The sequence below is a fragment of the Cenococcum geophilum genome, assembly GCF_001692895.1.
Source record: "Cenococcum geophilum 1.58 unplaced genomic scaffold K441scaffold_17, whole genome shotgun sequence".
Lineage (NCBI taxonomy): Eukaryota > Fungi > Ascomycota > Dothideomycetes > Gloniales > Gloniaceae > Cenococcum > Cenococcum geophilum.
The window spans coordinates 502,359-616,185 of record NW_027137575.1 but is presented as its reverse complement, the minus strand read 5'-3'; the positions used below and the strand labels follow the sequence as shown (position 1 = coordinate 616,185).

General features: G+C 44.9%; 28 protein-coding genes across 28 annotated transcripts; 13 read left to right on the top strand and 15 right to left on the bottom strand.

Moving 5' to 3' along the window:
• Window positions 1-26,260: 26,260 nt before the first annotated feature.
• K441DRAFT_556392 (uncharacterized protein) lies at window positions 26,261-27,070 on the top strand (the record flags this gene model as incomplete). Its single annotated transcript, XM_067643321.1, has 2 exons — window positions 26,261-26,331; window positions 26,392-27,070. The coding sequence occupies 2 exons, from the start codon at window positions 26,261-26,263 to the stop codon at window positions 27,068-27,070; spliced, it is 750 nt and encodes a 249-aa protein (XP_067504776.1).
• A 3,286-nt stretch (window positions 27,071-30,356) lies between these two features.
• K441DRAFT_705109 (alpha/beta-hydrolase) lies at window positions 30,357-32,393 on the top strand (the record flags this gene model as incomplete). The annotated part of the gene is made up of 4 exons (XM_067653569.1): window positions 30,357-30,482; window positions 30,531-30,846; window positions 30,906-31,039; window positions 31,088-32,393. The coding sequence occupies 4 exons, from the start codon at window positions 30,357-30,359 to the stop codon at window positions 32,153-32,155; spliced, it is 1,644 nt and encodes a 547-aa protein (XP_067504775.1). The 3' UTR covers window positions 32,156-32,393.
• A 129-nt stretch (window positions 32,394-32,522) lies between these two features.
• On the bottom strand, window positions 32,523-34,703 carry K441DRAFT_634856 (sugar transporter). Its single transcript, XM_067646418.1, has 4 exons — window positions 34,242-34,703; window positions 34,100-34,184; window positions 32,819-34,031; window positions 32,523-32,726 (listed from the first exon to the last, which is right to left on the bottom strand). Exons 1-4 carry the CDS (start codon window positions 34,436-34,438, stop codon window positions 32,650-32,652), a joined length of 1,572 nt encoding a protein of 523 aa, XP_067504774.1. The 5' UTR covers window positions 34,439-34,703; the 3' UTR covers window positions 32,523-32,649.
• A 5,552-nt stretch (window positions 34,704-40,255) lies between these two features.
• Window positions 40,256-41,357, top strand: K441DRAFT_658670 (uncharacterized protein). The gene is made up of 2 exons (XM_067648395.1): window positions 40,256-40,476; window positions 40,542-41,357. The coding sequence occupies exons 1-2, from the start codon at window positions 40,303-40,305 to the stop codon at window positions 40,941-40,943; spliced, it is 576 nt and encodes a 191-aa protein (XP_067504773.1). The 5' UTR covers window positions 40,256-40,302; the 3' UTR covers window positions 40,944-41,357.
• Window positions 41,358-41,990: 633 nt separating this feature from the next.
• Window positions 41,991-42,782, bottom strand: K441DRAFT_556868 (HET-domain-containing protein; the record flags this gene model as incomplete). The annotated part of the gene is made up of 2 exons (XM_067643349.1): window positions 41,991-42,419; window positions 42,468-42,782. Coding segments are annotated over 2 exons (744 nt in total), but the record flags the coding sequence as incomplete, so codon positions are not given.
• A 1,242-nt stretch (window positions 42,783-44,024) lies between these two features.
• K441DRAFT_658669 (uncharacterized protein) lies at window positions 44,025-45,956 on the bottom strand. Its single transcript, XM_067648394.1, has 5 exons — window positions 45,539-45,956; window positions 45,317-45,483; window positions 45,216-45,255; window positions 44,453-45,156; window positions 44,025-44,389 (listed from the first exon to the last, which is right to left on the bottom strand). The coding sequence occupies exons 1-5, from the start codon at window positions 45,870-45,872 to the stop codon at window positions 44,111-44,113; spliced, it is 1,524 nt and encodes a 507-aa protein (XP_067504771.1). The 5' UTR covers window positions 45,873-45,956; the 3' UTR covers window positions 44,025-44,110.
• Window positions 45,957-46,671: 715 nt separating this feature from the next.
• On the top strand, window positions 46,672-47,375 carry K441DRAFT_695799 (uncharacterized protein; the record flags this gene model as incomplete). The annotated part of the gene is made up of 2 exons (XM_067652839.1): window positions 46,672-46,851; window positions 46,913-47,375. The coding sequence occupies 2 exons, from the start codon at window positions 46,672-46,674 to the stop codon at window positions 47,333-47,335; spliced, it is 603 nt and encodes a 200-aa protein (XP_067504770.1). The 3' UTR covers window positions 47,336-47,375.
• Window positions 47,376-48,609: 1,234 nt separating this feature from the next.
• K441DRAFT_556081 (general substrate transporter) lies at window positions 48,610-50,853 on the top strand (the record flags this gene model as incomplete). Its single annotated transcript, XM_067643314.1, has 7 exons — window positions 48,610-49,105; window positions 49,158-49,624; window positions 49,714-49,862; window positions 50,101-50,181; window positions 50,240-50,362; window positions 50,445-50,538; window positions 50,596-50,853. The coding sequence occupies 7 exons, from the start codon at window positions 48,610-48,612 to the stop codon at window positions 50,851-50,853; spliced, it is 1,668 nt and encodes a 555-aa protein (XP_067504769.1).
• A 1,320-nt stretch (window positions 50,854-52,173) lies between these two features.
• On the bottom strand, window positions 52,174-53,318 carry K441DRAFT_77735 (uncharacterized protein). The gene has a single exon (XM_067654444.1). The coding sequence runs from the start codon at window positions 53,218-53,220 to the stop codon at window positions 52,534-52,536; it is 687 nt and encodes a 228-aa protein (XP_067504768.1). The 5' UTR covers window positions 53,221-53,318; the 3' UTR covers window positions 52,174-52,533.
• A 2,579-nt stretch (window positions 53,319-55,897) lies between these two features.
• Window positions 55,898-57,107, bottom strand: K441DRAFT_429950 (protein serine/threonine phosphatase 2C; the record flags this gene model as incomplete). The annotated part of the gene is made up of 2 exons (XM_067641629.1): window positions 55,898-56,909; window positions 56,998-57,107. Coding segments are annotated over 2 exons (1,122 nt in total), but the record flags the coding sequence as incomplete, so codon positions are not given.
• A 989-nt stretch (window positions 57,108-58,096) lies between these two features.
• K441DRAFT_634841 (glycoside hydrolase family 16 protein) lies at window positions 58,097-59,851 on the top strand. The gene is made up of 2 exons (XM_067646417.1): window positions 58,097-59,100; window positions 59,158-59,851. The coding sequence occupies exons 1-2, from the start codon at window positions 58,292-58,294 to the stop codon at window positions 59,435-59,437; spliced, it is 1,089 nt and encodes a 362-aa protein (XP_067504766.1). The 5' UTR covers window positions 58,097-58,291; the 3' UTR covers window positions 59,438-59,851.
• Window positions 59,852-60,325: 474 nt separating this feature from the next.
• On the top strand, window positions 60,326-61,167 carry K441DRAFT_676754 (uncharacterized protein; the record flags this gene model as incomplete). The annotated part of the gene is made up of 2 exons (XM_067650992.1): window positions 60,326-60,632; window positions 60,713-61,167. The coding sequence occupies 2 exons, from the start codon at window positions 60,326-60,328 to the stop codon at window positions 61,165-61,167; spliced, it is 762 nt and encodes a 253-aa protein (XP_067504765.1).
• Window positions 61,168-61,534: 367 nt separating this feature from the next.
• K441DRAFT_429700 (uncharacterized protein) lies at window positions 61,535-62,707 on the top strand (the record flags this gene model as incomplete). Its single annotated transcript, XM_067641624.1, has 1 exon — window positions 61,535-62,707. A coding segment is annotated over one exon (1,173 nt), but the record flags the coding sequence as incomplete, so codon positions are not given.
• Window positions 62,708-65,415: 2,708 nt separating this feature from the next.
• K441DRAFT_556695 (ran-binding protein) lies at window positions 65,416-67,706 on the bottom strand (the record flags this gene model as incomplete). The annotated part of the gene is made up of 6 exons (XM_067643340.1): window positions 65,416-65,546; window positions 65,603-66,136; window positions 66,194-66,452; window positions 66,508-66,635; window positions 66,691-66,914; window positions 66,970-67,706. 6 exons carry the CDS (start codon window positions 67,704-67,706, stop codon window positions 65,416-65,418), a joined length of 2,013 nt encoding a protein of 670 aa, XP_067504763.1.
• Window positions 67,707-68,866: 1,160 nt separating this feature from the next.
• On the bottom strand, window positions 68,867-69,839 carry K441DRAFT_426540 (uncharacterized protein; the record flags this gene model as incomplete). The annotated part of the gene is made up of 2 exons (XM_067641585.1): window positions 68,867-69,254; window positions 69,421-69,839. Coding segments are annotated over 2 exons (807 nt in total), but the record flags the coding sequence as incomplete, so codon positions are not given.
• Window positions 69,840-73,099: 3,260 nt separating this feature from the next.
• Window positions 73,100-74,394, bottom strand: K441DRAFT_676750 (uncharacterized protein; the record flags this gene model as incomplete). Its single annotated transcript, XM_067650991.1, has 4 exons — window positions 73,100-73,609; window positions 73,687-73,969; window positions 74,031-74,278; window positions 74,341-74,394. The coding sequence occupies 4 exons, from the start codon at window positions 74,392-74,394 to the stop codon at window positions 73,100-73,102; spliced, it is 1,095 nt and encodes a 364-aa protein (XP_067504761.1).
• Window positions 74,395-75,368: 974 nt separating this feature from the next.
• K441DRAFT_658653 (uncharacterized protein) lies at window positions 75,369-77,169 on the bottom strand. Its single transcript, XM_067648393.1, has 3 exons — window positions 76,739-77,169; window positions 76,439-76,680; window positions 75,369-76,392 (listed from the first exon to the last, which is right to left on the bottom strand). Exons 1-3 carry the CDS (start codon window positions 77,066-77,068, stop codon window positions 75,516-75,518), a joined length of 1,449 nt encoding a protein of 482 aa, XP_067504760.1. The 5' UTR covers window positions 77,069-77,169; the 3' UTR covers window positions 75,369-75,515.
• Window positions 77,170-78,738: 1,569 nt separating this feature from the next.
• K441DRAFT_717187 (uncharacterized protein) lies at window positions 78,739-79,835 on the bottom strand. The gene is made up of 2 exons (XM_067653988.1): window positions 79,362-79,835; window positions 78,739-79,308 (listed from the first exon to the last, which is right to left on the bottom strand). Exons 1-2 carry the CDS (start codon window positions 79,658-79,660, stop codon window positions 79,236-79,238), a joined length of 372 nt encoding a protein of 123 aa, XP_067504759.1. The 5' UTR covers window positions 79,661-79,835; the 3' UTR covers window positions 78,739-79,235.
• A 145-nt stretch (window positions 79,836-79,980) lies between these two features.
• K441DRAFT_658651 (uncharacterized protein) lies at window positions 79,981-81,440 on the top strand. Its single transcript, XM_067648392.1, has one exon. It carries the CDS (start codon window positions 80,012-80,014, stop codon window positions 81,074-81,076), a length of 1,065 nt encoding a protein of 354 aa, XP_067504758.1. The 5' UTR covers window positions 79,981-80,011; the 3' UTR covers window positions 81,077-81,440.
• Window positions 81,441-81,701: 261 nt separating this feature from the next.
• K441DRAFT_705096 (carbohydrate-binding module family 43 protein) lies at window positions 81,702-83,918 on the bottom strand (the record flags this gene model as incomplete). The annotated part of the gene is made up of 8 exons (XM_067653568.1): window positions 83,401-83,918; window positions 83,306-83,351; window positions 83,092-83,272; window positions 82,930-83,056; window positions 82,589-82,891; window positions 82,538-82,553; window positions 82,097-82,460; window positions 81,702-82,032 (listed from the first exon to the last, which is right to left on the bottom strand). The coding sequence occupies exons 1-8, from the start codon at window positions 83,425-83,427 to the stop codon at window positions 81,702-81,704; spliced, it is 1,395 nt and encodes a 464-aa protein (XP_067504757.1). The 5' UTR covers window positions 83,428-83,918.
• Window positions 83,919-84,678: 760 nt separating this feature from the next.
• On the bottom strand, window positions 84,679-86,062 carry K441DRAFT_695787 (galactose oxidase). The gene is made up of 2 exons (XM_067652838.1): window positions 85,713-86,062; window positions 84,679-85,663 (listed from the first exon to the last, which is right to left on the bottom strand). The coding sequence occupies exons 1-2, from the start codon at window positions 85,870-85,872 to the stop codon at window positions 84,816-84,818; spliced, it is 1,008 nt and encodes a 335-aa protein (XP_067504756.1). The 5' UTR covers window positions 85,873-86,062; the 3' UTR covers window positions 84,679-84,815.
• A 133-nt stretch (window positions 86,063-86,195) lies between these two features.
• K441DRAFT_705094 (uncharacterized protein) lies at window positions 86,196-89,407 on the top strand. The gene is made up of 3 exons (XM_067653567.1): window positions 86,196-86,482; window positions 86,530-87,346; window positions 87,421-89,407. The coding sequence occupies exons 1-3, from the start codon at window positions 86,241-86,243 to the stop codon at window positions 88,951-88,953; spliced, it is 2,592 nt and encodes an 863-aa protein (XP_067504755.1). The 5' UTR covers window positions 86,196-86,240; the 3' UTR covers window positions 88,954-89,407.
• A 19-nt stretch (window positions 89,408-89,426) lies between these two features.
• Window positions 89,427-90,788, bottom strand: K441DRAFT_686651 (MFS general substrate transporter; the record flags this gene model as incomplete). The annotated part of the gene is made up of 4 exons (XM_067652016.1): window positions 89,427-89,918; window positions 89,998-90,381; window positions 90,418-90,579; window positions 90,708-90,788. The coding sequence occupies 4 exons, from the start codon at window positions 90,786-90,788 to the stop codon at window positions 89,427-89,429; spliced, it is 1,119 nt and encodes a 372-aa protein (XP_067504754.1).
• Window positions 90,789-91,329: 541 nt separating this feature from the next.
• K441DRAFT_658644 (UROD/MetE-like protein) lies at window positions 91,330-92,596 on the top strand. Its single transcript, XM_067648391.1, has one exon. It carries the CDS (start codon window positions 91,405-91,407, stop codon window positions 92,485-92,487), a length of 1,083 nt encoding a protein of 360 aa, XP_067504753.1. The 5' UTR covers window positions 91,330-91,404; the 3' UTR covers window positions 92,488-92,596.
• Window positions 92,597-96,316: 3,720 nt separating this feature from the next.
• On the top strand, window positions 96,317-96,865 carry K441DRAFT_503802 (uncharacterized protein; the record flags this gene model as incomplete). Its single annotated transcript, XM_067642035.1, has 1 exon — window positions 96,317-96,865. A coding segment is annotated over one exon (549 nt), but the record flags the coding sequence as incomplete, so codon positions are not given.
• Window positions 96,866-98,636: 1,771 nt separating this feature from the next.
• On the top strand, window positions 98,637-99,068 carry K441DRAFT_428572 (uncharacterized protein; the record flags this gene model as incomplete). Its single annotated transcript, XM_067641608.1, has 1 exon — window positions 98,637-99,068. A coding segment is annotated over one exon (432 nt), but the record flags the coding sequence as incomplete, so codon positions are not given.
• Window positions 99,069-101,367: 2,299 nt separating this feature from the next.
• Window positions 101,368-103,944, bottom strand: K441DRAFT_658640 (amino acid transporter). The gene is made up of 7 exons (XM_067648390.1): window positions 103,321-103,944; window positions 103,043-103,227; window positions 102,913-102,992; window positions 102,485-102,865; window positions 102,405-102,428; window positions 102,010-102,344; window positions 101,368-101,946 (listed from the first exon to the last, which is right to left on the bottom strand). The coding sequence occupies exons 1-7, from the start codon at window positions 103,453-103,455 to the stop codon at window positions 101,518-101,520; spliced, it is 1,569 nt and encodes a 522-aa protein (XP_067504750.1). The 5' UTR covers window positions 103,456-103,944; the 3' UTR covers window positions 101,368-101,517.
• A 3-nt stretch (window positions 103,945-103,947) lies between these two features.
• On the bottom strand, window positions 103,948-105,117 carry K441DRAFT_658639 (uncharacterized protein). The gene is made up of 2 exons (XM_067648389.1): window positions 105,073-105,117; window positions 103,948-105,017 (listed from the first exon to the last, which is right to left on the bottom strand). The coding sequence occupies exons 1-2, from the start codon at window positions 105,107-105,109 to the stop codon at window positions 104,281-104,283; spliced, it is 774 nt and encodes a 257-aa protein (XP_067504749.1). The 5' UTR covers window positions 105,110-105,117; the 3' UTR covers window positions 103,948-104,280.
• Window positions 105,118-113,827: the final 8,710 nt, after the last annotated feature.

Sequence of the window (113,827 nt, the reverse complement as noted above, 5' to 3'; positions counted from 1 at the left end):
GAGGCCTTAAAATGTCCTCTTAATAATCCAAAACTCTTATTATGACGCACACTGTAATCCTAGCAGGCCTAAATAATTGGGACTAATAGATTAGTGTCGTTAAGTATAGAGCCGACGGTAAGAATGTAATAATAATTCATTGCTTAACGTCTAATTCGGATCCCTATTGGGCCCACGCGGACTACTCCTTATTTACATATAGGGAGAAAACTCTATTTAAGAAAAATAAGAAAACCCCGTAATCTATCTCCCCGCCTTTTAGGACTCGCCTACTTAGCACCTACAAGTCGCCTATAGTGCTCTACTACCTTACTGTTTAACCTCCTTAGGAACTACTACTGCCGTAATAAGCCTACGGACGCGCTAGTATTATAAACTATTACTCTACTACTGTAGAGTTACTAGGGGGCACCTACTGCTTACCCCCTTGCCTTTTATTACCATTTCCCTTATAACCTAAAACTAATTTAGTATATTTTAACTAATAAGCCACTAGGTAACTACCTTAAGGCCTTTTTATATTAAGAGCAGTATATTATAGTTCTCTGTACTAGCTACTAAGAGTATTATTTCTTAATTAGTGTATAGGGGGTATAGTAGTATTACGTGTTTTAGTATCTATCTTAGCTAGCCATATTTATATCTTAGGCTATCTACTAGGACACCTACCCAGTAAAGCTAATCTTTTAGTCCTATTATTCCTATTCTTAAAAGTGTTGCTATTATATTTTCTGCCTTTATTAGGCCTTCTTAGAGCCCTTAGGTATTTACCCCCTATAGCATTAACTATGCTATAGCTTAGGTTTATCTTGCCTAAGTTAGCCTCTATACCTTTAACTCCCATTTACCTCTTTAGCGTTAGTCTAACCAGTATTGCATTGCGGTAGATGGTTTTTTGGCGTTCTTACGTATTCTACTTTAGCTCCTTTCTCTATCTTACTATCTTTACTAACCTCTTACGCGTCTCCCTTCCTCCTCTATATAGGCCTGGGCCCTAAAGCGGCACTATTCTTCTTCTGCTTTTTTTACCTGTTTCTCTAATATCTCTTCCCTACTTTAGGGTTATTAGTTTATTCTCCTATAGGGCACCCTAGGGTCCCTCTATAGTTTACTTAAGCGTGTCTTAATATACTTTATAATATTAAAGTTACGTTTATTTTACATCCTTTATATTATAGCGGCTTTAATATATAACTATAGGGGGGGAATATTAGATTCCTTCTTAAGTAGTACTATGGCCGTTTGCTTATACCCGCCTATAATACTTTAAAGGTAGGCTGTTTGGACCTTTTAAAGTAGTTTAAGGAGTAATTTAGGGGGGCCCTTCTTAGTTTCTCCAATGGCCTAAATACTAGATCTATATATTATGGTTAGCCGGACAACTGCTATATATAGTAGGCGTGACCTCTAAAAGCATAGACCCTATATGGAATTAATAATTCTAGATAAAGCGATAAACTATACTTAGCCTTTACGGGCCGCTTACGCCGCATATACGCTCTATTAGAGCTTACTATCTACCTATACTCCTAATACCCTTAGGCCCTAAACTAGTTAACCCCCAAAGCCTTAAATGCAAATTATATACTAAAAATCTACAGATTAGTTGCGTTTTCTTATAAAATAGATTAGCTGGTATTTCTCTGGTAAGAATTAAACTCTATAACATTTTGCCTATTCTATATAAGTATTATAGGCTTTCTCTAGTATTCTGCAATTCTCTGCGGCTATTAGCCTATATATAATTAGGTTTGTGTTATCAACAAAGCCTATCCCCTAGGTCGCCCCTTCTTTAAAGGAATTAAGTAGGTTACTTATAAAGAAAAGGAAGAGTATAGGTAAGAGGGGTAATCCTTATAGTATTCCTATTATAACTACAATAGGGGGGCTCTAGTATCCGCTAAAGACCAGTAATATTTCTTTTTAGCCTATAAACCCTTAGACAAATTATATAATCCATTCTAAAAAGCCCTTTACCCTAAGGATATATAGGAGACGCTTGTAGGGTACATTATTATAGGCACCACTAATATTTAGGCTAAGTATTAATACTATAAAGTCCTTTCGCATCGCCTATATAGATTTAATGGTGGCAGCGAGTAGCGTAAGTACTAATAATATTAAGCGGTTCTTTCTTGCCCCTATTTAGCTTTATAGTAGTAGAGCGTATTTCTCTACTATATCTACCATATATTCCGCTATTACCCTTTCTAAGATCTTACTAAGGGTGTTTTCTAAGGCAATAGGGCGGTAGCTTCTTAGGATTAAGTAATCTACTTTACCTTCTTTTTATAGGACAACCGTCGTTATAGATCTTCCAAGTCATAGGTAGTAGCCTATAGTAAAGCATACTCTAGCTATATCTATAAGCTAAGGTGCTATAAGTGGCCCATAGGTTTTTAGGGCCTTATTTAGAATCCTATCTAGTCCTAGTGCTATATTATTTAAAAGGCGGCTAATAGTTCTAGCCATTTCCTCTATTATTATNTCGCTNTTAACCNGNANNCAAGTNACCNGTATTTNNCCNATNATATTACTAAGGTCTGCTAGAGCCGGTTAGGGGAAGAACCTTTTTATAAGGATCTTTACCTTCTTATCGTTATCGTTTATAGCCTATAATTCTCCTACTCTTTATAGGGGTAGTAGGTGTGGGTCTTCTACTAAACGCCCTACCTTTTTTTTTTACCTATTTCGCTATAGCCCAAAGGCCCTTATTATAGGGGAGGCTTAGGTTAGAAGTATACTCGTTTATAAACCATCTCCAGTTATTCCTTACTTCTTTTTTTAGGGTATTCTTTAGCTAGTTTCTTATATCTTTATATCGTCTCTTATCTTTAGGGTTATAGCTACTTATATATTTCCTTCTTACTTATTATTAGCTAGTAACTAGAACTGCGCATTATATAGACTATACGTATCACGTATAGGGGCCTAGTTTTAAGATCGGGCAGTGCTCTTCCAGCCCATTTTTAATTGCTGCCTAGATCCTTTCTAGTCTTCAGTTAATTTCCTTAGGGGTGGCCAATAAGCCTCACTTATTTAGTATTAGGTGGATTTCTTCTAGGTTTTAGAGTTGTTATTTAACTATATTAAGGAAACTATCTATCTTAAGCTTCCTTATTGCGTATCTTTTTCTATTTAGTTACGCTTTAGTATCTAGGTCTAGCTATATCTAAATAGGAATATAGTCTAGGGTAAGTGCCTATTCTTCTTTAAGGTTATACCTTTTAAGTCTCTAGTATAGGCCTTCATTTATAAATATAAGGTTAATTATACTTCTAGTAGTACCTTATTGCCATATAATTGCTCCTAAAGAGGTAGCTAGCTTAAGGCCCTAGATATCCATAGCTCTTAGTAAGCACTCTAACTATTAATCTACAGCAATATAGATACCCCCCTACCGCGGGTAGTAGAGGTTTATGTTTCCTAGTAAAATAGACTCTATACCTTTAGTTTTTAGTAAGCTTATTACTAATATAATATTCTCTATTTATAGAACCCCTTTAACCCTAGGGTTATATACATTAATAATTTATACCAGTCCCCTATATATTTAGATTGTTATAACTATAATATCTAAGTTAATTACCTGCCATAACCATAAAAACAGGCTAATAGCCTTGCTAATTATAAAGCACACGCATATAGCTGCTTTTGGTTTATATAGGAGCTGGAATCCTTAGGGGCAGTATATTAATTATATAAAGGTATTATAATACAGTTCTTGTATAGTAAGGATATAATATTTCTCTAGGTCTAAACTATCTAGTAGGGGCCTTATAAGGTAGTGGTTTGTATTGCCGCAGTTATACTATATAATAGATAGGTAGCGGACCCCTAGCGAGGGTCCTTTAACTCTCTTTCATTCCTTACTTCTTCTATTTCTACTTTCTCTAGAATATTTAGAGCTTCTATCTCTTATATCTACACCCTAGTTACTACTTATTTTATATAGAGCTTTCCATTCCCATGTCTTATATTCCTATTAGCGCTTCTATATCTAAATTTATTATTATTACCGGTTCTTCCCCTATTCTTACTAGTCGGCTATATACCCTTTATAGGTTGGCTGCGAATATTATATTTGCCGCATTAAGTCTAATTCTTAATTATCCTAGTCTTAAGCCTACTATTACTATCTATAGGGGTCTTCCTACGGGGCATCCTCTCCCTTATATCCCCTATAACCCTTATATCCCTAATTAGTCTAGTAATATTACACGGCGTTACTTCTAGCCCATTAAGGCTTAGGATGGCTGGCCTAGCCCTCTAGTATTAAAGGTAGGAAACGCTAAAAAGGCGCCTACGTCCCCCTAGCTTATCGCCTGTTGTTTCCATTTATATAACCTAGTATGCAGTTATTCCCGCAGCTATTAAGCCCTTGCCTTCCGTCTCCTATATTTAATGCAGTCTTCTCTCTCCTACGCCTTATATATACTTCGGTAGCAGTTCACGCATTTTATTTAGTCTTAATTTAAATAATGTCTTATATTATAGGGGCCTACACAGTAGCCATAGCATACCTGTCGGTACCAATTTAATGGTATAAGTGAGTCGTGTCTAGGGGTACGAAATACGTATAGTATCGTATGCTTATTTAGACGGTGGTGACTGTCGGTTCTATTAAGGTGGGCTACGTGGTCTATATACTAACGCACCTCCCCCCTAACTAGCTAGTGTTTCAGGAGTGCACCAGACGCGTAAGCGAGTGGGTATACCAAACGCGTAAACGCGTACTTGGTGTATCAAACGCGTAAGCACGTAGTTAGTACAATAGGTGCTGTAATTATACACTAGCGGTACTTGGAAAATGGAACCACTTGTATATAGCCTCCGTAATTGCCTTAATAGAACTATAAAAGGGGTAAGAAAATATATAGGAAATCCCTCCCGAGGTGCCCTCTGGGCTGCCTTCTAAACGGTGCCCTAAGCTAGCCGTAAGCCCTACTTTACGGTCCGTAAAGTAAACTGTGCGGCCTTTTAACGGGCCGTAAATGAACTGTACAGCCTTTTGACGGGCCGTAAATAAACCGTGCGGCCTTCTAGCGGGCCGTAACTGAACCGTAAATGCTCCGTTAGTCTCGCTCTACCTATTCTATAACTTTTAGGTTGAGTTTATTTGTGTTAATTAGGGTCTTAAGAGCTTAACACGGCTTTGCCTTAGTTATGGCGTCTGCTAGGTTATCTCCGCTGGTAATCCATTTGACCTCCGTAATCTTATGTCGTTTATAGGCCTAATATAAGTACATTAGGTCGACCATGAGTCTCTTCTTCTGTGTCGTACCTAGCTTGACTAGGTAGTCGTAGAGAGACTTTAAATCGGTGTATAAAACTAGGGGTAGCTACTCTAATTGTAGGATCTTCTGGATCGTTGATTTAATTACGGCTGCTATATTAAAGCTATAGGCTAGTGTATATAGTTTAGAAGCTAGTACACTACGGGTTACTCGTTTGCATTTAATTAAAGACTAATACAGTATATTTGCGTCTTGGTTATAGTCCGTAAGTATAATTATAAAGCCAATTTACGATGACAGGTCCCTATTATTGGTAAAGAAGGCGTCCGTAAATACCATTACGCTAATGGAATTTAGGTCTAGCGGTATAAAAGTAAGTCCTCTTATCGCATTATTAATTTGCCATTAGATGCGCTTATTAAGCTGCTTAATATTTTCTTCTTGCGGATCTACTGCCTGGGCCGTAAAGGATAAGTCGTAGGCAGATTTGGGTTAATAGACTGTGGCGATATAGGCACCTCTTACACGCTGTGTAGCGTATTAGTCCTTTATATTTATGGTCTTATAGGTCTCTCCACGGGAACTGGTAAGGTCTATAGGCTTTACTATAACGGGCTTTAGGTTTTAAGCTTAGCGTTCCTAAGTTAGCTAGATTAAGTTGCCCTTTTGTGTAATTAAGCCTCCGTTAAACTTAATTAGAGTCTACTTAGTTAACTACTTTCGCGGCTTTGCTAGGAACTTAGCTTTTTATAGTTTGGTCTCTTCCGCGTCCGCAAAAGTTTAGTCCGCTAGAAAGAGGGTATTATCCGTTTAGAGTCCAACGATATTAAGGCCGTTTAATAGGGTATATAGGAGGCAAGGGTTATAGGTCAACTGCTCCATCTTAAGTTTACTGATATGGTGCTAGTAGTACGTCTTAAACTAGTGGTTTCTAGCTTCTAGTACTCCGTAAAGTGGTTTTATAACCTATAAAATTATTCCTAGTTGCAGATTAAGCTTAAGCGGTAGCCGTATAAAGATATCCCTACTTAGGTAGGTGTTGGACTGCATATAGGCTTGCGAGATGTCCCGTAAGTAGAGGGCTACGGGTTTAGTTTACTATAGTCCCGGCGTAAGCGTAAGTATAATCCGTTAACTAACCCGTTAAATTATAGGCGATTGCGTAAGGACGAGGTCCTTTCCCTAGTCGTTATAAGCTTATATAACGAGCCTTAACTTTTTAAAGGCTTTATCAGTACTAAGGTGCTTAATTTTGTTAATAAAGCGCAAGTTAAATATACGGACGCCTTGCGGAACGTCTCTCTCCGTTATAACTGTAAAGACGCCCTTTTTAAGTAGTCCATTAATCTCTTTACGTCGTAAGTCCGTAAAAGGGGTTTCCTATACTAGAACTAATATATCCGTAGGCGGAGATTACTTTGCGGATATGCCTGCGAAGGTTAGGTAATTCTCTATTATAGGGTTCTTACGGGGGCGTCCTCGGCTACGCTTTATAGCAGGTTCTATAGGTTTATTAGGTTTTTAGGGGACCTCTAGGGTAGGTAAGGGTGCTTCTAGTTTATCCAATTCGGTGGGTGCTTCTGGTTCGTCTAGCTTGACGTTATAGATGTTTTTAGACCGAAAATAGGGTTTTACGGACGTGCTTCTAAAGCTTATTGGTCCGCTAGGGAGCTATACACAGCAGGTCTTGTCTTCTACGGCTAGTAGATAGTAAGGTCTAGTCTAATTGCCGCTTTTACGCTATACGAGGACTTTAGAGTTAAGCGGGAGGTTATATACTAGGGTTATATTAGGTCCGTTACGGTAGTGTAGAGCGTTATTAACAGTTTATTTAGCCCGTAATTTGACTATTTCGGCTATTGCCTTCCGTATTATAGCTACTCAATCCGTAACAGATAGGGCAGGAGGGTCCAGTTTACTTATCCTTAGGTAGGCTCCGTAGACTAAAAGGGTAGGTACCAATCTATTAGGGCTAGCGGTATCATTAACGGCTTTTACGGCCATCTATAAAGCCAGTTCTTTTTGGATATTCTTACACTCATCCGTAATAATCTGGTAAGCTCTCCGTAAAGCTAGGTAAGCTCGCTTAATAAGTCCAACGGACTAGTACGCCTTAACTGGAACGGCTTTTATTAAAATAGCCATGGCCATAGCGTACTATTGGAATTCCTTACTAATAAAGTTCCTACTAGTATTATGGGTGATATACTTAGGGGGTCTAAGGTATGTATTAATCCAGTAGGTCCGTAAAATGTCCTAAGTATATTTTATGGATATATTTTGTAACTAACGGGCGGCTTAATAGCGGGTTGCCTTATTAACTATATATAATACTAGACTGCCATTAATATACATAATATCCACGTATACTAAGTGGTTGAAGTTAAGGTTCTTATAAAGGGTGAACTTAAATCTGCCTAGGGAACGTCCGTATTTCTGGTAAAAAGAGCAGTATTTAGTTAGGTGGTCGATTGCCTTCCTATTAATATTATCATATCCAGAGCGTTTAAGAACTCTATATAGCTTTTTGGCTAATAGGTGGCCGAAACAACGGTGTAAACGGTGGATTTCAGTACTGGTAAGGTAGCACGGGTTATAGTTAAAAGATTCCTAAATGTAGGTCCGTAAAGTCTCTCCCTATATAAGGAATGGGTGTCTAAATCGTCGTGTAATTGGTAGGGTGATATACTTACTTCCTAGGGCAGTTGCGGGGCTAGTTAAGGTATCCGTAATATTGTTATAGTAGACCTATAACCTATCCATATCTGCAAGACAGAGTAGAAAAGGGGTGTCCGCTTTTACTATGTGGAAGTTAACTAGGCTAATTAGGGTCTTAACTACGACTAATCTAATTAATGCGGTTAAACTAATGCCAAATTAGACGTTTACGGCCCCAGCTTGCATAGTATTAATGTCCGTATTATTATTTACGGTAGTCTTATATGTAAGGTATTATCCGTAACCTGTAGTAGACTTCTTAGAGGCACCTGTATTAATTATAACGCTATAGAATTCTTTAGGGGTATAGCGTTCTATAGTAATATATACAAATGGGTCCTGTTTACGGTCCGTAACGTTCGTAACGGGTCCAACGGGTGTACTTACGGGCCAGTTTTTGGGTATAATTAAGTGTATAAAGGAGCGGTTGGCTAATACGGTCATAGTATTAAAGGCTTAACTGTCCGTAAAAGGTCTAAAAGTAGTTAGGAATATCTCTAAGGTCTCCTATTCCTAAGCGTCTAAGTTAAAGTTAATTATAAGGGCTTCTATTAACTCGTTAGGGGGCTCCTCTACTTCCTCTTCTTTATATTCTAAAATAAACTAGTTAATCCGGTTATTAAGTCTCTTCCTAGACTTATTATATTCTTCCTAGGTATGCCTTATAGACTAATATTCTTCCTTGCCGTATATAAAGCACTTCTAACTAGTTTGTCTGCGGGGGTATACTTTTGTACGGGAGTTACTATAGAGGTTGCGGGTAGAACCTAGTCGATGCGGATACTGCTGGCGGTATTAGCGGTCCGTAAAGTAGGCATCTAAATCAGGTTACGGATTTTGCAGGTCCGTAATAAAAGCTTAAGTACTGCCTAGCGGGTTTAAGGCTTTATATGTTATAATAGAGGACCGTAAATCGTTAATAAGGCCAGCTACGGTATCTGCGGGCTTATAATAGGCGTATTTATAGGGTTTTATTTCCTAGTAGGCCGTAATTAGTTTGTTATACAAGAAGTCATCCGTTTAAAGCTTAATATTAAGACCGTGCTATAGGTAGTGGAGGTCTTTAATAAGGATTTGTAGGCACTCTATAGTTAATTTTTTAGTATTCTTATCCATTACGGTCCGTAACTTGGTCGCATTCTATTAGGTAAGAATATCACGCCTATATTCTAGTCCTTTAAAGTAGTTACGTGTGGCTTTATATAGCTTATTAAAGGGAACACCAAGGGGGTTGCTCTTAAGGTTAGTATAGTAGTGGTTAAGTGCTAGGCCACGCAGTATAGTAGAGTAGGCTTGGCTAAACTCCTATTTAGGAATATCGGCCTTCTAACAGAGGTCCGTAAAGATAGTTAGTTTAAAGTTAAAGTTATCGTTTTTACCGCTATACTTGGATTCGTTGGTGTAGAGCTTAGCTAGGTTAGCTAGCTCCTTACTATAGGTCTTTACTTAGGTAGTTTGCGGGTCTATAGCTTACGGATTTGTGGGTTGCGGATATATAGGTTATAGATCTATAGTTTGAATAATGGGAGGGGTTTGGTCCGTATTTTGGTTTATAGGGGTATTATAGTCCGTAATTTAGGTTATAGGGGTATTACGGTCCATAACATAAGTACTAGGTATACTTTGGCCAGTAAGATTAATTCCGAAACTGCTTGGGTTTATAGGACGAATTTAGTTAAGAGGGTTAGGTATAAGGCTAGCGATTATATTAAGTTTAGAAGAAGTAAAGAGTTCCTTAGTAGTGTTATACTCGTCTAGGATTTCTTCCTTAGTCTATTCCGTTCGGTCCTCCTTATATATTGTATTATATAAGGACTATATAACAGTAACCCGTTTATTCCTTTTAACCTATACGCCTTAGTTACGTAAAAGGGTCCGTAGGTTACGGATAGTAGTAGGGTTGTATTCCTTAAAGATAGCTTCCGTAAAGTCCGCAAAGTCTTCCTGGTATTGCTCCTATAGGTTAACGTTTATAAGCTTAAAGTATTCGTACTTAAGGATTTTAAATTTAATATAGTTGTTGACGTTATTTATAGACGTAACGTCGACTCCTTATCTCTACTTCTTTTAACCTTTATTAACCTACTTGCTAATGTCTACCATACTATATAGTGTAGTGTGGTGCGTAGCGGGTAAAAGAGGTCTTATAAGGGTCCGTAAAATCGGTTAATGGGCCCGTAACGGTTTGTAAAAGGGTAAGAGGGTCTCTATAGGGTCTTAATAGGTCTGTAGTGGTTTACAGAAGGGTAAGAGGTCTCCATAACAGTCCGTAAAAGTAATTAACGGGTCCGTAACGGTTCATAAAAGGGTAAGGGGTTTCTGTAAGGGGTTAGAGAGGAGGCCGGGGTATTTTAGTAAGGTGTGGTGGTCGCGTTCTTGGTGTAATCGTGTTCTTAATGTAGTCGCGTTAACTACTGGTATAGTAGTTAATATCTCTAATTAAGGTAGAGCGTAAACGTCTTCTAAAACCAGGGTAGATTTAAGGTAATTCTAGGTAAGGTGGAGCGTCAGACATCTTCCAAATCTAGAGTACTTTAATTCTCTTTAACTGAAATAGGGGCTTGTAAGGTAGAGCGTTAGACGTCTTCTAAGTAAGTACATATCTCCTGATCTGTACGCGCTCACTAATTAGTATTAGTACTAATTTAATGGTATAAGTGAGTTGTGTCTAGGGGCACGAAATACGTATAGTATCGTATGCTTATTTAGACGGTGGTGACTGTCGGTTCTATTAAGGTGGGCTACGTGGTCTATATACTAACGCACCTCCCCCCTAACTAGCTAGTGTTTCAGGAGTGCACCAAACGCGTAAGCGAGTGGGTATACTAAACGCGTAAACGCGTACTTAGTGTATTAAACGCGTAAGCACGTAGTTAGTACAACAGGTGCTGTAATTATACAACACCTATACTGCGCATATAGATTAGGTATATCCCTATTATATATAGCAATAGTATTATTCTAGGCGTAGTCTGTAGTTATAGAGCCTTATATTATATATAAGGCCATTTATAATTATTCCTTTTTAGATAAGGAGTTTTTGCATTCCTAGTATATATATGCTAANNATAAGGNAGCTATNCNTTTNTCNNGNGTCTCCCTAGCGAGTCTNTNGNNACCCTTATATNCTCTTATTATTCTTATTATATACTTAGTTTATATTTTCCTATTAAAGCTATTAGATTTGGGTGATTTCAAGTCCTAGTATAAGGCGTTCCGTTTATCTTACTATCTCCTATATAATTGCTATATTATCTGCCTAGCATCCCTTTTCTACCCTAAGGCTTATAGAAACCGCTAGAACTTTAACTAAATAATCCTCGCGAAGTACTTTTATGCTAATACGTTCTCCTAGCCTATCCTCTACCCTTACGGCTCGTTCCTTTACCTATTAGTCCTTTAGGGTAACTCTAATATCTCCGCTCTTAAGGTGTTGGACTATAACAGCGTTATAAACCTCTTTATGTATCTTTATAAGGACTTCTATTTCTAATTATCCCCTAAGCCCCTCTACTTATTTTATATTTAGTTATATTATAATTATATACCCGGTTATTAACTTAAGGGGGGTAGGTTCCCTATACTATAAAAGCATAGCTACGGCGGCCCAGGTGCGGTTCGCCGGTAAGGGGGGGTTATACTTATTTTTAATTTTGCTTAGCCGTTAGAGGATTTAATTAAGGGTTTACTAAAGAGGCGCCTAAGGTTCGCTAGACTGGCGGAGCCATTCTACTAGCTATATTAGTTTGTTATAGCTAACGGTTACTCCCCTATAATTTTGGATACTAGACGCATCTAATAGGCTTTATATTTTATCAGATGCCTTCTTAATAGAGGTATTTCCGCTTTATAGTGTAGTATTCGCCCATCTTTATTATAGAGGGCTATTGCTAGGCGTAGTTCTAGCGGTCACGCGCGAGTACAAGCCACCGTCATTTGACGTGTGCCTCCCCTGCGATGCATACATCTCAGGGGGATTCTTTAGGTGTTTTTCAGGGTTCTTTTGGTTGGTTTTGGTCTTTTTGGGCCAGGTGCAGCAAGAGCTCCTTTTACGGTAAGAATGTATGGGAGTATATTAATCTGGGTATTAAAAAAAAATTTACCTAGACATAGAGCACCGTTAGAGCTATTACTATTAGTTATTAATTCTTAGAAGACTATATTCTTAGCCCTTAATAAAGGTAAGAAGGAAGAGCTTTAAGTATTATAAAAATAGTACGATTGTGTTTATAAGCGATATAAGAAAGAGGAAGCAGCCCTTAAGTCTCTACGCACCTATATTATCAGCACTATATCCCATAACTATATTAACTACACCTTTAAAGGAAATACCGTCTATAATATCCTTATATTACTTAAGGAGGCAGTTACTCCAACTAATAACGCTTAGAAGGTTAATCTAGCTACCCAATATTTAAAAATAAAGAAAGCCCTAAAGAGTTAGAATATTAAGAAGTGGCTCTGTAAGTAGGAGAAGGTATATAATAATTATAAGAAGGTTAAACTACTTAAGGTAGACAGCGATTAACTAGTTAAGGACTTTATATATACCGTTAAATCTACCATATTAGAATAGTTAGAATACTAGAAAAACAAATTATAGAACTTTAAGAGGAAGAAGGAAAAGCTACCTACCCTTTAAGCTATTATTAAGGTCTACCAAAATTATTATTAATTAGACTTAGCTTAGAAGGCGAGGAGCTAGTATAGCTCCTACGTAGCTAGCTTTAAAGGAGAGCTAATTAATAAGCCTAAATTAGAAGATAAATTAAAAACTAAACCGGAAGCTAATTCTTTAAGAAGAATAGATAAAGCCGTACCTATACGGATTACTATACCTATAGAGGAAATGCTTCTACCTTATTAAGTTAATTTAACTATAATTGTAACGTTTCCCGCCCTAACGTCGCCATTCGGCTAAAAAGACACGGAGTGCTTGCGAACTTGTTCGCAAGCGCGGCGGGATCTAATATATATACTCTTACAATTGGGTTAGAAACTAAATAATTTAAAAATATAGTTAGTAAAGCAGAAGCTTGTTAAGGCTTTACCTAAATTTAAGGCCTTAATTAACTAATTAAGGAGCTAAGCCTTATCCAATAAGAAGCTAGAGAATGCAGAGAATATAAAGTAAAAGAGCTTACCTAGTAAACCATACAGAAGCTTTATAGTTTATTAAGTAGGAACTTATATTGTATTAAATTACGCTTTCCGTAATAGCGTAATTCTAGACCCTATAATAACCTTATATATTATTAACAACAGAGCAAGATTTATAGGTAATATCTAACTAGCTAGTAAGTAGTTATAAGGTTAGGTATAGAAAATATTAAAGGCTTTAAAATAGCTAAAGCTACACTTATTACCCTATTAGGAAAGTAAAAGATCTATTTTATTAAGGCTTTGTATATACTAGGATTTTATATAAATCTAGTTTATAATTACAGACTTAATAATAAAGGTGTCTTTTAGTATAATAAAGGGAACTACCTCTACCGTCGCGGTGGTGAGAAGTTTGTATATTGCGGATATTACTATAATTAGATAACCCTTAAATATAACGAATTAAAGCTAAGGATAGAGGACGCGTCCTTTATAGCTAAATTAATAGAACCTCTACCAAATTAAAAGGTAGATGGATAGCTTTAGTACAGTTAACTTGGATATATAAGAAGTGCTATAATTAAGCGACTACCTAAGGAAGTAACTGGGGCGATTCTATAAGGCCCTACAATAATTAAATATAAGACTTATATAGTTAGTAAAGCTTATAAGATTATATTAAGAAGGATACTAATAGATAAGGCAATAAGGCCTTTCTTTTGTATATATGTAGATTTAATTTAGGGAATTAAAGCCTATAATAGATATAAGTACGCGATCTATTTCCTTAATAATTTGGTTTAAATAAATAAGGTTAAGACATTTATATAGAAGTTATTAACTACCTAAGCAATTATTAAATATTATAATATAGTCGAGCAACGCTACGGCTTTAAAGTTATTATTATTTATATTAGGACAGCGGTAAAGAGACACCCCCTAATTGATACACGGACACCCCCCACTGATTGAGTTTAGTTTCTCCCTTATTAAGTTAGAATATCACGTGAATTTAAGTTGTTTGCATCCGCATCAGTGCGTGACGGTCGCGCGCCCCTACCCAAAATATTACCTCGCATTTGCCTTACCTATTCCCACCCCAGCCCCTAACTGTTGAGCGCCTCCACGGCCGCCCGGCTAGCTCTGTTTGCGTTAATACATCAACTCGTCGCGAGCCATCGGCATTCGAACAGAATACTGGGTATGCTACGCGTGGGCAAGGTCGTGGGCAAGGTCGTGGACGTGGGTGCGGGTGCAGGCGCGGGTGCAGGCGCGAGTGCGGGCATGCTCACAGAGGCAGTTCGTAAACATTAAGCAGAGGTAGCAGCACTCAAATAAGTTCATGCGGCGCCTCACAGAGTACTGCGCAATTGAGGTGTTACGGTCATAAGAGATTTTCACGATGCAGATGCAAACAACTTAAATTCACGTGATATTCTAACTTAATAAGGGAGGAACTAAACTCAATCAGTGGGGGGTGTCCGCGTATCAATTGGGGGGTGTCCGTGTATCAATTAGGGGGTGTCTCTTTACCGCTATCCTTTATATTAATAACGAGTTATTACTTAGAGGTAAATTCGATAACTAGATCGCCGAAAAAGGTATTATAGTAGAGTACTTAGCTCTAAGTACACTAGAGTAGAATAGTCCTACGGAACGTTTTAGGGAGGTAATTAATAATAATTCATTGCTTAACGTCCGATTCGGATCCCTATTGGGCCCACGCGGACTACTCCTTATTTACATGTGGGGAGAAAACTCTATAAATGAGAAAACCCCGTAATCCATCTCCCCGCCTTTTGGGACTCGCCTACTTAGCGCCTACAAGTCGCCTATGGTGCTCTACTACCTTACTATTTAACCTCCTTGGGAACCACTGCTGCCGTAACAAGCCTACGGACGCGCTAGTATTATAAACTATTACTCTACTACTGTAGAGTTACTAGGGGGCNCCTGCTGCTCGCCCCCTTGCCTTTTATTACCATTTCCCTTGCAACCCGGAACTAATTTAGCATATTTTAACTAATAAGCCACTAGGTGACCGCCTTAAGGCCTTTTTATGTTAAGAGTAGTGTATTATAGTTCTCTATACTAGCTGCTAAGAGTATTATTTCTTAATTAGTGTATAGGGGGCATAGCAGTATTACGTGTTTTGGTGTCTGTCTTGGCTAGCTATATTCGCATCTTAGGCTACCTACTAGGATACCCACCCAGTAAAGCTAATCTTTTAGTCCTATTATTCCTATTCTTAAGAGTGTTACTATTATATTTTCTACCTTTATTAGGCCTTCTTAGAGCCCTTAGGTATTTACCCCCTATAGCATTAACTATACTATAGCTTGGGTTCGTCTTGCCTAAGTTAGCCTCTATACCTTTAACTCCTATTTACCTCTTTAGCGTTAGTCTAACTAGTATTATATTACGGTAGATGGTTTCCTAGCGTTCTTACGTGTTTTACTTTAGCTCCTTTCTCTATCTTGCTGTTATCTTTACTAACCTCTTACGCGTCTCCCTTCCTCCTCTATATAGGCCTGGGCCCTAAAGCGGCACCATTCTTCTTTTACTTTCTTTACCTATTTCTCTAATATCTCTTCCCTACTTTAGGGTTATTGGTTTATTCTTCTATAGGGCACCCTAGGGTCCCTCTATAGTTTACTTAGGCGTGTTTTAATGTACTTTATAATATTAGAGTTACGTTTATTTTACGTCCTTTATATTATAGTGGCTTTAATATATAACTATAGGGGGGGAATATTGGATTCCTTCTTAAGCAGTGCTATAGCCGTTCGCTTATACCCGCCTATAATACTCCAGAGGTAGGCTGTCTGGACCTTTTAAAGTGGTTTAAGGAGTAATTTAGGGGGGCCCTTCTTAGTTTCTCTAATGGCCTAAATACTGGATCTATATATTATGGTTAGCCAGATAACTACTATATATAGTAGGCGTAACCTCTAGAAGTATGGACCCTATATAGAGTTAACAATCCTAAATAAAGTAATGAACTATGCTTAGCCTTTACGGGCTGCTTACGCCGCATATACGCTCTACTAGAGCTTACTGTCTACCTATACTCCTAATACCCTTAAGCCCTAAACTGGTTAACCCCTAAAGCCTTAAATGCGAATTATATGCTAGAGATCTATAGATTAGTTGCGTTTTCTTATAAAATAGATTAGCTAGTATTTCTCTGGTAAGAATTAGACTCTATAACGTTTTGCCTATTCTATATAAGTGTTATAAGCTTTCTCTAGTATTCTGCAATTCTCTGCGGCTATTAGCCCGTATATAATTAGGTTTATATTATTAACGAAGCCTATCCCCTAGGTCGCCCCTTTCTTAAAGGAGTTAAGTAGGTTGCTTATAAAGAAAAGGAAGAGTATAGGCGAGAGGGGTGATCCTTATAGTATTCCTATTGCTACTATAATAGGGGGGCTTTAGTATCTACTAAAGACTAGTAATATTTCTTTCTAGCCTATAAACCCTTAGACAAATTATATAATCTATTCTAGGAAGCCCTTTACCCTAAGGATATGCAGGAGACGCTTATAGGGTATATTATTATAGGCACCACTAATATCTAAGCTAAGCATTAATACTATAAAGTCCTTTCGCATCGCCTATATAGATTTAATAGTGGTAGCGAGTAGCATAAGTGCTAATAGTGTTGAGCGGTTCTTTCTTGCCCCTATTTGGCTTTATAGTAGTAGGGCGTATTTCTCTACCGTGTCTGTTATGTGTTCCGCTATTACCCTTTCTAAGATCTTACTAAGGGTGTTTTCTAAGGCAATAGGGCGGTAGCTTCCTGGGATTAAGTAATCTGCTTTGCCTTCTTTTCGTAGGACAACCGTCATTATAGATCTTCCGAGTTGTGGGTAGTAGCCTATAGTAAAGCATGCTCTAGCTATATCTATAAGCTAAGGTGCTATAAGTGGCCTATAGGTTTTTAGGGCCTTATTTATAATCCTATCTAGTTCTAGTGCTATATTATTTAAAAGGCGGCTAATAGTTCTAGCTATTTCCTCTATTATTATATCGCTGTTAACCCACAGGCGAGTCACCGGTGTTTTGCCCGTGATATTACTAAGGTCTACTAGAGCCGGTTAGGGGAAGAACCTTTCTATAAGGATTTTTGCCTTCTTATTATTATCGTTTATGGCCTATAATTCTCCTACTCTTCGTAGGGGTGGTAGGTGTGGGTTTTCTACTAAGCGCCCTGCCTTTTTTTTTACCTATTTCACTATAGCCCAAAGGCCCTTATTATGGGGGAGGCTTAGGTTAGAAGTATACTTATTTATAAACCGTCTCCAGTTATTCCTTACTTCTTTTTTTAGGGTATTCTTTAGCTGGTTTCTTGTGTCTTTATATCGTCTCTTGTCTTTAGGGTTATGGCTACTTATATATTTCCTTCTTACTCGTCATTAGCTGGTAACTAGAACTGCACATTATATAGACCATACATGTTACGCGTAGGGGCCCAGTTTTAAGATTGGGCAGTGCTCTTCTAGCCTATTTTTAATTGCTGCCTAGATCCTTTCTAGTCTTCGGTTAATTTCCTTAGAGGTAGCCAATAAGCCTCGCTTGTTTGGTATTAGGTGGATTTCTTTTAGGTTTTAGAGTTGTTGTTTAACTGTATTAAGGAAACTGTTTGTCTTAAGCTTCCTTATTGTGTATCTTTTTCTATTTAGTTGCGCTTTGGTATCTAGGTCTAGCTGTATCTGGATAGGGATATAGTCTAGGGTAAGTGCCTATTCTTCTTTAGGGTTGCACCTTTCGAGTCTCTAGTATAGGCCTTCGTCTATAAATATAAGGTCAATTGTGCTTTTGGCGGTGCCTCGTTGCTATATAATTGCTCCTAGGGGGGTGGCTAGCTTAAGGCCCCAGATATTTATAGCTCTTAGTAGGCACTCTAACTGTTAATCTGCAGTAATATGGATACCCCCCTACCGCGGGTGGTGGAGGTTTATGTCTCCTAGTAGGATAGACTCTATACCTTCGGTTTTTAGTAAGCTTATTGCCAATATAATATTCTCTGTTTATAGGACCCCTTTGACCCTAGGGTTATATATATTAATAATTTATACTAGTCCCCTATATGTTTAGATTATTATAACTGCAATATCTAGGTTGACTGCCTGCTATGACCATAAGGATAGGCTGATAGCCTTACTGATTATAAAGCACACGTATATGGCTACTTTTGGTTCGTATAGGAGCTGGAATCCTTAGGGGCAGTATATTAATTGTGTAAAGGTATTGTAATACGGTTCTTATATAGTAAGGATATAGTATTTCTCTAGGTCTAGACTGTCTAGTAGGGGCCTTATAAGGTAGTAGTTTGTGTTGCCGCAGTTATACTATATAATGGATAGGTGGCGGACCCCTGGCGAGGGTCCTTTAACTCTCCTTTATTTCTTACTTCTTCTATTTCTACTTTCTCTAGAATATTTAGAGCTTTTGTCTCTTATGTCTACACCCTAGTTACTACTTATTTTGTGTAGAGCTTTCTATTTCCATGTCTTATATTCCTATTAGCGCTTCTATATCTAAATCTGTTATTATTACTGGTTCTTCCCCTGTTCTTACTAGTCGGCTGTGTGCCCTTTATAGGTTGGCTGCGAATGTTATATTTGCCGCATTAAGTCTAATTCTTAATTGTCCTGGTTTTAAGCCTGCTGTTGCTGTCTATAGGGGTCTTTCTATAGGGCGTCCTCTTCCTTATATCCCCTGTGACCTTTATATCCCTAATTAGTCTGGTGATGTTATACGGCGTTGCTTCTGGCCCGTTAAGGCTTGGGATAGCTGGCCTAGCCCTCTAGTATTGAAGGTAGGAAACGCTAGGAAGGTGCCTGCGTCCCCCTAGCTTATCGCCTATTGTTTCCATTTGTATAACCTAGTGTATAGTTGTTCCCGCAGCTGTTAAGCCCTTACCTTTTGTCTCCTATATTTAATGCAGTCTTCTCTCTCCTACGCCTTATGTGTGCTTTGGTGGTAGTTCGCGCATTTTGTTTAGTCTTAATTTAAGTAATGTCTCGTATTATGGGGGCCTGTATAGTAGCCATAGCATACCTATACTGCGTATATAGATTGGGTGTGTCCCTATTATATATAGCGATAGCATCGTTTTAGGCGTAGTTTATAGTTATAAAGCCTTGTATTATATATAAGGCCATTTATAATTATTCCTTTTTAAATAAGGAGTTTTTACATTCCTAGTATATGTGTGCTGATGATAAGGGAGCTATGCGTTCGTCTGGCGTCTCCCTAGCGAGTCTCTAGCGACCCTTATATTCTCTTATTATTCTTATTATATACTTAGTTTATATTTTCCTATTAAAGCTATTAAATTTAGGTGATTTTAAGTCCTAGTATAAGGCGTTCCGTTTGTCTTACTATCTCCTATATAATTGCTATATTGTCCGCCTAGCGTCCCTTTTCTACCCTAAGGCTTATAGGAACCGCTAGGACTTTAACTGGGTAATCCTTATAGAGTACTTTTATGCTAATACGTTCTCCTAGCCTATCCCCTACCCTTACGGCTCGTTCCTTTACCTATTAGTTCTTTAGGGTGACTCTAATGTCTTTACTTTTAAGGTATTAGACTATAACAGCGTTATAGACCTCTTTGCGTATCTTTGTAAGGACTTCTGTTTCTAATTATCCCCTAAGCCCCTCTGCTTATTCTGTGTTTAGTTATATTATAATTATATACCTAGTTATTAACTTAAGGGGGGTGGGTTCCCTGTGCTATAAAAGTATAGCTATAGCGGCCTAGGTGCGGTTCGCCGGTAAGGGGGGATTATGCTTATTTTTAATTTTGCTTAGCCGTTAGAGGATTTAATTAAGGGTTTGCTAGAGGGGCGCCTAAGGTTCGCTAGACTAGCGAAGCCATTCTACTAGCTGTATTAGTTTATTATAGCTAACGGTTACTCCCCTATAATTTTAGATACTAGACACGTCTAATAGGCTTTATATTTTATTAGATGCCTTTTTAATAGAGGTATTTCCGCTTTATGGTGTGGTATTCGCCCGTTTTTATTGTGGAGGGCTATTGCTAGGCGTAGTTCTAGCGGTCGCGCGCGAGTGCGAGCCACCGTCGTTTGACGTGTGCCTCCCCTGCGATGCATGCATCTCAGGGGGATTCTCTGGGTGTTTTTTAGGGTTCTTTTGGTTGGTTTTGGTCTTTTTGGGCCGGGTGCAGCAAGAGCTCCTTTTTCTTCCACGTCAAGAAATATACAGTTAGCTTTTTAGGGAGGTAATTATAATAAAGGCTTAATGTATGTAAATTAAAGCTTAACTACTAGAGGAGCTCTAGCCTAAGGCCTTTAAAGTAGTAGTATATATAACAAATAGGATACTAAGCAAACGGCTTAACTAGAAGACGCCTTTTAAAAAGCTTTAATTAGTAATAGGTCTTTTACTAACTAAACTAAATATAGCTTACCTATACGCCTATGGCTATAGAGCCTATATACTTAAATATAATATTCTACGTACTTAAAAACTTACTCTTAGAGCCTATATTGGGTATCTAGTAGGGTATAATTTAACGAATATCTTTTAAATATATATACTAAGCGAAAAGAAGGTAATTTAAATAAGAGACGTTATGTTTAATAAGTAACTCGTCTATAATAACAGTAAGCCAGATCTTATAAATTTGCTTTAAGAGAAAGCCAATTAAATGCTGGAAGTAATTAATGTAATTAACCCCAATAGGACGCTTTAAAAAGACTTAAACGAGGACACGAATAAGGAAGATGAGATTTTTAATGAAATTTAGGTGGACATTAATAGAAATTAATAGGTGGATTCTAGTAGATAAATCGTTAACTATAAGCAGCTAGACACTTAAGGCGATAACTTAATTATAGTAGACACCTTAAAAGACGATCCTCTACCTAGCCTTCCTATACTAGAACTAACGCCAGAACCTTAATTAAATCCTACTAATATAGGTCCCTTAAGCTCCTTAAATACCTTTAGATCCTCCGCACTATCTACCTATTAACGCCCTAGATTTAAATATATTAAAATTAACCCGGAGGAGTTAAAGGATAAGGATGGCGCAGCCGTTAATAAGGATAATATTATATAAAGTAAATAGTTAAAGAAGCCAATTAAAAGATATAAAGCTTATTTAATTTACTTTAAAGAGGTAGATACCTTCTAACCGCTTTAAGTAGCCTTTTACATAGGGCTTAAATATTAAAGGAAAATACACTATAATAAACTTCTACCTCTACCTAAGAACTAAAAGGAGCTTATAAGATACTAGTATAAGGTAGAATTTCTAATAGCTGCTATAAAGGAGTACACGGATTTAGACAATTGTAGAATATTTAAAATTATAGATAAGACTTAATCTATTAAAACGGTACCTATTACCTAGGTATTTACCTATAAGATAGATACTAATAAATATCTTATAAAGTTTAAAGCTTAACTTTATATAAAAGGTAATCTATAAGAATATATATACAGCAACTTTAGTAGCTAAAGTCTTTAGAGCTCTCGCAGCAATTATTATAGTATTTAATTTAGATGTCTAGTAGGGTAACGCTATTAACACGTTCGCAAACAGCCTAATTAATAAAATTGTCTATATTAAATATCTAGATAGATTTACTATTAAGGGTAAATATCTACTACTACATAGAGCTTTCTATGGACTTTAACAATCGCCACATCTTTAGCATAATAACTTTAGCAATTAACTCGTTAAATTAGGGTTAAAGCCCGTTAGTAGTAAGCCGTATCTCTACTATAATAACTTACTAATTATATTCTTCTATATAGATAATATCTATATCGCCTTTACCAGAGAAAATTAATTAGAGCTTTAGAGCTTTAAAGAAGCACTAATAAAAAAGTATAAGATAAAGGACCTAGGTAAACTATCCTAGTTCCTAGGAATTTAAGTCTTAAGAGATAGGAGTTAGAGGAAGCTATAGCTTTATTAAGACTTCTATATTAAGAAGATTGCTAATATATTTTACCTAACTAATATACGCTTAGTTAGTATACCTATAAGTACTAATAAGCTCCTACCTAACCCAGAGGAAGCTTTAAAGTAGGAGATCTATATCTACTAAAGGATAGTTAGATTACTATTTTACGCAACTTATATTATAAAACCCGATATAGCTAGAGCTTTAGGCAAGCTATTGGAGTTCCTATAAAACCCCTTACCTCTATATAACACCGCGGCCCGTTAAGCAATTACATACCTCTATTAGAAGAGAACTCTCGCGATTAAATACTTAGGAGGGAATTTAGGAAGTTAAGCCTTTACGGGGGCAAGTAACGCAGCGTTTGGAGACGATTTAATAAGCAAACGCAGCATGGAAGGATATTTGTTTACCCTATTCGGAGGAGCAATTAATTAGCGCTTTACTAAGCAGACGATGGTAATAAAGTTAAGTATAAAGGCAGAGCTTATAGCTTTATCTTATACAGGAATGGAGTTAATCTAGTAGAGTTGCTTCTTTAAGGAAATTAAGTTATTCTTAGATAAGGAGCAAATAATTAGCTGCAATAATCTATAGATAATTAAACTGCTTATAAAGGACGGATAAAAGCTCTCTATAAAGCTTTAACACGTTAATATACACTATTACTGGCTTTGCTAAGAAGTATGTGATAGCCGAATTAAAATTAATTAGACGCCTATAGCTGCTATAGTCGCAAACAGCTTAATAAAGGCCCTACCGCGTCAGAAACATAAGGCGTTCGTTTAATAGTTAAATCTTATTAATATTAAGGATCTAATTTAATTTAATTTAAATAATATTAAGTAAGGTAACTATAGAGGATTTCCTTTAAAACTTAACACTAAATTACCTATTATAACTTTTTGTTCTATTTTCTATCTAGCTACTTAGTCTTAACTAAGCAGCTAGGGGAGTGTGTTAACCGTTAAGGTCACTCTTAGGTACTACCTTATAACTTACTACCCTGTTCTTGTATATCTTACTACTGTCTTGGTTAGCAACTTGGTTAACGACTTGGTTAATAACTTGGTTAACGACACGGTAACCAAATTAGTCTACTACCCTTTTTCTTATGTATTTATAGAGGCTCTAGAGCCACATTTAATAGACAGAGTTCTTCTCAGTGACTTGTCCGTTTGACAGAAATTGATCCAAGCATAAACAACATCGTTGATGTAGGTCTAACCACAAGAGAGAATCTAGCGTTTTCTGCAATATTAACTAAGAACTTCTTTAAAGATTGGTCTTGAAGCAGATACGTAACGATTTACCTGGATATCTAGACAAAGCACAAAACGAGTTTTAAATGCATGACAGGATTAACGAACTACATTGCGATTATATACTATATGCGCGAGGTTGCAGGACTGTAGAGAAGCTTATTGCCGTTAGAATAGGCGCAAACCTCGTAGCTTTTATAATACTCTATCTTTAATACTGCTTATGGGGGGATCTTGACAATCTAATAGGGGAATTTATTGATAGGTAAGACTAGAATAAATTCTTGAGGTACGAAGTGCTCTAATTTTAGATTAGCAATTGATATCTGCCTAAGCTATTCCTGTGGCATCTTTTTCGTGCACTGGTAATGGCGAACCACTATACTAAAACTAGGGCGATGACCCTAACTGGGAAGGGGAATTTGTACACCGTGACCTTAAAATGGCGAATGTGCTCCTGCGGATTCCCGGATGGGAGACGTCTTTGAAGGTTATCAGACTGAAGGTTGCTGACTTTGGTCTAAGAATTTTCACGTCATGGAGCGACTCAAGAAATCTCTATATGTTCAATGATTACGGTACTCTAGGGTTTATGGCGCCGGTATGGCTTCCTTGGCTATTCTTTTAGCCGTTCCAGATACGTTTCGGAACGCTAACTTGCGTATTAGGAGATGCCATAGCAGGGCGCACAGATGTTTAATGGCCGTAAGTTGCTCGCAAGAACTAATGTGTGACAAATTAGAATGGTTATATGGTGTTGCATGCGCCGTATAAGGACCCGGCACAGCCTACCTGGACAAGAGAAGACCAATGTTATTTGGATGATTACAACGCAATAGAGTACAGCGAAGCGGACTATAAAACAATATACAGCATAGACTTGGTTAATATGGTCAATTCGTGTCTACGCCGTTTCCCAGAAAACAGGCCTACCCTAACGCAGCCAAACAAATTCGAGTAATATTTGTTGGTAGGGGGTACTTAGGCAGTCTCTTTGAGATGGGTTTCTTCGCCGGTTGGTCTTCTCTTAAAGGCAAGTAATCAGTCTTAGTTTTCGACTGCAATATTGTTAGACCACTGATTAGGCTGGCGGAAAGATATATAAGATGCTCTATGAGGAAGAATCTAAGGGGCTCGATGGCCCGAGATTATCTCAGGTGGCTCAGCCGCTTCGTAGATGATTGGCAGGCCCGCCCCTTTGCATAACTTCTTACTAACCCTTAACTCCACGTGACCCAGCAATCCTCTGCGAAGCGTCTGAGAGCTTATGGGCGCGTGTTTGGTGCAACTCGTATACTATTTCCAACGCATATCAAATTCAAATAGCTATATTAGGGTTAATTCAGCAGCTATTGCTACAGTTCGCGATGCATTTACATTATAACCTCTCCTACTAATATATTTTAATTAATTAAATTAGCTAACTAATATATTAGGGGGCGAAGTACAGCCTTAAAGTTTAAAGACGTGTTTTTAAACCCGTATTCACCTAACTAGCTATATTAGAACCTTAATCGCATTTTACCACTATAACTTATTTTTCCCTAAGATTAGGTGAGCTACTTCTTATTATAGCTAAAAAGTAGCTTACCTAATCTTAGGGAAAAATAAGTTATAGTAGGGAAGTTCTATCTTAAAAGCATGAGGAAACTATGAGGTGTAAGGGTATAAAATGCGACTATTTTCCCTTAGACCCTTAGAGAGGAATTGCCTCGCACGTGCTCTAATTGGCTAGATCGCTTGCGCACGGTACCTTCCTTGGCAGAATTTTTATGACAGAATTGCATAATATTCATAAAGTGAGAGGCGAATTCCTTAACGAGGGTCTGGGGCACCTGAGATAAGCCCGAGAAGGTGGCCCGCGCACTGTCACGTGACCAATCACGTGCACATCGCCGAGCTGTCAGATGCGACCGGAGTATCATTACTTCCGGGACCAGATCGGTTTGCCGTAGGTGAACAGGCCCTTGGTACTCCAGATCTTCGCCAAACTAGCAATCCTCCCCCACCAAAGCGCCGCAGACTGAATACTGCCACATAGCTAGGAGCAATGGCACCTTCGCAACATTTTCTACCCCACCAATATACTATTAGAGGACAATGAGGAGGAAGTGTAAGGCGTGAGTCGTTTAACTGTTACCGGTCATGTTTCTTACCCTTTGTAATTTACCCCGTACGAAGGGCCCTTAGACTATTTAGTAAAGGTTGCAAGGAATCATAGTAGAATCCTAAGTGTTTACTCGGAATAATTGCCAAGACTTTTACGCGTAAATGCCTACCTACCTAGGTAGGTAGGATGTGGTATAACTAGCTGAGATCATATCCATGAAACAATCCCCGTTCTATAAACAGCCCCTAACCGCCGGTGCGGCACAGCAATCAACAGGGTGAAATACTCACCAAGGAGTTCCCAGAATCTTTATTAAATATATCCAATCCTAGATGAGTGACAAGCAAATCTCAGTTCTAGTCGCACGCATCGTGTGTGAGCGCAATAGAAAGCTTGGCGTTGTTGGTCGAAACGTTTAAGACCATTCTAGCTCCGATTTCTCCAAGAGTCCTCGCGCATGCGGCGTACGTCGCAGGCATTGGCGCCTCTCACTGCAGATGCCTAGGTTAGAGACCTACTGGGGGCGCGGTTACCAATAACACCCATGGCGGAGCTTTAATAAAAGATCAGATTGGCCGCGCAATGCTCAAAGTCTGTTGTAATCCCAGGTGTCCACAAGTTGACTCGACTGAAGAGTGCAATAAATTTTTTCATTAACTCTACGATATACACTTGTACCCAAATTGTGCAATGGTATTCTCAAGGCGGACCAAACCTCACCTCTCGGTGCTTGCGGCATGCATGATACTCGCATTACTGTGGCTTTTTAATAATAAGAGGGTTGCCAACCAGGAACCCCCAAAGCATGATCACAGTTTTACAAACATAGAAGTGTCCTCGACAGCATCCCTGAAACCAGAATTTATGGACGCAAAGCCCCAAATGGAGGATAAAGTCATAGTGATCGGCAAGCTCTCAAGTGAAGACACATCCTGGGTAGTAGAATTACAGAAGTAAGTCTCTTCAATTTCCTTGCTCTCCAGTCTGCGACTCACACAACTATACCTCAATAGCTGGACTTCCGCAATCTATACCGTTGACTCACTCACCGCACCCCTTCATACCCCTATGAACAAAGGGAAAGAAGGCATGGCCTATCTCACTTATATAATCGACAACTACCACGCGCTCCCTCGTACAATGGCCTTTATCCACTCTCACCGTGACGGCTACCCCCGCGCCTGGCACGTCGATTACCCAAACTACAGTAACGTAGGATCGCTGCTAGCGCTTCGTACAGACTTCATTCAGCGACAGGGCTACGCAAATTTACGCTGTATACACGAGCCTGGATGTAGGAATCCGGCGAAACCTTTTCGGTCTCCCGAGGACGTCGAACCGGATCATATATACGAACTCTCGCTACCAGAGGCCTGGGGAAAGTTTTTTGAGGGAGTGGAGGAGATGGCAGAAGTACCACAGGAATTTGCGACGGCATGCTGTGCACAATTTGCAGTCAGTCGGGAACAAGTCCTTAAGAACGATTTGCAGCAGTACGTTAGATTACGGGATTGGTTGATCGAGACGACATTAAGCGATGACATGAGCGGAAGGGTTCTGGAGTATTTGTGGCATGTTATCTTTGGTCGGCCTGCGGTTGAATGTCCGCAGCTAGAGAAATGCTGGTGTGATCTTTATGGGAGATGTGAGTTATGGGATATGCAAAACTCAGCGGAAAGATTGGAGACGTGACAGGTGACGGTTTTTCTGTGGCATGTATATTATGGTAAGATATTTTCTGAGAAATGAGGCCATTGCTTGAAAGAATGGGAAATGAATCAAGCTAAATTAGAAGTCCGCCTAGAATCAATTCTTCGAATCTCTAGATTCTCATACGCTAGGCCAAGGCCAAGGCCATTTGATCGTGCCAGAAAAATTTCCTGCCCTCGTGGTGAAGGAGGTTAGGTACTTCAGCATAACTTATAGTGCAGGATAGCAAAGTCTTAGGTAAAGGATTCCTCGAGAAAGTAACGAAAGCTATTCCGTATGGTCATATTCATAGACTATCACTTAGAGTCCAAACTTATGACTGATAGGCAGCGAAGGGTCATACTGGATTGAGAATTCTTTAGTCACCCGTACTAAACGGATCGCATCCCTACCGTACCCTAAAACTAGGCAATATGAATGGTAAAGGATGGGCCGGTATCTGTCCACGTATAATCGCACGATGAATGAGTACGTTCGCGCCGGGACATGTGATGGGCTTCTCCACAGTACTCCCAAGAGTTGATATCCAAATTCTCTTATTCTCCAGTAAATCTTCTGCGAAAGGATTGCTTTTGCACCATCATCTAGTCCAGCCACCTTTGGCCGTCCTTTCACACATATTGTTGTTGTAAGTATTTCTCTTTCGAAACGGTCGCTGGCTGATTGCGGCTTCACCGCGATGGCGAGTCGAGAGGCGCGCACGGAGGAGCGGGGCCGTGGAGGTTCATGGGGAGTCGAGACATAGCACTGAAGAGCATCGGAAGGAAAGTTAAATCCCTATATCTCCATAATTGTAAGAGATGATTGCTTGAACTGCTACAGGCAAGTAGTCTCTGCAAGGCTGGAAAGTTGTGTAAATGCGTTAATTGTCTACGAGGATAGCTATTTGGTATTTGTGAGCAAAAAATTAGCCGGGTTGGTAATCCCCTAATTGATAGAATAAGTGAGTACTTCGTACAGTGGAACTTAGTTATTGGGTTCCTAGTAGCTGCAATACTGACTAATCAGCCAAGCTCGGATATCTCGTCAATTTCCTACGCCAATCCATTAACCGATAAGAGTTGTCTTGGAGCTAAGCAAGATGTCATACCCTTTGCAATAGTTCTGTAGTTCAGCGCTTATGCTTATTCAACGTGTTCCGGCCTTAAAACGATCTCGTGCGAGTAATTGCGGAGCGCACTTTATGGGATAACATCTCATAATCCTATCTATAGGAGCCTTAAGAATAAATTGCAGGTAAATCTATCTGTGTACTCCAACGATTGATAGAAGCTTACAGAGGGAGGAACCAGATAGTCACCGGACATTGTCAACTGCGGTTCCCTTCACTTGAATCTTGTAGTCGGTTTTTCAATCCCTATCAACATCTCTCACGACAAAATGCAGCCTGCTAAAAACATACATCACTGGAGCCTCAAGCGGTTTTGGTGCCTTGGCCGCACGTCATCTAAGCCTGCGCAGGCCATACGGTCTATGCTGGTTTCTTCAGCCCGGATGATAACACACAATCCGCGCAGTCCGATGTTTCTACATTCGCATCTGCTAACAACATCCGGCTGCGTTCTGTCAACCTCGACATCATCTCCGACTCGTCAATCTCTGCTGGCCTGACTAAAGTACATTCGGAAACAGGCGGGATCCTCAACACGATTATCCATAATGCTGGTCATGGCTCTCTCGAAGCCTTTCAACGCAGTATCTGCACCAACTTTATTAGATGAACGCAGCAGGCACATACCGGATGAACAAGATATGTATTCCGCACCTCCACAGAGTCGGGAAAGGGCATGTGATATGGATTTCAAGCTCCAGTGCCCACGGTGGCGTACTTCCCCTTTTGGGGCCTTGCTCCGTTGCTAAAGCAGCTACGGACTCGCTCGCTGTGACGTATGCGACAGAACTTTCCCATGGAGAATCGAGACCACGATCATGGTTCCAGGTATGTTTATGAGGGGTACGAATCATTTTGCGAATGCTGGAAAGCTGGAAGATGGAGGAGTTGCGGCTGAGTATCCGGATGGATCACTATAATGGGTGCCTGAGCAAACTCTAAGAGGTGTGGAGAAGAATATGCAACCAAGTACAGACCTAGTAGTGGTTGCGGAAGCAATTGTCAAAGTTGTTCAGGCGCCGGAGGGGAAGAAGCCATTTCGTGTCCACATTGATTCGTTTAGAGATGGCTCAGAGGAAGTGAATGGATTGTCGGATAGAAAAAGAGAAGGGCTTTTTGACAGACTGGAGCTAGAAGGACTTTTGAAAAGGAAGAGTTAGATATTCGTGGGCATTGTATGGGTGTCCCGACTCCGAAGTCATTGTTGGCTCTCTTTCGTTCTCTGACTTGTTCGAAATACTTTCGTTTCTGTCATCCTACGCTCTTTACCTCATTTCCATATTACATTGAGTTTGCATAGCGCGAAAATAAGTTGTGAAACATTGATGATTGAATGATTCCCATCCGAGATCTTTTTTCCAGAAGTTGACACAAGCGAGAGCAACCCATCTCCATTTCCGTCTTATCTGAATCGCAGCTCTTCATTTCCATACATTGCTTCAGTGTTTCACATCTGGTAAATATCCATGTAGAATCCAAGCCACGACCAACATGCAAGATTGTTTCCTGAGAGCGCTTCCATAGTCTGAGGAGGCCGCCTTGAGAGTACACGGACCAAGCATCTCTGAATAACAACAAACGCGACGCCGCACGGAACTTGAAACTCACAAAGCTGATGACCAAGAAAATGTAATTAAACAAGACTGACTCGTCCAAGGACCCGCTCAGCCTTTTGCAGAACCCTTCAACCTTAGTGTAAGCGTAAAGCGAAGCATATCGTTTTATTTCTTGGCTGAAGGTTCTGTGCGCTGTCCAATCGCTCAATGGATCCCTTTGAGGCAAAGTGCGGAACACGCCTTGCGGAAACAAAGGGCAGGTCAGGGGACATTTCTTCAAAATATTGCGTGCAACGCCTTCCACAAGCGAAATTTGCTTCACATACGGCCGTAAGAATGGCGTTGCCGTCTCTCTTTAGAGTTTGAAATAATCCTGCGGTCCACAATCTTGGCGGATTTACGAGTACCAAACCAGCTGAACGCCAAGTAGAGCTGCAGCTGCGTGGTGCGTACCTGCATGACAAGGTATTTTCAGATACGGCCGATCCCAAGTCCCGAAATATAATTACATCCATCTATATAAGATCTTGAGAGTCAACCAGTATCGGGTCCATATACCTCTCCACTCTGTTAATTTTCATCTCTGGCTGTGTTTTGGAAAATGCGGCTTTCTTGGAAACATAGTGTGCTTACTCTGCACATTGCAAGCTCTCTTGTTGAAGCATCATCTAAACGTCTACCCGTAGTTGATCTTGGCTATACAGTTCACCAGGCCATTTCTTATAATGTGAGCTCCAGTTTGTTTAAAACCGTTGGTTAACTAACAAGATTACAGTCTACAGGCCAGTACTACAGCTTTTCCAATATTCGCTACGCCCAACCGCCCACCGGCGATCTTCGCTTCGCAGCTCCACTACCTCCCCTCACCAACCGCACTCTCCAGAAAGGCGAAATCCAACGGTCTTGTCCCCAAGCGTACCCACTTTGGTACTTGAAGGATGTTCAGCAGCTAGATGACGTACCACCTCCAGATCCTGATGAGGATGAGGATTGCCTATTCCTTGATGTAGTAGTTCCAGAGAAGGCTTTCGAAAAGGCGAAGGGGAATGGGCGTGGCGGAGCACCAGTGATGGTCTGGCTTTACGGCGGAGGTATTCGAACATTCAAGTTCTTAAGCAATTTTACGAGGAGTGCTTGTTGATCATTGTAGGCTTCGCTTTCGGTCAAAAGAACGTCAAGACATCTACTCAGTATGTGACTGGAAACCCTGCCGGCCTGCTCGCACTCGCGAAAGAAGAAGATGAGGAGGGAGTAGGTTTCATCTACGTCACCCTCAATTACCGCGTAAGTAACTTGGTCTCGATTTATGGCACAGTCCTAAATAATCAAAAGGGCGGCGCTTTCGGGTTTCTATCAGGCCCAAATCTCCAAACGAACGGAACCGCGAATGCTGGTCTATTAGATCAACGCCTCGCCCTCGAATGGGTTCAGAGAAATATTCATCTTTTCGGAGGAGACCGTCACAGAGTCACTGTTTTTGGCCAGTCAGCTGGTGCTGGGTCTATTATGCATCAAATTACCGCCTACGGTGGCTTGCGTGGCAAGGTTCCTTTTCAGCAAGCTATCCTCCAGAGTCCAGGATTCCAACCATATCCAGGAAACTGGCAACAAGACCAAGTCCTGCAATCCTACCTCGCCGCACTTAATGTCACGACCATTGATCAAGCACGCAAACTGCCCTATGAATCTCTCAGGCGAGCCAACCAGGACATCGTGGGCCGGTCACCATACGGCCAATTTACATTTTCACCGGCTGTCGATGGTTCATTTGTGCCTGCCTTACCCAGCAATCTTCTTCTTCATGGTGCTTTTGATAAGAGCATCCGTATCATGACAGGCTACAACGCGAACGAGACTTTCCTCTTTGTCGACAAGTCAAATCTGACTAATGACGCCTATGTTACAAACACCAAGCATAGCCTACCAGGTGCTCAGCCAGCGGTGGTCGACTTCATAACCAACACATTATACCCGGACCCTACCACCGCACATAATTCGTCATTGCCATACGATGACGCTTTAGGTCGCTTCCTCCTCAGCTCGTCCGAGTCTAGTTTCACTTGTAATACTCTGTACCTCAACCGGGCCTTTCGCGGTCAAGCTTTCGGATACAGATGGAGTGTTCCACCGGCATACCACGGTCTAGACGTACCCTACACATTCTACAACGGGCCGAATCCCGCTGTCCATAATGGTACAGAGTCTTTTGCTATTTCTTTGCAAACTTATTTGACGACTTTTGCCATGACGGGGTCGCCGAACCGGGCCGGTGCGGCACCCATGCCGCTGTTTGGGAGTTCGGAGAATATCCTGGACGTCAATGTTGCTGGCTTGAAGCCGATTAAGGATCCCCAGGCAAATCCCAGGTGTGAGTGGTTGCAGAAAGCTTTGTTCTTCTGATCTCAGGTTTGCTAGTTTAGTAAGGGTTCTTTACCCTGTCATTGCCTATTGAATCTACTTATCAGAGGTGAATTATACTTTTTCAAAGGCCTGAGGTCATGTCGACCTAAATCGGATTTACTTATTACTGTCTTACTATTGACTCGGTCACCGACTTAGTCACCAACTTAGTCTACTACTTTATGTATATATAGTCTCATTTTCTTCATAGATCAATCTACACACGAGTTAGTTCGACAGGTTATCTATAACTAATGAAAGATATTTCCCTTGGGTAGAATATTATAATTTGACTCTGATTGAAGTAACACATAAACACCATCATTTGGGAAACCAACCTCAGGTGTGCTTTAAGTAGTCATGACGGCTCATTAAAGCCCAGTGATCTATATCTAAAAGTCTTCTAAGTACCTTGGAGTCCATATAAACTTCTGTCTAGACCTGTGGCCCGCAAGAGGGCCCAAGCAAATAATTAAAGTATAATACCAATTCTTCTAAATCTTGTAACTATCAAATTTTCTTGTGCGCACGCCTCTTTCAAACATGATATCCAATTCCTCAAATGTTCTCCCTTTAGTTTCTGGCACGCATGATATCCAATTCCTCAAATGTTCTCCCTTTAGTTTCTGGCACGCATGATATCCAATTCCTCAAATGTTCTCCCTTTAGTTTCTGGCACGCGGAAGTAAGACCAGATCAGACACAGAGAAGCGAGGCCTCCGAAAAAGAATCCTAATTTTCCTCTTAGATTGGCCTGATCCGGATTTATTAAATAGGGAATCGCCACCGCCATCACAATCCCTAACACTGCCTGAACGGCCGTGGCGATCGCTATCGTTTTGCCTCGAACCTTGGTTGCGGACACCTCGCAAATAATAACAAAGCATACAGGACCAATGGAGATATCGTAAAAAAAATTCCAGATGACCATTAATGAGGATTGTGCCCAAATGACACTCGTATGGTGCTGGTAGTTCGGGATACAGTCGAGAATACCGATTATGAGTTGGAGAACGGCAAGGATTGCCAAGCCGACGTTGTAGATGCTGCGTCGGCCGAAGTGCTGGAGTAATATCCAGGAGAGACAAGTCCCTAGGAAGCCCACGGCAAGGAAACCGATGCCCATGTCAAAAGCTTTCTGCGTTGGGAGCCCGGCTAGAGTGAAGAAGTAGGTGCCGTAATTGATAAGGTAGATGCCACTTAGTACCTGTATAGCATAGACGCCAACCGCGATTTCCGTCCGCCGAAGGTTGGCTTTACGGAAGCAATCCCAGTACGTACTTCCCGCTTCCATTTCGTGTTCGAACCGATCGGTCTCGATAATCATGGCAAGCGTAGATTTGACGTTAACGTGCGGAGAGGCAAGCCGACGCAAAGAATGTTCCGCTTCTTCCAACCTGCCCTTCCTAGCCAACCACCATGGAGACTCAGGAGCAAATGGCATCCCGGGCATAATGAGTAGGACCCAGAACCACTGTATTGCAAATGGTATGCTATAAGCCCAGTGTGTGTCTAGTCGTTGACTACCCGCAGTAACGCCATTCGCAATTAGCTGGCCCATGACAAAGCAGAGGTTAATATAAGACGTGAGAGTGCCACGAATGGCCACCGGGCAAACTTCAGAAGCGTATGCAGGCGCAATAACAACATACGCGCCCAAGACCAGCCCTCCTAATAGCTCCCCAATGAGGAGAACCCGGAGAGAGCGGGCAAAAAATTGGATGAAGATGATCGTAGCGGTGCCCATCACACAAGCAGAGAATGTCTTCTTACGGCCGAACCACTCCATTGGATAACCGGCCGCAAGGGCACCAAAAACTTGTCCGATGGGGTTTCCCATGCTTAGGCCTGTCTGCCATGATGCTAAGATGATATACTAAAATCATGTCAACTTTATGGGCCGTAGGGTGTGTATTTCACTGTTTAGGGTGTCCAGTAGCTCACCGAGTCTTTATACTTGTATCCAAAGTCCCTCTGGAAGGCTGGGACAGCATACAAACTTCCAACAATTTGGGGGTCGTAGGCTAACCTAGTGAAATAGTTAACCAATCCTAGTGTCTACGCTCTAAAGAAGTGATGTACTTACATAATAACTCCAAGGGAGAAGAAAACAGACCATCCAATGGCTTTTGGGTACAACTTGACGGCCTCCAAGAAGCTCAGGCTATGTTCTATCTCGATGGCCTCTCGCGCTTCGCCCTCGTTCTCTTGTATCATTGTTTTCGGTGCTTGCAGAGGAGAGTCGGGCTCATCAAGCTGATTGTAATAGACTTTGGCCGTCATCTCGGAAGAGTACGAAGGGTAGTAAGCTTTCTCACAAAATTAAGGTAATTGAATTTAGTAGTTAAGGGGCCGTGAGCCACTTCATTGGTATTGCACGAGAACCGGAAGGTTGTGATATTGGGCCAGTAGTTGCGAGGATAAGGCAAGTAGGCGGCGACCAGCGCTGGCTGTTTCTTTTATCGGCGCATTTCCCATTGAACTTCTGAATAAATATTGTACGATTGTAAGGCACATGAGCCAGCAGCAGTTGAAATGAAGCTCTTGTCGGCTTCCTTGTTCTTACGCTGTTCATCAGTTGCTGGGATATCCCTTAGCACATCACTTCGGGTCCAACCGTTATCGATAAGATCCAGCCAATCAATTGAGATGCATTCAACGCCCGTACTCAAGAATACAAATGCTTTGATAGAGGCCAAACAGTATAGTACTTCAATATATAAGCTTATTCTTTAGAGCCGAGTCACTTAATATAAAGTTTCTAGTATTTATCATTCTATAGAACGGTATTTTGCATATACTGTAGCTAAATAAAGTCCTTCCAATATGCTCCTACCTCCTCTATTCCTTACTATCGCGAGCTTTTCTTGTTACATTTAGTAATAGATCTGCTAGAGGTTTCCTAGCCTTTATATAGCGTACCTAAGACTTATAGTCGTCCTAATTATCGACGTAGAGGAGTTTAAATTTAAGGAACGGCCAGGGCTTAAGGTATCCCTTGCACTGTTACTTGCGTCCTATAAATTGTGGCCCGTACGCGCCAATAAATAAGCTGCATTCCTAGGCGGTCAATTATTCTGCCGCATCACCAAAGGTCTTAATTAAAGTCACGAATATATTGAAATATTAATGTATATTGTATATATACCCTTATTCTTTAGTATTAAGTCGATCTATATACTCCTGCTAACACGGGCCATCTTTACATAGTGGTATTTGACAGAGTCTACACCCGTACATCGTTCTTGGCGACCTTTAAGGTCTCTTAAACTCCTTCCTATCGCGCGATCTCTTTACTATATTCACTAAAAGCTCGCATAAAGGCTTCCTATTCGAAAGCTTCTTAATATAGCTCCTCCTTCCTGCCTCCAAGTATGCCGAGCAGGTCTTCTGCTTCTTATTAATCCTAACTGCCTTATATCCATAATGTATCGCCAGGTACCACTGTATTTGATCTATAGAGACCCACGCGCGATTTCATTAAGGTGCTTAAATAGAGAGCTTAAATAGAGAGTTTATAAGTTGTTTAAGGAACTTCTTATAGCCGCTTTATTTCGGCCAGCCATCGGTAGAGTAGGAAGATAGCTTATAGTAATTGGTAATAATTGTATTAAGGAGGAAGTGAAGCAGAGGCTTCTAAGTCTTACGGTGACGTCGGAGGGAGCTATAATAAGACCTTATCTAATCAGCAGTATCAACGCCTTTTATATAGTAATTGTAGAAGTTAATAAACAGCGGAATCCTTAACACCTTAACTACATTACTGCCAAAGATCTTCTAAGTTATTATAGCACCGGTGGAGGTCTTTACAGGGCGTCGTTATGGCCGCTTAACTAATTAAGATCCTGCGATATATAACGTTAGATACCTATTTTAAGTAGCAGAGCCTTAGGCGATAAGCTTACCGTCAAGGACCGTACTCATAAATAGCACTATATTTACATCTTTCCAGGCAAATTATACAACCGTAGAGTCTTCAGAAAGCTCCCTATATAAGGAACCCTATAGTATCTAGTTATTAAATACCAATTTAAGCTCTGCGAGGGAGGAACTGATTTGCTTAATTAGAGCTCTATACTAAGCCTTAACTTTATCTAAAGCCTCCTCCTACTCCTCCTGCTTTGTTTTAGTAGTGCGCACAGTCCCTAACGCGCCAATTCCGACCTCTCGAAGCCAAGAGAGTAGCTTAACGCTTATAAATAAGTTATTAAGCCACATAATGTGTTTATTTGGTGGATAGAGTAGCTCGTTAGTAAGGTCGTCTCTTTATAATAGTAAGTTAAGTACTACTACCTGCGTCTTAGAAAAGCCTTCCTCCTTTATATACACCTTATCCAGATTATACGGCCCTTTCTTATTACCTTTGGCGTAGAACATCTAGTCAAGAACGTAGCCTTAATTGCCTAACACCCATATTTTAAAGCCCTCTGGCGTTGGCTTAGTAGGAATATTAACGATTTTTAGGGCTTGGCCAGTAAACCGTTTAATCGTCTTATTAACGGTAAGGTGTATACCGGGGGTATAGAACTTCCTGTAGAGCATGCGTAGGTACTCACTAAGGTCCCAAATCCTTTTAAAAGTGTTCTAGAAAGCTTCGTCATTATCTTCTCGTAGTTTAGTGCAGTAGAAATAACGGTTAATTTGCTAAAATCTCTCCAGTCCAATAAAGTTCCAAATAACGTGTATTAAGCCATAACTAAAGTCTTTATGCCAATACTCCTTAATGCTACTTTCTACGTGTAGCCCTATATAAATTAGCACCGCCAAGTATATATGCAGCTCTGCCCTTAATGTTGGCTTCCACTTCCGCGGGCGTCCCTTTGGAGTCTTATCCTCTAGAGTCTGGTGGAGTTCCGCGTTCCTATTTGTATACTATACAAGTTAATCTATAATTTCGTCCGTAAAGAATAGCTTAAATAGCTACAGGGGGTCGCTATTATCGATGTTGGAAGGAAGATTTGGTTTGCCATAGGTATTTTCATTCTCAATAGGAAGAGGTTTAAAATTAGGTAAGGGCCAGGGTTCAGGAGGTTTTTAAGACTTCTAAGACGCGCGTTTTGGGTGTTGGGTATAAGGAACAAAGTCTATATCATTACTTGCACGATTGCGCACCATGATTGTAGTGTATTGATTGATGGAGTTATATATTTACAATTTGACGCGAAGAAGTTCGATGTTCTTGATCGCGCGCACGGGCCACATTTTATATCACATCAACAGTGCAAGGGATAGTTTTTTGGCTTTCCTATTTAGCCGAATATTATACTAAATAGGTTAAACAAGATCTATATTAATTCTAGCACAATTAGAAGGCATTACGGTGGGTATTTAATTACTAGAATCTATATAGATATCTCTTCCGCTGGTGTATTTCGTCCTACTATTATCGATAAGAGCTGGCTAATAGAATCAATACGATTCGCTTTATAGAGTTCTTCCTGGTTCCCTCTAGATACTTTGTAAAGGCAGGCTTTGCTATAATTGAGAAGGCAGGGATAGCTCGGGCGGCGTTATCAAATGTAGTAGAAGGCAAGGTAGTCGCATTAGATGCGGAGGCAGGTGTGGGGTTGGGCGCGGAGACCGACATCACTGTTGCTGGTGTCAGATTTAATCCGGTAATCAAGTCAGATATATATTCAGAACCTACAGAGGAGGCCCGCATATTATTGAGGATCTAATTGAGTCGTGGATGAGGTGGTGGCTGAGGAGCGATCAATGAGAATTTTCAAAGTTTGAAGTTTGAAGCCCAGCCTATTTCTAAGCAAAATCAACACCGTAAGGGGCTCACGAGAGCTCTCCAAAATGCCTTGCATTTGATTGCGAAATATTATTCGACACCAAATATACACTTATCAAGTGGACCTTTTGGCGACGTCATGTAGGCATTGCAAGCGCAATTTAGGGCCTTATGCGATAACTATTTACTAATAAAATCTGAAGGTGAAATAAAAATCAAGCCATGGGCACAACTATTTTAAACGGCTTCGCGATTGGCGGTAACGTATTAGCCACCCAGTCGAGCCAGCCACCCGGTCGAGCCACCCCAAAACACACCAAAATCTACCAACTTTAACCTTTTATAACTCCACCCCTATTAAAGATATTTAAATAAAAAATTTAATATGGCTCCTTATATATGGAAGTATTCTATTTATAATATTTATTAAAAAGGATTATATATTTAAGCTAATAAATACTTAATAAAGGCCTATATAGACCTAAAAGGGACCGAATTAGGCAATGAATAGAATTAGGCCACTACTAGTTACACACCCCCTAATCACTGCGCGTACACCCCCCAATTAATACGCGCACACCCCCCACTGAACAGGCTTAGATTCTTCCTCTTCAGGTTAGAATGTCACGTGTGTTTGACTTGTTTACATCTGCATCAGTACGCGACGGTCGCGCGCCCGTGCCCAAATCAACACCTCGCATTTGCATTACTTTCCCTACATCTACCATGGCTCTTAGCCCACCTCCGTTGAAGTCGTACGATTGCGCAAACTTTACCCTTGGTGATATTAATAAGTTTGCTAAATCGCAGGGCTATGCGGTATTACAGGTGGTGAGAATAGCGGTGGAAGTTAAGATGCCTTTGTGGATGGCTTGCTAAGTGTTTAGCAGTAATATTTCACAGGCTTACAGCCGTCGTGGGGCCTCGGCCTTTTAACACGACTTTACTGGTAGGCCCTCTAGCGCATTCCAGCTCTAGTTTGAACTCTACAAGTTATACTATAGTTGAAATTAAAACTTAATTATGGTGGTATAGTCATAGAAGTTGCATTTTAAAGATTTGATTTTCGCGATGCAGATGCATACAAGTCAAACACACGTGACGTTCTAACCTGAAGAGGAAGAATCTAAGCCTGTTCAGTGGGGGGTGTGCGTGCAGTGATTAGGGGGTGTGTAACTAGTAGTGGCCTAGAATTAATAATGTAATACTTTTTTAAAAATATTAAAAATAGAAATCTTTTATATATAAGCAGCTATATTTAAATTTTTATTTAAATGTCTTTAATAGGGGTGGAGTTATAAAAGGCTAAAATTGGTAGATTTTGGTGTGTTTTCGGGTGGCTCGACCGGGTGGCTGGCTCGACTGGGTGGCTAATACGTTATCCCTTGCATAGATGAATGCGTGCTCAAGAGAGTGGCCCGTGCTTAGCCAATTAATATTGCGAAATCCGATTAAGCGAGCCCCACCTAAATTTGATGCTAGGTGAGGCCCGCTTAATCGGATTTTCGCAATAGTAATTGGCTAAGCACGGGCCACCATCTTGAGCACGCATCAAGGGATAGCATCTCACTTTCTCTTTGCTTCACGACTCATCACAATGGCAATTCTCACAAGCCTACCTGCGGAGCTGCAACTTTTAGTTTTGGAATTGGTTCTACCAGACGACCTCATCAATGTCGCCATCACGTGCAAACAGCTTTGGCGTCTGGCAGAAGGATCTATTAAACACCACAAAGCTCTTCAAAGCCAATATGGCTCCCTTACTCCAGGAAATTCCCCGGATGATCACACCCTTTGGGATATGCTCAGCACCATCATTCAAAACCCTCGTGTTGCCTATTATGTTCATATTGTCGACCTCCTAACTGAGCGAAATGTCTATTGGGACTCCAAGATCTGGACGGGCGATCAGGTGAGACCGGAGCATCAGCATCCACCAAGCGACTACGTCAAGCTATTCACATCCGCGGCCTCGGATGGCCCTTTAAAGCTTGGAGATCAAGAAGATTCCACTAACTCACAACTTGAGACTGCAATTGGGAATGGCAGCGATGGTCCCATTATCGCGCTCCTTCTTCCTCGCCTCCCGAACCTCAAACAACTCACGTACATCAATTGGGGTGACTCGTCCTGGCTTCTGAATGTTCTAGAACAGGCAGCTGCCGCGCACGCCACTTCCAACCCCCCGTTAGCCTTCAGGAACCTGACAAGTGTCCGTCTAGAGCACTGGAACGCTAGAATGTGCATCGGCTACCGATTCATACGCTACCTCATCTGCATGCCTTCTATGCGCTTTCTTTCAGGCTACATGATCGGGGGTGAAAAGGGAGAATCTGAAAATTATACAAATCTCGCCCGGTCACGTGTTACAGGCTTGGAGTTTTCTTATAGTGCTCTTAGTAGAGACGCTATGTCTGAGACTCTGAGCGGCATCGAAGCGCTGGAAAAATTCTCTTATGAGTGCAGAGGCGCAGTTATGCATTACACGAACTATGATCCGCACGGCATACTGGCTGACTTGCTAAAATATGCGGGTCATTCGTTAGAGGAGCTGAGTTTGGTGAATTGTGAGCAGTCCGAGGCGGTAAGTGCCCTTTCCTCCCAAATAATATATAGCGTAGGGTATACCCTGGCCTAATGTACTGCAAGGAGGAAACATCGCCGCATACTTTCCTTGTTGGGTTTCAGAAGTTGAAGCATTTGGACCTGGACTGGGATACACTGGTTCCAGATCCTGACGCCGAGGCCGAGGATGAGGACGGGAAGGATGAAGCGCTCTCGCAAGGGTTTTACACTGCAGAAAACACTGCGGGTAACCAAGGAGTGAATCTGGCCGACTTTTTGCCACTTTCGCTCGAGTCATTGACGCTGGCAAAGTGTCCCGTAACTGGCCTCAACTTGCTCGTAAAGATGCTAGAGCAGAAAGAGGTGAGACTTCCGAAATTGAGCAAGATTAGAATTGGAATGCCCGAGTATGAATACATGGATATGTTAAAACTAGCGGAAGCGGCTGAGACAGCTGGAGTCGATTATGAGTGTCTGCGGTCGTGAAGAGCATTAGCCCGTGGAGCCTAGTTTACAGCAGTGTCGAAAAACCACAATGCAAAGCATCGTAAGCCAGAATCTCCACGAAGGATGTCGCTCTTAGCAACAGGACCACTATCCAAGGATGATAAGCTTCCGATGCGGATACGCCGCCATCCACCTCTCCTGTGCCACCGGTCGATCCAGAACTTGAAGGCGTTGGGCAATGTCGTCCACCCACTCAATAGCCATGACGTGTAAATAAGATATGTTAGAGACAGCCAACATGATAAACTCAACTTGCCCCGGTCGTGATTCTCGTAATTCGTGGTTCAGAGCTAATTTTCCAATAGCGCTGCCGTGCTTGTCGCGGACCTCGTATGTGTACTGATAAGATAAAGCGCTCGAAACGTTGGCAGTGGGTTCTTGGTCGACATGAAAAAACGCGGTACTTGTCCAAAAGACTAGATAGCTGTAGTTTAGAAACTTCGTTGTGAAGTTTAAAGCTTTACTTAAGCTGGGTACCGTAGTCGCCTGGCAGTGCTTTTTGATCTCGTCATGAAGCCGTACATGGTAAATGGCATTGTTTATGAGGCCGGAACTAAGAATTGGCGTACACTCGCTTCCTCCAGAAAGGTTAAAAAACTGTAAGGGGCAGGAGCCGTTTTGCAGGAACCCCCCTCCAGAATCCAGAGAGAATTCATAATCCTTCCAGGCCGCCCAGGACCATGATGGGATAGCCACTGCAGTCCCTCTAGGAACTGGGAGCCTATCCTTGGCTTCCCAAAGAAGCATTAATCCTATGAAGCGCATGGGTATTCCAAACTGGAACTCCCCTAGGGTAGGTTCAAAGCACTTTATCACTCCTAAAAATGCGTTTAAGATATCCCTTTCGTCAGACAATGATCGTGAACAGTATTGAGAGACAATGTCACGGAAGCCTTCTAGGCGTATCCCTACTTCTAGTCTACTCAAATTTCTCTCAGGTGCCCCAACTTTCGAGGCTGTGTCAGGAATTCTTGAGACTGACTTCCACATCGTGAGCCTCACTCTACCCCCACTAGCTTCAAGCGTGACATCCTCTCTGAAGGTTGTCTCCTGGCAATTAAAATAGACAATTCTATCGGTGAATACTAGGAGCCTTCGTGACATCAATTGTTCTTGAAGAGTCCAACCTCGTGTGGCCCAAAGAGAGCGAGATAGAACTTCAGGAAGTTCACTTGGAGCCGAGGACAGCATCAGACCTTGAATAGACGCTTTCACAGCTTCTCTACGCGGGTAATTGGTTCTTGTTCCAGGAAGGCCGGTGGTAGCATCTCCAACAGCTCCAACAATTGTAATATAAGCGTTACGGTAGACCAAGTCCATGTTCGAAATTTGGGCTTTCTTGTCAGCCTCGTCATCTTGGATTATACAAAGGGCGTCGACCCAGAGATATCGCTCATGGAGCGCCTTGCAAACGTAAATGGCATCACGGATAGTTTTTGGGATCTCCTCATTCTTCTCTGATAGATACCCTGGAGTGTATAATGCCGCTCGATTAGCCTTGACAAGTTTCAGCTGTCTGGCAGAGCCCCAGACATAGCTCAGAGCCAGGTATTTTGCTCCGCGTGGTGCATCAACCAACGCCTCTCGCTGTACATCTATCAGACTGAAGCCGAACATTGACATTAGACGCGAGGAGGTCATGAAACGGCGACACTTCTTGTGTCCTTTCTGACACGTATTGATCCAATCCCGAACGAGGTTGAAATCAACCTGGGCAAGATTAACCGGCCGGCATCTGAGGACCCGGTCTTTCTCGCCATCTAATTTGGGACCCCTCGCAAGAGGCAGAATGCATTGTATAGCATCTCGCGGCCGCATGACCCGGTTGATATTGTCGTCCGTCCCTATGTTATCGAAGCTGATAATGAATTTATACACCAGCCGTTTTTCGGTCGATCCATTCAAACTCAAACTTTTGATATGAGGCTTCGATCCGACGTCGGAAACCTTGCTAAGCTGAACCGGTTGTGGCGAGGACTTAAAGAGATGTTTTAGTCGAGTCATGTTAGACGTAATCTTGTATTCTCCGATTGGACTCCAATGCCCCCATACGCTCCACTCCTCGATTGAAGAATTAGAAATATTCTCAGTATCGGCGTCAATACATGAAAGTATCATTCTGCAAAAGGTACAGGACCGTGAATTTGATTTTATATCGCCAACGTTCCAAAATAGATCTAGCCGAGTACGACCAAGTAAGAATTGAAGATCAAAATCTATCTTTTGACACTTCGCACAGAGGCTGTCCTCCGTGTTTGCGTTAGACCCAACCATTTGGCCAAACGAGGACCGTGAAGGAAGAACTAGTCTTTCATTGGTCTGGTGTGGGCAACCCGTGGGTATTCAGCATAGTGGCTTATTAAATTGAGGAGCAGGAATGCGTATAAGGGAGCTACGTATGAGATATGAATTAGCTATTCGTAGTATAGGTTTCGAGTTCAGCCTTGAGAGGCTGCGGCTGAGTGGTAGTCAAGGCGGGGCTTGCGTCAAGGCGCGGTTTGCAGGTTTTGCACACAAATTTTGTCCATGCGCCAATTTTGAAGTTCCAAACCGTCATAACCCTAACTATCGCCGTTATCACCTACGCTATATCACATTCTTAGCACTTTCTAGAGAAAGTACAGAAACCGACGTGGCTGTAGTGTGGCTGAAACTTGATGGAGCTTGTTCGGTCTCCCCTTACTATCACTTCCTCGAACAGTTCTCGGCTATAATTATATGATATTCTGTAGCCTTTTTTTGAGCATTCGAAGGGGCTAAGACGGAATTTGCTGATTGAGGAGATGTTAAGGAGTATTTTGAGCCGGATCGTGATTCAGAGAGCTTTGGCAAACGTCTTACCAAGTTCTTGAAGAATATTGATGAGTGACACTTGAATAACAAGAATGCTGGTTCAATGATTCGTCCAAATTCGTATAACCAAATGCCCTACTCGTGCTCTCCTAGTTCTCTTGGTGCTATGTGCGAGGACGTTACGGACTAGTAAGAGTCAAGAAAAGTTGGCTATAAATCTCCTCATATGCTAAGGAAGTCGCCCGCCGTATGATTAAGCTGTTTACAAGCCTGTATGATATGTCATTAATTTCTTTTAGCTGTTATACTCTATAAATTCCTGGAGTTACTACGAGTGCTATTATGTACATGAATCATGACGGTAGACGGTCTAGCTCTAGCTGTGGAACCTCACTGTACTTTTCTCTTTTGAAGCATTTAGATGCATGAAGCAAATGCCCTCTCTTCTGTCTCACAAATGTCGCAAAACATATCGCAGAAACACCGATGGCACCGCAACTGATTAACACTGGGTATTTGAAGTCCTGCGGACGTGTGAACACCATCGTCGTGGCGAAAGATATCAGCTCAAAAAGGTTTTGGAGCGCCATTTCTGCAGCGGAGAACCGGCCTCGACTTGATTCCGGGGCATCCTGTTGGAAGTAATAGTCGAGTCAGCTTACGTTAGGTATTAAGAACTCTAGAGTAAAACGTACTTCCTGCACGAGGAATTGCACACATAGATCAAATCCCCACAAGCCTATCCGACTGATTGTGACGCCAGCGATCAATGCTGCTCCGGCAGCTTTGGTACCTACGGGTAACGACATGAACAGTACTACGGCAGCAGCAACACAGACCAATTGCTCATTAATGAACCACAGTCCAGATCTCACAGGTCCGATTTTCTTCGTTAGAATCGGCGCAGCGCAGGTGGCGAATAACTCCAATGCAACGGCTGCCAGTCTCATAAAGCTGACATGAATGGAAGAAAAGCCCAGCGTCAAAAGATAAGTTGCCATTTGGGTGCCGGTGGAGAGCACGGTAAGGTAGAGTAAGCTCAAGGAAAAGGATGCAAGGAATGCGGGGTTCTGAACATATTCTTTCCATGGTTGCAATGCCTTCCGGATTAGAGAAAGGCGAACCTGGGGTATTTCCATGTCCGAGGCGCCATTCGCTGGCCTTCCTAGGAGACTTGCGCTGTCTTCGTTCCCTTCCGCTTGGTTCTTGAACTTAGCTAGGTCCGGAACCTTTTCGAAGACTTGTTTGATAGCAAAATATTCTATGAGAACCGAGACTGCATTTTGGCCAAAAACAACCCATACCGCAACTGAAGTCGAATATCCGTCGATGAGAGATATGAAGATCGGCGCGACAAGTTTACAAAGTAAATCTATCCTGCGCATAGTGCTGTTGAGACCTGGAAAGTCACCGTCAGCAAAAGCAGTCAAGGGAATAATTCCATAGGGAATTGAAGACCTTGTCGTTCAATGTCGAGGCCCTCTGATATGACAATCAACTTTGAATCGATATTTAGCACAAAGGCTAATAGGAAACGATTCGAGGGCTTGTCGACTCACCCAATCCCGTTCCACCGCTATAGTATTTGCGACGGATGCTAATTTTTCGACGCAAGCCAGCCCAATACTCAATGCAAAACAAATGAGCACCAGGGCTTTCAGACTTTCGAAGCGGAGGAGAATCAGAAAAAGTAGACACGAGATAGCAACGGGCGCTCTTTGTAAGACTGGTGACGTCAACAATTAACATAAGGATTTATCACACCAATTGAGCTGTTTTACCTATAGATTGCCTCACTAGGGCTAATCTATGGGTTCGGTCAACAAGCCCACCAACCCACGAGCTTAGCAGCGCAGCAGCTGCGGATCGGAAAAGTGCATAGCACGAGGCATAGAAAAGCGTGCCGGGGAAGATAGCGGCGAGGAATATTACGGCGCCAAACTCGAAAGTTCGAGAGTTCCAAGTTGACAGAGTATGTGAGATATACAGTCTCAGGAGTACGTTCCGGTTTGACTTTTTAGTGTTGGTAGACGTGAGGTCATTAGAGCCGTCAGTATCTCCTCGCCCTGGACCCCGATTGGGGTTTTCTTGTAGTAGAGCTATACTTTGGCTCATCTTCTCTTATTTACGGGAACGCATAACTTGACCCAATGCATATCGTCGGTTCGTAGAATTTAGGGAGTCGACAAACAAATGTCGTCGATTGTTGAATTTTCTCTTGGTCGACAGAAAAATTCAGCAAAGTGAAGCCGAGGTCTTGGCATGTTGATCAAGGCGGCGTTACCGAAGCCAGTAACTGTTGGAAAACAAGCCCGCAACGATATCACGTGATGAGACTTGTGGGAGAAATCTCTTGGCAGGAATTTGACCAATCAGACAACTTTGACCGTCGGAAGTTCCTTGAAATCTCTTCAACCACCTATATAGAAAATAAGCAATACACAGAGTTTTAGCCCCATGACTTCAATTCAACAGTAACGTTATGCTGTCGTAAGTTTGAGGACATTGCTACACACAACTTATTTCGAAGCGTAGAGATAGCTTCAAGTACCCAACATAAGTTAATGTTTTAAGAATCTCATGAAGAGGTGCTAGTAGGATGTATGTGTGCGTGAACTCAAACCTGCCAACCTACCATTTCCAGCTCCGTGCACATGTCAAAGCCTAGTACAAGTCTATACTGCTTCATTTCTATATATACGCTTATGGTACCTTGTCGTGGCTCGGCCCGATTAACACCTACCTCCTTACTTCTCGCAGCCTTCTCGGCTTCATCAACAAATTTTACAGCGCTCGTTCCATCTACAGACGAGGTTCCTTCCAACACCTCAGCCTCTTGCATTTTCTCAGACGCCAGAGCCGCAGCGAAAGAATGAGGACGTGATCCCACAAGCTGAAGCTTTCCCCACGCATTATGCCACTCATCGAACGGACAAAGAAGGAGGAGGAAGAGGAGGAGAGGGGCAAAGGCGAAGGGTATGGAAGAAACACACCGACCCAGTTAACAACCTCAACTGGTTCACAGGCTAGATGGGCGTCGATATGTCATAGTATAATCTTAACGAGCCCATCGATCTGTCGAATTCCCTTAAGGGTATGGCCGTCTAGTTCGTATTTGGCGGTCTCGAGGCCCCCGAAGCCGCCAGTGATCCTAGACGTCCCGGAGGCTTGACGTAAAACCGGCGCTTGGAGGTCTACATCCTCCTGTTGGATCTGTTGAAAAAGCTGCGGATGTGTTTGAGCAATGGGCGAATGAAGCAGCCTGGATAGGCTTCAATGGGTCGAATGTCACGGATCTCGGTAGCTGGGAGAATTTGGTTGAACTGCTGGCGCGAGGACTGCATAAAAGAGTGGATTTGGCGGATTTACAAGGCTCCAAGCGGGACTTTGGGGGAATCTGCTTGGAAAAGGCAAAAGAACTTTTAGGGAAGATTCACTACGGGGCTGCATTCAAATATGGGAAGGATGTACGTTGTGAGGAGAAGAGCGGTCTAGCACTGTGGAGAAAGCGAGGAAGGCCATTGGAGATACGGTGCTGGAGACTGCGAATGCAGCTGTGGCGAAGGCTGCAGCTGTGAATCCCATGGCGAGCGAGCCAACAGTTGCAATGCAAGGGTGAAGTAGGTTTTTCCTTCCGAAAAACCTCCCAAAATCTCCCCGCAAGAGATAAGAATTCACCAAATAGTTTTTAAAGTATATATGATCAAGTGTACAAAGCACAAGTGTACAAAGCATAGGCTAGTAAACTTGTAGCGATAAGAGCTAGCCAATAGAATCAAGGCTCCGTGGATACGCGTACTTTTGTTCGCGCACGGTCCAACTCTGAAGGACTTCACCGTTGAAAAGGGACGCGCCATAGTCTGGTCAATTTCTACAGCAATGGAAACATAAACACCAATCATATAGCACGCAAAACAGTATTCTGAATGATGAGTATGAATATAAAAGGCAAACTACTTTGCTGTCGTCTTTTTAGTATCCTCTCAAAGACCTCGTAGCTGCACAAATATATCACCTGGTTCGGCGGATGGGTGGGGCGGCGACGGTGTTTCATAAAAGCATTCGGTTGTAGGATTAGTGTTGTCGATCTAAATCTTGATTTCCAATGGGTGGTAGGCGGGCACTCCTCCGCCGTCGTCTATCTATTGCCATAAAATCCATGATTTCCATGATACCCCCCATGCTCCTCCCCCCGTCGAATCTGTCATGGATGCCGTGTCTAGACGTCGTGCGACACCAAAATCTTCTGCTGACCACTACCGTAGCGCATTCGACATCGACTATCTATTGAATCTCCAACCGACATCCCGGCGCCGCAGCTTCTATCTGCGGGGTAGACGTATCTGATTCATGGTTTCAACGTCTCTAGCTTTGTAGAAATTTCCTCGAAGGATGCACGGGGCACCCCTAGGCTATGCACATCTCGAGCTGCGAACCCTGCACGTATCCCTTAGAGTCGGGCATGTGTGCCCGACAGAGTTACCGGAAATAATGAGATCCACCTGCACGCATGACAGCATGTGCGGTGAGCTCATCAATTGCTTTGCTGGAGAGCAATTGGGATGGGTACGTCTCGACGTAGGTGGCCTAGAGGTTGTTTAATACTGGGCCTTGTGCTTTTCCTATATACTCGCGTTTTCTCCGTTGGATCATTTGCATTTCAATTTCATAGCGTTAGTCTAAAATATAATCTGTCACTGCTTCTCACAAAATGTCGGTATCCTGGGATCCAGAAAAGCTCCAAATCGACCACGCGAATGAAGAACGCACCGCCTCCGCCAGCGGTCGCCTGCACTCAACAGGCGGCCGCAGCCATTCTCTCAGCGGACGTCGCCTCAGCGAATGGGATGCTATGAAGATAGCCAAGGAAGGAGGTGCCGAAATCGACGAAGAAATTGCAGAGTTGGAACGCGAGCTAGAGGCACATCCTATAAAAATCTCCTGGCATTCTCCTATCATCAAGTTCAAAGACCCACGACACTTCACATGGCTTCTTGTGGGATTTGCCAGTATGGGCGGCTTGCTCTCCGGTATTGATCAGAGCTTGATCAGCGGAGCTAATCTGTATATGCCCGCGAGCTTGCACCTCGACACTTCGCAAGTCAGTTTGGTTGCCTCTGGCGTACCACTTGGTGCAATTGGAGGAGCTTTGCTCCTCGGACCCACCAATGAATACTTTGGACGCAGAATGGCCATCATTATCTCCTTGGTTCTATACACAGTTGGAGCTGCCTTGGAGGCTGGTGCCATTAACTTTGGCATGATGGTTGCAGGGCGTGTGATTCTCGGGCTCGGCGTAGGCTTGGAGGGCGGTACTGTGCCTGTCTATGTTGCAGAGTCTGTGGCAAGTTCGCAGCCCGATTCCCCCCCTGCTCTGTTCTTTGCCTAAAAGATTCAAAGGAAAATATCGCGGTAACCTGGTCTCACTCTACCAATTCAACATCGCCCTTGGAGAAGTGTTTGGATATGTAGTTGCGGCTATTTTTGTCAACGTTAAAAGTGGCGGCTGGCGTTATATGCTTGGATCCTCGCTCGTCTTCTCAACCATTATGCTCGTCGGTATGGTATTTATGCCCGAATCACCCCGTTACCTCATGCACAAGGGCAATACTCTTGAATCTCTCGAGGTATGGAAACGGATCCGTGGCCTTGCTCTTCCGGAGAACCGAAAAGAATTCTTCGTTATGAAACATGCCGTCGAAGAGGAGCATCTCAGCACAGTCAGCCGCAAGAAGTATGTCTGGTTAGACTTCTTCACTGTTCCCCGAGCTAGGCGGTCTATAGTCTATGCGAATACCATGGTTTTCCTAGGTCAGTTTACTGGCATCAATGCTATTATGTACTATATGGCTACATTAATGAATCAAGTCAGTACTGCCTTCTTCTAATTAAGACTCCTCTTTCCAACAAATTCTAGTTATTCTGGGAATAGGTACTGACAAAAGCACTGAAATAGGTCGGCTTCGATGCAAAGCAGAGCGTCTTCATGTCTCTTGTTGGAGGCGGTGCCCTTTTACTTGGGACGATTCCCGCAATTTTCTACATGGAACGGTTCGGAAGGAGATTCTGGGCATGTGCGATGCTTCCAGGTTTCTTCATTGGCCTGTCAGTCAACTTATACTCCTTCAGCATCTGAAGTCCTCACTCTACCCTCCATGTGCGATGCTTCCAGGTTTCTTCATTGGCCTGTCAGTCAACTTATACTCCTTCAGCATCTGAAGTCCTCACTCTACCCTCCATGTGCGATGCTTCCAGGTTTCTTCATTGGCCTGTCAGTCAACTTATACTCCTTCAGCATCTGAAGTCCTCACTCTACCCTCCAGTGGTACTGATAAACTGTCAGGTTGATTATTGGCTGCAGCTACACGGCAAACCCTAATAACTTTAGCACCGCTGCCGGTGTTTATATTACTGGATTGATCGTGTAAGGTTTCCATAGCATCCGCCATGTGTGAGATCTTGTGTTAACAATGAGACCGCAGATACGAAGGATTCTTCGGCTCGTATGCCTGCTTGACCTGGGTGTTGCCCGCTGAGGTATACCCCACATACCTGCGTAGCTACGGCATGGAAAGCTCAGACGTGACTCTGTTCTTCTGCTCTTGGTATGTGCGCACCTCATTTCCAGCTCAGGCCCAAACCCTGCATCCGAGACAGAAGACTAGGAACCCCAACTAACACCCCCAGGCTCGTCACATACTTCTTCTCGGACATGCAACGTGCCATGTCGCGCATCGGCCTCACGCTCGGCTTCTATGGCGGCATCGCAGTCGTCGGCTGGGTAAATCCCCTCCGGCCCCCCCAAAAAAAACTCCCCGGCTAATCCCATCTCCAACAGATCTACCAACTCCTCTTCATGCCCGAAACGAAAAACAAGACGCTCGAGGAAATCGACATCATCTTCAACCAGCCGACATCCGAGTTGGTGCGCCAGAACCTCGCGAGCGTCAAGGAGACCACTAGAGACCTGTTTGCGCTGCGCTGGGGCAGGGTTTTCAGGCCGAGTCCGGAGAGTAAGCTGCCGGAGGGGGAGCAGGAGCGGCGGCTGGATCCTTTGGCTGGGACGGCAGGGGAGGGGGAGAAGGCGAGGGAGTAGAGGGGGAAAGAGGGGAAGAGGGGACGAGGGGACGGGGGGATTTTGGGAGGGGAGGCTGGTTTGGTTTGTCGGCGGTGGGGGAGTGACATGGACATGGGGGGTTTCGGCTGTGTTCGTACCTTTATCCCTACACCCGCTGGCGTCCACGGAGTAAGTAGTCCGTGTAGAACACCAGAATCCAAACGCGTACAATCGATTGCGTTAATATAATTGGCTGATTCTTATCGATAACGTATGGTCGATTTTCAGCGGGTCAAGGGATACCCTACATTCGTTCTGTGTTGCGCTTCATTCGCTCAAATCTTGTGGTTGTGTGGTTAGTTGGAGCACGATTTAGTGACGAAATGGTCAACAATGTTAAATTTGTATCTGTGGTAGCATGTGAAGATTTGGTGATGAAGACTGCAATCTAATAGGAATAGTGAGAACGCCTTGTGGGAGAGAAGCCTTGACTAAAGAACAAAACTCCGGCATAGCGGTGATGTCAAAACATTGTTTCCGCGAACGTCTTGCCGGGTTTCCGGTATCAATTAAGTTCCTTAACCGAGGTATGCTCAGCGATCTAAATGGATTTCCCCTCCCGGAAGCACTGCAATTTTAGCGTCAGCGAGAGGTTGAGCGAGGGTTAAGTGGGCTTTTTACTGGTTGCTTAGCAAGGCTGAAACAGTCATGAACTGGGGCGTTCAGTTGGTGTCGAGGGCGAGGAAAACGTGTTCATAGTGAATAGAGATAGGACTCGCCTGAAGACAGTTGCGAAAGCGAAGAAAGGGATGTGAAATGAAGTGATGATGACCGGCAGGAGGGGTGCATTAAAACGAGATGCTGTATTTAGTACTAAATTTGCTATCTTTTCAGGCACGAAGAAAAGATTGTTGCGCAAGTGAAGGTGCATCGAGAATGCAACCGCCGACGCACGAAGGGCACAGCAGCGACAGAATGGGATGTAGAAGCGAACTAGCACTTCGATGGCATTGGCTAGTGTCGGCCTGATATCTTGCGAAGAAGTATTGGAGGTGCTGCTCACTTACACCAAGTCAGCCCGCTTCATACCATGAATTACTGACGTGGAACTAGGCAAATTCAGAGTGGGCTAAAGTTGATATAATGCTCAAAAATGTTGTTTGATTAGATTGGGTCTATGATCCTCAATCGGTATTGAATGAAAGGGTGCGGGGGGCAAGGCGAAATTCCGCTTTGCAACCAGCTATGATAACGAAAGAAAAGACAAACAAGCGAGGGTATAAGAGTAAGAAAGCGTAAGGTAATTGTTGGTTTGTGGTGGAACGCCAAAACTCAGATATCTCCCCGTTTGATGTAAGAAACAATCTCGTGTGAAATCCCTGTTTACTCCTTTGCGCCTAGATCCCGTTTACCCTGGCAAGGAACACATGACGACCTGCACCAACTCCTGCCAAAACAAGATCCCTAAACGGTTTCTGATCATTCGATTCAGACCACCGTCCCAACTGCCTGAGGAAGATATAAAATGAAATGAGCACTGCACGTATGCGGTGATCGGTAGCTGCGTGATTTTTTGCGCAATAATTTTCTTGCGCGGTGCGAGTGCTCCTAGTTTTTCCTTTGACAAGCACCCCCATGTATTTCGATGGGCTCTTTGTCGATCCAACGCATCCGTGATGTTGTTTCGTTGTTTCTTCATGTATGTTTGAGCAGTGTAGCTCACATCTCGGTCCAATGCACCTGCTCAACCCGAGCTAAGTTCTCCTTCGCCTCCATCGCCTCTTTCGACCGTCGACGGTTTTCAGCCTTCTTGTCCGCGCTCTGCTTGGAGCTTAGGATCGTTCGAATTCTTTGCGCTAGTCTAGTGAGTGGTGAGCACGTGGAACTGTCGTCCTCAGCAGCAGGGGGTGCCGTGGGCTCAATTGAATTTGGCGGAAGGTCTTTTGCGGATGGCTGATCTTTCTCTGGTGCTGGTGAGGTGGGAGGCACGCTCCGGCTCCGTCTATGCGCGTGTATGGCGTCGATGTTGTCGAATTTTGGGACTGGTGGCAGGGAGGGCGTCACGCTGGGAGAAGAAGATACTAGCGTTGAGGTATTGGAATAATGTGACGGTGCTTGGGGAGAGAGATTTGGCTCTGAGCCGTAGAAGGTAGTGAAAGTCCTAGCTGATAGTGGTGGAGAGCCTGCTGATGGCGGCGGAGAGCCTGCTGATAGCGGTGGAGAGTTTGGCGATCCCATTCCGTTGAAGCGGTGCGAGCGCTGCGAACGGACGCTGCCACCGGGGGAGAGGGGGAGAGGGGTCCGGGGCATGCCATGATTTGAGAGGGGTAGGAAAAGGCGAGTCCTCTTCGTGCCTGTGGTCGAGGCCGAGTTTGGAGGAGTTTGAGACCTTGTTAACAAGTCCATATTCAATGAAGAAATAGACTGTGAGTGAGACTGGAGATGAAACGAAATGACGAGGTGAGAATAAAAAAAATTCTCGTGGGTAGAGGGGAAAAAGGCGAGGCGTTTCAGAGGGCAGCTGCTATATAAGAGTAAAAATGGTGGGATGTTGCAGGGCTACACTGGAATAAAGTGGGAATACCAGGAAGCGCAGTCGGTGTCACCAAGACGTAGCTAGCAATGCAAGCTGCAGGCGGCTATGATCGAGGAGGAGAGCAGGCCCTATCTGTAAGCCATGAGCCCCAGCATAGCGACCCCTTTTTGAGAGAGTGTGGGTGATGGAGAGCATCCTCAGCGGCTGGACGACGTGGTGGCAATAGGATGGCTCTGCGGTGCGGCGGGTAAAGCTGCCTGCACGATGCCTGCGCGATGCGTGGTTTTGCTCACGCTGACATTTTTTCTCCGACATGTCTCCACAATGGCCTGAGAAGATGGCCAAATCGCGGGAGCCAGGAACGCAAGAGATCCGCTCAACGCTCTGGACATCTTGTGGCGTCTGCTGCCAGGGAGCGAGAGGGGGCGATAGGTGCGTTTCCATCCCCGCCTAACCCCGTCTGACTAGCCTGCGACCAATCCCCGCACACCAACTCCCATCCCCGAGCTCAGGCCTCGCTGGGCGGGCGGCTAGAGGGAAAACAATGCTCAATCCCCTGGAACGGTGGTCGGCCAGACCTGTGGGTAAGAGATGCCCACGTAGATTGGTTGCCTTCAGCTGCCGACCTGTTGTGTCTGTGCCAGCTCGCACCCCATGAGAGCGCTGCGTGCTCTCGATCGACCAAAAAAGGCGTCGCTTTGCAAACGGCTAACGCAACAACAAGGCTTGGTTTCTTTGCCATACTCGTGGCTCAGCGAGTCGCTGCTCCAAGGCGTGTTAGAAAACAGCTCATGAGCAGTATCGGGTGTGCCACCTGGTGTTTACAGCTCCAGAGGGAAGTTCGCCACGTGCCCGTAAGTTGGGTTGAATGGTTAAATGGTTCACTGGCTCGATTGGGGATATCTTACATATCTTGGACCGGGAATGGATTTTGCGTCTTGACGGTCGGACTGAACGTGGCTCTCAAATGAAACGGCCACCGCTGAAACACTGAAACCACCATCACGCGTCCCGTGGTCATTCTCTCGTGATGTTCGACACCACAGGGCGCACGATGCATGTCCGTTAGCGCCCAGCAGACAAGATGGTAGCTTGATGGCTTGGTTGCAAACAAGACGGTAACATGATATGCAATGCTCTGACGGCACAGCCTTGACAGCATATGTAGGATTGCCTACCCTGAAGACGCAAGCTGGGCTCCGCTGTTCTCTGCCGATCTGGTATTTAGTCTTGTTGGACATGAACGAAAACAACAAGATCGTCAACGCATTTAATTATCAGGCCGTGATGCTGTGATTGGCCAAACCTTCAAGCTGGAGCTGAAACAGTGACGGCCGGTCCGAAACAGAGCAGAAGCACATGCTAAGAAAGCCATAGCAGTAGGCCGCCCTGGATTGGTCATACTGGCTGGTTGCGCCCAATTTCGATGCAATATGCGCGGCGCTAAAAACCCCTGCTCCCACTCTGCGAGTCATCACGGACTTCCGGGAACGTCAAAGAGGGCTGTCTAGAACAACTACAAGTATGCAGGAACCGGGAAGTATTTTACCAAATACTATGCGCATGGTACTGCAGCCGAACGACAAATTTGCCACACCACGAGCAACGGTTGAACTCCTCCGCCTTGTCTGAATCTTCAATTCTTACTGGGGGAGCTAGGAAGTAGACAACGAGAGAAATCGAATACATGGTCTAGACACCGCCTCCTTCGACATCCCGTGGCAGGGGTTTTGCGTAACGATTACTCTCCACGGTTTTCCAAAGCCCTTAAACCCAATTAACTGCATTTCAGGCTGTTCTGACTATATATTGGCTGACGCGGACCGGACGGCGCTGTACACCACTCCGTGCAGCTGTTCAGTTCCCCGGTCATCATTCCCCGCCTTCGCAAGTCTGCAATACGACGGATCCGGCGCCATCTACCTTGGCTGACTCCGCATAATGGTTGGAGTTTAACTGAGGGAATTTCATTGCAAACGTGGCCAACCTCAAGATTGCCTACAGGTCCCGGAATGTTTTCGGATAACAAAGTAGGATTCCTTTGCGCCATTTACGAGTAGAAGAAACCTTGTAGTGGTAATTATTGCATCCGCCTAAGATCCCCAGGGATGCGCCTGATGTGACATCTGTGCCCATTATCAAAGTCCGGATGGTCACAGGATTGGATTCGAAAGGTCTCCAAGGCACTAAGGCGTGTCCGTTTAGTTATTACAACACAAAAAGGCGTTTTATATAAGCTACCGAACACCTTAACCCAATATGAATAGCGTTTTTTGTTCTTGAAAGTGACTTTCCTGGGATTTCTTTGGTTAATATTTTTCAAGTTGCGGTAAAGCGTCTCGAGGACTGTGGGAGCCTTGCTGGCAGACTGGCCAAACGTCCGAGCCTTTAAGTTATGAATATGATAGGCCGGATATTGGTTCTTGAATTGGGAGCTATTAGCCATGCACTAGTGAAAATATGAGAAAATACCAACCATTACTCATGAAAAGCACTTCAGAGTGCTGCATCTTTGAGAGACCAAATCCCAAATCCACGTCAATGTGCCTACACTTTACCAAAGAAAACCACCTGCACCGTAACATCATCTCTCACATTCCTACTGATGGGCGGATAGGCACTCATAACGGCGCAGAAGAGCCCTCTCCTCGACCCTCCAAACGCATTCTTCACCAAATGCGTCGCCGCATTCTCATCCTCGACAACAAAATGCTCCGGCGTGGCCCTCCACTCGACATACTTCCCCTGTTCCAGGGCGAAGCCATCGTCATGCGCATCCACCCGCTCATCCGTCCTAAGCGGATCATCCGCGACCTTCCCCTTCCCCCTCCGCCTCGCCTCGACCCACTGCCCAACACACTCGACCGCGTCCTCGCTCGAGATATGATCCCACAGCCCATCCGACGCCAACACGATAAAGTCCCCCCGCTCCCCGCCCACCCCCTCGACCACCGTCTCCGTCACCACCGGCTCGGCGCTCATGTACGGCGGCGTCACCGCCCCCGGCCGCGGCGCGTAGCCCCAGAACCGCTCCTGGCTCTCCCGCACCAGCCCCTCGGGCCACTTCCACCGACTGTCCCCGAACGCCCGCGTGATCGCGATGCCGAGCAGGCGCCCGGACGCGGGGTCGATGAGGTCGCGCTCGCCCGGGTGCGCGCGCGCGATGCGCTCGACTTCGAGGGCGTTGAAGCCCGTTTGGTCCGCCGACAGCGGGGTCGCGGTGTAGGTCCCGCTTGCGCTGGAGTAGCGGCCCAGCACGGCGCGCGAGTCGCCGACGCAGGCGACGCGGAGGTAGGAGCGGGTGGGGTCGTACATGGCGAGGAGGGCGCAGGAGCCGGCGATGGCGGGGGCGAGGGCGCAGACGGCGGCGGAGGTGACGGAGGGGGTGGTGCGGACGGCGTGTTCGGCGGCTGTGAGGATGGCGGTGTCGAGGTCCTGGAAGGCGGTGCTGATGTTGGCGGTGATTGCGGGGCTGGTGCTGTCTGCAGGTAGGGCGGAGAGCGCGGCTGAGACGGTGGGGACGAGGGTTTTGCGGAGGTGCGTCGAGGTTGCCCAGCCACTTGGGGGAGGGTTCGTGTTAGTGGGAGTTTGTGAGATGAGTGGATACTGAAGTGAATGGATGTTGAAGTAGATAGTAGGGCACATACGCATGGCCGTCAAAAACGCCCCAGAAGTGCCATTTCTTCCCGCCGGGTCCTGGCGCTGTGGTAGACACGTAGTCGTCTTCGATGGGGGAGTTGCTTGCAAAGCGCACAATATGATGCTCAGGTGTTTCCTTGTCACCAACACGAGTGGCCGGTAATATGCTTTCCACTTCTTGCAGTTTCGCAGTGGCAGCCTGAAGATCCAAAGGCTGAGGCTCTTGGGTCGTAGGAGACGATACTTCCTTTGCTGTCTTTTCTAGAGGCGTGCGTTCAATAAGTTGAGAAAGGGCAAGGGCGGTCGCCCCGCCTCCACCGAATATCAAAACGGTCCTGTAAGAGACGCGGGATTGAAGGGGTGTGATGTGGCGCATAGGCGGAGGGGGTACGTTGCGGAAGAAGGCAGGCGACCTTAAACGAGCGAATCTGCTCATGGCAGCTCTCCATGGTGAGAATGCCATTTGGTTGTTGAGTAGGTTTAGGTAGAGGGTGATTTGGTGTTCAAGTGGACCCTGTCTTTAGTCCCTGTAGTTGTGGAAGTCATGCAGGGCCATGCTTGGCATTCAGGGCCCGTGCTTTTTGTGATGCATGAACGGGTTGGATGAGGCTGGATGAGGCTGGATGAGGCTGCATCCGGTTTCAGGCCTCGAAAATTAGGGAGAAGCCACACGATAGGCGTTGGAGAACTAAATAACAATCTTTCCCATTTTCTGAACTGCGTAGAGCTCTTCAGGGGGGCTTTTTTTTCTTTTTTGGAAGAGGATAAGAGAACGCCCGGTAGAAGGGCCCCGATATCTGAAATTGTACTCTCTGGTGAGGTTGAGCAAAGCAAATCTATTGATTTGGGTGTTTCATGTTTATGGTTACTTTTTGCAATGCATTGTGTGATAGGAGCTCCCTTTCGTTCCAGGAACAACTGATTCGCCCCGGTGTTCAGGCGGGTAAACGTTATAAGGTGCAACAGCGAAACGGGCTGAGGCCAATAATTTGTTTAATGGAGTAGAAGCTAGAGATGCGATTGAAAACTTCGTCTTGACCAGTTCAATCTTTTTGAAGTTGGGGACAATCTTATCGATTGTTTGAGATTCGGAGGCTATACCTCCTTAATATCGATAATGAGCACCACCCGATGCAACACCACAACACCACTCCTCTCTCCTTTGCATCTCCACCTCACTCTCTCTAGAATCCACTCTTTAAGCTACCTACTACTGTCATTCCTTTGATAAACTGACGCGTGTCTGGTACACGCGCAATCCACTCTTTACTTCATTCGCTTTAAAGCAATCGTTTGCCAACCATGGCCCCGTTCTCTATCTTTATATTCTCGCTGCTCTCCGCACTTCTCCCCACCGTTCTTGCGCAGACTTGGACATCATGCAATCCTCTCAACACCACCAATTGCCCCACCAATCCTGCCTTGGGCTCGAACGCTACCTTCAAGTGGAATGGAACGATGGCCGATTCTAAGATCTGGAATACTACAGCCGGACAAGTCCAATGGACCGATAAGGGCGGCGAATTCATTATCAACGGTCGCGGTGACTCTCCAACCATCCAGTCCAATTTTTACATCTTCTTCGGTGTCGTTTCCATCATCATGCAAGCAGCAACTGGCCAAGGTGTTGTTAGCAGCATCGTCCTCGAATCTGATGATCTTGATGAAGTCGACTGGGAATTCCTGGGTGGCAATACTACTCATGTTGAGACCAACTACTTTGGAAAGGGCAACACCACCTCCTATGATCGTGCCATCTACTATCCTGTTTCGACCCCGCAGACCACTTACCACAACTACACTGTGCATTGGACCAGCGCAGCCATTGAGTGGTGGATCGACGACAACATGGTTCGCACGCTAAAATACGAGGATGCCCTGGGCGGAAAGAACTTCCCTCAGACTCCGATGAACGTGCGTTTGGGTATCTGGCCAGGCGGTGACGAGGCAAACAGCAACGGCACCATCGAGTGGGCTGGTGGGCTTGTTGACTACCATGGCGGGCCATACACAATGATTGTTCAGCAAGTCTACGTGCAGGATTTCACCTCTGGAAAGGAGTATTCGTACGGCGACATGACGGGCAGCTACCAGAGCATTAAGGTGACAAAGTGAGTACCTGCCTAGTATCCTTATCTATTCTTAAATCAACGACTGACGATCACTAGCGGTACATCTAAAGCTTTAGCTGAGATTAATGCCCCTCATGGCGTATCTGGACACTGGAACGCATTGCCCAAGACCGCACGCATTGCCATTGTCGCGTCCGCTGCCGGTGTTGCAACTCTGTCCTTGCTCGCCATCATCTTCTGCTGCATCAAACAGCGACGTGCCGGTCGCCGCGAGCACGCCGAGATCGAGGCCCAGCGCGAGAAGGAGGCTGCCGAGCTCGTCGAATACAAGCGACAGATGGCCGATGGCGCCTTTTCACAGAGCAGCAGGTATTGAAGTGCCGTCGTCTAGAAGCTGTGAGTTAAGTCATCTCACACTGCCAAGTCCATTGGCGCAAGTCCTGTAATGTCCTTCCCTAATTAGTAGTCGTATGCTTCGACACAGCCCATTGCGTTTTGGGAGAGCTAAGAGTTTCACCTGCGCTATGACTATCGCAAAAGAAAATTGGACGTGGAGCTGGATAGATTGAGGGAGGTGAATGGGTGTAAAGTAGGGGAGCTGTATTTGCGGTATTCAACCGATGAGATTGTGGGAGCCCCCAGGGGGGAACTTGGGATAGACGGGACAGCTATATACTCTTCATGAATATACCCTTAAATGTAGCACATAGTTTGTTTTAGTAGCTATATATCTGTTTATCTGCACAGCTTGATGCTGGAGTGGAGTTAATTACATATCGTAGCTCTCCCGCATGTGCTTGCTGTATTAGAACCGTCTCGTCGCTTCGCAGAATCCTGAATTCCAAGATATCTAGAATAGAGTTGAAATCACTTATTTACACACTCATTGTGTTGTCCATTAAACGGGAAAATTTTAATACTATTATAATTATTTTGAGCTGCGCCAAGGCATAGCAGAGTGACATGAGTCACATGACTGTGCACTTATAAAAAAGGCTGTGCACTCTCTAATTTTTAAGCTTAATTGTAAACTTGAAATTCTCTAGTGTGTAAGAAAGCGAAATTAGGTGTGTTACGAGCGCACGCAGGGGAGAAACCGGAGCTCGTGCAAGCTGTATACTACTCCACGCTGGACTACCCACGGATACCTTACTTACATGCGGGACCTTAAACCAACGTAGAATGACTGTTGACCCTCCCTTCTTATGCGAACAATCCTCCCAGCTGCCGATACCACCTCAGTCAAGCATCAAGTCGTCACGAAATGGCCTCTGATGTTTCTGGAGGATTTCTAAGGAACGAATTGATCACCCCTCCACCATCTTCTGCTACTTCTTCCACCGTTGCAAACTCTCTTCCTTCTCCTCGTCAGTATCCGTTGAAGTCTGGTGGACCGAAGGAATCAGCGTTCATTCGCTATGTTGATCAAGGCATACTTCTAGCCAAACGGCGATGGGCGAAGAGGAAGTTTGACGACGGGTCTGCTGGCGAAGTGAAAGGCTATCACAGCTTCAAGGAAGCGGGGAAAGATCTCGACAGTTTAATTGACGTCGTTTGGGTATCGGGCACTCGTAAGCCTCTATGCAGCGACATTTTGAGCTTCTTGGCTCTGGAATTTTAGCAGACGCTAACCACAAACCCCATTGCGTAGCCAGTCTCCAGATTCCCTACCTTCTTAGTATCGCTCTCCTCGTCGTAGACTTTCTTCCCGGTTTTGATCCATCCCTAAAGTTGACCTTTAAACTTCTTGACAAGCTCGATCTCGCCTTCGCATCCTTGCTGCAAGGCCGTGATATAGATACAGGAGAGATCCTGCCCGGATTTGAGGGTGAAAGAGGAGTGAATGCAACAGAAAAGGTCCGGATCAGAAGCCTTGTAGAGCGAACACGAATATGTGTTGTAGACGTCATGTCTGGAAAAGTTAATATAGGTGAGAGCGAGGAGCAGATGGAAACAGATGAGGATGAAAGCATGGATGAAGACGGAGACGATGATAATGAGGGATACCTATGGGAAATGGAAATTGCCACAGTTTATGACAAGACGATTGGGGAACTCGGGGACACCCTGGATAGCGCGCCGATTGGAATTGTTACTGATGGGTAGACGAATCTATGCTCTAGGCTTGCTCGAACAAGATTGACTGAAATATCTGTAATACATGACTTCATGAACAACAACTCAACAAGCTATTGCAGGAGGATGCGCCTTTGGGTTGGGCCATTGAAGGCATCGACGGTGCTAGTAGGTATCATAATTTATTATGAACATGCAACGGTGGTGAAGATCAAATTTTCTATGTTGGTGGTAAGCAAATCTGAGTGAAAATGAATAAAATCAACAACAAGTCTCATTTGTTCTCTCTACCTCTCCGGCTTTCTATCCATTTCTTTGCATCCTTTGTATCCAAAACCCTTGTATCCAAAATGCAAACCCGACTCTTCTAAATCTAGATTCGCCGGAAATCAATATCATGCCGCGCTATCACTGCCTTGGTACAAAGGTACGCCTCTCAGTCGCGAATCTCGCAGCTACGGTCACGGCAAATCCACAGCAGAAGAAGTCCGCGACGGCGACTGGCTACGTTGAAAATGCAGAAAACATCCTCAAAAATGGAAGTAGTCTATCCGAAGAGCACATACCCTTTACGAACGAGGACGGCAACGAGGAGGAAGGATATCTACACTTTCTCGGGAGACACAAGAACATGCCATTCATGATGGTACACGCGGGAGCTGATTTATTCAAATCAGTATGGGGCTATGGCAATGGCTCACGACGAATGTCAGGCCGGAAATCGCTCGCAAGAGCCTCTCTGGACTCTTCTACTTCAACCTTGACATCTCTCCCAACCACACCTCGCGATGCTGAAGTTGACGAGATTGAGGAAAGAATTCGGGATAGCCAACAAGAGATACGCAGAGCGTCTGGACCCTCCACTAGGAACAATCCTCATCCTTCAAAACCCTCCATTGCTCCCTCAGAGTCCTCTACACGGCACTCAGCAACTCCACAGCTTCCTCTGTCTGTTGAGAACCTCCACCGCGCCCTAAATGCCCCGGAAGTAGACATGGTGCCACATGCACTTGCACTCCAAGTGTTTCTCTCTCCGAAGACCTTCATTCGTGACTTTTCTGAGACTCCAAAGGCTCAGGATGTCAAGATTGATGTCTTCTTTAACGGCCTACTTTCCCACTCTTATTACATTTCCAGCCGAGACCGCAACAACTTGCAGAGCAAATGCCACCATCAACTCTTCGCTGGTAGTCGAATGCACTACCTCCAAGAACGACCGTGGGTCATACTGCCGCCTGGTCAAGAGGCTGATGGGTCGTTACGGGGTCTCAAGCGCTCAAAAACAGCGGGCGTAGGGCCACAAGAGAGATGGGAACAGATCGGAGCGGCTTTATTAGCTGAGGCGGACAAGAGAGGGTTTAATCAGTACGGGGACCGCCCGCCGACCGGGGAGTATCTGGAGACCCTGGCTCAATTGAATATGCCAGAGGCTGTGGATGCGATGCAAAGACCAGGGGCCCTGAAGTTTGGAGTGATAGATGTGATCATTTCAGTGGGAGAGGGGAAGAAACATGTCGGGAGTGCTAATTACTTGAAGGAGCCTACAAGATTGGAGGATTCAAGATACAAACCGCTCTCTGAGGAGAGGCGTAAGAGAGACGAAAGCGTACAGGATACCATAGAGCAGGAGCTCCTGGATGCGACAATGATGGGGCATCACGGCCCAACTCAAGGGATGCGAAAGTCGGTGTCTGCCCCTTCTCTCGAAGCTCCGAGGACGGTATCGACTAGCGAATCTGACCTCACTCGATCTTCGCCCCGGAACAGCAGCTCTCGGACTTCTCTCTTATCAAGAACAATGCCACCACCTCAAACACCAGCTTCCTCCTTCGACACCAGCCCAGTCAAACGCCGGGGTAATAGCTCGATCTCAGTACACGGCGAAGCATTCGCAAAACGACAACGAACTTCGGAGCGCATCCGCGATATTAGCATGGCAATATCACAATCTACTCGCAAAGCTACACCGCCTCCAGGATACGGTATCTCACGCCGTGGTGTTTTCACCCATGCTCGAAGCCCATCGAATATCTTCCCCTCTAAACCAGTATCTGATAGGAGAGGTGCTGGGCAGAACGCTGAGAATATTCAAATCGAAGGCAATCCTTTTGCGCCGCGTGTAAAACTGCCCATTGCGTCTTCCACGACGGCTCCCTCTTCTACAGCTACGGCAACGTTTTCAGGAGCCACTTCAGCAAGACCCGGTGTCATTGTCAAACGCGTTGTTATCACCGCAAACGGAAAGGTAATCCGCGACACTACCCTCTCAACCCCTCAGGGCCTTGCCGTGAAACCGCCTGTCAGGCGCTCATTAAGAACTGCCAGATCTGAGACGCCTGGGTTAGCGCCCTATGGAGAATCTGTCTCTGCCGCTGTCCGAAGAAAAGGTAGCGATATTCTGAGATACCCAGCTACGCCGCCTCCTTCGTCTCTGAGGATGATTACCGCCGGTCGAAACAATGCCCCTATTTTATTCAATTTCTCCGGCCCTGAAGCGGTAACCGCGAAACCTCCCTCGCGCCTGCGTTCCTCGGGCAGCACTACAACCACAGAGACGCCAACAGCTAACTCACGAACCCACAACCCCCCTTCAGGTCCTCCAAACCCACCCAACCCCTTCCAACCCAACCGCACCACAAGCAACCCAGCCGCGCCCGAAACCCCAGACCCCAACCCCAAGCGCCCGCGCACTGCCTCAGCCGCATCCCCCTCTCCGCACTTAAACCCAAAATCAAAACCCCGCCGCAAACCCACACCTGCAGACCCGGACGCCGACTTCTCGCCCTCCGCCCCCGCCCTCTCTACACCCTACGCTGCCAGACACCCAACCGCGCCCGCGAGGCCCCCCCTGACCTACCCGCCCTTCGCGACGCCGCTCCTCAGCAAGGACTGCGTCATCACGTACGCGCGCGGCGGGCCATGGAGTGCGGTCGGGGCGGCGGCGGCAGGGAGAGCGGGGACGGGAAAAGTGGGGGTGGGCGCGGCTGGAGAGGAGGTCGTGAGGCAGGTAAGGTGTGAGCGGCCGGGCGTGTTTAGAGAGGTTGATATCGTGTGTGGCGTTCGGTTTCTGGTTGGGTGAGGTGGTTGGTGGTGGGGCGGCTGGCGCGTGGCGGGGAGGTGGAAGGGGGAGAGGGCCTGTGAGTGGTGAGTGTGTGGGAGTAGGAGGTGGTTTGGGGGGGTAGGGTTCTTGTTTTGTGGTTTTTTCCGTCGAGGGAAAAAGTAGCGGTTCGGAGACGGCGTGAATAGCTTAGGGGGGAAGAGGCTTGGCTGGTTCCGCGAATGGGGTAGGGGGAAAAGTGCACCTTTTTGCTGGTGCAGTGGGGAGGGAAAGTGGGGGATATCCTAGGCTCTCGGCTTGATTTGTTTGGTTGATTAGATGGGGGAATGTTGCGAGCAAATGTACTATAGTGACGATTAGATGCTGCTGGGACTGGTGTATAACAATGTAATATCAGTTCGTTCAGGGTTCAGGATTATATCACAAATCCGACGACGCCTCTTGAATGTTCTCAGGGGTATCGGACGGTATATAACGTCCAATTTGGCTCTGCCAATTGGGTGTTCGACAATATTCCTTTCTAAAGTCTTGTATGGCAACAACTACATGAACTACGCTTCACTCCTTTCTCCCTAGAACAAGTCCGACATATCACGGAGCCGACTGTATCGTGTTGGGTAATAGGGCCAGAGAGCTCTCCCAAAACCTGGTTCTTATCTTGATACATGGTACTTCAGCAAATTGTATTGAATCCTGCGAACTAGAATCTAATGGTAGCTCAACATTAGTTTCAAACGTGCAATATCTTCTCCCATTCCTATGTATTCCACACCCAAACCACTCAAAAAACCCACAAGCTTGACAACCCCGGCGCAAAAGTTCCGATCAGTTCAGAGCCCGTACAATAAATAATAGACCCACTATCCCTTACGCAAAAGGAGATTGCACTCCGGACATTTCTCCTACAGCAATGGACCGAGACTCCGGCAAATCGAGAGCGATTTGGAGGGTGAGATGATAGGGAAATAAAAAGAGTCGCCACCGTTGATGCACCGTCATTATGCAAAGACATGAGAGCCAGAGAAAAAAACGTCAATGGTGTTGAACGGAAGGGACGAATGGAGAGAGGAGAGTGCGTAGAGGAATAGTTGCCATTTTATAATCTTCAAGCCATTCCCTTCTCCTTGGACTGCCTGGGGGGGCATGAAAGAAGATAGGCTTGATCCGAAATCTGGGATGATGGCAGTATAGAATATTAGGAGCAAGTGAGGTCGTTATCATCATTGCAAGAAATCCCGTCGCACGTTAATGAACGCTCCAGCGCCGCCTTCCTCGCTCAGTTCGTTAACCAGAACTTCGGTTTGCTGGCAGAGCCGCTCTAGTGCAGCGGAAGAAGATTTGCCTAGGGAGACTAGGCTACGTTAGCTCTCTGATTTTGGAAAAGAGGCATAGCATAAGGCGACGTACTTAAAATCGCACTGTTCAGCTCCTCGGCCACCGGCACCCGTCCGCTGACCTCCAACAGTGGCGCCAAGCTACTCTCCCTCGCATCCGGATATGCAATCAGCGCAAAGGTATCCTCTAGCGCCTTCTTATCCTCCCTCCTCAGCTCTCCACTGAACTCGCTCTTAAGCTCTTGTCCATAACGGATTGTGTTCTCAAGTAAATCTGCATATCTCGTATTACGATCCCCGCTGTCGTCCTCTGTATCCATGTTCTCGGCACCCCACGCGCCATTATGAGCGTTGATCTGATCATCAAGCTCCATCTGATGGTCGAAGACGTCATCATAATCCGTATTGTTATGGTGACCGTTTGCAGTGGTGGAGCGGGAGGATTTGGAGTGTTGAAGCTCGTTACATTTGCGGATCATTTCGATGAATTTGCGGCAGCGGAGTTTGAAGTAAATATTCTCGTTGTTGCGGAGAACTGAGGGATAGTAAGCTTTCGTGTGCTTCAGGGCTTTGTCAACATCGCCCTCGAGTATTGCTGCGCGAATTTCTACAAGTAGAATGGTTAGCAATGTTCAACCTTGAACAACGGCGAATTTGTACGCACTTTGTCGGTTAATTGCATCCGAATCCTCTTCGGGATTCAAATACTTGAGTCCAGCTTCACTTCCGTTGGCAAGTGACCTCGACTCTTCCCTTACTTCTTCCGCGAAGGCACGGGCGGTCTCTACATAGCCGTCGTGAGCCAAATATTGTGCAATTAATTCGTGGATAAGGGCCGTTTCATCTAGCGGTGGTTGGAGATTTGGTTCTAATGATGAAACGCTCGTTTTGTTGATTTCCGCCTGTATTATTTCTTTTTCGCGCTATTTATTACTGTTAACTTGGGAAGAAGCCTAGGGAGCGCAAAGGGGAAGTTACTTCTACCATGTTGTCAATATCAAATACGAAAGGGGTCTGCCCAAAATTGGCCCGTAAAGTCTCTCCAGGTTTCTTCATGCCAACAACTGGATATAGTCGATCCTGCTTGATGTCTTTAAATGCAATACCTGAGATAATGTATCAGTAACGACGATGCCGGGGAGAGCGTTGTCGTTTACTGACCAAGATTAACTCCATTTTTGGTAAAGAAGGCACAACCCGTTCGGAAATTTACTCCGCAACCGATAACGTCCATCGTTGAGAATTTAGGCCCATATGATTTGCCGGATGTTTGGTTGCAAAAGCTGGATCCATCGTCACCGTGATATGCCCACGATTCTGGTTCCCAGCCAGGTATTCTATTAAGGACAACCTTGGGACCGCAGAATCCGATACCAATCATCCTACTCATACAGTCTGTCAGCCTTTTGCCTGAAACTTTGTGGGATATCTGTATCCTACCCTTCCTTGCCCTTTGATACCACCGTGACCTCAAAGTAGTATATGCCGCATTGTCGAGGCATTGGATGGTCCGCCCGTATCGATGCTGCTTCGTCATGCGTTTTGGAAGAGCCGGAAAAGCGTACCTCCAATCCATCGGGCTGGATATCCAGCTGTGCAAACTTATCCACTTCACTCCATCTTGTTGGCCAAGGCGCAACGGCCTCCTCCACAAAGACGGGAGCGCGCTCGATTATGTCATGTGTCATTCCCCTGTGTGATGGAACCATCTTATGCAGATTGACACTGCTGGAACTTGTTGATAAAGATCCTGCATTCGACGAGTGATTGGACCGAAATTCCCGTTGAGCAGCTTTTCTGGCCTTGTGCACTTCTTCCAATCGTTCCGCATGTCGTGACCCTCTTAGATAAGATGGGACAAAGAAAGATGGGGCTGTTCCTTCCTGTCCAAACCCTCCAAAGCCATTCCCGATGTTACCAAATTGGCTCGAATATGAGGGAAGATGTCCTCCTCTCCCCCAGGATACCGACATGCTGTTGTGATGACCATCCGTATCCGCTGCGCGCGAAGTATTTCGTGAATGGCTTATGGAAGGATGTTGTGATGGCTGGCCCGGTGCTGAGTTGTTAATGAGGTGGGAGAAAGCTCCAGATCGAGTGGGAGGATTAAAAGGTTGAGGTCCACTTGATGCGGCAGTGCCTGAGACCACTGAAGCATACGATGATCTGCGAAACATTGCTGGTCCCGCGCCTGGTGTGGACGTGTAGGATCCAAAAGGGGGAGCCCCAGAAGAGCCGGGAGGAACAGAGTTGGTCATGTAAAGCCACACCAGGCGGCTTAGAGTGGCGATATTTGTAGAAGCCTACCAGCACAGGCCCAGGAGCGATGGATAGTGTTTGGAGGCGGTACAAAAGACGTGTCAAGGTTTCTGTGGCCTATAGATGGTTTCAAGGTGTATGATCCGTTGGCGCTGACGTTGTAGCAGATCAACGGCGGGCCGGCACGCTGCTGCTCTGTGCCGTGGCTGCAAGGACAATGATCTTGTACATTGTTTTGAAGTTGAAGAAACTCGGATACAGCCACCGGAAAGCTTGGGGTGCTGTTTAGTGGAGGAGCGATGTGCCTGAGTGCTTGGGGTACTTGAACGAAAGGCGATGGTCAAGGGTTGCTGAAGCTAAAATGCGGGGGGTTTCCTTTCAATCATGCTTGCGGAGCATGACGGTGCCAACTTTCACCATTTTAATCAACAAGGCATGGGAACTGAGTAGTAATTCATGATCGCTTTTATATAATTGTTCTGGAAGTTCCTAAGGTGGCTGATACAGGAAGTTCCCATGTGAATGCTTTCGTCTTACTCTAGCCAATACAAAGAAACAGCGCCATTCCCGTGAACGCTGGAGAAGTCACACGCGAGTCCGATTCATCAGCTCACGCTTCCATACGCCAGAAGCCCTTTTCCTACAGTCATGCCTTCCTAGACGCCTTTGAGATGCCCCAAGAACCAGGTAGAAACACACCCGCAGAATGTAACGGTCAAAGAGAACTCAAATGTACAATGCGTGCTGTATCCCACCTGTTTTTCTGCTTTTAATCTCCTAAACCGTGGAAAGGACCCGAGCGTGAGTGGAACATGCTACAGCCCACCATGTAGCAGCTCGTTATGCATATGCATGCAGAAAAACCTACGAAATGGATCTGCGTCGAATCAGCCTGAGATAATGAAACCATGGAATCAGGAGGTCGAGAGAATCATCGCAATGAGACTAGTTTCTGGGAGAGATGGTAATTTGGGATGGGATAATCGAGAAAATGTAAGAGAACGAGAGTAGGCGTTATAAGAAGCTTTATCTCATACCTATCTAGAGACACATTTTGCTTTCATGTGACGACGACAGCAGGAGCCGGTGAACTTGCCAGAACGTTCAATTGTAATGGATTCGGTGTGCTCACATCCCCACCGCTATTGCTCTTTTCACTGACGGCACTACTCTCGTCCTTTATCTTTGTATCGCTAGAGCCAGTAGTGTCACTCTTGACATCACCATTGAAGTCGACAGTCGCGCGCTTCGGGGCTCGCCATGTAGGAACGGTCCAGTTGACGCCAGTGAAGCTTTTGACCTGAAAGCCCTTCTTCTCCCATTTACGGCAAGGTTTGCCTGTCCGATCAAGGGCACGAAGTCCGGCATTGATCGCACCTTGGTTGGCCTTAGGACCTAGCTTTTGAGCAATGGGTGCAGGTGCTCCGAAAGGGCCTTTAGCTAGCGGATCGTTGACGAGGTCTCCACTAGGTAAACAGTCAGCTGTTGCTCTGTAGATAGTGGATGATGGAAGCTAGTTATGACGATATTTGGAGATAAACGCTCAACCGTAACCCCAAAGTTGATGGATTTGATGATTATAATGATAGTTGAGGGATAGTAATGTCGCAGATGTTCTTTGGTATTACTTACAGTCTTGGTTTCTTCTTAGGTCCAGGTTTGCCTCTTGGCTTGGGTAGCCCATCGGGGGTGAGGTTCGACGATGCCCTTTTGGAGCCCGGTTTAGGACCAGGTATACCTTTCCGCTTTATCGCTGTTGCAGGAGGTGCTAGCGAGCCGGTGGCAGTGGGCGTGCCGTTCGTCGCTGGCGTAGGGTTGGAGTCGGAGGGTATCTCAGAGGGTGAGGGCTCAACGACTTGAGTGATGGGCATTGATATGGACGAGGAGGATGATTTCGATCGTGATTGCGATTGTTTTCGCGCCGGCTCGACGGCAGAGGGGAAATCGGAGAGGCGTGCTGGAGTCAGTCGGAGGGTGACGATTTTCGACTTTGCTAGTTTGGTGGACATTTTTGCAGCGTTAGAGGCTGGGGTTGTAGTGACGGGCGACGACATTATAGTGAGATTGAGATGGATGGAGGGGAGGTGGTGATGAAGGAGTGATGGTGGTGAGGTGGTGAGCGGGTTGTTTCAGTCAGCGCACAGCGTTGAGGAGCGTGGCTCTGCCTCCTAAGGGTGCTGTGGTTGGAGCCCGAGCTTAAAAGTAGTGGTTTAGGGGTTTTGTCTATCTCGCATTCGCAGCTCACGAGGAAGCGGAGAGAGGGTGTGGGTGAAGAAATTTTAATGAGCGTCCCGAGGAAAGGGGATGGGTGGATGGAAGGCATGATATTAGCTTGGATGCTGGCCATTTCCATTGCGCGGCGCTGCCTCATCGCTAAAGGTGATTGATTCCCCGTCCGTTCTCGTCAAGGCTGGCTTCTCTCTAGAAGTCGCGGAAGAAGGATTGAACCCTTTTGCCAAGACGCCCCGACGCACCCGCCGTAGCGCTCCGAGGCCCAAAAACCAAGTGTGCAGAAATGTTGGAGTGAATGCTGGAATGAATGCTGGAACAAATGCCAAAATCAATCGCTGCAATTCCCGTCTCTCGAATGCTTCTGTTCTTCGGCAAAACTATCTTTGAAGCGCTCTCGGTCGGCAGGCCTCCCTGTGCTGCTTGTCGCACGCTTCGTCGTGAGGCGCTGTCTAGTCAACTAATAAGCGCATTGTTTGGATTCCCCCATTTCATTTCTTCAGCTACCTGGCCACCCTACAGCAAACTCCCCTAGTCCTCAGCAACAATGCAACCACCATACCATTCCCCAGCTCCGCTCAGGAAGCGGTGTGCATTTCATTACCTTCGGCTGCTATCCGTAACTATTGCACTCAGAACTGATGGTTGTTGATGGCTGTTGAGGCATTTCTGATGCTCTCTTCTCTCCAAAAGCTGGCGGCTGGTAATCCTGGCGCAGCAACAATCAGCATGCATATCTTTGGTTTGAGGTGCAGCAGCCGCCGCGGCCGAGATAGCTTGCCACCAGGCCACCCGCGACGCTTTTATGTCGGACTCCGTACTAGGCGTTTAACTCTGATGATCCGCGACTCTCCGACATGGTCCACAGTCCATTGGGTAATTTAGTCAGATGACAAGACCTCAACTTCCATGGTTTTTGCATTCTCGCGCCTTAAACTCCGGGTTACTCACTGCCACCGCACCCGAAACATCCAGATAACTTTTCCGGAGAATCGAACATTTTACAGCCAGGGAATCCCATCATATGCATAGAGCTCGACTCCCCCGTCGCACTAAATTTTTCATAAGAAGATCTCGTAACTCGCGGCAAAGGTCGCTTTCGATACTAAAATTTCTATTGACCGCTCTGCCTGTGAACAGCTGTATCCCTTCCCATGTGCCGTAAAGAGCATGCAGATCCTGCACAACCTTTGTGTTCTTTAATTCTACCGGCATTAGGTCGCGTACATGACTGTTTGGAGGAAAACTCGAAGGCAAACAAGACCAGAATCTACGCACGCTTTCCATATGGGACATACTGTACTGTACTTTGCTTTTCATTGCATGTGAGTGTTAATCGCGTGGATTAAACTGTATATTTATATCATTTCTATACAGAACCATGCCAAATCGGGTAATGATACGTTGAAGTGCTCGTGCGTACTGACTGAAAGTGTGTAAATTATGCCGCCCGATCAATATTGACTGCTGGGATCAACAAGCTCTTATCATGAGATGCAAAGAGGTGGCCTACATATACTTCTGTCGCAGTATTACAGCTATACAAATCAGAGCACGTACTTAGCTAGGAAAAATTAATTTTTGTTATAAAGCTAGGAATAGACAGGCGTGCCTCATCCCCATCATCACAAATCATTCCGACTGATCATGACTTCACTAGCAATATCTCTAGAGACACTCTCGTCCGATACGTCGAAACATATCTTTACTATTTCTAAATATTTGAAGGACGGCAACCTTGCTTTGCCTTCATTTGACAATGAAAGCCTCGCAATATTTCTCCGTCAGCCGCAACGTTGAAATTATTGGTGCCCGGAATGGCTTTCACGAAAGCAGAAAAAGATTTATATGGTCTAGCATTCGGACCTACGGAAATATAAGGCGCATGGCCGGCACGGCAAATCTTCACGCTAACCTGTTATGTAGAGCAAATACGAATGCGGATCCCTTCGCGCCATTAACGGCTCCAAGACGTACGAAGCCGTGGTCATCGGCAGTGAAGCTTTGTTCGAGGGCACCGCCAAATTGACTGGCCTAAATTTAGATGAGGTGGGCTGTATCGTACGTTATGGGACCGCTGTAGCACTCGTCGAAGCCAGGCCTTTTATAAATCAGATTGACATCCCGTAGAATGGCCCATGCCAAAAAGTCTAGATACAAAGTTCATTATATAGGACAGAGTTAGTATCACAGACGCAGTCGAAATTCGAAAGCTAGCTACCATCAACCTTCTGAGACCAAAACATCTTCATAAGGCAGCTTTTCACTGTCACTGCTAATATGTATTTTCTTCGCTTTGTCTTTCACGACGGGTCCAAAAAATATGCCGCTAAGATTTTGAGGAATCTCGTCTCCGCGTTGAAACTGGGCGCGCCTGTTGCTATCATGCCTGCCATCCTTCCTGCTCCTAATACTAGCCCGAAGAGTCTGAGGGGATTCGTGAATAAACTCGTCGAATCTTGTAACGTTTACTGAGGTAGTCACTCTGGTCACTCTGCTAGCTAATATTTTGCAAAGCTATCAATTTGCGGATCCTGGCATTCGGTAATGCTAGAGGACTGAGAAAAGCTCATGGCAAAACTTGACTCTCAGCTGTTGTCAGCCTAAAGACTAGGACCTACAGGATAATTCTGCATAGCATACCTTCTTAAGATTTTGCTCGAAGCTATGGAAACGTCCTGATCATATCCCTCAAATGTCATGATATCATATTTTAGAGAATCACCCCGATAAGGATATGATTCATAATTATCCACTCAACCAGGTTGATCTCTATAGGTATGAAGTACCTCTCCGCCAAAGTTATGCCGCTTGAAGAAGGGCTCTTTTATCTCTATAACCCGCCAGTTCTAGTAGCAAATAAACATAATCTCCATGCGGAAAAGCATGGCGCGGGGAAAGACTGCACGGTGCTGTGGGCGACCTTTGTCTCGATCCAGAACCAGCAGAGTCCGTCGTGATGGAAAAAACCCCCTCGGCAACAGATCTCCCCCATGCTAGCCTCCAAGAAAGTTGCAGCTTATCAGGCATTATTCAACAGTCGCTAAGTCGATTGTAATGCAGATCCATACATCTTTTCCGTCTACTTCGTCCCTCTCGCTCCAGCAGGCGCTCCCTGCCTTCGTTTAGCTAACGACATTCCAATCGCGTTCCGCACATCTTCCTCAGCGTGTACGACATTTTGTACCATCCAGCTCTTCAACGCTTTTCTTAGCTCTCCCTTTTTCCTTTCGTCGGCTTTGAACGGAATTGACTCCAAGTCGAGCAGTCTCGAAGCGTCGACCTGCACTTCTCGTGCTAAATTGGCTAGCCGATCTAGCTGCTGATATCTCACTTCGTCTGAATCTTCGCTCTTGGAAGCGGGTTGCTGGGGTTGTTGCTGATAGAGCGGGATTAGGAGGCCGAGGAATACTGCGAATGTGTATGAGGCTCTGCGAATTAAAGAAATAGCTTGGAATGGAAGATAGGGAGGACGAAGGTTGAGTTTGGTGAGGACCGGGTTAAGGAATTTTGCGAGGATGGGGGGGTGGTCTGGGCGAAGGGCCGTACGAAATTCAAAGGTGAGTAGTGCGAATATGGCAAGATATCGCCACTAAGTCAGAAGACCGTGTTAGTTTGCATTCAGACTAGCTGAGGTTCATGAAGGTTGCTCAGAAGAAGGCAACTTACATACGCTCCATCCTTCATGTATCCTAGCGCATTCGCTGCGGCCAGGAGACTTGTAATAAGACCATAGCGAATTGCGGTAATATAGAGAGCGTGAATTTCGTAGTCACGAATGGTAACACAGTGTCTTTCGCACTGGAACACCTCAGGACCAAACCGATCGTATGCGAAGCGCTTAACCGGTTCTATCATGATATCTCGTGCATTCTTGAGGTGTATATAGAAGTTGTTTGCAGCTAAACGATCTGCAGCAGAGGATATCTTGTCTGGGTGGTATTGGACAGTCCTGAGGCTTGTCAACTTGACGCGCATTTTACGGCGACACTCATGTCTTCGCCTTGGCTTACAATCTTCTAAATCTTGATTGTAGCGCACGGTCGTCAACGTCAACGGGTACGCCCAAGTCTTGATATAGGTTTCCTGCAGCCTGAATGTCTCGATCCGCCTCATAAATATTGAGCAACAGATATGCGACGTAGACAGACATGAGTATTAATCGACGGTGTTTAACGAATTTAGCCGATCCAGGTATCGGTTTTGGATCGCCGGCGCGGATGAAAATGGCATATAGAATGGTTTGAATCCATCCCACGGCCTGGTGAGAAGAGCGTCAGCCAAGTGAGTTCGGACGGAAGTGATTAAGAAAGTGTTTCTTACAAAAGGGATACCATACTGCCAAATAACAAAGGACACTAGCTCGTTGTACGCCATGACGCAGAGCTAAACAAATAGTGCAGAACAGATAATGAGAAAAGAGGCATCTGAAGGGTGATTAAGATCCAGGTTGAAGCGCGATATAGTGAACGTGGCCTTGAAGATTACCGCTTGGAAGTTATCTCATAAATTAGACCCTGGATCGTTGGTACGTGCACTACGCGCACGTGCATGCTGCTCCTTATCACCCACCGAGGGATAAGCTCTCAGGCCCTTGACACGGCAATTTTGGTCCTTAGGTTATCGATAAGAACCAACCAATCGGAAAAGCCAGGTTTAGACAAATATCCAATTGAATCCAGTCGCGAATATAAGCGACCTTGGCAAAGGACCCTACCATGTCAAGGGATAGTCTTAATCATCCCTAAAATACTACGAGGTAAAAGCTCTTATCTTCTCTATCGTCTCTACGTTGTGGCGATATCGTAGCTTCATTATACGAGAACTTTATTGAGCCTCTAATGACAAAATAGGGCTGCCCGCACATCTATTTTAGGCTATATAAGGCCTTGCTATCGCATAACTCTATGGCACGATGAGGACGTTAATGTAGAACCTCATTGGCTCGCTTACCATTGGACGCGCTCCACCAGCGCATGGGATAATAGCCTGCACGCCGGCTCGCAGGGGCCTCGTAAGTGGGCTTACGGTCCAACAGACACGACTGACTGAAGACATTACCGTAAACACAATTCTCTCGCATCATCTTGCTGGTGGTGAGATGACCACTCTAGATTCTAGCTGGGCTAAACATAGAACTAACCACGCATGAATTTTATTGGGAGAGACTTCCTCTTCAGGCACCGAAGCCCAGAGCTCTCTAGCTTTTGGGAAATGCAAAAACGCAGCAAAGCTAATGATTCAGGCCTCACGTTGGCCAGCCAAGAGCCCTGGAGGATACGTCCGACTCTCGAGCTTGCATCAAAGCTAATTTACTGAAGGAGCTTGAATTATTTTAGCAAGCTTTTATGATGAAATTTTACTTAGACTATTCACTAGGTCTGTCTAGGCTTCTTTAATAGCCTCTTGCTTCTTCTTATAATTACAGCACCTTTTCCTCCAGCACCTCTTCCTCCAGCGCCTCTTGTTCTTAGACCATCCTCGTTCCCCAGCTCTTCTTATTCGCCCGACCCCTCTTGTCCGCCCGATTCTTTCGGTTCCATTCTAGGAAAGTCGGTCTTAAAATTCTCGTACCGAAATTTCCCTTGTTTTTCCGCTTCCTCATACGACGCCCAGATCCACTTATTAACAAAGCTGATTGGAATATTCCGCTCAACATAATCAGGTATGTTGTTTTTGTTTTCGGTATAAGGCTTCTCCCAAGCCTCTTCTGGGGATATCCACCAGAACTCTGGCAGCACTTCGAACCGGCTAAGATTTTGAGTCCATGTCTTCCACCTGTTAAAGAAGTTCGTTCGAGAATACGAGTGTGTCTCTAGGTTTAGTGTGATCCGGATAGGATACATAAACAATTTCGGCTTAGTTTCTTCTTCTTCTTGGGTCTGTTGGGGTTTTTTCCCTCCGGCCTTAATTTCTATTCCTTCGGTTCGGACTATTATCCCATCAATGGTTGGGAAATTGTAACGTTGAGGTATGTATAGCACAGTTTTATCCCTGGAGGTGTCGAAAGATGGGATATCGCCTTTGAAAAATGACGTTTCGATTGAGCTTGGACTATAGGCCAAATAGGAGAGACCATTTATCGCAATCGATGCTAAGACAGCATGNTCGATCATAAACCCAGCAACAGATGGGTTGTCGATGTACTCCGGCAATGCGTTTAAGAACTCCGTGTCGTGGTAATCCAATCTCTTCTTAAGTAGTACCCCACCTACAGCATTGCGGGCTATACCACATGAATAGTGCCCCACGGATTCCTCCAGTTCATCATTATATTCGTCGTAAAAATACCGAAGGTCGACAAGTTTTGGTATGTTAATCGATAGATCCTGAACAGGCTGGCCATAAATACAAGCCTTCATATAGTGGTAGTGCCTAAACACGTTAGCAAAGGTGTGTAAGTAGAATGAGTACATCATACGTCTCCAAATCCGGCTTGGACCATTTTTTCTGGATTTCCGACTCAAACGTTGCAACATCTTTACCAACGGCCTCGAAGTACAGAGAGTTCAGATTGATCTTGCCTTTCACGATACCCTTGTTCAATAGCAATGGGATGCAGCCGGTGAAATCTTCGACTTTAAACTTCTCGTCGTCTTTAAACTTCTCGCCGTCTGCTCGTTCTACCTTTTCTTTCCGCTCCCACCAACAAGCCAATTCTTTCTAAATTATAGTTAGAACCATCTCTACCTACAAACAGGTTACTGCTCCTATCACTTACTTTAGTCAAGCCTCCATAGGCATACATTGTTTTGTAATTATCCTGCCTGTTCGACCCGCCGAGAATCTTGTGGTTATTCGCTGATGAGCTGAGGATTCCTTTTCTTCTTGGTGACAGTAAACCATCTAACCATCGACGTAATTCTGACTTCACGCTGGTAGTGTCTTGGTCGTCGTCCTTCTCTGTCTCTAGAGCGTTGACTTGATCGATAACAAAAACTACGTTCGATATTGCTGATTGCTCTTCAAGGAATTCGTCCATCGCTTTTAGGCCGTCTAGCGTTAAGATAGCCTGTTGCTTGCTCGTATCGTCCGCCCAGGCAAAAAGCATTGCGGCTTTCATATATCTGACTTGCCTTTTCATTAATTCCCGACAATCAGGGACATACACAACGTGTGTTTTCCCAGCTGCCAATAAACAGGCAAGGGCAGCCAGAAGATGAGACTTTCCATAGCCTCTAGTTCCATAGACAATAAGACGAGTTTTGCTATCATCTTTACAGAGGCACTCAAACTCATCTACAAGTGTCGTAAATTTCTCTCGCCCCACATATGGCCAATTCCTTTCGGCATCTTCGGGACTAATACTAAATCTATCTGGATATGCCTCAATTACAAATGGAAAGGGCAATTTGGCGCCGAAGGCGGGTTCGGAAAACTGCTTGACAAAATTGGGAGGTGGAATGACGCCTTCGAAAGGTAAATCAATGGATAACTGGCAGAGCTCTTTAATTTTCTGCCGGATAAGCTCCCTCTGCTGACGAGCACTTTCGGCGAGCTGTTGATCGCTCTCGAGACGCGGCTTCCTGGAAGCGCTGCCGGACACGTTCGCATCTCCAGCCTGTTGTATGCTTCCTGTGATCTTGTTAGCTTGCAGTATACTTGATGTGCTTAGATGAAGACAGTAAACTTACTCTTTATACCAGCAGACCCTGTAATGCTGTTAGCTTGATGCTTACGTAGCATAGATGACATGACAAGATAGTAACTTACTCTCCTCTTTCGCGGGCTCCATCGACAGTTTCGCGAGTACCATAGCTGTCCCGTGAGATAGCCCACAATCCCTGAAGAAGCGCCAGTCACCATCACAGCTCAAGAAAGCAAGCCCGGTGACACGTGCCGCTCTTAGTTTCGCGCGCTCATCTTCATCGAATGGGATATTTTGATCTTGTTCGATCCACGCAATCAGCTCGTCTACACTCCATTTCGTTGGGGGGTTTATGTGGCTGGCCGGCTTGGGGTCATGTTCTGGTGGGGTGGCCATGGCGGTCGATAGGACGGCGCGGCCAATATGTATGTGTAACAAGTAAAGTGGAAAGGAGAGATGAAGTGTACTGGTAGTTATACTAAGAATAGGTTCCGACTTGGTGCTGAGCAATAAGCGAATTCCCCATACAAAACTACGGTAAGCAAGGTACGCGCGTTATGCAATAAGTGACCCAGCAATAAGTGCGACCGTAAAACCCGCATTTTCACCGGCCAACGACATAGAAGCGCGATGGAAGGTTCCCCTACAACGCTATCCTCGAGCGAAGCTTCGCCAGACGTCCTGCCTCGATATTTAAAAGTGTTGCGTCTCCTCGACGTGGCCCTCTAGGCACCGGTGCAAACGTGACGCGACACCTTGCATGGTCGCATTCCATCAAAGCCGGGCGGGTTAGGGAAATTCTGGACTTCATTAAAAGTACAGGTCCACTCGCATCCTGCCCTAGCGATGCACTGAAGCCGGGGCATGAAGGAAGGCCGATCAGCGGTCTCCCTATCTACGATGCGGCCGACTGCAACTTTCTCATGGTTAACGTGGACTCTATTAAGCAGCACTGCTTTAAGTTGCATGTTAAAATAAACGACCAAGGGGAGTCAAAAGTATAATGTTTGATGGAGTGAGAAGCTCATATATACTAATAATTAGGTGGCTGGTAACAGCCCAGCCACCCGATTCTTAACCTCAGTGTCTCAAATTCAGACACTGCACAGCATCAAGTCCTAATCACCCCACGCCTCTTTTGTAGCGTGCTCCGGCCGCAAAAAATACGAAATGGAGTAACGTTTCGCAGCTCCATCATATCGCTGAGTAACACGATGTAGCGGTGAGTGAAGTCTGTTCCCCGAGAGTCGCTGCAGCGAGTCGGCGACATTCACAAGGCCGCACCCAGGTATGGCGCGGCAAACACCCATCTCTCTGCCAATCCCCACTGGTCGGTAAAAGTATCGTGAGTGTGCCACTGTTAGTATGCTTGTTATCACCCACGTTAGCAAGCTTGCTTAATGATGGTTCGTAGATTAGCTTTAGGCCGGAGTTGCTGGAGTTGCTGGATTCGCCTTTGCGATGATGCCGCTCGAAGCGGTTGGCGTCGTCTAGCTTGAGAGCTTCGGAAGGCGAGATAGCATCGTCTCGTAGGCGGAGTGGCAGAGTTCAGAGAACTGCCTAAGCAGCTGAGCGCTATTACTGAGATTGTTGGGAATCTGAAGTGCTCCTTGGACCAATTCGTCGTAGGTCAATCACAAGTGAAGAATCGCAAGGTTGTGGAGAGGCCTTCGAAAGTCTCATCGCAGTCACTCTTCTTGTAGCTTGAAAAATAGTTCAGGATCTGACCTGGAAAGTGATGTCGTGTATAACTCACCCACAATCTTGCGACTCCGGCTGCCCCTCCCTGTAATCCATCATCTCCACCTCGTGGGACTGATCAAAGTATCTCTCCGAGAGAACATAGACCTCCGGCAAATCTTCAAGTAAGTGCTTTGTAGAGTCATTTCGAAAATCGAGGTAGAAGAAACCAGATGACTCGGCGGCTCTCAGTAGCTTTGCGATCTCTCTAGATTCTTTCGCCACCAAGCGGGCAAAGTCGATCGTCTCAAGGGGAACGACGTCGATTTGATTGTCGTCGACTATCGCTATAGTTGAAACAGTGGTGTGAGGCATGTTAAAAGTCCAGAAGGTGGAGTCTTTGTTTCAAGGCGATTTGTAACCGAACAGGTCCTCAGTTACCACCAAAACGACGCCCATAAGCTTTCAGACGCTCGAGGGAGAATTTGAGGGATATATGGAGCAGCATACACGTCTCTCCCCCCGGAACTAAATTCTACTACGGAGCGCCTAATTTATGAGATAACTTGGGAGTTCGATATGTCCTCACGCACGTGAAACGCCGAGAACGGGGAAACGAGCGGAGCGGAGCGGCGTAGCACTGGTATTTTCCGCTAGGAATTTTATTCTCCAGCATCTTGTACAAAGCTATCCAAGATTCACTCCTCAGCAATACCCATTGCAACAATGCCGACTGAGTTATCCCTCATTCAAACGCACGCGCAAAAGGATAAAACCCACCGCAAGCACAAAGACACATCTGAGAAGCGCAGTTCGAAAAAACGCCGGCATGAAGAGCAGGCCTCTTCCCAAACCACCAACCTACAACCATCTCAATCCTCACCAAGCAAAAAGCGACGTACAGAAAAGGAATATTTAGAACACGATTCACAACTCAATGCCCAAACACTACCCGAAATGGCGCCAACGAGAACCATCACCGCCACTTCAATTAACAATTCCACTACCAACTCGCCCTTCCACCTTCAAACAACATCTCTCTATCTACCTCTTTCCCCAATATCTCAATCCAGCGCCCTTACTGGCCTCTGTGCGGAACACCTCTCACCTTTAATACTTACATACTATCCCCCTCTCCGCGGCATCGTCCTCAGCTACTCCAACGTCCGTCTCTCCGAGACCCCTTCTCCCGACAGCTCCTCCACAACCGAACCCTTCCCAGTCCTAGCAAAATCCGTCGACGAATACGCTGTCAGTTTCATCTGGGCCACTGCCGACTTCTTAGTCTTCAGGCCGCAGAAGGGGACCTGGATCGAGGGCCATGTCAATCTGCAGAACGAGTCGCATCTAGGCCTTGTGTATCTGAACCTTTTCTCCGCTTCAATACCTCGCTCATATCTGCCGAAGAGCTGGAAATGGGTTGAAGATCCTTCGTCCAGCGGTTCTTCGAACCCAAAGACAGCTAGGAAGGGCAGTAAGGGAAGCGCTGAGGTGGAGGGACAGGGTCACTTTGTGGACGAGAATGGCAATAAAGTAGATGGCATGGTTAGGTTTCGCATTAGAGACTTCGAGACGCAGGCTAGGATGGAGAGTGATAGAGGCTTTATCAGTATTGAGGGGACGCTGCTGAGCGCGGAGGAGGAAAGAGAGGTGGAGGCGAAGGAAAGGGAGAGGAGGGTCGGCCGGGACACGAGAGAAGGCGTAGGAGGGAGGGCACAAAGAGGCAGACCAGTAAGTGGGGCACATCCCGAAGAAATTGGAGGGAGCACAAGGGCAGGGCTTTTTTCATGACACTTGATGAAAATAGAATCTTGCCAGCGTATCCTATAATGCACTGACTTCACTGTTTTGCACACATGTTTAAAACTCATCATGCTTTTACTCCATTAGCGTTAGCATCGTGGCACTGTTAAAACTCCTGCGAAAATGCTTCGCTAGGCTTTCATTGCCGCTAATCCACGGATAAGCCAATGTTCCGTACCTCCATCGCAGCTGTCTAAGAAATCCTAACGGGCTTTCTAGGAATCAAAGTAGTCTGGGTAACTGGGTTCAGACATGAATCTAAATGTAAAGTTGAACCGGGCGTCCCATCTAGTGTCTTTTCCCGACTCCCCCACCCCGACCTTTGATCCCTCCATTCCTACGAGTCCACTATCCCCTATCCCCCCCAAACATTATGCAGTTCTGCCGGCATCTGATTGGCAGTCGGCATCTCTGCCAGCGCTGGACCATTAGCGTCCAGCTTATGCTTATAGAGCTGAAAAGGTCCTGTTTCTGGAGCACCGGAGTTAGACGATTCCGGTTGCGTTAGCAGATCGGCTTGTTGTTGCTTACGTTGCCGTCGTCTCAAATGAAGCGCAAAGTAATGAGGCAGGTGGCAAAGAGGGCGCAGCCTATGACGGTGCCAACACCTATGCTAGCTCTGGCGCCTTTGGAAAGCTGGCCGGCCGATGAAGAGCTGTTCGAATTTGTACGCCGGGGTTGTTCCGCTTGCGCCGCTCGCGCCTTGCGTAATAAGATTGCGCGATGTAGATGTAGCTGTACCCGTCGCAGGTGGTGTTGGTGTGATGGTTTGTGTTCCAACGGCGCCAGCTTGCGCGAGGAGGAGCTCACAGTCCGTATCTAGTGGAGTAACGGGATTTCGTATTATTAGTGACCCGTTGAGGTCGCAGGAGGAGCTGGCCTTGTTGTTCGACATGTAGTATTGGTTGGTAGCCCAAGAAAACATCTCTGTGGTACTGCATACGCTACCATAGACAGTGCTTGGTTCGAGACTCCAAAGAGGAGGGTCTGAAGAGGAATTATGTTTACCTGTATGCGCCGTACACTCCGGTACTCCCATTCGCACCTATACCTAAACAACCGGTATCTTTGTCGTTGCGTATTACCATAAAGTAGTCAGCAAACTGTTGGTTAGATAGCCTATCAGTTATAGTCGAATTAGCTATGCAGCTGAGCGAGTTTGTCATGCAAGTACATAATCTTGAATAAGGTGTTGGTAGAAGAGTGGTCACTGCGCTCCACGTCGCATCTGACGTTGGGCAGCTCGCTATGGAGTTCATGCACTTATACAAGGTTATATTGGTGGACATTGGGGTAACTGAAGCCATCTGTGTGGACAATGCTGTGAAACCGGCAGGCTTGGAGACGGAATCGCCTTCAACTTGTGCAAAACCTGGAACTCTTTATTAGCAGGACTCGGCACTACGCAAAGCGCAACCTCTTGGCCTTTCATCGAATGAAGAGGCTTGCCATAATCCTTCTGGTCCTGATAACGCGGGTATACAATCCCCTGGGCCAGACAGAAATCATCTCTTGGCTGTATATTGCCTGAACCTCCGTAAAGTTGCGCGGCGATGGGATATTGCAACTGTATTCAGATAGAAGTACTAGGATGGAATAATTCGCAAACAATTTTGTTTGATCGCTGTATCCGGATATCGTACAGGATGAATCTCCACACCACGAAAATAAATTGATACCCAGGAAGTCAACCGGACGGTCACCGCAGTTCAGATAGTCAGCCAGATCGCGTCGAGACGATAGCACACCAGCCGCTGCATATCCAACCGCGATATCTCTATAGTTGTTCTTTCGTAGGTAGCTCTTCATGTCTCGAGCAGCGGCTTTGACGAATGCCATACGGCGTCTGTAGTATTCTTGTCGATCGCCACCTCAGTCCCTACAAAGAATCCTAGCGTGTTGGCATAATTCGCCTTATAATCAATTGTAGCGGTCAATAATCGTACAAGGCAGTATTCCAAGAGGGGACTTCTCAGTTGATAACAGTGGAAATTCGGCCTGACAGGTCGGTAAGAACGTAGATATCTGCATCTGCTAACGCCTTCATACACGCTGAGTGATTCCGAGTAGGATCAATAGCGTATAGCCGGACGACGTTGGTATTGAATTGTTTGAGATATGGAATGTCCCGTTCGCAGGTCGGACCATCTTCCAGAGAATCTATTATAGTGGTTGCTTGACTGGCTAAGTGGCCTTAGTCCTGGTATGCAACTCCACGTACGAAACACTCGGAGCCATTGGTCTGGTAGAAGAAGTAGGAACCCTTGGGATGGATTGAATCAGCACTGATGCTTTAAGAGGATGACACGGACTTCTCTGCTCAGTTTTTGCGCGTCCATTCTGATGTCGCTAATGGTGTGACATGCGCTTTATTGTCTGCATCAGTATCATAAAGCATTGGAGACTTGGTTGTACTGTGAGCGGTTTATCTACTTTTGAATTATGCCAGAAGATACCTCCAGTCTCTTGCGCGCTTTCACAGTGTACACACCTTGATAATAATCGGGTCAACGTCAGTAGCCGCAGGGCATGAAAAGTAATATAATAGCAAAGAAAAAGCCCAGGCATGCAGGCCATAGGTAGAAAGCGGGATCATTGGAAGGACTGGGAGAAGGTACGACGATTTCAAGGTCGTACGAAGTAGAGAGCTTTGGTTTAGCTCAAGGTTCTACTCCCACGGCAATCCCTATGAACACTTACTTTGTTGGCAAGATACGAAGGCCATGTTGAGGTTGAAGATATTGTGAAATCAAGGAAGAGAAAACAACCGAAGTTGAAAGCTTCATGGGAATTAGGCTAAGTTATGCATGAAGGGCGAAGGATTTCGACCTGCCCAATGGTCAGATTGCAGATGGCCCTTTGTCCACGAGATTCGGCCTTTCGGGAGCCCCAGCCCTACAAATCTGAAACCGTGTTGGCCGTGCACTCAGGGTGGAGCAATGAGAGAGCAAACCTACCAGCCAGTCGTGTGCCGGCTTTGCCAGGCTAGGGGTGCGATTATCACCACCATTTTCTCTGTCAAAGGGAGTTCTTTCAGACGTGTTGTTAAGAGAGTTGCTTTGCTGCAGAGATTGACTTAAAGTCAGGTCAAAGTTTCTTAGCCTAGAGACTGCTCGGGCCTTTTCTTCCTGCACTGTGAAATGCCACCGACATCACTACTAACGCCCACGTTACCTCATGCAACGGTAGCGCCCTACCATCAAGTGATCCGTGCACAGGCAAACTTAATCTGATTGGTTCTATTGGGCTAGATCTTATCGATAACCGTAGGACGCAAGGATACCTCGCTACCCATTTCTGACTGGGGGAATCGAGCGAACCACTATCGAAAGCTAAACACATAGTCGCTCCATATACGGGGAAAATACAGAACGCCTATCGAGTCGATTTCCGAACGCGATAAAATCGTCAATTTGAGCCGACCAGTGGAGAGTGTAGGGCCAATCAGAATTGGCTGGGTATGAGTGTACATTTTCGAAGGGGAATACAACAGACCGCCGTTGAGTTTTTGGGTGGCTGCTCTGCTTGTGAGGAAAATTACTTTACTACTAGATGTTTTTAAATCACTGTTTGGTTTTCAAGGTCTTCAGCATACTTAGAAGTAGATATAAAAAGGAGGTTCAGTCTTTGGCTAAGATGACTCATTCGTTGACATTTTCGGCCTACAATACCGCTCAAATGTCGGGGAATCCTCTGGAGAACACATGATCGGACTCTTCGAAGTAGATCAGAAATTCAGCAACCAAATGTCTCCAAGCCTTTCATTTGACTCTCCAAGCCCCCCGTGGACCAAAATGCTTCCCATCCCCGCCACTCCGGTGGCCACGTCTGCCGCAAACCAACCGCGTGCGTCTGGAAAGCCATCCGCATCTCCACTTGCGTTGATCTTACTCCAAGTCCCAGCTTCAAGACTGTATACCCATACATCTGCGAGCATTTTTCCAGCTCCTTGATGCCCCAAAGAACTTGGGTCCCGTTCACCAAACATTGTTACCAATGAGGGCTTACCTCTTAATTTCAGTGAGAGCAGAGCACTAACACTCCTTGGTTCTGGCCCAGATATCCCGTCAGGCAAGTAGTTTTGTGTTGACCATGTATTTGATAATGGGTCAAAGATATCTAAACTACCTCCTTGCTCCTTTGTGCCATCGAATCCATTCATCCGGTACAGTTTTGTACCAGTGAACGTGATTGAAGTACCCCCACGCGGTGGGTCTGGCGCAGAAGCCAATTCCGTCCACTCTCGCGAGGAAACCGAGAAGGACCAGAGGTCTGAAAGCCTCCCATTAGCGGGGCAGCCGGCATGCAGGTATATGATGTCAGCACCATCGCTTGTAAGGCAATGATAACTTCGGGCTGCTGGATAAGGTTGGGATGTAGACATTGGTGAGATGGTAGACCAGGAAGACGTCAACGTATCAAAAACCCACAGGATGCCACCCTCCTCAATTGGTGTCATGTCGATGCCACCACGGCCAGAGAATATATACACCTTCCCATTCAGTGCTGTGCATGCGGACCCGACTCGTGGTGAGGGTGCGGATGTGTGTGGCTTTGTCTCAACAGTTGAATGCTCTACTATTACATTAGCAGGACCACTTCACAGAGTAATAACCATTCGTACTGAGGTTAATCAAATCAATTTGATTATCGACTGGTTGTCTGGGGAAAAGCTCTCCCCCAAATATCCACACTGTCTCTTCAACAATCGAGAGAACTTGCGATGAGCGTCGCAACCGCTCGGAGGATGTGAGTTTCGTCCATTTCGCCGTTACTACTTCCATGTTATTGGAGGCCTTGACTGTTTGTTAGAAGTTAAGCTTATTAAAGCTTTCTCGGTAAATACAATGGTAAAGGCTGTCTTTTCCTTCACTGTCAATAAGGCGTGCAATATTGCGGGTCTATGCGCTATTTGACGTGGTCTAATAGGAAGCACAGGGTCGAAACTTCATAGGATTGATTAATTTATTGACCATTTGCGCTACTCGGGATGAGGATGCAGTGTTACCCGCTAGGACCGCCACCTGACCAAGAGAGCAGCGCCAAGACTCATCGGCGTTTGCGACTCCGCGATTTCGAACTTTCGAGGATAATCACCGAAAGACAAGCTCGACACCCAACCACCAGACCGACTGTGCACGCTACCTACGNCATGAGGTTACGACTCAGTATACAGAGGCACGCTTTACCACCCGCTGAAGTGCTTTGGAATGTCTCCGAGGAACAAGCACTGAAGTTATTCAGCATTGCACAGCTCCTGGAGGAGATCAACCACATAATTCCGCTCGAGTCGCAGGACTGGGGGTTGGAGGATTATGTAGTTGAAGTGGGAGGATTTGAATGTTTTCACTTTGCCCAGGTTGCCCAGGTCCTGAAGGACGAGGATAGAATCTGGTAATATGTCTCTACACGCTGAACTGTGCATCACTAATGATATTAAGCATACGTGCTCTTCAAACCCCTGAGATTCGGGCACGAACACTATCGGGGCGCTACCAAATATCAGAGAATGGCCAGCATCTAATTGATGGAATACCCTTCGGTCGACCTTATCTCAGACAGCCGAACCGGCCAGCGATCCATATACCTCCCCGAAAACGTAGACGCCTTACATACGGAGAAGAAGAAGAAGAAGTTGGCGAAGGCTTTCAAGAAAAGAACTCTACAGCCCTCAGCCCCCAACACTGGAAAATTCCTTTGGACGACTTGGAAGACGATGATGAGGACGATGATGACTTCAGTCCAAACAGTCAGATAAATAGTATTCAAGCGTCAACCACGAATCGGAAAAAAACAGTTCGATTCAAATCCCACCCCTCAGGCAAAGAGCTCATCACCGTACCATCAGAAGATGAAGACGAATCTGAAGAATACGATCCTCATTGGGATTCGGAGTCTTCCGAGGCATCTGAACCGGAGTCGGAAGCTGGCGCTCCGGAGGATGATTCGGAGAAGGATTTAGACGAGGAAGAAACATCGGATGAGTCTAAGGCCTCATCCTCGGGTTCATCTTCAGGTTCTGACACTTCATCAGAGGCAAGCGGTGAATCCGAGCCAGAAGAGCTATCATCCAAGCACATATCACCCAGACAAAGAATCAGCGTCAGGCAGAACCCACCGTTTCAAGATGCGTCACCTTATAGAGAGGGCAAGAAGGCTACCCAGGAGCGAAACCGCAGGAGACGTGATACCCGTAGAATCCGTCGCCTACAGATGGTTGGTATACTGCCAGCCACTGCCAAGAGGAATGATTTACATGTGGAACCCGTAGAATCCGTCGCCTACAGATGGTTGGTATACTGCCAGCCACTGCCAAGAGGAATGATTTACATGCTTTAGAAGCCGCCGAAGAGCGTCTTCCCATAACAGAACAAACCTCAGCCCAAAGCCGAGCTGGGGCTAACATGGCAGGAAAAACGAGAAATAAAACCCAAGAACTTGATTTGGGCAGGCAGCGGCTTTTAACTGCTATTGAAGCCATTGGCATTGATGTTACGCTTGATCGCCCAGAAAAGCAATTCAATAAGAAAGAGGTTTCTTCAAAAAAAATGGAGGGGAAACGAGCATCGTCGACGTCAGAATCGGATATTGCCGAATCTGAAGTGAGGGAATTTCCAGGCGGATCCTCCACCGCTCCATCGGGCTGTGGAAAAGAAGGCCCAGATAACGAGCCGGCTTCCGAGCCACCAGCTGAGCCGCCACAAAAACGAGCACGGATTGATCTCGCTGGGTCTCGTCGCCTACTATTCGGATCTCTTGGTGTTCGAAATCCCAAAACGAAAGCAGAAGAGGAAAAGCTCAAAGCAAAATTGATGGCAGCCGGGAAAGTCGAAGGTAAAACTAAACTCGGGACACAGTCGAGAGAAACCCGGCTGCCCGAAGATAAAGAGATGGCTGCACTAGAAGACCCCAATGCCTGGAAATCAAAGATTAACTTGACCGCTTTTGAGTGCTGGGATGACGATATTGAACTCAGCACTCCTCCGTTCCCTTTCCAGCAGCGTTGGGATCCCCAACAGAAACAAAAAAAGGGAAAGAAGAACAAGAAACGGAAGAGAATGGATGCCCAGTATTACGAGGGAGATGAGGAAACATTTGGAGAAGGAGACTGGGACGTATCCCTTAATTACGACGATGAAGAAGACCTTGCCGCTCAGACTAGTGACAGGGCGGAGGTGGACATTACAATTCAATCGCAGCTTCAACTTGATATCGAAGATGCTACTACAAGAATGGAGCCCGTCGATGATCTTCCGCCTCTTCCAGCTGACTTGTCAACTCTACCGGCTCTGAAAGAGAGAGACACCAAGCGCGGCAATATTATCGTCTTCAAACAACTCGAATGCTCACCAGCGACAAATTGGGCTCCAGTCATCTCTCCCTTTCGTACCGCAATTGTCGAAGAGGTCACCGAAATTGAGACCTTTGGTCTAAGATTAGCAAAACGAGATCAGCCACACAAGCATATCAGATATGACGAGAATGGAAAACGTATCTATGAAAAGTTTGAAATGGAGAACCATTCCGAGAACGAGGATACACCTGGAGTTGACGGCCTTATCTATCTATCTTTTGAGGATTTAATTGAGCCAAAGCTTTTGCAATTGTCTCCGGAAACTGCGGATAAATACGATGCTCCTGCTGCTACTGCCGAAGACGCCGCTGCAGATGCCCGTGAAGAGTCCGACGGCTTCGAGGGAGAGACTCACGGCGTTTCTCCTTGCTCCTCGCATGCGATTGATGATGAGCTATCGGTTAAGGAATGTCACATACATTGCGACAATGCTGGCAAGAATGAAATTGACCCTCTCATGAATGGGAAGAACGCTATGGAGCAAAGTACTTTGGTTGAAGCTAGCGCATGATTTCGCGAAGTCATTACTCTTGGTAAGATACAGCGTGCGTCTTGCGAAAGCGGCTGACAGCAATTCTCGTGTGCATTGAGTAAATAATGCCACATATTATACATATACAATCAGCTTCAGCAGGATCATAGTGCCACATGGATTCTCAGTGTTATCGCAAGATACGGATTTGGGAGGCTAAATACCTGCCAAGCCTCTTGTAGGGATATTCCATTGTAGCGTTTGCTTGAACCTATCAGTCTTGGCGTGGTAATCGCTGACATTGGTGCGAGAGGTTACAAATCCGGGAGTTCATCGTTTGATTTCACTACTCCCCAATGATGGTTCGTAGCAGTGATGGAGAGCCAGAGTTTAAAGTATATTCAGAAAATGGATCAATTGCGCTTCGCATGCTCTACGTGCATCATCTATCAATTATGGCTCTAATTCATAAGCCGCTGGCGCAAGGAAATAGAAATACTATTGTGGTTTTACTACATTCGATTCTTTAATTGGAAGCCAGTCTTAGCAATGCGTGCCGCAACAAGCACAAGGCTTTCCAACCACCATCGTTCCACCAGCAAACATCTACCTTTCTCAACTAGAGCTCCACCAAGAGGACTTCCCGTCAATGATGCGACACCCACAACACTGAACCCCATCCAAATCCTCACTCCCGTCTTCTTCAGATCTGTGTTCAAGCTAGCCAGAGCAGCTTGTAATAGACTCTGCACACCAGCACCAAAGAAGCCGTAAAAAATGGTAAAGGCGATCATACCCGGTAAGGTGGACACAGCAGCCCAGCAGAAAAGTACTGTGCCTGCAATAAACATGACAGGAATGAAAACATTCATCGGACCAAGGTATTTATCCGCAATGAGAGCGGGAACAAGACGTCCTAGAATGCCGACACCGTTTATGATAAGGATTAAATTAAAAGACATTGTGTCATTAACAGCAATGACGTTCCGGGAAAAGGGGCGGACCTGAAAAATGCGCGAGTGATGATCGTGCGATAGCGAGCTATATGCACATTCACAGCTCATTCCCTAAAAGTGAACCTACATAGTAATAGGCAATCCAGATCCCCCAAAAGGCAAAGAACATGCTAACCGTATACAACAGATACGGTAACTCTGTAAAAGCCCTCCATTCAACCAACGGCCCTGTACTCCTGCTCGGGAGTCTCGTTCTAACTAAACTCAAGATGACGGCCGCATTGAACAATATTACAAAACCTATAACTCTAAGCGTCCAGGGGAAACCGATCCTGTTCAGCAAGGCCTGCGCAATTGCTGGAAATACCATTCCTCCCGTTGTACCACCACAAGCAACGCATGAAATTGCCATTGTCCAGCTGCGCGTGAAATAAGTGGCCGTATTTACAACCGCTGGACAGAAAATTAACCCATCTCCAAGACCTTGACAGATACCCTGAGCCAGCAAAAGCTGCCAACACTGTCAGCTTAGAGAGGTCATGAATACCCCCACTACTTGCAATGTTACCCCGGCGAAGAGAATGAGTCGGTAGTGACCAGCATCTAAAGCACGCCCCGAGAATGCCCCCACAAAATAGACTAGGAGAATCTGGATAGAGCCGACCCAAGAGATCGTGGATGGAGGAAGTAAGAGAGTGCTGGCGTAATACTGCTGGCGTAATACTGCTGGAAGATACCAAAGGAGTTTATGTAGCCGAAGGAATTGAAGACACAAAGGTGGGAAACAAGAACTTAGGTCTACGCTTTCTGGCCCCCATTGGGTGGGCTGGGACATACTGGAGTTGTTCCGGCCTCGGGTCTTTGCTTGATCTCGTTGAGCGGCTGTTGAACGGGTGTCTTGCTGGCTATTGGTTTCATTCGCCATTCCTTGATGAATTTTTCCGCGTAGCTCAAGGAGCATTGGGGAGAGAGAACACGGTCACGTAATTGGAAATGTTCAGAGCCGGAAAATAGGAGAGAGGCTAATAAATTGATTTGCAGCCGTACGGTAGCTCCATAGAATAGGAGATACGTACAAGGGGCACTAAAGAGGCCTGATGGGCTCTGGTATAAGACTATTGGGAGAATTTGATACGTGGTAACCCTTGTAATTTTTTATATGAATTCGAAATTTGGCTCTTGGATGACACCATCGTGGCCATGTAGGACGGAGGGGCTTCAAACCGCCTTGCCCATCGCCTTCTAGTCCGCCCGTGCAAAGTGATGCCCTACAGCGCCGGTTGGGGAACCGAACCTCGGCACTTGTACTCGACATGGCTCACAACTGCCGGTGTAGGGTACATAAGATCCTACAAGTTTCTATCCTTTTTCTAAGAATCTCAGGTCCCCGGATTCTGAAGCTCATTTTTTCCTTAATCTGAAGCCTTCCAACACTCTGGTTTTTCTAAAGGCCGTCCGCGAGCCAAAATCTATAAAGATGGTGCTTCCAGCAGGGGTCTACAGAGCCGATCATGTAGGGTCCTTCCTTCGCCCCATGGCCATCCTAAAAGCACGGGAAAAAGTTGCGAAAAACCAATCTTCCTTGGAAGAGCTTCGAAAGATCGAGGACAAATTTATCGCCGATGTAGTGAACAAGCAGCTGAGTGCTGGTCTACAATCCATTACCGATGGCGAATTCAGGCGTGCATATTTCCACCTTGATTTCCTGCAACACTTTTCCGGCATTGAGATCAAAGGTCAGACAGGCACGATACGCCCGCATGGATTCTCACCCCCGGTACTCGCCGTAACAGGCAAGCTGGGCCATCCTAAACCAATTCAAGCAGACGATTTTGAATTCCTCGAGCACTCAATCGCTGCCAACGAAAGCCACAATTTTCCAGCGACGACCAAAGTCTGTATTCCTAGTCCAACTATGGTACACTTTCGTGGTGGGCGAGCCTCAATAGATATAGAAGCCTATCCAGACCTTGACCCTTTCTTTGAAGATCTGGCGTATGTTTATCAACAAGAGTTGGATGCACTCTACCGGGCCGGATGTCGCTTCGTCCAGCTTGACGACACAAACCTTGCCTATCTTTGCGACCCAGACATGCGTAAAGCAGCTGTAGAGAGAAATGAAGATCTGGCAACACTTCCTCGGAAATATGCTGAGCTTATTAATGCTGCCATATCCAAGCGGCCAAAGGATATGAAGATTGGGATCCACCTCTGCCGCGGAAACTACCGCTCGAAATGGTTTGCCTCAGGGGGATATGAACTAGTTGCGGATGTCCTTTTTAAAGAACTCAATGTCGATGCGTATTTCTTGGAATATGACGATGCTAGGAGCGGAGACTTTAAGCCCTTGCGCCATCTTCCGGAAAACAAGGTAGTGGTGCTGGGATTGATGTCGAGTAAGAAGAGTTCTTTGGATGATAAGCAAGAAATTATTGAGAGGTTGAAGCAAGCCGCGGAGGTTTGTCCCAAGGGGCTGGATCAATTATGTTTAAGCCATCAGTGTGGATTTAGTTCAACAGCGGAGGGAAATGAGTTAACTGAAGACCAGCAATGGGCAAAGATTAGGCTGGAGGTAAAAATAGCCAAGCAAGTTTGGGGTGAGGACTTGTCAAGATAGGTTTTCCATGCTGTTCACAAAACTGTAAACCGTAAGAAGTAAAATTCTAAGACGGCAAGGATGTCTGCATGCATACCGTCTCTTATAGCGAATTAAGATGCGTCCTGCCATTAGTGTTGCCATCTTTGACTTGCACTTATAGGTAGTCCATGTCCTTGACGCCATATTTCTAGATAAGTCTGGGATAGCTCCGGGAAGGACTTTTCGATCAAGAGCGCTATACGAACACTCTTTCACCAATCGCTGCTTTAAGACGGCGGCTATTGTTGTAACCAAATGAAGATATGGGTGCATCTAGAGGCCCGGCTAGTATTTGGCTGGAACGCCCTAGAATATATAATCTTTCCGAGCTATGTCTGAGGTTAAACACAAAGTTGTCGAACGCTCGACATGAAGTGTTGGCCGGAATTTAAGGCTATATATTGTCCTAATTGGCGCTGCCATAAGGACCGGTCTTTTTAGTGCCAACTGGCGTTCAACATGTGTTGCGCGCACACGGGACACCGGATACTGTATACCCTGTGAGAGTCCCCCCTCTCAACGAACTCGACGAAGCTTTGGGTCTGTCACAACCGGGCACGTGGCTTCGCTACGATTATTATGTACAGTTGGTGGCAATCAAGCGAGATTGGATGCGCGTACCGAATTTGATCTCTCGCCGTTCTCGCCAAAGGGGAGGTGGGAGGTGGAAGCTGGTCGTGCGCAAGCTGTAGCTGACAGATCAATTTAAGCTTAACGTATTCGGTAAGCCTATGGGCCATGCAAGCCTGTGGGCCACCCCATCAAAATCGCGATCGCAAAATCAGGAATTACTCAACCACGAACAATTATATTTAGTGTAGCTATCTGCTAGCTAGTTGCCTGCCGTCTAGGGCACGTACGCGCCGTGTGTTCTGTTGAAGCGCACATGCTGCACTTGCGTAGTGCTCGTTGCGGTCGCTCGGCCGCTGCCTCTGCTGCCCCCTCTGCTACCCCCTCTTGGGCAGCTTGTGCTTGAGAGGCCCCTTCTGCTCCTGATAGAACACCCCCCCTAGCTATATACGTGCGCTTCTTTGCCCTCTTCTTTTTCTAGCACTGGTTTTCCATACGTAGCTTTTTATTTTCGCTTGTAAGCAGCACAGCGCTTAATATTGCCATTTCACACCCCTTAATAAGCTGGCTAAGGGCTTGTCCTATTAGACTCGGTAGGCTATACGTACGGCGCCTAAGATAGCGCTTTAGCAAGGCTGTCTGCACTTGTAGCTTAGTAATATTATAAGGTGTTTTAGCTGCCCAAGATGCATTCGACGGACGGCGTTGGGGTGATAGTGTCTGAAATTCGGCATATAACTGCGATAGTACGTAATTAGGGCTGTATGGAATAAGGCTAGTAGCTACAAATCCTGCCTGTATATTGTTTTGATGCAGTGCTGTTTACCTAGCCTGCCTATATAGTGGCAGAAATTCGTGTTTATTAATGTGGTTGACGCCGCGGCCCATAAGCTATTCAACACTGCGTCTATAGGCCTGCTTCAGTGCTAAAAAATAGCCTACATCTAGAGGCTGTAGTAGATGCGATAAATGCGCCGGTATATAGATAACAATAATCTTATAATCTAGGCAGAACTAATTGAATTCGGGGTTAACGTGGCTGCCGTGGCCATCTAGTATAAGCATCTAATACGTGCCAACGGTGTGAGTCTTCGTATACTTATAAAATAGATTTAGCTAAGTTAGGCCAATCTTATTTGTTATCTAGCTATTCTTACTAACGCTAATCAACCAGTCGTATAGAATAATATCGTCCTTATACTAAGTAGCCTGGTGCATTACTGCTTTAAAAATAACTAGTGGCGGAATTGTACCTCCTATCGCATTAATGCATTCAATAATTATAACCCATTCTTAATTACCTAGCTGTGTTATTCTAGGCTGGCCAGCCCTATTAGTTCTAGTAATAACTCTTACAGTTGCAATAACGCCCATCTGGAAGCCAGTCTTATTAAAATTCCAGGTATTATTATTAAGAATCCTATATTATATCTTTATGTCTAGAATGCGTTTAAACCAGCCCCGAATAAGCATAGGATCCTTATATTAAGCACGCTAGTAGTCATACTTGTGATTAAATTTAGATTGTAGGTCGTTATGGCGCTTAATAAAATTGTATACCTATTTCTCGCTAATAGGTTTAATAGTGGCAGATCTAGCGCGCTGCGTAGCTAAAATACTAGCCATCTGCCGCATAATTACGATTCTTAGTGGTATACCGCGCTGATCCATTGATAGAATCCACTGCTTAAGGCTCTCTTCTTATACTAGTATAAGACAGTAATTTAACGCAATAGAACCACGTCTTAGTGCAATGCCTTTATCGCGTCGCTGGGCTGTAGTTCTGGACATATTATACGTGCTAGTGGCCTTACGGAAACTTGTAAATTGGCCTTTCTTATAGGCATCAAGAGCTAGAATAAGTCTGCCCTCTTAAAAAAGGTCCTCTTGCTGTTGTGGTGTGGCCATTAAGGTTGTAGTTGTATAACGCGTCGCGGTTTTCGCGATTTTGATGGGGTGGCCCACAGGCTTGCATGGCCCATAGGCTTACCGAATACGTTAATAGGACAAGTTGTGTTTTGGCTCCTCTCGGCTGTTAAATTGGTGGCGCAATACGAGATGTGGGAGATAACTGCCCAGTTCCTATATTGAAAGCTTAACCCATTTCTATTCTAGAATTCAGCCATTTATTAAGCCCACAGCTTATCGGCCACTCTCGTGTAAGCCATAAAACGCACATCTCCTAGTAAAGGAGATAAATGCCGAGCTGAAATGTTCTGTGAATATTCTTAAAGGCTTGCTTGCTTTCATGCGCATTACCTCTAAGCTCAATCAAGCTATCATCCTAATATATCACACAATGGGCTGGTGGAAAAAATGAATTATAAAAAACCGTGAATGATGTGGCGTGTAGAATTCCTTGGCTATTGGTTCGTTTCTTGCAGTAATGAATTTAAGGGAAATACAATTTATATCCAGGCGTTGACAGACTCATTCTATCGTCATATCCCTTGCACTGATAGGGTCCTATAAAATGTGGCCCGTGCACGCATGTCAAGAACATCAACCTTCCCGCGCCATAAACTCTGTCGAATACCATTATGCAAAGACGGCCCGTGTTGGCAGGAGCACGTAGATCGACTCAACTCCAAAGAATAAGGCTCTATATACAATATACACCAATATTTCAATGTTTGTGACTTTATTTGAAAGCTGTAGTAATGCGGCAGAACGACTGACCGCCTATATGTGATTGGTGTGCACGGGCCACATTTTATAGGACGTTATTATCGGTGCAAGGGATAAGCCATTCGAACCCCTTTGATCTGAAAATTCCTCCCATTCTTTCGTTATTCAGCTGTATACATTCGTTCCTTTGGCCCCCTTCTTCATCGTCTGCTCATTTACTAAAACAAAATCCGGCAAACGTTTCTAAGTTGTCCCCTTCATAAATCTCACCAAAACCAGTATGCGAGTCACACCAATTTTGTATATTCTTGCAAGTTTAGTCAATGTCGGTGTAGCTACCTCCTGCCCAGAATCTGATGGTTCTACGCTTGAAACCAATCTTGGTTCCTTCCATGTACAATGCGGCGCCGACCGCCCAGGAGGCGATATGCCAAACTCGCCTGTATGGACATCCTCCTTCGACGACTGCATTTATCAATGCGACCATGACGATATGTGCCGTGGAGCCCTCTGGAGCCCAGGCAGTCCTGGGGCGTGCTATTTGAAATCAGATCTCAAGACTGCGGTCTACAACCCCAACATTTGGGCCGCCATCAACCCACTTTCGGAGTGTCCAACATATAACGGTACCAACCAAGACATCGCACTCAACACAATTTATACAGTCGAATGCTATCAAGATCGCATTGGAGGTGATATGCCTAACAGCCCCGTATGGACACCTACCTTCCATGCATGTATGGAAGCATGTGAAGGTAACTCCGGCTGTGTTGATATCTCCTGGATTCCCCCTACTGGCTCAGGCAACGGCGTTTGCTACATGAAGAATGAACTCAAAACCGGATTCGCTAACTCCGCTGTCTGGGGGGCCCGTCGCTGGTCTGTCTGTCCCGATATGGATGGGCAACCATGGGAAGACGGCTGCGGTGCGTGGTACCAGGTCGAATGCTTTATGGACCGGTTTGGGGGCGTCATGGCGCCGAGCCCGGTGACAACCCATAGCTTCGAGATGTGCGTTTATCTGTGTGGCCAGAACCCTAATTGCGTGGATATTTCGTGGGAGCAAGGATATCCCGCTGGCACCTGCTGGTTAAAGAGCTCGGTGGGAGAGGCAAGCCAGAATATGGGCGTATATGGTGCTCGGCAGTTGTCACCATGCACCGAAATGCTTCCAGTGTACACCAATCTATAGGATGTTGGGATCGTCAGATACGAGCACAATCAAATCTAGATTAATCGCGCGCCCTGTATTAACATGCTTGTGCCGTATCCTATGGGACTGGCGGCTACTCCCCATAAGGCCCCAGAGTTACGGGAGCTCTATCGCCTAAGCAACAAGATTTTAGGCGGTCTCTGCCCATAAGACACGCCAAAAGCCCCTAAGCACAGCAACCTTATGGGTGGCCTTATGGGGGATAACCACTAATCCCAAAAAGGAAGGGAAATCCTATTTTCGCGCGATGCGGATGATGAAGCAAGATTCTATTACGCGAATTAAAATAATGCGGGGAATAGGCACATCGGAAGCGGTCTGATTAGTCCGTCGATTGCAGATCAAGGCTTGATTGCAGGCCCATTCTGCTCGGCATACCGTCCGGAAATAATGCTGGTAGACGGATTGACGTCGCTCCTAAAGGCAGAATTCAAACTTGAGAGCGATCCGAGAAATTCAAGAAAGACACATGGACGTCGTATCGCGAAGTCAACTAAGTGGAATTCGCCTTGTACTAGACAGACTTCGAGAAATAAAATCTTAGCATAGACATGATATGAGACAGTACACGCTAGATGGGGCCAGACCGAAAAAGATATCTTGCGTTGGCTGAAGTTTCTGCAGCTCATAGGACGTCAAGTGCATTCAGCGAGTAAAACCGTGCGCCTAGGCTTCTGGAGAACTTGTTCGCATGTTATGAAGGAGCCGAATGATAACTTCTTAGTCATTCAAAAGGATGGAAAATGCACTCAGTTAACAAAGATAGCTTAGTTTACCCACGTCATCGTTTCCCTAGCAGGGAGCCTTAAACCTCAACATGAAACCCGCGACTACGGCTTACATGTTTCTCACCAACCACACAAACGATGGTGTAAAAACCAACACTTACATAAAAAAAAAGTGCATGTAATGTCTCGTGTTGGAATATGTTGTCTTGTGTGTATTTACTAATTTCGTGTTACAGGCCCCCTCACATCCAACACCTTTATCTTGAATAGACTTGCTAATGAGCAAGCCAAGCTGGCTTACAGGACGTGCGCAGAGCGTGCAAAGCTCAAAACGAGGACGGTGCACGCTAACACAGACCCCAATTATGACCTTGCACATAAGCTTGTGCTAAAAATTGGCTTTTGCACGGCGCAGCTTGGCTTGCTTATTAGTAAGTTTGTTCCTGAATAGGCACTGCACGACAGTAAAGGATTTGAACTGCACCAGCAAGACGACGAAGGAGTCTGCACTGCCGCAATGGCTACGAAGCGGACGGTCAACTGTTACCAGGATGACAGCAGATTATAGAACTCCAAACCATTGCGTGCTACCTGTTTGGGGCATCTCCAGGGAACAAGGACTCAAACCGCACCTGATCACTCTATTCCAGAGGATAAGTGCATTAGTTTTTATCCTCAAGTTATTTTAAGACACGAGGAAATTTGTCAAAGTCTTAAGTAACCATCCTAAGGCCTGAGAGAAATTGTATAAAAGAACCCCATGATCAGTGCAAAGACAGCATCAACAGTACAATCCAGCTTGAGCTCGAACCCAACAGCCTACAATCCTCTCTGATCATTTCTCTGATCCTCACAATCTTGAAGCTTCCTTCGCATTTCGATCAAATCCACAATCCACCAAAATGAAGTCATTCTACGCTACTAGCCTTCTTGCTCTTATTGCCGCTACTACCGCCATCCCATTTCCTGCTAAACTCGTTGCGCGTGAACCAACGCAGGACCAGGTTCAAACGGCTATTGAATCTTGGCGCAACGATGTAGTGAATGTCAATTCTTTTCTTGACTCGGCCACCTCTCTTTCTTCTGCGGACCTTCAATCCGCTGCGCACATTGCCCTCGGTTTTGCCAACGACGAACCAGTTGAGCTTGGCGTCCTCTCCGGTATCTCAGGGCTGGCAGACGACGCTCTTAACGCAATCCTACTCCTGCAGGAAACGTTTGGAAATGTCCCCACGAGTCTCCAGAACATCATCAATGATCCCAGCGATTCAGACGATGTAAACACACAACTTGAGCAGATCAATAATACAAGGTGCTGCAATGTGCTCCCTGCATTGGACATTCTTTGGCAGGCTTGTGCAGATGATGAGGGCATTAGCAATCTTGTGGATACTAGCGTTCCAAGGCCTAATTCTTGTTCGCAGGTATTCTGTTAGATGAAGATTGAAGCAGGAGGGAAATGGAATCTAGCGAGGGCTTATGCTTGAGGAGTTTCCTTTCTACACGCTTATCTGAAGACTTTGCGGCATCTATGATGTTTTTATATTCTCGGCCGAATCTACATCTTGTCTTTCGTTATTTATTTTCATGCCATAGAAGGAAAGTCAAAGAATATACACAATTCTTTTAACCGTTTCAAGTCCGTGTGGGTTCTATTGATATTATAAGCAGTACCATTTACATGCTCTAGCCAGAGGAACTAGTTTCTATTTATGGCCCTATTTCTCAAAGCCTCTACGTGGCCATGTAGGTACAAGGGATATTACCATAGTCCCCTCGGGAAACCCTCCGGACAGCCCTCCGACACCTTATCTCAGGAATTAGATACTTCGCAAAAGATTTGTTCCGTGATACGCGACCTAATTCAGCGGGTATTATATAACGAATACAATTAAAAGCTACCTTTATATAAAACAGTAAAACAATAGAGAAGGAGAATTTATTTAGATCCTTATTAGATCACGGCTGTGCTAACAAAAAATAGATAACAGTAGTCAGCCATAAAAATACCGCATAAAAAGGAAGGGAGGCTCAGAAAAAAGTTAAGTAATAGTAAAAGTTATTGCGTAGGTAAACCCGGCATGTATTAAAATAGAGATGGCTTTAAGTCCGATCTTATTCTCTCTCTACCCTTGTAGGAACACCAAGCAACACATGGGCAGTTGCACTATAACGAATTCCCCGCTTCTTTTTATTCTCTTCTATTAACTTTGTCCCTATCAATTTGTACTTGCGTTCCCCAATCTTATGCCATTAAGCTTGCGCTAGCGATTTCGTCTTTTATAGATTAGTATTTGTCTTCTCTTACTCCTAACTGAAGTACTGGACGTGGAAATACTTGTCTGGCTCCGAGGACGGTTAAAGCAACACATCGCTTATCACTGGTCAGTATAAACTCGTTACTCTGAAGACGGGTCCAAGAAGAGCTGCCAAGGGCAGAGATATAGCCTTAAGCGAGCCCCTCAATAAAGCAGGCTTTTTATTTATTAGTGTCATTAGCTTTTACTACTTACTGGTCTTCCCCGCGAAACTTAACCAATTACCAGGACAACCCAATTCCTAAATATAGGCGTAAGAGCGATAACATACTGTCGACCGGAAAATACCAGATTAGGAACTAGTGTGTCCTTACGGTATCTACGCTCTGCAATATGTGTCTAAAGTTGATGCATTTTGGATCAAATTTTGCGTGCATATTAGGCAGATTTTTGGTGTATGTAAGGCTGAATTTAAATGCACAATAGGCAGTCTCATCCGTAGACTTTATATGCAAAATGCAGTGGTTTTTAATACATATTGCATAGATTTCAAGCATATTAGGTACGAATCTCGTGCATACGATTAATGCTGCAGAGAGGCTTAATATTTAGCTTAATTCAACCAATCTATATATAACAAATATTCTTCACGCGATTTCTAAATCAACCGCGTAGCCTCTATAGATAAAGTATACCTAATATATACATAAGCGAAAGAAGAGAAGCAAAAGAAGGTTTCTATAGTTAACACTCTAGTAGAGAAATATCTGTAGATAGCTAAATTTAAACGCAGCTAAGCGGCTGAGGCATTCTTAAGCCTATATATTAATCGGAAGAATACCTAAAGGCGTAAAAGGGCTAAGGAGTTTACTTATATTACTACGCGTACGGATAGTATGTTTACTTATAACGTATATCTACTATAGTAACTAATCTAATAAATTAGAAGCTGCTACTATAATTAAGTTGGATAAGGAAGATATTACTATTAGAGGTCTCTAAGAGTAGCCACGCCGTTATTAGGCTAATACTAGCTCTAAACTTTATAACCTACGCATATAGAAGAGTTCTATTACAGCACCTATAAAGTAATAAAGTTAACGGACAACTTTAAGCCTTATAATATGCCTAATAACGAGGACGAAGGGAGCTAACGTAAAAGGTACGCGGTTTATCGGTTACTGCTAGTCGCTTAGAAGGCTACTAATCCTTATACTACTAGAGTAGTAGGTACTCTAAAGACGACGCGGAAGCGGAAGGTAGTAGAGTAGTAGAGAACCGTTTACAACGGCGCTAGGGCACGTCACCTATAAGGGCGCGAAGAGACTTCGAGGTAGATTCGAAGGAATAATATAAATTGGTGCAACGGATAATGGTAGAGTCGAAATCTATAACTCTACAAAGCCAAAGAAAGGGCCTAATGGTTCTGCACGTCGGCTCGCCCGGAACACTTCTAGAACTGGAGGGATACACGCAAAGTGCCAGACTAAGGCTAGAGAAAGAAAAAAAGGTATTAGCAGGACATTGCAATGGCTGCTGGGCTTTAGGTGGATACTTCAAATTTCCAAGAAAATAATTTGTTTTGTCATCTCTTTGCCGAACGACTAGCTCCCTACAGTTTATATCTCGCAACCGGTACCTCAAACCTCTTCCTCCCTCCAAGCATCCAATCCGCCAACGCCGCTAAAATCACAAGTCCGACCAAGGGGCCGGCATAATTCATGGTACTACCTGTAACCGGTAATACCGATGGCCACGGCATCCATAAAACCACAAATATCAAATACACTAGCGCGAATACGTTGGTCACCAACCCCAGCCGTCCGAGCTTGAAGGGCCCGTAGGGTGGAGGGGGGCCGCGGATCTTACGGATGGCCATGAAGAAGATGGGTATGAAGTAGGAGACATGCAATGCCAAGGCTTGGAGGGAGATTAAGGCATTGAAAGCGGTAGCGGAGGCAATGTAGATAATAGCAAGGATGAACACTATAGTTCCGATAAGCGCGAGGGCGTTAACGGGGAGTTTTAGCGTTGGGTGAACCTTTATGGGGTGGTCAGTCAACTTGTTCCCGACTGAATATCCTAGAGTAGCTGGAAGACTTACGTAGGAGAAGAAGGAGGAAAACGGCATGCCATTATCGAGAGCGAAGACCCACACGAGGCGGGAGACAGATGCAAATATGTTGAAGAGCGCAAAGAAGATTATTACACCAATGAGGGCGACTAGCGTGTTCGTCGCGGCTTTTGAGTTAGTGGCTTGGTAATATACTTCGATCAAAGGAAGTCCCGTTGGCGAGCTAGAGATACGCTCGACGTCCGCCGCGTCCCCGAGGCTAAAGAGTAGGCAGATGACAAAAGCGAGCATCATTACGGCGTTCGTGGCAACTGCGACATACAGGCTACGCGGGACTCGGGTACGAACCTTTTTGACTTCGTCACCTGGATATTGGTTAGAGAGAGAGAGCGCCGGAGCCCAGGTGGAAAATAGAGGATGCTAACTCATGTGTATGACGCTGTCAAAACCTAGTAATTATAAGCAATCAAATAGCGGTGAAAGAGTTTGGAACCATTAAACCCACCCGCTACAGAGAAAGTACAGGTTAACAAACCAAGACCCCATGCTATGCCAGGATTTTCCCAGCCGCTAAGGTCGTGGGTGACAGTTTTGAAGACGAACTCGGGGGTGCTTCGTTTTCCTAGTGCGATGAGAACGCCCATAGAAACGATAAAAAGCACGACGTGAATAATGCCGCCAGCCAACTCCAAGGTATTAAGCATCTTTCTGAACCACAAGTTAGATATAAGGGGAATAGTCATGACCGCCCACATAATCATAGTCATATGCCAGCGCTTTGGTTGGTAGGACTCGTAGTTAAATATTGCGAGGGCCGTTATCATGTTAGATATGAGAGTAGGGGGGCCAGCGCAGGCGAACATCCAGGCTGAAACAGTCATCCATCCTGTAAGCGTTAGATCATGAGATGACGTCCTTTAGGGCTATTAAGACCTTGAATTAGACCCCAGAACTTTGGGTAAGCGGGCGCGAGATTTGCGGACCATCTATACTGCGCACCGACGGTAGGATCTCTGCGCTCTGTTAGCAAGCAATGCCAACCTAAGCTTAGGATATTACCCACATAGAGGCCATTTCTGCTAAAGACAGGGCGATGGCCGAAGCGCCGAAGCCAGCCACGATGCACCCGTATACCATTGATGCAGGCCCGCCATTCAGCAAGGCAAATTGGAAGGTTATAGCAAACGACTCCCATGAAGCAAGGATAATAACGCCAAAATTGAGAACGGAGGAAAGATTAATGTATCTCTATGCGGTCTCTTTAGCAAGGTCACGTTAAATTTGGTCAAGCCGCGGTTGGATTTGAATCATTTGACATGGGAGCATTTAGTCACGACATACCTCAAGGGAATGGACGTGTCGGCGAGACGACTGTCCTACAGTTGTGGGTGCTTTTTCAGTGTCGTCAGAGCCCTGTTCGTGGGAGCCGACATGTTGCATGGCGGCCAGTTCGATATTGATTTTTTCAGTGGCCATTCTCTACCACGAAGTCGACAAAGCATCAGGGAATTCGTGAAATTTCGTGAAGCTCAGGCCTAGCGGGGTAGGATGGGGGGAAGGGATAGGAAGGGGGTATGCGATGCGCAGTCATGCTGGCTAGGGTTTGCTGTGCTTTTTGAACTCCCTGGGATGGTGGTTCTGAGATGAGTCCCGACTTAGTCTTAGCAATGCAGGCCAGGCTGATTGGATGAACGCGGCTCGCCCCGCGTTCGCTAACTCATTCTTGTATAGAGGGTAGCTCACTCCTGCTGTACCCAGGCATGGCGCACCATATTGGGGAGCTCGACCGACGGCTAGTCATGGAATGTGCGTACTCGCCACAAAATAGCCTCAATACTAACCTCTGCTTGAGTCGGTAAAGTGGAGTAGTTCCTATGTCGGCGACGAAAAGCTGAACACGCCCAGCATTGCACACCGACATGACGGGCTTGAGAACTTCACAATTGTGACTTGTGGCCATTGTGGCGATGTGACCCGAGGAGACGGTTCGGTTGTTGTAGACTCGGAGCCTGATACCTCGATACGGATTTTCCCGAATACCCGGGAGCTGATCGGTAGCTGCTTTTCTTTTGCCGTCATAATCACGGCCTGACCTGCGCCGAAATCCAAGTCTTCCATCATCCACGGGTCAGATTCGGGAACGAAATGCTAGCTAACATCAGCACAATAACTTCGATGCTAGTAGCCATGGCTTTATCATCGATTGCGCATTATTTAGGAGAGATTTTCTCCGCGTGCATTCAACAGCATCCGGGACCTCCAATATATGTATTTTACTATATTCAATGAGACCATACTGTCTTAACCATACGTCGATCTGATGGGCTTCCCATTGTGGTGCCTACCTGTCTCGACGTTCGCATTCCGGTTTATGTCCCTCTCTTCCTTATGAGAAAGTGTCTCTCGTGCTAGCGCTCGACGCCTCCTGTTCTCCCCAATTAGAGCAGCCAAAACGTAAGCTACCCACATAATAGCTGCCACTACACTGTACGCGACAACTTGGCCATTACTCGGTGCTCCAATTCGCGTCCTTTTTGCCAGCTGAAGTCCCAGACCTCCATTGATTATCCCAAGCGTAATTATGATCCTTCCGAGCCAAATGTGGCCGTAAGACCATACCATCCTTCTCCCATGCTTCTTGAACATGAAGTGATGTAAAAATCCCAAAAATGGCTGGAAGAACAGCAGTACGAAAAGCACGATGCCAATAATCGGATGCGCCTGATTGAGCATGCGCAAGTTTGTCGCCATATATATGCCCAAGCCGAATGCGGCAATGTAGAGTAGGTATGCGAAGATTTGAAAAAGGCCATGGAGAAGCCAGAGGCCGCGAAAGGAGCATAGGCGGATGAGAATCCCGCCGATTGGGAAGAACACGACGAAGGCAAGGGATGCGAGAATAGCATGTGCAGTTAGGATCTTTGTGCCGGAGCTGAAGAAGGCGAATGGATTGAAGTTGGAATTCCCACCAGCGTTGGGGGAGTAGGGGTTGCCGCCGCCGTCACCAAAATTTCCAAATTGGGCGTGGGTCTGCGAAGCTGCGAGAGGGTCAGAAAAGTAGAATATTATACTGCGACCGAAAATGTGACTTACCTAATGCTAAGACTAGCGCTGCAACGTAAAGTACCATGATTGCTGTGATTATGAGTAAGAAGGCGTACTGTACTGAGTGTGAGGTTTTGGTCCTTGGAGTAATAGAACCACGAGACTGACTTAGAAAGACCTCTCACAAAACTCAAAGCAACAAGAACAAGTTCAAAATTCACACAAATCTACAGGAGCATAAGCACCTTTAAAGCCATGCTGAGGTTTCCTGCCAAGCTTCGGCCTTCCTTGGTGAAAGAGGACCAAGACGAGGATCGTCATAGGGCCGAAGCTGATTCGACATGCATACTGACGCAAATGACGATTTCTAAGGATGAAAGGTATGAAAAGATTACGCGTTACTGGGCTCGGCGACGCAGGATTTGTTGGTAGGGTTGGAGGTTTCGGTTTGGTGGTCGTCATCGCCGGATTGTTGTGTGGTAGGGTGGGGAACCGACGTGTCAGCATCGGAGAAGGTGGCATTAATGCCTAACTACCAAGCAGCTCGACAGTCCGACCCCTCCATAACGTGTACCTACTACCTACTTCTTCCAAGGTTGCAACCAGAATGTATTAGCTTCTACAAAATGCCGAGTTGTAAGACTCAACACAGCCTGTCCTCAACCCCATGTCCGCTGATGATTCTATGACATCAGTATCCCACCGGGCCAGTAATACGCTTCCTATAAATCCATATGCTTGCTGCAAATAGAGACCTGCCGCAAGAGGCTGGGCTATTGCCATATGAGCACTTCTTTTGTTTAAGAGCTAGGTAATCGATCCGAAAAGTCGGTCAAATCAACGTCAGATGGAAACTCGTAAGAACTCTTTTTGCTTTCGTGACAGCCTATCCCATGCGCCGTCGAGAAAGGTCCAGTAGTAAGCGAACCAACCAGATCGTCCAGATTTAACGTAGTCTTAGCAAAACAAAGCTGAAGACTTAATTAATTAATCGCGACACCAATTCGTGATAATAAAGTTCAAAATTGATATATACTTGACGCTATGGTCCTTTAATTCAATTAAGGTATTCCTGCATGTTTGCGACCCATTATAGTGGTATAATCTAGGTGAGAAGCTAGAGATTCTGTGGTAGAGACGCTTGTTTGAAATTTTGGTGTTCGCGCACGGGCCATATTCGCTACTGGACCTCGACGGCGCATGGGATAGAACACCTGTCCAAACCTGCTGTTGTTGACCAAGTCTATGGTGGCAAACATTCATCTCCGCTGTAATGTGCATATCCTTTACTCCATTGGTTTGCTTCATTAGCACTATTAGGCCTACAATGAACAGGGCTAGCCGTGGCCGTCTGACACATACAAGTTTGATCTGGAAGTCGCGAGGTGGTTGAATTCATTGCTTCCGTCCAAGCTCCTTTCGAAACGACCTAGAAATGACCCAGCTGAAAGATCACAATTTATACAAGAATAGATTTAGTCTGCTAGTTTGCATATGCATGTCATGTTCCATCCATCCTCGTTTTACACCTAGAGTCCATAGTTCGTATCCTGGGAGTCTGTGGCTTGGCATTCGCCTGCTGATAAACCTTCATCCCAGACAAAGAATCAACCGATCCGCTTTCCACCCGCTCTCCATCTGCTCTCGTCCCCACTAGATATGCTCAGATCCATCCTTCGGTTAGCCTTATGGGTTTACAAACAGGCGAGGTTCGAGTAATTCAGCTTATGGATCTGATGGAAGAGCCATCCAATCATACAGAAGCTAACCAGAACACAACAGCTTGCAATACATACTTCCAACGTGCTTGGTTTCGCAAACTATCCTATCGCATAAACTTTCCACATCCAGTTTCTTTGTTCTACAATAAAAGTATTGTATTAAGAGGTCGCTTACCAGTTTGTTCCGCGGAGGACAATACTCAGCTAGAGATGTGACCCTTATTATTCCCTATTCCTTGCCCGGTCTTGTTCATTAACCCAGGCATTTGCACCAACGGTCTCCATCTTATTCCAATCAGAGCTGAGAACGGCGAATAGAGGTCTGTGGAAAAAATGAACCAGGTCAGCGATAGAGCGACTAATCCGCATTACTTCTATTAGGGAAATCTTGACTTGAAACTGTTACAGAGACCACCGTAAATGGGGAACGCTACGGGAAGTTCGTATCACGTTAACCGACCTTCGCATGATGGCGGAGCCTCTTCTGCTAGAATACACCCTTACAAATCTTTCTTACAGGACTCCATTTGCGCACTACAAACCAACAGGAATCATGCGTTCAACCCCATTGCTCAGGCTATGGATTAGAATTCAACCGCATCCTGCACCCTGCTTCGCAATCGGATTATGTAGTAGCCCTGCACGGTCTCGAAGAACGGCCCACCAAACCTTACTCAACGTGACCAAACTAGTCGCAACCGTTCAGCACACTTCCACTAAACAATAACACTACCCCTGTCCCTATAAAATACTCACCAAGGATCAAGTGTAAAAGGCGCGTGGCAAGTCATATCCTGGGAATGGAGATATATGCACCCCCAACCGTTCATCACACCGACACAAGCAAAGGTCCGGAGAGAGACCTGCAGCATTCACGACCACCCCGCTGGGTCTCATTTAAACGTGGCTGATGATTTCTTGGCATTGTCAGTATGGAAAACCTGGGACTCGAAGGACGCCACCTAACCTATTTCTCGTCGCAAACCTGGATTACGGACTATCCAATATAATCCACGCATCCACGCGATGATCGACATTCAGGTATCGATGTTCTAAATCAGTAGTCATTCAGGATTCGCAAATAACATGTTCAATACAAGCCACCCCTTTGTGCCAACTCTCCTGGGGAACATCATAGCGCGGCCAGAGAACGACCATTATCACCCAGCAAATGGTGAATCGGAACGTGATACAGACTCCTCCGTGTCATCTTCCACTTACTTTGGCACAGAGGCATTCAATCCAGCTTGCAAGGAGCTCAGACAAGTAAAGTCCCTCAACACTAGACATGTCAGGAGACCAAGGTACATTTTATCCCCTCTACATTAAAGCATTTCTAGTTAGAGCTACCAATGGCATAGACCAGCTTCTAATCATAGAGTTCCTATGCTCTCAGCGGGGTATATGAGACATCTTTGGTGCCCTCCAAATACTGGTTCATCAGAGCTAAATCTTCTTTCCATTCAACATAACTGCCAGTTTCAATTAATGGACTGATCTTTAAACTCAAACCCTCTTACAAACACATTTATCCATTATACAAACTAAGCAAGTCATCGCTGCTCTGTTCACCACCTTTGGCATCCAGGTCCTGCTCGCGGGGCTTTCGACCAGACAGTCGGGGGGACCTATCGCAACTATCAATGGCTGTTCAACGGGTGGCTGTACCAGCTTGATTGAAACATTCCCAATCTTTAACTCAGTCAACATGTGCCAATCATTCGCTTCTGGCTTCACCGTTGTGAGCACTGGAACTGTCATGGTTGTACCTGGATGCAGTGGTAAGAATATTTTGCACTCCGCAAGCGACCTAACCTCTCCCTTTGACTGATACAAAGTACTAACTTTTTACCTCTCTAGTATTTCTCTGGTCATCCATTGATTGCTCGGGGACATTATTCCTCGGCCCTGTGGACACGTGTGTGCAAAGGAGCGCGCTATTTCAGTCCATTAATGTCATCTACCATTAGCGCAGGATAGTAAAGTAATAATATAGCGTAATAGGCGAGGCCTACTACTACTAAAGCTATAAGGCCCTAAAGAATAGGCTTAAAAAGATAATATAAAAGGAGAACAGGAATAGCTAGCAATAATTTTTAGAGAAAATTACTTTAGACCCTACTAAACTATATAACTAAGGCATTTAGCGTATATTAAAGTAAAGTAGGAGAGTTATAGGGAAAGTACTAGAAGACTCTTACCTACCTATACTCTACTAAATAGAATAAAACTAGTATATAAATAATAATACGGAAAAATAAAATAAAAATACTAGTAGAGAGATTTGTTTAAGTATATATTAAGTAGACCTATAGAATATTAGTAGTTAAGACTACCCCCTACCTCTAAAGATAAGCTAGATAGTCTTAATAAAGAAAATAAAAGACGCTATATAGAAACTCCCTATCAATAAAGTGGTTATATAACGGGACTAGCTATTAGCAACTCAGTCAATCGAGGCACGAGTACGGCAAAAGGGTCGCGCAAGCCTGTGTGATTGGATTATCTATAAACAAGGATCCAAAGCTAAAGAAAGGAAAGGGGAAGAACGGAAGCACCGCTTAAAGTTATATATAATCCTCCGGTCATATAACTGCACTTTATCATTATATAACGGCAATTTGCCGGCAATCTGCGGTAATTTGCTAGTACTATAACAGCTAAGTTCTACCGTTTTCTGCCAGTGCTATAATATTACCCCCCCTTCTATAAAAGCCTGCCATCAGGCTTTATATATCCGTATTATACCTATAGGGCGTTCTTATCTTTATATTCTTCTAGTAGCTTATTATCTTCGCTATACTAATACTCTATTTACTCGTCTAGGTACTTTAGGGGTCCTGTTTATTAGGGTAACGGCTATAGAATTCTTAAAGCTTATAGAGACTGCCAATAAAGTTCTATATAGGGTACTAGGTAGAATCTAGGTTATAGCCTTTCCAACTAACGCGGTACTTTAGCGTTTTCCTTACTAGTTTATAGGCTAGTACTTCTTTAATTTCCTATTCGTTATCGCTATTAACTTAAATTAGTAAAGGAGGTTTATTCTTTTATCTAGGTAATAGGTCGTTTATAGCCTTTTATAGCTTATCCGGTAAGAAAATAGGGTAAACCTTAATTAAATCTAGGAGCTTTGCTTTATATAAGTTGCCTATTTTTTTAAGAACCCTATATAGTCCTATTATCTAATAGCCTAGTTTATAACTAGGCCGTTCCGTCTTTTAGTTCTTTATTGTAACCTAGACTATATTACCTACGGTAAAGTCGGGCTCGCGCCTATACTTATTTGCCTACTATTCTATTAATTTTTAAGCCTTTTCTAAATTGGTACGGGCTACTATTTAGGCTTTCTTTAAGCGCTTAGCGTACTGCTAGGCTTTCTTATAAAATAGTTTCTCGCGTATAGTCTATAGTCCTTCTAGCCTATCTCAGTTAAAGCTTATTTAGGGTAAATACCCTATTTCTAGTTAAATAGGTATAAATCCTATAGAGTTATAGGGTACGGTTGCCTAAGCGTAATCTATTAGGAATAGTAGTTTACCCTAGTTATTCTAAAAGTAGTTAATAAAGGGCCGAAGTCTCTAGTTTAAGTATTAATTTATAATCTCTATCTAGCCACCTATTTAGGGGTAATATACCGTAAAAAGCTTTAGCCTAATTGTAAGGCGAAGGCCTAAAAGTAATAAACGTATATATATCGGTTACTAAGCCTATTAAACCATTCGGTTTAACACTGTACCTTTTTAGCTAGTTGCGTTCGTTTATATAAGGGCATAGAGAGACTTCGGGGAAGATTTAAAGGAATGGTATAAATTCTATCTAAATCTAAGGGTATATAGCTCTTGCTAAGAATAAGACGTTGCATAAAAAAGAGAAAGAAATAATAAGAGAGTTATATATTAAATAGTTAGGAGTCTTAGTAGTTAATACGTACGCATATACATACGCGGTCTTTAACTAACTTTAGTAAAATTTAATACATCTAGCAGAACTTAGCAGAAGTCGATTAAGCTGGCAGAATTTAGTAGAATTTAGTTAAAGTGTTAGAATTTATCTATTAAGTATTTTATTAAGATATTCCTACTATAACTAGGCTAGTCCTGTTATAGTACCCCCTTTAGCTAAAGGTCTAAAATAATTTAATTTAGTTAAGACTTTATAACTTATCGCGTTAAGTAATAGTATAAAGTTCTACCAGTTCTAATCGTAAATGGACTAATTAGGATTTTCTATACCCGGTATAAAAAATCGCTATTAGCTTAGTTAGGGCGGTAAGCAGAACTAATATCTTTATAGTGGGTCTTGGTAAGGCAGATCTAACTAATTAGATAACTTTAACTAGCGGTTAAAGTTCCTTAATATCTTATATATTATATAATTATATTATAAACGTTATAACGTATTTTAAGTTCTTTTTAATTTTAAGCTTCCTACTATTATGTTTTATATATTCGTGTTAGGTAGTAGTTATTTACCTTTATATTATATCTATCCAGCTAAAGTAGGCCGCGAAGGATGGTCTTTACAGAATTCTTTTACTAGGGAAGGCGCGTTAGTCTTAATCTAGTTATAGGTTTCCTAAGTTTATATTTTATATCCTTTCCACTTAATAAGGAGTTTAAATTATTTAGATCGTATTTTCTATCGCATATTATTAATTAAGTTAATAAAGTAAGAACCGTTACTATTATTAATAATTATAGGAGGTAGTAGCGGCACTTTGCGAGTTATAGGTTTACCCTTTAAAGGTTATAGTAAGCTTACATAAAATATTAGATATATTTTTATTTTAGTTAGTAGTTTAAGCTTATAAGAGTACGGGCTTAGTCTTTTCTTAATTTGGTATAAGTTTATAAACTTCTAATTAAGTTTCTTTAAGGGTTGTTAAGTCTTTAGGTTTTATATATTTAGGTAAACTATATTACCTTCCTTAAAGTCCTATATAGGAGCTCGTCCTTTATTTATATGCTATTCTTATACTATTTAAGTATATACTAATTTACTTTATAATAGTTCTGTTAACTGCTTTATTTAATCAGCAAAGTTATATATATTAATTAGTTAAATTCTCTTAATTATAGGTCCTATTATATTAATTTTAGGTTATAATTTAAATCTAAATTAAGGGTCTTATCCGTATATTATATAGAACGGCATTACGCCTATTAATTTATTTCTTATATTATTTATAGTAAACTTAGCTAAAGGTAGTTACTTTTCCTAGTTATTTTATACGTAGAAGTAGTATATTTATAGGTATTATTCTATAATTACGTTCGCAATTTTAGTTTAACTATCTATCTCTAGATAAAATATAGTTAAGAGTCGTATTTATATACTTAATTGTTTATATAGGGCTTACTAGAAGTTTAAAACGAACTAGCTTCTATAATTAGATATTATTAAATTAGAAAGTCTATATAGCTTAAAGACGTACTTAATAAAATATTTAGCTATTAATATTATATTAATTAAGTCTATAGGAATTATGTATCGCATTTTTATAAAATAGTTAATAACTACTATAATATTTATAAACCTATTACTGTTAGGCAGGTCGACTATAAAGTTAATTAAGATATCTCGCCATCTTTATATTAGAATTAGTAATAGTTAAAGTACTCCTTACTTCTTTATATAAGAGGTCTTCCTACGTACGCATATTTTGCATACTTAAATATATTTTTATACGTAGTTATATATTATAAGCCAGTAATATAATTATTAGATAATCTTATAGGTCTTTATATAGTTAGGATGCCCTACTATAGAGGAATTATATATAAATTTGAGTATTTTAAATTATAAGGGTTTGGAATTTGGAATTACTATCTTCTATTAATAGTATAACCAATTATTACGGATTTCGCATTTAGTAAGTATAATATCTGTCTGAATAAGGTTCTGTAATATAGTAGACACGGTTGCTTGTAACTAATTGGGTTTACCACGTGAGCTAAGCGAGCTCAGGAGATCCACCAAATTCCACCTGTAGAAGAAGAAGAAGAAAAAGAAATCGATTGAAACCAAAACCCCCCCCCACCGTGACCCGAACACTGATCAGTGCCGTACAGATCAGCAAGGAACAACGAAGAGAGGCATTGTCTGATTCTCTAGACCTCTTGTCGAAGGCTAAGAATTAAGGTATTGCTTGCTAAGCCTAAAGGCCAGTTTGTGAGGTTACTCGCGCTTCTGACCTGCGTCCATCACGCCTTCAGAGCAACTAGTTTGTGGGTGTTTCCACGCTTCTAGTCTAACTGTTGAATCAACTGCGGAACTAAAAAGATGGCTACCTCCGCAACAAATACTGACGTGATGGCTACCTCCGCGTCAAATACTGAAAAATAGGAGACTGAAAAATGGGAGACTGGAATCGATGCGACCGTAACCGACATTAAGGAAATTAAGGCATTTGTCGATTGGCGTTTATCGATATACAAGGAGAAGGGATGGAAGGGATTCGACCTATGGGAGAGCTTTGTTGACGATTTTGAGTCGTTTACGAGGGATATACTTAATGACCTTGGCAAGGATCGATTGAAGGAGATCAGGGATTACCTCCGTGAAAATAGGGTATACATACGGAAGGAGGCAAGGAAGTCAATTGCAGACGGTCTTTTAGGAGTTATTCACGAACCAACTCCTTCAAAATGGCCTGCCGACGACTCTGTTGACGACCCTACCGACGACGACCCTACCGACGGCCCTACCAACGACCCTACCGACGACCCTACCCTAGCTCTACCATCACTACCAACTGCGACCCAAGCCACAGACCAGCTCGCCCTACAAGGAAGCTACGGAAGAGAGATTACCAACTTAGCTAAGCTCTACACGGACGAAGTTAAGTACTCTGGTGAACAAGACAACTTTAACTTTAAGTTTNAGATCTTCGAAAACTACTGCCTCCGAGCCGGCGTCCCTAAGCAAACGTATATCATTGCTATTCCTACTATGCTCTGCGGGCTTGCTCTTAAGTACCCCCAGTACTCTGCATATCCAAGACCTCCNAAACAGCCACAACAACCGCAGCAGATTNAGCAATTTCAGCAGCCAAAGCCCCTAGAAACGACACGAATATA

What these genes read in the sequence shown, in the direction of transcription:
- K441DRAFT_658670 (XM_067648395.1), top strand. Translation starts at nt 40,303, where the DNA reads ATGTCTGAGACTCTGAGCGGCATCGAAGCGCTGGAAAAATTCTCTTAT. An exon ending in ATTGTGAGCAGTCCGAGGCG is followed by an intron (nt 40,477 to 40,541) that starts GTAAGTGCCCTT and finishes ATGTACTGCAAG; the next exon opens with GAGGAAACATCGCCGCATAC.
- K441DRAFT_658640 (XM_067648390.1), bottom strand. Translation starts at nt 103,455, where the DNA reads ATGGCCACTGAAAAAATCAATATCGAACTGGCCGCCATGCAACATGTC. An exon ending in GACACGTCCATTCCCTTGAG is followed by an intron (nt 103,228 to 103,320) that starts GTATGTCGTGAC and finishes GAGACCGCATAG; the next exon opens with AGATACATTAATCTTTCCTC. An exon ending in TGACAGCGTCATACACATGA is followed by an intron (nt 102,345 to 102,404) that starts GTTAGCATCCTC and finishes ACCAATATCCAG; the next exon opens with GTGACGAAGTCAAAAAGGTT.
- K441DRAFT_658639 (XM_067648389.1), bottom strand. Translation starts at nt 105,109, where the DNA reads ATGGTACTTTACGTTGCAGCGCTAGTCTTAGCATTAG. An exon ending in AGCGCTAGTCTTAGCATTAG is followed by an intron (nt 105,018 to 105,072) that starts GTAAGTCACATT and finishes ACCCTCTCGCAG; the next exon opens with CTTCGCAGACCCACGCCCAA.
- K441DRAFT_77735 (XM_067654444.1), bottom strand. Translation starts at nt 53,220, where the DNA reads ATGGACTTGTTAACAAGGTCTCAAACTCCTCCAAACTCGGCCTCGACC.
- K441DRAFT_634841 (XM_067646417.1), top strand. Translation starts at nt 58,292, where the DNA reads ATGGCCCCGTTCTCTATCTTTATATTCTCGCTGCTCTCCGCACTTCTC. An exon ending in CAGAGCATTAAGGTGACAAA is followed by an intron (nt 59,101 to 59,157) that starts GTGAGTACCTGC and finishes GACGATCACTAG; the next exon opens with CGGTACATCTAAAGCTTTAG.
- K441DRAFT_695787 (XM_067652838.1), bottom strand. Translation starts at nt 85,872, where the DNA reads ATGGAAGTAGTAACGGCGAAATGGACGAAACTCACATCCTCCGAGCGG. An exon ending in AATTGATTTGATTAACCTCA is followed by an intron (nt 85,664 to 85,712) that starts GTACGAATGGTT and finishes ATGTAATAGTAG; the next exon opens with AGCATTCAACTGTTGAGACA.
- K441DRAFT_705094 (XM_067653567.1), top strand. Translation starts at nt 86,241, where the DNA reads ATGAGGTTACGACTCAGTATACAGAGGCACGCTTTACCACCCGCTGAA. An exon ending in AAGGACGAGGATAGAATCTG is followed by an intron (nt 86,483 to 86,529) that starts GTAATATGTCTC and finishes AATGATATTAAG; the next exon opens with CATACGTGCTCTTCAAACCC. An exon ending in CCAAGAGGAATGATTTACAT is followed by an intron (nt 87,347 to 87,420) that starts GTGGAACCCGTA and finishes AATGATTTACAT; the next exon opens with GCTTTAGAAGCCGCCGAAGA.
- K441DRAFT_717187 (XM_067653988.1), bottom strand. Translation starts at nt 79,660, where the DNA reads ATGCCTCACACCACTGTTTCAACTATAGCGATAGTCGACGACAATCAA. An exon ending in CCGGAGTCGCAAGATTGTGG is followed by an intron (nt 79,309 to 79,361) that starts GTGAGTTATACA and finishes CTATTTTTCAAG; the next exon opens with CTACAAGAAGAGTGACTGCG.
- K441DRAFT_658669 (XM_067648394.1), bottom strand. Translation starts at nt 45,872, where the DNA reads ATGAGCCAAAGTATAGCTCTACTACAAGAAAACCCCAATCGGGGTCCA. An exon ending in CCTAGTGAGGCAATCTATAG is followed by an intron (nt 45,484 to 45,538) that starts GTAAAACAGCTC and finishes TGACGTCACCAG; the next exon opens with TCTTACAAAGAGCGCCCGTT. An exon ending in TAGCGGTGGAACGGGATTGG is followed by an intron (nt 45,256 to 45,316) that starts GTGAGTCGACAA and finishes ATCGATTCAAAG; the next exon opens with TTGATTGTCATATCAGAGGG.
- K441DRAFT_634856 (XM_067646418.1), bottom strand. Translation starts at nt 34,438, where the DNA reads ATGACGGCCAAAGTCTATTACAATCAGCTTGATGAGCCCGACTCTCCT. An exon ending in GATACAAGTATAAAGACTCG is followed by an intron (nt 34,032 to 34,099) that starts GTGAGCTACTGG and finishes ACATGATTTTAG; the next exon opens with TATATCATCTTAGCATCATG. An exon ending in CCGCGTGCCAGAAACTAAAG is followed by an intron (nt 32,727 to 32,818) that starts GGAGAACATTTG and finishes CAGAAACTAAAG; the next exon opens with GGAGAACATTTGAGGAATTG.
- K441DRAFT_658644 (XM_067648391.1), top strand. Translation starts at nt 91,405, where the DNA reads ATGGCCATCCTAAAAGCACGGGAAAAAGTTGCGAAAAACCAATCTTCC.
- K441DRAFT_658651 (XM_067648392.1), top strand. Translation starts at nt 80,012, where the DNA reads ATGCCGACTGAGTTATCCCTCATTCAAACGCACGCGCAAAAGGATAAA.